Genomic DNA, 133,159 nt, shown 5'->3' with positions numbered 1-133,159 from the left:
ATCTCATCAAGCAATTTTCTCTCTTGCTGTAAGCAATTCTAATTAATTATGACTCATTGCCTGTGTTGGTAGTTAGTCCAAGGAGTGTTCATTATTGTGTGTATTATTATATCTGTTTGGGAATAACTTGTATTAACAAGCAGGCAAATACAGCAGACTTCAATGACATCATGTGCAGACTATCCCGAGAGCGTCAATGCACGACACACCCACTCAAGTGTATCCTGTGTACGCAAGTTACCATGGATACTCAGTTCAAGGACTGCAGCTGAATAGCTTGAAATCAAAGCTGCTTACAAGCAGAGCAGGTGGGCATCAGACAGGAGAGATCGCCTACAATGAGGTATCGTAAGAGAACATGTGCATTCAGTGCAGAATCGAATCAGTCTGAATAATTTTGTCCCATGACATATACATTATTCAGACTACATATATGTGTAAAACTATAATTAAACTAATAGCTTTGTAGACAGCAACCATACAGCGTTATTAACTATCAAGGAAGTACTGGAAAACTCATGACAACTCATGATCCAAGAATAGCCAAACACCCTAAGATGTCACCATTGTGTGAAAATCTATCTTGTCATTTGGGAAGACACATGGGGAGATTTGGGTTGTAGCCTCTCCCATACAGAGGGAAGTGACAGCTTAGGTCTTAGAAGACACTCCAAGATGTTTATGTAGAGATTCAAGTCCATTTTCTTCGACAGACCTCGACATGTGGGACACCAAATCTCGCTTCACCGCCCAAGTAAGACCCAGATATGCTCTTTTTGGGGTTAAACAGATCATTCAGAATTTTGTTGTTCTATAAAGTGCGTTTTTCTTTCTTAGACCTCAGCATGGTATGGTCTGGCAACTGCCTCTGGATCAGGATTTCTGTCCAGAGTCAGCACAAGGTACAATAAGCAAAAGAGAAGATAATATTAATTTTCAAGTCAGGGTAGCTGATATACTGTATCTGTTTCAGGACATCAGGCAGCAGCGATGGCTTTAGACAAAATTACCCAGATCTAAGGAGGTGGCAGTCATTGTCTTGCCTTGCACCTGATGGGGCTACCAGATCGTTTCTTCCATCACCAGGGGCTGAACTGCAAGCTGACCGAGGGGAAAGTAGCGACAGACATACAAAAGTGGACCAATGGCTGCAGGATGGTCATGAGCATATTGACAGTCAGCTGGACCTGCTGAGCTATAAGGTATCGACTCCACAGATACATTGCACAAATCACAGGGTAAGCGAAACAGTCTTTAAATGCCAATGGAAACAATTTTTTCTTCTTCTCTTTCGTCATCTTCATTGTCTTGTGGATTGCTTTTTAGTTCTCTGTGTCTGATAGATATTCTGCACTTGCCATTCTTGAACAAAGCATCCTTTCACCCTGCTCTGCTGTGTAACACTGCAGCTATCAGAGGCAGTGAGCACCCTTGACCAAGGAAAGGAGGCAGCTTTATTAGTGCAATTTGACAAGAACCAGCAACGTGGAGAGCTCAATGAGAAGTGAGTGTAGCAAAAGACACAGAGAGGAACATTTGAATGGCCTTTAAAGAAAATAACATTCCTGGTGTGAAATTCCTCCACAAGGGTCCTAAAGCTGGAGCGGGATCTTGTGCAAATGAGGTCTACTTTGGGCAGAGGCAGTAATCATCAACCAAGAAAAACAACTCCTGGTTCACCTAGCAAAACATTACCAGTGAGCAAGGGCAGTTTAAACAAACAGGTGTGCTATTTTTTATGTCTTATGAAACTGGACTTATGTTGTAAATTGCATTATTCTGTGAATTAATCTTGTGCCATATTTCTTCAAAATGTAACCAGGAAGTTGACGGCGAGTTGCACAGGCTGAGAGAGGCCTTGAAAGAGGCTGAGACAAGAGCAAAAACACAAGAAGAAAAGCGAAAGCAGGCACTCCAGCAACTCCAGATTTCAACTGAGGTCAGATTGAAAATATCTAAGGAATTAAAAATTCAAAGCCTAGTGTCAAAATGTTTAAAGAGAAATACAAACCCTCAGTGTGGTAGTCTGCTGCACTGCCATTTCATGTCTGTCCATATTTAGGCTATACCTTCAGGCTGATTGTCTTTCATTCCTTGGGACTTAGACACAGAAGACGCTGTTGAGTCAGATCGAAGAGATGAACCAGAGGCTCAGCACTACTATTTCAAATCACTCTGAAATACAAGAACAGCTGAGTGATGCTAACAACAAAATCAGCCAAGCTTGTCTGGTCAGTTGCTTTACTCTGATTCTGAATCCAACATGATAAAAATCCACATGATTAACTAACCTTTGAAAAGTGACTGTCCAATTCTCCCCAGGAAAAAGCTATTTTGTCAACTCAAGTGTTAAAGCTGGAGGACAATATAACAGAACTGAAGGCCAAACTGAGAGAAGCTTCGTCTGGCAAAGAACAGCTGATTCAGGTATCAGCTATAAACTCTTCCAACATCTGAAATGAAAATTGAAGTATGACTGTTTTTTTGTTGTTGGTTTTTTTTTTTTTTTTTGTATCTGCATCAGAGGGCCCAGGTCCTGGAGCTGAATTTGAAGAGAGCACAACCAGGTTCAGAGGACTGTGAAATCTGTCAACACATGGCTGATGCAGAGTCTTATAAAAACAGTCACACTTCCTTGATCAAAGAGGAAGAAAAGGTGAAGCAAAAGTGCTGCCAGTTCAGGTGAATTGAAATTAAATGAAACATTAACTCCTGCAATATGCTGAACATAAAATATAATTTCCACTCTTCTCTAAAACACTCAAATGATTTAAACAGTGGCTCTGTGGAAGTTTTGGAACTAGAAAAGCAGAAGGTGCAGGATCAGTGTTGGAGTCTGGAGGCCGAGCTCCTTGAGAATAAGGAGAAGCTACACCAGCTGGAGAAAAAATATCAGGAACAAGATGCATTAAGAATTCAACACATCGAGCAACTAAAAACTGTGGCCTCACACTGGACTGAAAAATGGCAAAAGGTGGCTTTGACCCTGCAGTCAACACAAGAGGAGCTCCAGGAACTCAAGAAATACACAAATGAAGTAAGACTATCCCTTTACCATATTTTTCCCTAATTCATTTAGTTCCATTCATCAAGTACTCCCTCAATAGTCAGTCCACAATTGATGCTCCACTGAAAGTCGTAGATTGGAGCAGTAATGGCTACATAAAATTTTATCATACTTGTCCGTTAGATTTAAGATTTACACAGAGAAGGAAACTTTGACAAATAAATATGAAAAGAGGCGTGACATCCAAGAAAACATCCAGCCAGTTTGTTTGATAATAATTACTGTCCAACATGGGAATGAAACAGACATTTTGCTAAAGTACCAAGTGAGTATAGAGACAGACTGACTGAAGATGTGACATTTTGTATACTGGTTGTATTTTTTTACATTCAGGGACAAAGTCAATCACTGCTGAGAGCTGATCGTCATTTGTGTAAACAAGAGCTGCAGTTGGAAAAAAGCAGAAATCAGGCGCTGCTTCACAAATACGACGACGAAGGTAAAACGGAATGTGCCTGTCAACTCTACGGCAACTGCAAGTATTCTCAGCAGCACAGGGGGGCGTTAAACTGCCGTGGCCTTCTTTCGCAGGTGGTGCAGCTGTACAAACTAAGGATGAGGGGACCAGGACAGAGTGAATGGATCTTGATGCGATTTTCATTTTCAAAATGTACTGTCAGCAAATGCTCTAAATGAAATTCTGTGTTATTGTCTACTTTATCTTTTTATCAGCTTATCAGAATCCTCTTTGTTATGGGAACCGAAATCAGACTCACACAGCAGCCAAAGGAAATCCCCCCAGGTAACAGGATGTTCCCTCCTTCAGCGAACTGAATTTGAAATGCTAAATATTTAATATGTAAATATGTTTTAAGAGTAAATATTTTGCATATAGAATATTGTCTGTTAACCGTTACGATTGTCAGGGGTGTACACAAAGCAGCGAGCTTCAAATGCTGAGGGAAAGACTATCAGAAAAAGAGAAGGAACTGAGGGAAAAGTAAGTTTTTTTATTTGTTTGTTTGTTTGTTTTTTTTTTTACTTTTTGCACTTTCTAGTAAAATATTTAAACGGATTGAGACGTGTGTAATCGGTTTCACTCTGTGCTGTGTTAGAGAAGAGGCTTTGAAGCATCTAGAAAGGCTGAGAGAAACCGAAAAAACTGAGGCTCAAATAAAGGTTTCTGCTCTCACTCCCACCTGACCATTATATGAGCAAATATACCCATCAATGTTCAACTAGCTGCTGTCTTGAGACATGATTTAACCAGCAGATGATCCCTTTTTTTCCATGATAGCTCAGGAAAAAAGCGTCTGAGGACAGCCAAGATGGTGAAGGTCACTCTAGTGTCTCAACCGACTCTCTTAGAACCCAGCTAGAGGGTATGACCCACCTCCCGCTATCTTTTATCATTGCGCATTATTTCTGCTCTAAAATGTCTTTCTGTTAATGTTTTCAGAGAGCGGGGAGAGCGAGAAGCTCCAAACACCGAAGCAGCTTGGCACGGTAAAAGATACACCTCCATAGATGGCCTACTGCAGTAGTTATGCATAAGATAAATGCTAGATGCCTGTTCTTCAGGTCGAGGATGAGGAACCACCAGTTCAAGGCCGGAAGGATAAAATAGTCTATCCAGCTGATCTGGAGACAGACCAACATAGGAGGATGATCACTGAGCAGGTGCGTACTGTAAAATGCCAACATGATTTCAGTCTGAACACAACTCTGTCACAAGCATGTCGGTATAAATATATAGACAAGTAGTATAGACCATCCATATAACAATACATTTATATTCATGTTCTTCGGAGCTGCGACTGCATCAATAAGATCCAACAACAACAGCCCAACCACTATCAGCTGCAACAATAAACTGAAGCACGAGCAATACACCTAAGTCTCAACTGCAACTGCAACTTTGGTCTGTTTTAATGTCGACACTTGAAACCAGCAGTTTTTCCCCGAACAGTATATAACCAATTTGGCAACTCCTACTTTAACTGTGTGAGCTTAGCGTTGATGTGCAGCCTCATACAGTTAAGTATGTTAATGTTGTTAAGCTTTATAAACTTATATCCGTGGTAAATGACAACAAACCTCATAACTGAATATTAATAGCAATGATAATAATGATATTAATAATAATTATATACCATGTATTATCATGTGTAGTTAAAAAGTTTGTTCAAAGAGAGAGAAGAAAAGGAGGTGGAAAAGGCTGACAACACATCACTGAGTGTTCAAACAGGAACCTCCTCAGTCCACAGCTGGACTCCCACATCAAAGGTAAAGTTAAGAAATAAAATTCTAAGAATAAGAGCATTAGAAGTCTGAAAGGTGTGACATGAGTTACATTTCAAACCCACAGAAATAAAAGAATGAAAGAATGAAAGCTGTGTTTTGATTTGATTTTCATTCAGGCTGCAGTGGACCGGTGGGGCTGGCAGCAGAGCTCAAGTTTAATGCCAGTGTTCGAGGAGGACGAGGATGAGGAAGAGGAGGCGGAAGGGCCAGAAGGAGAAACTCATGTTGAGGAAAACCTCCGTATTCAGGGATGCCAGGTTGGAGCTGCTTAAATTACACAAAAGAGATGTGTTACCAAGTCCAGAATCCATGTAGACTAAAGCAAAATAAATTTCCAGCATTTCCAACAGATGCAAATTAATATCATTAAGGGAATGATTGTGACACAAACACAGATGATAGCCTGAAATTAAGAGCCATGCCCACATTCCCTCAGTAGCTGTAGAGTCGCACATGTGCAGACAGCACTAATTCCAGCTTCTGCTTTAATCAAAGAGCATGCACTACATGGGGAGGGGTGTGAGCCTGGATGTGTAACCACTTAAACTCCATGTGAAACACAGTTCAGCTATAATCTCACATATGACCCTTTCTACTCGGTAAATAATCGGATTTGAGGCTGAGGAGTGAACCACCCGCCTGGAACACATCTGACCCAACTATAAGAGTTACAGTATGTCACTGTCTTCCACTGCAGGCCTGCGGTGACCACTGTATGATATCACAGAGGGATTTAATAACATCCATCCACAGGATGAAAAAGACTAGTTCAAAAAGCATTACAAATTTGAGATGGATTATGTACAAATGAATCCAACCTTTACATGTGAATTTGCATTAAGTATCCTTAGAAATCGCAAATCTTATCTTAGACGTTCTCTGCGTTTATTTTGACTGGTACATATAAAATAAATAATCAATTTAAAAATGACATGAAAAATTATGATCTTCCTTTTTATTTTTTTACTGAAATGGAACCATTCTCTCCTTTGCTAGATGTCAGCTAAGAGTGCAGAAATCAGCAATCTGAAGGAAAAAAATGAGAATCTGCTACAAGGTGAAAATGTGTAAATTAGCATAGTAGATTTGTGTCAGTGCCCGTGTTGTGTTTTTAGTCTCACTATGGGATTCTCTCTGTCTTTTCCTCAATCAGTCATCTATCCAGATGGAGCCTTTACTAAATGGACTGGCAATTATTGAGCACTTAAAGGTCCCATATCATAAAATCAATCTACTAATCAGTTTTTTGATTAGCAAGCAAAAATCACCTAGTAAGTCAAAAGAAATGCACATAGCCCATATTCGAGAAACTGACCTTTAAAATGAACTGTCAGGACTTCTGTACCTTTGTGATGTCACAACAGAGCAGTCACTGCTACTCACCCATGCCCTCGGGCCAGGGACACAGTGTTTACCTAATATTATCAAGAGCTATAGTCTATCATTTAAAGTCTGTCAGCAAATCAGAACTAGGCTCAGAAGGTCTCCTCTGATTGTCTCACCAACCTGTTGTTAATAAAGTTTCACAGAGAAGCCTGTGAAAGTAGAAGACTATATACTATTTAATCTGATAGATATCAGCTCTTCAAATAAAATACACGCTCACAAGAAGTGTAAAATATGGGACCTTAAATACTGATTATTCATGCCATCATCCATTCACGGCTAAATCCCTGCTGTGAATGAATTGACCTCATTTTCTCCCTTTGTTTTTTATTTTTTGCATGTCTACCTCTTAGGTTGGACATTTGACTTCAATCATGTCATCTTGATTTCTTTTGATTTAAGCCGTACGGTTCGAGGCGCTAATCCAGGCTCATCACACTGCAGCAGAAAAACCACCAGGCGAGTCCTCGGACGCTGAAGTCCCTGTTCTGTCTTCCTGTGCAGAGGAGTCTGGCCCGCAGATGAGGACACCTTTCCTCTATCCTGATGGAATATTCCTGGCTCAGCTCGTAGACATAGGTAGCCCTGATGAAGATGAAGAGGAGAGAGAGAACCAATGACTTGCTCTATAAAAGTCTGTATATAGATGGATCATTACAGGGTGTCGCACCGACCAATGCCGTACTTTAACTAATGATTCTTCCTTTTTCTTTTTTTTTTACTCACTACTTACTTACTTTTTTTTGCATATGACAGTAAGACCTTTGGCAAATGCTTAACCAGAAGCTGCTCTGTGTTATGAAAAATAAAGCGCCACAGCAACAGTTTGAGCATTTGTACCTCAATTAGCAGCAGTGACAATAAAGGCCACCAGGCTACATCAGGCAAAAGGGTGTTTTATTTAGATGACATAACGAGATGGTTCCTCACACCATTTTTACATTTTGAAAATTCTACGACCAACAAGATATTTCTAATGTGTCTCAAAAGAACAGTGGAATTACAGATATACATGAAAGCACATTTGTATGTGGTCCTAATATACGCTACACATCAATAATTCAGGATTTTTAGATAGAGAGTTCAATTATCTTCACGTTATCCTTTTTGGTTTATTGATATAGCACACTGCTTTAGGTAACATTTCACAAATGCATAAATCTACAAACTTTCCATTGTCATTACAATACTGTCTCATAAGAGCGTTCTCAGAGTGATATTTTGAAATAAGGCCATGTTTTAAAGGTTTTGTTGCATGGTGCTCACAAATCCATCCATTAGAACAGCAGCGTCAGTCAACACCAGATGTGAGCACTTCCGGTCAAAAGTTACTTTTGAAGTCCCTCTCTGTTCATGCTTGGTTGGGTCCACTGGTCACAGGTTTTTGTTGAAGAGTTTTTGTCACTCTGGTTGTACATTGTGCCAGCGTGCCTGCTCCAGCTGCAGGCTGCACATGTCCCTCCAGTGAGCGCGTCCAGCATCAGCAGCCTTTGCACCAATGAGGACTCGGCCAAGAACCTTTCCTTCTGAATGGACCTGATTCATATGAAATTCAGATGGAAGATTAAAAAAATATCTATTTTCTGTTTCTGTGTGCATTTTAAATTGGGGTCTCCCAAAACAATATTTACCTGCATGATAATAAACTCAAGCATGAGGGGCAGCTGACTGACGTCTCCTGGAGGAAGGTCGAACAGAAATGAGGCGTTCCACACAGTACAGCAGCGTCCTTTAGTCTCTCTTCTGCTGATCACAGTCCCTTCATGATGCAGATTGATCACCACCTGATATTCTGTGTACAGAAAATGGGAAAGATTAACGAATGGGCCAATTTGATGTAAAAAAGTAATTAACATTACTATGCCGCCATGCTGCCAAAGTCACAGTAAACGTCTCTATATGCAATGTCCATTAACAAAAACTGCAGAAAGTTACAATATTTTCTGTATTAAACAAGTATTTTCCTCTATTTCCTCTACATCTATAGGATATGCTTGTCTGCTGTAAAAAGAATGCCTAGACAGGCTAATGCAAACAAAGATTAGATCTGTCAGATCAGCAATTCAGAGGAGATTGAAACATTTTCCTGTGGATTGTGAATAGTGAAGGATTAAACCACAATGTCATTATAAAAGGGATGATCCCCTGCTGCTCTCAGGTCCTGTAAGACATCATTTAATCCCCAAAACATTAAAAGCAAACATAGGGAATTATTTTACCTCTGCCACCGAAATGCAAAAGTTAGCTTTGGCCATGAATACTTGCGTGATGCTTCTATGTATGGTGTCCTCTCGTGGCATCTCAACGTCAAATGCACATTTTGTCAATTTCCATTCGCAACAAGCGTCATTTTACCTGGTGCCAATGAGGCGTGAATGAGTTTGTCGAGGTTATCTGCTCTGAGGACGGAGGTTTTGATGCAGTGTGGCAGAGACTGATAATGAAGCGAAATGAAGATCTGTGGAGGGCAGCCAGGCGTCTTCATTGGTGCACCCGGGGAGATCAAACTCTACAGCCAGGGCAAAGGTTCAAAGAGCAGAGAGAGAACATCAATCAGGAGGATTTAGCTTTGCAGCACGCTAAAATCCGTAAACAGTTCTTACCCCAGACATGAAGCTCACTTGTTACACACCAAAACAAAAGACAAGCAGCATAATGCAAATCAATGAGGCTGCAAGGTTGGTTACCAACCAGGCACAAGAGGTCACCAACCTGGCCTACAAAACCCAGAAAACTGTAGAACTGAACAACACATTTTAGTTCAAGCTCCCCCCAACAGATTGAGCCAAACGTACAGTACAGGCCACAAAATTTGGACACACCTTCTCATTCAAATTAATAGGAAAGTGTGGCCTGTACTGTACATCTGCCTTTCTTGTGATAAATTCCTCATAGACATTCGCTCAATCCACCACTACCTTTTTTAGTTTCCATTTGTTTGGGTTCAGTTCATTTGTGAAGTGCAATGGCTGCTCCGCTGCCCAGTCTCTCCCTCCACACTCGGTCTCCAGTTCACCCAGTGCGGTGCCTCTCAGGCCCTGTGGTTCCCGGATGTAGACAGCTGCTCTGAAAGTGCACCTCTGGAGCTCTTTCACAGAGCTCACCTTCAAATGCAGAACCAAGCTGTGTGGCTCGGAGCTCAGGCTGCTCCGGGCAGAGGCTTGTATGGGACAGGGATAAAGAGGTGGCAGGCTACCCAGCACAGATACATCCTTCAGTCTGTGGGGCGTCCTGCTGAGGCTAAGGACAGAGACTGCCAGGGTTTGCTGCTCTGGAGAGAAGGCCATAGTGAAATGGAGGCAAGGTTTCTGTAATGCTGGCTGTTTGGATCTGGCACTGGAGCCATAGCTCAGTGGAGCTAGTGGGATTTGTTCTTCAGTGATACAATGAGAGGCAGCACGGGGACCGGTGAGCCTGCTGTGCTCACTATAAGATGCACCATCCCCAGTGATGGTGCAGCGTCTCTGCAGAGACTTGCATGTTTTGGACAGCAAGCCCAGTTTGGAGAATGCAGGCAGGGAGCCATGGCAGTGATCTATGGGTTTATAAAGTGGCGATGTAAGCGGCGGTGTACTGAGTCGACGCAGGGAAAAATACAATTTTGATTGTTCCTTCCGTTCAGAGACAGCCTGGGCTTGATTGGAAAATGACATAGTGGTAAATTCGCCCTCAGAGGGGGAAGAGCTTGTGAATGTGGAGGGATACTCCAACATATCGCCATCAAATTCTTCGTATTGCTGCCTGGATTCCGTTGTCACTGCAGAGGAAGATGGGCTTTGGGCAAAGGTCACGGGTTCAGCAGGGGCCGGTGCTGACGTCGCAGGATCTTTGTCTGTCACTGGACGTATCTGACTGTTCCTCCAGCACAGAACACATCCCAGGACCAAACTGAGACAAAAGATTATCAGCCCAACCAAGAGAAGAATTTGGAGGTTAACTGGAGACATAAGAGACAATAAGAGATCCAGTCAGGTGGCAGCATATGTAGAAACTGTTGTAATTTACTCTTATGCACATTTGGGATTACATAACACAGTCCATAAACTACTTCATCCTCTTCCCGTCAGCGCAAATCCCTTGCCTCAAGTACTGTTAAAGGATTAGTCCTTATTTATTTTTTCAAGTTTGCCTTAGAACAGTATTCATATGCCTATATGTGCATTGATAACGGTGCTGAGATTCCCTCCTGGAAGGATACCATAGGAAGACATATAGGACACAATCCACAGTCACTGAAGGAGCGTCACAGCCTAAGGCTTCAGTCTGAGTTAGTCATATGAAATGATTATCTTCGAAAGTGATTAAAGATCACTTTACAGTCCGTATGGACAGCAGGAATGATTACAGCGACCCCAACCTTTTTAATCTACTCATAGGCATATGAGTAATTCTTCAGCCTTGAAAGACATGAACCCACCCTTTTAAACCATACCTTCTAGTTGTTTGGTGAAGAGAACCTGCACCAGAAGCCAGAAGAAGAGTATGACCATGATACCCTCAATCATACCCTTACAGCAGAAGAGCAGAACTGACTGCCAGAGAGGCTGACCTGGGTATTCCTCATCATGGTAAGGCATGGTGCCAACAGTCGGTTCAGTCTGTAGAGGGCTTTCCTAGAGAAATATCCAAAGAGGCATCGAGGTCCCAGTGCACAGGATCATCGGCTGGACTGATGAAAACACATTCCAGCTTTCAGTGTTGCTCATATCCCCCTGCGTATTTCTGCTTCAGAGGATTAATCAAAGCCATTGTTTTGGAGATCCAAAGTCATAAAGGCAGAAAACATCTTTATCCCATTAAAACATCTTCAGCATTTACAACTACAACGTTTGATGAATGAGCAAAAAAAAAAAAAAAAAAGAAGAAGAAGAAGAAGAAGAAGAAAATAAACAGCTACTGCAGATTACATAAAAGCGGTGAGATCCCATAAAAAGATGCCTCATTTACTAATTCCCCTGTTCAGAGCTTGAAAGTTAGTCTTCTGTCCAAACTTTCTACAATCTGAGCCTTCTGGTCTTCATCCCAGTGAGCCCTTCTTCTGCGGTGTGCCTTGACTGCTATTATTCCTTCCTGCCTGGTGGGGAGTGTGGGCGGAGATATCTTTCTCATAATACCTCGGAATTATGCCTGTAGCATCTTTCTTCTACACTGTTCCAGATGCCAATCCAGTGGTGTCACAATCCCAACCATAAATCCTGAAACCCAACCCCCATCCTCATCCCCTGACCTGCAAGCTCTTGTCCCGTTAGCATCTTTCATAGTTCTGCTGGACATCAGGGTACTTTTGCAGTTTCTGTTCCATATGCATGTAGATGTAAATCTGATAAATGAAATATGATATCCACATTTAGATCGTTCCATATTCAGCAAATAAAAAGATGAATTGCAAATTCAAGCTGGGGCAGAAACCATCTAACTTCTTCATTAAAAAACTAGGGCAGCGACATTAAAACGACAGTGATCCGGAAATACAAAAAAGTATTTGTCCATGGATCTGTTGCCCTCAAAAAACCCTGTGATTCCTGTGCAGAGGAAATGCTACCCCTGTGTGGCCACTGTTGTCTTATAATCCAGCATTATTTGTCCTTTTCAGCGATAAAGGAACATCTCTCACGTTTCACTTTTGTAGAAATAACAATTCTGAAAAATAAAAATGTTTCCTTTCAAAAAATGTGCAATGGTAATAATAATAATTCAAGAAATGATACAAGCTTGTCAGTTGCTTTGAACCGTCATTGTTCAAGATGCTGCCAATTTAAATAATTCAATGCATTGTTGTGTACTTTCCTGTGCAGAGGTATTATGCGCTATACATAGACTGCATCATTTATTTTCTGCTTGAAGTCATAAGGTAGTGGAGGAAAAAAAATGCAATATTTTCCCTTTCAACTTAACTAAAAACTAGTTTTATGCGAAACTATATGGGAATTCATCCATTTTTGTGTATCTCTATAGACATAAAAGCTCATACAGATCAGGGTTTGTCTTCAGCACACGGTTGCTTTATTCCTCATGGCTACACGTCCAAGAAATATGTTGATTAAAGACCAAAACAGAGTTCAGTTTTTTGATTTTTTTTTTTACAGTTGCTCACAGTGACATTTGCTTGCAATGATATGTCTTCTTGATTGTCCACATACAGTATATTTCAGCAGATGGCTAAATTAACACATCATGCATTAAGCATTGCATATTTCTCTAGTAGAGCGAGGTAGCACTGTTTCAGTGTTCACGTGTCAAAAGCTTGAGGTCACTAATGATACATTCTCTGCATTTATACAAATACAACACAGTAATATTTTATGAGACAGAGTTCAACAGTGATGAGTCCAGAGGACATTCCTGAGTCCAGAAGAAATTCCCAAGATACTTATCGACATGGGAACTCAAATGAGGTAAATGTTGCATCACTTCTCTTACAAATCGTCGCTAACAGAAACCTTGTGTCCCAAGTTTTGCCTTCAATTCACAACTGACAAGAAATAAATGTTTTGCACTTTTTGAGCCACTCCAAACGATTAAATAATGCATAGGCATAGTACAAAACATTTAGCATAAAAAAAAATAATAATAATTAAAAAAAAGAAAATCAAACCTACAACCAACTTCTTTCAAATTCCATTTGCTTCTTGAGGAGACAAGTTTTTGAAACTGATGATGTACAAAATCCCTGAAAGCTGCTATGGAGTACCAGTATAACCTATACAATTTCACTCAAATTAAACCAAATTTGAAAAAATAAAATAAAATAAAATAAATGGTTTCAGTGAAAAACTGTGACAGAAAGGAGCAATGACAGCGTTTGTTTGGTCCTTATTAGCTGCACTTTGGCGATCACACTGCTGTACTGACAACTATGGAGGAAAAACAGCGACAAACCTGTTTGACAATTAACTATAAATGTAATGAATACCCCACCCAAAAAAAAAAAAAAAAAAAAAACACAACTTGGCATAGGGTCTCACTGTGCACTTTTCTGCTCTAAAGACACTTCTGAACAAACTATAAAGCCATTTCCACATGAATCGGACTAGATCTAAAAAAGGATTTAACAGGCACTGAGGCAAACTGTGATCTGAATATTGTCAGTTTGGATGCCTTTGAGATAAAGATCTCTCAGAGTAAATGGAAAAACTGAGTGGCTTCATGTGTTGCAGCTGATTTCCCCTACAATTCATATAATTCTTGTCTGACAAGAGAGAAATACTGTGTGATCATTTGACTTAGACCTGATTTAAAAGCCAGTGAGCCTTAATTTGGTCCCTTTGAGGAGGAGGAAGAGGAAGATGAGGGGCTGTGTGAGGAAGACAGGGCACTGAAACCACTTGTTCCTGCCAGAGTTACAGCCTGTGATGCCACGGGAGCAGCTGCCTGCTGGGCAAACAGCGTTCCTGCAGTGCAAAGATCACAGCTTAGCGTTAAGCGTACAGACAAAGGGAACTTTATAATTATAATGACAACAACAGAGAAAACAACTTGTTACAAAAACAGATGCAAAAGACACTGATACCATCTTCGCTGTGCTACATCTAATGTTGCAGCCAGCAGGTAATTAGCTTTAGCTTTAGTTGAGCAGAGAGGCTGGAAACAAGGTAGAAAAAACATTTGGCGATCCGCAAAGCTCATTAACATCACAGTCTTTCTGCCAACTAAACAAACAGGATATAGTGTGTTAAGAAATGAGCTTGGGAGGTGTACGTATGGACCAGGCTAGAGATGCTCATATTCTTTAATCTGGCCTAACTACTTGCTCACTCTGGAGGAATACTAGATCTCAAATTGCCAGATTTTTATTTTAAGAAGTGTAAGATCTAAGTTGTGCTTATAAAAAAAAAGAAATGTGATCATTTAAAAAAAAAAAAAAAAAAAAAAATCATAATATTAACAGTAAAAGTTCTAACTTGTGTGTTAGTCGGCAGACAGAAAAAAATGGAATGGCTTACCTGAGTAAATAGTACCATTGACCTCCACAGACACACTGATACTGGCTGCCCCATTTGTTGAGATACTCAGAGACAAATCCTGTTTGCTCTCTGTGGGAAAACGACAAGACACTCACATTCATGGACTTTCCTGTGATTACGTTGCGCAAAGATTAGGTCTGTAAAGCGGCAAAAGGCAACTGACCACGTTGTGCGTTGTTAAGTTTGAGGCTCATTGGGTTGAAATGAGAGGCCATTGCCAGGAGGTTTTGTTGGAGGGCTTGCTGCATGAGACGCTGCTGCTCCTCTGCCAACCGCATCATTTTCTTGTCTGGCGCGTCGGCTGCAGCTCCTCCTGCTCCTCGCTCCAGCCGCTCTCTGAGATGTTCTAATGTGGCTGCTTGTGCCAGCTGCTGTTGTTGCTGCTGCTGCTGCCCAAGCGCCAGAGCCATGGGCAGCCGACTGGCTCTAACAGGGGTGGAGGTCTCATCTGCTTGAAAACAGAATCAACAGAATGAAGGAAGTACCTGACTAGTAAAACAATTAGCGCTGTAAGAGTCCAGTGCGTCTTAGTATTAAACAAAGTGGTTGTAGAGTTGATCCAAGTGTCTCCAGGAGACAAGGCCAAGAGTTTTCTAAATAACTGACATCAAATCATTGATGCCAGCAGTGATTTCATACCTGTGTTTCTCTTAAGATTTGGGTTAGCAGATGTACTCAGGCCGTTGTGTGTGATTGGGGTGGTTTGTATGGTGGGAGAAGACAGGATAGCATGTGGAGCAGAGCTCGGGGAGGGGGAGAAGCGGTACAGGCTGTTGGTGTAGCTGGGTCGCCGACCCTCTCTGCGGTTACTGTCGATGGCCGCCTGAAGCTCACTAGGAGAGCTCAACCCCTTCTTATCACACTCAAACGGGTACAGGTACTTCATATACCTAACAAGGATGGAAACAAAACAATCAAAAGCTGCTCCAAAAACTCTTCCAAACCAATACAAAAGAACGACTTGATTTGTATAAATGAATGAATGCGTATTATTATTATTAAATGAAGATTTTCAGTAGTACAGTAACAGCTACGAGATTATTAAACATCTCCTCAAACATATTGAACGCTGAAAATAGAATAACAGAGTAAAAGTGCTTAAAAAGGTAAATAAATACACTTGAGTTTTCATCTTTTCTATGAAATAGCCTAAATTTCTCTAAACCTTATTTACTACTACTCTTTTAACCCATATAGACAAACGTGTATTTTATATCTTGACAAGCTGGTAAATGAAAAGACAGTTATTGCCTTATCATGGACTCCAGTTCATTTTCTTCCGCTACTTATCTGTGAAAGGTTCAACATGGTGAGCCTTTCTGTTTTCCATCTGACAGACACCTACTGAGTGCGGAGTGTGAAAGCTGCACTGGTGATCGATGTGGGGAGGTTGAGGCCTTTGGTGATTTCCCTCCAGATCTTCTTGTTAATAACCTCCACCAGGCCTCCTTTCTCTGTCACAAGCTTATAAAGCCTGTACAGGTCCAGGACCTGCTTGGCCATGATGGGAATGCGGTTCACAGGAGTTCCTGAGCAAATTGGAGGATGAGCACAAGAAATAGGAGTGATGCACTGCGATTTGTCCTCCTTGACTGGTCTGTAGAGTCACAACATGGAAGTGGTTGGCATATTTTGACCTCCCCACCTGAGACCTGAGGTTTATGTTAGGTAATATGGCTTAGCATGTGTAATCTGTGTGAGAACACTGGGCTAATGAAGCTTATTTCAGATGGATGGGGGTGGGGATAATTCCACAACAGCAGATTTGTGGCTGCATTTATTGCAGTACAGGGGGGAAGGGTGACTGTCTATCACCAGGATGACAGTTAACCCGTTCAATCCCGATGAGGAGCAAAGCCAATTAATAAAAAGGGCTAAAAAGCAGTTGTAAAAATAAGATTAGTTTGCACTTAAGATAACAAATAGCACAAACACATTTGCCATGACCATGAACCTTGTCGAGATGTAATGATTACTGACTTACCTGGGATCTGTTTACATGTTGGATAAAAACTGAACTAGGCTGGACATGTTTCTTAAACAAACTCAGCTGTAGTTAACAACTATATATATGTTAAAAGCCATTTGTTGTTAGCCAAAATGTACTATTTTATATGGGGGCATTTTGTTTTTAATTGGGATTGTAATGATGGTAAAACTTGAAAGCTGCTTTAAATAATTTTTGGACAAATTTTGCCAAAGAAGCTAAATGAAACAAAAGCTTGCCAGCATTATTTTTGTACGCTTTGTTTGTCTGACGTGACTGATCGAACCAGCAGGGCTGATCGCTCACATGAGAAGCTTAAACTTCACTGAGATCCCATTAGCCAAAAAGAAATTAAAAAAAATGCTGCTTTATGCAAAAAAGATGATAAATTCTGCATATTTGAATAATTTACCTCATACACGTTTAGGCTAACCCTAACCCTAACCCATTTCAAATTTTGTAAATCTATCAATCTAATTGTACTCTGTCAGTGAATTTTCTGGGATATTAACAGCGCAGTGAACTATGATTGATTTATAAGATGGTTAAAATAAACGTATTTTCATATATATTAATACCTTACATTTTCCTACAAATGTTAACATAACATTTAACAAAAAAAAAACAAAAAAAGAACCCAAACCGAAACAAACATACAAAAAAAAAAAACATCAATCAATTAACCCCAAAGCAAATCTCGGCCAAAGATCAGAGTTAAGTCTGACAAGCGGTTTACGGCAGAGAGTTTAGTGTTAACGTGAGCTCTGGGTTCACTTGCAGGTGAACAGATGTTATACAAATTCCTGCTGCTCTAAATTTACGCGTCAACGCTAAGGAAATGTAATAAATGATTCCTAGTGCACAAATAAAAAGAGAATAAGGATGTATGAAATGAAGTCTTACCTCGCTTCTGCATAAAAACAAAGAGCTCATCAAGAAACTCCTTCCGCTGTGGGTCATTATCCAGCTCATAAAGCTGCCAATAAAAAAAAAATAAAATGAACAACAAGGTAATCAACATTTTTTCTGAGCATCTCATGCATTTCCCATTTATTTTCATTCGCTAAATTCACTGACATACCTTGGCAAAGTCCCTGGATGGCTCTCCTCTTACTTTTCCTCCGTCGTTCTCATCAGCCCAAATGGCACTTCCTCTCTGTTGGCAAACCCGAGAAACAGCAGTCATACTAGTTTTCATTATAGTCAATGTGGGGGGGGGGGGGGAAACCCCACCAAGTTTTTACCTGTGAATTCATTAGATATTCTACAATAGCTTATTAGAACAACATTTAAAAGGATACTGTACATTAGGTGGTGTTACTCTACATAATACTGACCAGGGTTGCACAATATGCAAAAAATAATGGACGTAAAAATCATTCATTAATCAGCGTTTATCTTGGCAGATGTTGTAATTGTGATATGTTGTTCAGTTGTGCTTTTGCATTTCAGGGTAAAAGCAACAAACATATTCCTTCATCTGTAGGGGATGATTTGTTGGTCGAGGCATCTCTGTAGTACCTGAATGTTACATAATACACAATAATGTTGTGACAGTTTTATTACCATTATCAAAAATTGCATTATCTTGCACTTTGCCATATTGTGATTCTGATTAATTGTACGGCCGTATTACTGACCATCAGACATTGAATATATAGACACAGGGTAGTTCATATCCAACAAAGCGCTTGTCGTATCCTCCACAAGCTACCGTTTCTATTTAAAGAGTCTCTTTACATTTGCCCTATTTTCCTCAAGGACTCTGGACTTTGTGCTCGGCCAAACCTGCTCTTTTTCCCAGCAATGAAACCAACACTGTCGGAGTGCCCTGCAGTAAGCTGCTGGGCACAGTGAAACAAATGAATGAAAGGCTACAGAGTCATTAGGTACTAAAATGTGACATGTCATTCCTCTATCACCTCCCCCTCACCGCGACAGTTAAAGTTTAAAATCTGAGGGGAGGGCAGAGTGTGTGCAACTGTGTGGAAAAACCTGCTGAGACCTTTTTGTCCCACTAATGCGCATGTAGAGTCGCCTGATGATGCAAATATGGAAATCAAACAGGATTGGCGGAAAGTATTGAGAATGGCTTGCCATAACAATAACATTAAGTGGATGACGCCTGTTTTTCCATTATATCTCTATTCAAAACTGATATTACATTTCATTTATATAAGGACCATTGTTGATCCAGTCGCCTCTTAGTAAATGTTTGTTTTCCTCTTGATTTGCTTTCTGTGAATGAATGAAAAACACTGCTGACACGTTATTCAGTTCCTCAGGTTTTATATCAAAACACGGATGTGTATTTAAAACAACAAAACACGTTGGGGGGATTTTTTTTTTTTTTTGACGCATTCACAGTCACGAAACATTTGAGAGTAATATTTCAGCCTTTAGACTCTATATGGGCCTCCAGTTGAGCTGTTGGTCCCTGATGGTTGATTCTTATTTTCTCTTGTGTGTGCTGGTTTGGTTCAGTCAAAAAAAAAACAGTCATAGTAAAATTTACTTCTCAAAATGCCCTGACATAGGTGATGACGGGCTGTGGCAATATGACTGTCATTCTACAGAAAGTGTGTCTGAACGCACAACACGAGTAACAGGAAACAGAATCTGTTCTGCTTGACAGCGACCCCCGCCGCCACCCCCCACCAAAAGTTTCAGACACACGTCATAGCTGCCAAAATGTTTTTTATTTGAGAAAGTTCTTTAGATATAAAGGGTGTTTATTACTCTTTGGAGTTTTTACGTTGGCTTAGACATATTTAATTGTACCATTTTCAGTGCCCTTTGTGGTTGCTCGTGTTGTTACTGTCAGTTGTTCTGTGGAAAGACGTTCCACTTGACTTGACTCATGTTTATAGTAAAAACACAAACTGCGAATGCTGACGCACAATAAACAGCTGTGTGACAGTGTGAAGTATTTCCCAAACTTTGTCCTCGGATGTGTCACCACAAAGTTTATTGAAACTGCTTTTGAACTAGTTGTTTAAACTGTCGCGTGAAAGTGCATATTGTCATATTAATGTTTTGCCCTGGTTAACTCCTGTATCAGTCTCGTGTTTTGGTTTGGCAGATGATTAAGATTTAACCTTTAATCGTTTTGCTTTATCTTACATTATCCATTTCATCCTTTAACCACAATGTAACTGTTGTGTGCAATACTTAATCATTTATTTACCACTTGTAGCAAACTATCATTCAGCATTTCCACCTTAAAATTAATATCTCATCCAGTTATTGATTACTTTTAGCTAACTATATAAACTCTTAATCCATTGCTTTTAGCCAATCATTCATTACTGTTGAGCTATTTATCCGCCTTTAGCTGAAGGACTTATCTCTTACTTCTAGCTAATTTCACCTCTTACGTCTTCCTGCTAATTATTTCTACCATTGTTCCTTACTTTAAAGGGAACTTATTTTCTAACTTTGACCCATTAAACTGCGGTGCAGACATCTGAGTCACGATGAAGATACATTAAAAAAAAAAATGATTTCTATTTATTTAACCTACTCCAAGATCTTTCCTTGTAGTGCTGACTGCAGCAGTGCAGGTCCAACATAGCGGATATCACTGTTGTCGAGGACACCTGGACACAAAGAGCTGTTGACACATCTAATAGCTTCACTTTACAGTTCATACTAAAAGGACCTCTGCTGTGGCAGCAGCCTATTGATGCGATGGTAGATAAAGATCCCAGTCTTTCACCATGAAATAGAAATAAAACCCTTCCCCCCTTATTGATGAGCAAGTGAGACCTACTGTGGCTCTATTAACAAAGAGCTTTCAGTTAATTGCCCACAGAGCTTTCACACATCCTGGCCTGGGAACCCTGATAGCATTCAGTATGTAGGTCAGCAAAAGGTTTCTTTTGTTTTGTTAAAAAGGGGCTAGTTTTATGAGGCCTTTACATTAATTTATGCATTTCAATAAGAAACGATTAAGACTAATTTATGTTGCCACATAAAAGTAGTTCTGAGGGATCATACCTGCTAAACCAATCAAGATCAAATTTACACTTACTTTTTTGAAGAAATTCCCATAAATTAACTCTAAACGGTAACAAAGAAACTAGGCCTTATAATGAGCTTCATCAAAATCATCCAGCAGAGTAGCAGTGAAAACCTATCCACACTGACATTCAACATGACAGCAGGGGGGACAAATTTTTTATCCAAATAATCTGTTAAGTTATTAATATCTTTAGTCACCCGAATAAGTCAAGATCATTTATCTGGCCCCCTGCTGTGATCATATCTGGGGCCAAGAGGGATAATTGGATGTTTTTGTCCCTGACCAGCCACATTAAAACACTTTTACAGTGAGGCCACATGCAAGGAGCGAACAATGCCCCCCCACCCCCCCCCCCCAGCAAGGCGAGGCTTGTGCAGCATGTCAACTGTAACTACAGATGTCTGATCAACAAACTGAGGGAGACAAATACGAAAGCTGGATATTAGGGTCTTATTGGCGTACATGTCACATTAGATAGCTTTCTTAATTTTTTTTTATTTTTTTTAAAAATGGTTGGTAAAGTAAGACGTGTTTTTCAATCCTCTCTTTACCTGCTATATATTTTACTTAAGCTTTCTAAACTCAATGAAAAGTCTATTAAGATTTATGTCTGTTAAGCTTATTTAGCTTAACTTTGCTGTAATAGTTCACAAATCTGGACGAATTCAGGTGGCACTCGACACATCACCTGCCATTTGCCATTTGAGCTGAAAATTTGAAATGAAAGTCTCAGCTCACAATCATGCCCCTTCAAATGTTAATGATGGATTTGAGATTGTTTTTGAGGTGAGTAAAAGGAAGCCCGTTCCCCACTGCAAAAGCCATATAATGTATTGATTACTTGTAGCTAAATTAAGCTGCCATGTAGTGTTGCCAAGCGACAGCTAAATTATGCAAAGCCATGCGCTGAGCTGTGGCTACCATCAGCAGTGCGTTTCCAGGCCTGGTCAAGGTTTTACAAGAAACTGATGGCCACCTAAACTTTTTCTTGGCAAAAACAACCAGGGATTCCACAGAGGTTGTATTTTTTTTGGACCATTAATCGGGTAAACAGAATGAAAGGATGACACCAGAACAGAGGTATGTAAACTCTTGGTATCGCATAGCCTTCCAAAAGCCCATTCTGCTCCACTGAAAGTGCTGCGAGTAAACTTTATGGCTAGTTTCTTTCTGGTATGCTGTGAGGCACTAACACAGGCTTCCCTCTGCCCACAGGCCTCATTAATCATAATGTATTGTATTGAAGTGGGGCCTTTTCGAGGGAAACATACACACATGAACCAATCAGATTAGCCCCCATAAAGATGAAAAAAGATTCCACAAGGAGAGCCTGTTTCCAAGTAGTTCAACATATCTGCTAAAAAACATGCTCACAATTACCGGCTTTGGATGTCATGATTAATGTCTTTTCACATGCTTATGAGATGTGGCTGATACAACCAGGGGGGGGAAAAAAATCCTCTATCCTAACAGCAATTCCTGAGACAAGGTAACCCTCAAATCCAACCGGGTCCATGAATACACGGTTGAGGCCTTTTCATTAATCCACAGCTCTCATTTCAACTCCATCTCTTGTCAATCCTGAACTCGCCGCTTTGAACGCTTATAACTGGACCAGAGCCAAGTCAAATGAACTGAGGCGGTGTCAAGAGGACTTATTCTGAAGTACAAGACATGAGTTGAGGTATGTACAGAGGTGCGATCTCTGATCTGGACGGTAATTAAATACTATCAAGTATGGGCATCTTGCCAAGGGGATATCATCCTTCCTCCTTATGTGAGAACACAGCAGGTAGCTGCGAGGCTGCCTCTCAGTAGGAAAAAGAAAACGTGTCAAAATAAGAGGCAGGGCAAAGAAAATAAAAAGTATCTGACATTCCTGGCTTTGTAAAGATGAAGTAATATCCAGGCTACTTCAATATTTAAGTACAAACAAAGAACCAAGTGGAGACTGAGATATTAGGATAGGTTTTACATATGATCTCAGATTTATGCACAGACGGGAAAAAACTTTGGTTATGACTTTGGTTTTCAAATGTAAGAAGGCTTACTTGTTTAAAGGAATCATCGTAGCCCCAGTCAGTGAAGCCATTGGGTGACGTGAAGACATGTTGGCCCGCAGGAGACAGCAGCTCCTTCTCCTCGCGCTCCTGTTTTACTGCTGAAGGTGGAGATTCAGACATTTGCTTCTGAGCGGTTGACTCAGATGTGGAATAGGGAGGGAAAGGGAGGCCAGGGACTTGCTGCAGTCTGGGCTTCTTTGCCTGCTGCTGAGGGCCATTTTCCTCCTCCTCATCTTCCTCTTCCTCTACCTCATCATTCTCCATCATTTCCCGTTCCTCTTCATCTGTGCCTTCATCATCTTCACCGGGATCCATTCGGTTGAAACTGCGGTTCAAGGCGTCTTGATAAGTCTGTCCATCTGTTTTGCCGTATTGAGGGTTGAACCTGGAGCCAGAGGCCCTGACAGCCGCAGCATGCTGAGCGAACAGGAGCTGAGCTTGTATAAGTTGTTTTTCCTGAAGATTCATCTCCAATTTGGCTTCTTGTTGTCTCTGCAGCTGCTCCATCACTGCCTCCAGCTTCACCCCAGCAGGACTGGACTGAGGACACTCAGATGAACTGCCCTCCTCAGATAAGACTGACTGCGGACAAATACACACATCAACATGGGGAGAACTTCACTGAGAAAGCTTTCTACATTACGCCAGCTCATAGCTTGATTTTTGTTCTTACATGCTGCAGCAAATAATCCAATGTCACTAATAACGTAAACTGCCTTGAACAAGAGGGCTGAATTAAACTTTTACCAAAACTATTGACGCAATAGGTTTTATGGGCAACCTATTCGTTTTGGGTGTCGATCATGATTTAAGTTACTGCGAAATATTCCCAGCCACAGAAAGCCCATTAATGTTGGATTAAAGTGAAACAAAGCGTGAAGGCTGAAGACAATCATTAACACAAATGCACTGATTTAGTGGAAAACAAATTATCAGCAGGATACACACGTTTCCTCACTAAGACGTTCTGTTTTCTCAGGTGGGGGAAAAAAAAACTAAAAATGAGGAAACGAAATCGAGCCTTCAGTTTTATAGAGGAGAAAAAAAAACAACTTTATTTCAAAGTGCAGTTAAATGCAAACACGGAGTCTGCTTCAAATGGGAATAATGACCGAGTTCGTCAACGCCTGCACAGAAAACTCCACAATTAGAAGTGCACTTGTTGTTAGAAACTGTTCACATTTATCGACATTGGCTTTGTTACTGTAACAAACACGAGTGTAAGCGTTGAGCTGCAGTCGTCGACACTCACCATTTGCGCCTTTGAGTAATCCATCACCGCCAACAGGTCTTACCTAGTTTTTCCTTCTTTCCTCCGGCAGAAACAAATCGCGTCGCATGACCAGCGTGTATTTTTTTTTTTTTTTTCACACAGAAACGCTTCTTGTGATTAAAGAGAAGTTAAAGCTTGAGGTGTGGAGGCCGGACTGATCGGAGCTGGAGGAGGAGGGGTAAGTAGCACTGCGCTTTTCCTCCCTGATCACTGCGCATGGAAACTCAAACATCTCTGATTGTGTTTGGCTGAGTGGCCTGCACCCCCAACCTGGATGAATGAAAGACCCGCCCCGCGCACAAAGCTCGTAAAGTGGCTTTTTTCTCGCCCACATCTCTCCACGATCCCCCGCCCACCTCACAAAGAAATGCCCTAAAACTGAAACCACCGCTATTATTCAAGACATTAGTGGCTTATTATGGTAACACGACCTTTGCTAAAAAAAAAAAAAAAAAGAGAGAGAGAGAGACCTCTGCACACTTTCAGCCATGCGACTGGCAAAGGTCTGTTTTTCTGCAGTTACATCTGTTGTATCTCGCAGCATAAACACTCTGACAGTAAATTTGGAGTTTCTATGTCATACTCTCATTTAATTTCTTAAAACAAAGAAAGCACAGTAGTCTCCATACAAAATGCGAATGGCCTGAGGCCTAGTGAGGATCATCTGACATAATATTTTCAGCGAACGTCCCTCGGGGTCAACTGTTTATTTGATCCTTCCAAATAAATGAGTATGAAATCCCCTGACTTTATGCATCGTGTTCCCCAAGTAGGCCACAAGTTTATTATGAGTGATCAACTGTGGGCTGATAAACCGAAGTTTTGACACCTGGATGGATATCTGACGTGCTGCTATTCTGAGCAGCCACACACTACATGTGATAACATGGCCTGTCTGGGAATCAGGGACTCCAGTTCCTCCCACCCTTCTATAAACAGCCCGAGGCTGATGCTGTTGACATTAACTTGCTGTTTACAAGATAAAATCTACAAGACTTTGCTTTCATTATGCTTAGGTTGAGAGATTAAGACAAAATATTATTTACATTAAGTCTGAGCGTCACAGAGAGTTGAAAAGGGCAGTCGCAAAACTTAAGACAGCCAAAGTTGTGTTTTTCTTAAAACAGGAACGAATAGCTTCGATAAAAGAGGCCATTTTATTTACAAAGTCAGTCAAACCTTTCAAAGGGAATAAAGGTCAGATATACTCACACATACATATAGCTTTACCTTCAATTATACTGCTCTATTGACATTCTGGTCAATTTTGAGATATTTTGCCTTCCCTCAAGCAAACCTGACAAACTTTTGTATCAAGAAAGTTATAAAATATAAACAAAACACCTCTGTTAATGGAAACATAGGCTTGGACTATGTAAACAAAAGGACCATGTTGCCTCGAAGGCTGCATATATATCTTACTTTTAGATGATAACATTACACCATTATGTATTTGGACAACTTTATTTCATGAACATGTTAATTTTCCCTGAAATGAAAACAGATGTAATATGGATTGAATACAGTAAAATGATTTCTTACATTCACATGAAAACGCTGCTCCCTGGTGGCAAAATTTGATTCTCACAAGAATGTAATGACTCTCAGGCGACATGCACTGTAAATAGATGCCCTGCACACTATTAAAGCAGCAAAACAAGTGTGTATTGCTTCAACATGTACTCAGCTATTTTAAATATCCAAAAATACTTGTGACACTTAATAAAGATAAATTTTCCTTTATTAAGTTCATTAATATTTTACAAGCAAAAAAACCTAATAAAGGCCAAATTAAATATCACATGTATTATGAGGCAAACATTTAGGTACAAGGATCCTGTGTTCCTGGGTGAACTCCATATCAGACACCTGAAAGAACAAAACAAGTTTCTGTTAGACCACCATCTTATGGCAAATATGAGAGAAATGAAAAAACACAGGGCTATCGAAAAATTTTTAATACTTACTCATTCACAATTTGTCAATGCCGAGCTCTTCAGGTGTTGAGATACCAAGCTCATCTAATGTTGGCCGCAGCTCTTGGATCACGTACGGGTAGATATCTTTATGAGGCCCAGCTTTGTGCTGAAAAAATAACCAATGGTGAAAGCCGTTAATCATTAACTTGTGACCACCAAGTACTAAAGTGCTAGTTTGCAATACTCCCTGAATAAATACTCAGCTCAGTAGCTTTCCTCTCACCTTCACAGCTTCCAAAATCCGGATAGCGCTTGCCATGTCATTTAACCGCCGACAGGCTCTCAGAACTGCCTCAAGAATCTTTGGCTCAGGTACCAGATCATAGCCAATCAATGTGTTCATCCCTGAAAGACGCAAGTAGTACATGTTGATTGGAGAACACACACAGTGACCGGTTAGTTTCATTTAGGCTGATACCACACACACCTTCCTGGAGCTAAAAATACTCGCAGCAGTTATAGTAAATCACGTAGTTGTAAATGTTTACCCTGCTGTAACACAAATTTATTTTAATCTGTGTGGAAAAAAATGTCACCCCGTAGTTACAAAATTTATGTAACTACTACTTTTAACAAATGTAAAAAAAAAAAAAAAAAAAAAGAAAAAAAACATTTGAAATATGCTTTTAAAAGATATTTGTTGTCATTAATAGTCAGAGTGCTTGAGGCTATTGGCCACAGACAGGGTAAGGAAGACGGGAAATATGACCCAATGACAAGTTTTTGCTTGGTTTATAGAGGAAGATTCAACCATAAAACCACCTCCTGTTTCCTTATGCTTTCCTCTGATACACATTTCTTTCCTGCAAATCCAAGAGTTGCTTCTATTGTGATTTTTCTTTTTAAACTGGGGTTCAGACCAACAGCCCTGTGCTAAAATATAATGTATATTATTGTTGTATTACATTTATATTAAAACACTTGACGCAATGACAAAGTGAACGGATTCAAATGGATCTCAGAGCAGGAGATAACACTGATACTGAAAACTTTCCATAATACACCTGGCCCTTGGCGCAACTCTCACACACAGACATTTTGCATGATAGTTTAATCAAACATCTCACTTTACATTATATTTACATGTTTCCCTTACAACAATCTTACTTCCATACAGCATCTCGTTAGTATATTTATCTTAAGTTTTTATTCATCATTTGAACTAATCACTCCTTAACCATCATGCAGATTCAATATTTGCATAAGCGTTCATCGTCACTAGCTGCTGGCCTGCCAGTGACTAACACCATTGACTTACTTAAGTTAATATGCTTGTATTCACCTTTGAAAGTAACATCCTTATTCTGCAGTAACTGATGGAGATTATCTATCTTACAGTTTTAACAATTGTTTAATCTGTTACGGCCTAACCCTTAAGCGTCAGTGTCACCATCTTTCCACGAACATACCTTTTCTCAGCTCCCATGCGTCAATGTCTGGCTTGTTGAAGTAGGTGACCCAGCGGGCATCAAACTCTTCATCTGTCTCTTGCTTCCCATGTGAGTAAGACCTTGAGGCCAAGAGAGCTGGAAAAGAAATAATAAAATATTTTTTAGGTCAGCAATCTGTCAGCGATAAAGTAAGCCAGTGGCATCTCCTGTGTCAGGTGGTGCAGGAGGGTACAGAGAGCACAGTCAAGGATATCTGCTCCGGCTCAAGTGGAGAAAGGACAAATGCTGTCAAGTAATGTAACCCAGCTGGATGTTTGCCAGTGTCCTGACATGAATATCTACTAGGTCCATTACACACGAAAAGGATCTCTACTTATTTGTCCTGAGGTGATTAAAATGATTTTAGAATCAGACATAAGGATATTGATTGTAAGTTTCCAAACTTGACATTAATTTAATTTCTCTCATAGCTTAAGCTGGTGACAGGCAGCTCAGATAAAACAGCACAGCACATAACTGTTGTGGAGTTTCCTAATTATTATTGTCGACACCGAATTGTGTCCAAACCAAAACTATTTGTTAGACAATTCGGTGAGCTGAACTAGTTAGCATGTTAGCAGCTAGCATCGGCAGCACAACCACAGGGCCCGAGATCAAGCCTTCAAACCCGGTCACGACAAGGACACCATGGAGCCGACCCCCGGGGAAAGCTCAGACAGCACACGGGCAGGTGTGGTGGGTACAGGCTCTGTCAGCAGCAGCCCGAACACCTCAGTCCTCGTCCCCATTTAGCGGCGGCGGGTTTTAATTCACAGTTAAAGGTTGATCTCACTATTACGCGCCGGCAGCCATGATTTCCGCCGGAGCTTCAAATCTGACCGGTTCACATGATGCCAAAAATCAAGTAAAAACATTCAGAGGCGATGAAAGACATATCGGATACCTTGGCACCCTGGCTGGGTACGAGTTACACTCCGGACGCCGGAGATAGAGAGTCGGACGGCGGCTCTGAACATGATGCGGGGCTGCCAGCTACACGTACCGGTCCGGTATGGCAGGAGGCTAATGCTAACTAGCTTCGCCGGTCACGTAGAACGAACCCTGCTGCGCATGCTCATTGATGTCTTTTCCTGCATCGTTGACCTGCTGGCTCTGACGTTGACCTAGAAATTAATAAATAAAAAAACAAAACAGATAAACAAAGTTTTTCATACACAGTGAGCTACTGACAGCACATTCAACAAATTAAAATAAAGGCACGAATAGGTTTTTTCAAACAACCAATTTTATTCAGAGGATACCGAACAAAAGAAAATCACATTTTTGGTGTGGAAGAACCTTTTCCTTTAACAGAAAAAAAAAAAAATCTCAGGTATACTTTACACAGTTTTAAAGGTACTTGCCTAGGAGGTTATTCCAAGCATGTTGGAGGACTTGGTATATTTATGGGTGTAAGATGTCTTAGTATTTTCTGTCTGTCCATTTAAAACATGACTGACGGCATGTTTCACGGCCAGGACTCCGTGGAAGGCCAGAACATCTGCTCCAGCCCTCCTTGTTCCTCCAGTCTGTGAAGAGCTTCTGGTTGTCATGCTACAGAATGAATTTTGGGATGAACCGACTCCTCCCAGACAGTGTGATGTAAAAAAAAAAAAAATCAAAACATCTTAATCCTAAAACCTTTGTACAACACTTTACACTCAGCTGGTAGATCAATAGCCACACTTAGTTGAAAGTAATACAGTCAAATACACAAATCTTGCAGCAAATCTTGCCTTCATAAAGGTTAGAGTCAGCTGGCACTGACATTGGTTGGAGTATGTGGTGAACTGCATTGCATTATATCGAGAAGTGTGTGATTATTAGCCAAATAAATGACTGAACATAATAAACTGGCAATTGAGTGTATATTTGTTTTCATTTAGAGTTACATTTTCCTTTCTAGAAAATGGATCAACACGGTCACAAATACATCAACAAACAAACAAACAACAGCACACACACAGAGACACAAAAAAACAACAACCATGTCAAAATGGTATAAAACACATTTGATGTCTCTTGGAATTTACTCCCAGCTACATCTTGTAAATGCAGTAATATGACAATTTTATACAATATTTAAGAGTGAAGAAAAAGGTTACCGGCTGATTAAATTAATCACTGACAGTTATGGGATACAGGTGGTAATGGGCATGGATAAATAGGTCAGTATCTGTAAAAATACAGACTTGGAGGTTTGAACTGCTTCTTTTATATAGTTTGTTTGTATCATTCAGGTAACAGATGGTTTAAGGGTTTGATATTTAATTTGCAAAACTTTCCAACACAGTCTTAAATATAAGCTGAATAAATCAGTTTCCTATTTCCATTGATCCATTACAATGCAGATGATTTTCCTCAAAAGTAGAAAACATAAAAAAACTATTGATTTAAACCTTGAAATGTATATTTATATTGATTATAAACAACCATGACCTGTCCAGAGTGTATCCCGCCCCTCTCCCTGAATGTTGGCTGGAATTGGCTCCAGCAGCTCCGCAACCTGGAAACTGAAAAGCGGTGGAAGATGGATGGATGGATGGATGGATAAACAACCACAACATTTTGTATCAGCATAAGATCAAATATTGCTAATCCATATTTACAAATATTACCATTCACCTTGCTGCTAATAGTAATCTAATCACACATTAGTTTTCATAAAAAAATGTGTCATAAAAGACAGATTTCAATTTCAGCGTGCAGATGTATTGCTATAAATTGTCACGTCTTTTTAAATTCTCAGTGAAGCTCCATCCAGATCTAATGTTGTGGATTTCAAATCGAGAGAACCTCTTGTTTTGTTTTGTTTTTGTTTTTTTTTTACCATTAACTTAACTTACTGTCACTTACATGAACATTTGAATATACAACTTAAATTTCAGAAATATTTCCCATTTTAAGATAGCCTCAGCTGTGATAAAAGAAAAAAAAAAACATAACAAAATAACCTAGTGAGGAGGATTAATGTTATTTTTCTAGCACTTCACTATTTTCAGTGAGACAGTCAGGGGGAACATACACTCCAGTCATCCAGACAGAGTCTCTTGGCTGCGTGCTGTGAAGAAGGACTGCGAGCCGGGCTGAGCAGAGCTCCACGTCGCTCTGTGTCCTCTGTGGGAATGCTGGGGAATTGTGGAGGTTGGTATCCAGGCTCCTGGGGATCCAGGGGGTCTTTAGAGAGCAGGATACAGATGGCAGGGACTGTCCTCTGCATGGCTGTACCTGTTGGTCCCCCCTGCTGTGTGCTGTCCCAAACCTCTTTCACTGTCTTGTAGTAGAGTTTAGACAATTGGTGCAGCCCCCCAACCTTACGTTTCAGGATCTCCACGCAGGTGATGGTCTTGGTAACTCCCCGTCCTGAGCCGGTGAAGACTACTTGTCTCAGTGCTGTCCTGTTCACGTCTCTTCCCTCTTCATCCATGCGAGCTGTTACAAACCGCAGTAAATTGCGGATCTTGCTCCCTTCTCTCACTCTCATGTGCAGGACGTCTGCTCCCAGGCCCGGGATGGGATATGGGCTGCTGTCCTCGGTGCGGCTCACTCTCCTGAAGTTGCTCTGGTCAAGTTTCACAGAGAGCGATGAAGATGGGACGGAAGAGTTGAATGAAGCGGACTGTGCTTCCATTACTGTGCAGCACTTGAACTCATCTGACCTCTGGGTTCAGTCGTTACCTGGAAAACAACAAAAACAAACAGTGCAGTGCGTTGTTCCTGATCCAGCCACCTTGGGTTGTTGTTATTATTATTATTTTAATTGCATTATCTTGATCTTCTCTCTGTCTTCTGTCCACACTGCAGGTCCATTTTGCCTTCAGAACACTGAGATGACAGCCGGCCGAGTAAAGAGGGCATTTCTTCCTCTAATCCCATTGATGTGAAGGAAAAGATGTCCTTGCTCTATTCAGCACTGAGGACAGCTGATGCCAACAAACACATATGAGGCTCAGAGAGAGACATGTACAGTGGGACAAAGTGCTCTTAAAGGCACATACAACATTTAATTATATCTGTCATATTCTAGTTTTCTATGAAGCTTTTGTTAAGCCCTTAGGAGCTCTGAGATCTTATTTGTCCACGCGGTTGCTTGAATTGTATGGATGAATAAAGATGAGTTCATTAGATTTAACAAGGCGTGAAGTGAAATAATTATTTTGTTTCAAGCAAATTGATCTTGACTGTCCCATTTTGTTGGTCTTCACAGTGAACAGTTTTGTAGATATTGCCAGGCTCTTCGGTCTCAATGGGCTAAAACTGTTGTGACATATTTAAGATTTGTTTTGTGACAACCTGCCCTCTGCACTATGATTAGAGAGCCATATGGTCCTCCAGAATTATCTTCCTCTGGGCGATTACAGCATCTTCACGTTTCTCCTCCCCTCAGTACATCACCTGCCAAGCTGACCCAGAAAACACTCGCACTCATTTTTAATCACTGGCATTTATGAAGACAACTACTTTTTAAAATGCCAAACTAAAGGGTTAGGGCAAAATAAAAAAGATTTCTATCCAGCGATGTTCTCATAGCTGCTCCGTGTGAAGGGGCTGAACCGCAGAAGGAAGCGAGGAAGCAGCGGTGGGGCTCATATGGAAGCAGTATGCTGTTATAATGGTGCATTTCTGCCTCAGAGGATGGTGTGCACTCCTTTTTGTTTGCTCACTCAAACAGTGAACACATAGATGAAATTCTTAATCCTGTCAGTGTCATTCAGAGCAAACTGCAGCTGGTTCCCTGGCGATTTATCTAAATTATAAATACTGATTAACTGTTTATCATTGAATCTATTCCCATTATGACAAAACTTTGGGTTTTTGGTTCACTATTTAGGTTCGCTATTTTTCTCTGTACTTTTTATTTGAAATTGCTTACTTTTGTGTGTGAATTTGGTGAGCCATCTATTGTGTGTTGTAGTTTAGCGTTGTTGTCGTTTGTTACTGAAAGAAGAATGTGACACAGAATGTGAAGTTTCGAATATACAGTCTGAACAGTCTTTACAGTTTTTTGATTATGACAGCCATAACTTAATCAGGGATTTATTGGCTCCTTGTCAGTAATGAATAGACTCACAGAGGGATTATTGGTTACACTTCCATCTCGTGGTGCAACACATGTATTACACAAATATTAGGAAGCAAATTGGAACTTTGACTTCTACATTAACAAGTAAGAATTAGACAAAATAAGCTAACACTGCAAACCTCTGTTTCAAAAAGGTCTGGTTACTAAAATGTACAAAATAACAGCTTCAAGCACAAATGTATGACACTGGCGGAAAGCACAGATTTAAATTACATCAGACTGTAAATTAAGATATAAGGCCGCAATGGTTTTACAGGTATGTGACTCTACAAACCAGTTTCTCACATCTCATACAATTACAGATGATGAAAGCAAGAAGATGTTGCTCATCCATTTCTTTAAAGTATTTTCCTTCCTTTGAATTTGGGTTTTTGCTCAACAAAAACTGCTCAGTGTAATATCAGGCAGCTCGTTGTTCATCCAAAATCATTTTAGCCACAAACGAAGATCTATGTTACATGTTTTTATGTTAAATCTATATTCAAATCATGAAGTTTTTCCATTCTTCTTCTTCTTTCTTTTTTTTTAACACCGCTTTGAAGCAATAACTTGTGAAATTTCCCTGTGGATCTTGGCCTCCTGAGTGTTGATGTGAACATCTCCAACCTCACCGTTTTCATACCTGACAAAAACAAAGGAGGACAGTTTTTCAAAATCTGAGAAATTTCTGATTGTTCTATGATGCGGGGACATTCACTTCTCTGCAGCTTTTATGTTACTCACACAAAAAGAAAACGCGTGCACACATGGTCGGATATAGGACACACCCAGATGTTCCCATGTTTTTGAAGGTCACTTGAGGTTACGACTGGTAACGCAAACAGGCACTGTTTATAAAATAATATTGCACAATATATGATCAAATCGGGGCTCTTTGTTACACTGTGTTATCTCATATTTACCCTCACAGAGTGCGATGCAGCTTAGATTACTGCTCTGTAGAAACCTCGCTTGCTCAGGCTCTTCCTGAACCAAGACAAAAATACAAGATAAGATTCCCAAAAAAACAAGACTTTTTTTTTTTTTTCCTACAAGAAGCATCTAAACAAACGGAGGCAAAAATATACCTTTTTGACTTTGTTTATTCGGTTGTATTTATTTAGAAGTACTTCTTTTGTGGGTATTTGGTGTCGACCTCTACCCATCTCTGAACAGACGTAAAGGATATGTTTAGGAACATATAGCTGCATGTATGTACTGTTTGGGAACATATTAATTAATTAGTGTGAATTCTTACCAGAATATCCAAAAGATATGCTTGAGACAGGACTCAAATAGATACCTTTCCCATATAGAGCTCCATGAAGCTGAAATAAATGAATAAGAAAAAAAAAAAGAGTCAGATTTTAGCTATTAGTAAGTCTCAAATATTCATATACAAAACGTCTGTAAGGATGAAATCTCAACTGGACCTTGATATTTCCATGATTCACCTGTAATTTTGTGTTTGAAGCATTAACCAGTCCCCTTCTTAAAATGGAGTGCCAGTTTTCAATGTGGGAACCGCTGAAAGCACAAGATAATAAGAGGTGAGCATATGAAGCAGGGCTTCAAAATTAGTGTTGGTATGAAGGTTTTATATTAGAGCCAGGGATTTAACTCACTGGAATGCAAAGGTGCTGCCATAAAGCCTTCTGGCAGTTTGAAAGCGAGCCTCTTTAGATGGAGGGCTGCTGATCAGCAGGAACTGATGTGGTGTGCGCATGAACTTCAGGTGCTGTTGTGCAGCGATGGATTAGAAAATAACAGCGAGAGGAACAACGGGACAAAACTTACACACAGTATAAACCACAGCATATGTTTTAATATGTGGCCGTTAATGATAGACTACTGCTGTAAAACTGCCAGCTACTGTGTTCAAACATCAGACTAACGGTCTAAACTGCTCTGTCGTACCCTGTTCAGTGGAAGCTTGACAATGTGTGATCTGTTGCTTGCTAAAATCCTGTTGTCAAACATACAAACACACACCTGGATGTGAATCTAAGAAACATGATCACGTTACTTTGAAGAAAATAAAAGAGGGCCATTTTAGTTTATCGTGTCACTCACCACTGCAGTAGGGGATAAGCCAGAGGATCTATCTTGTCCATCTGCTTCTTTATTTCAGAATGTGGACCCTGGAAATGAGCTGATGTTTGTAAAACACTCAACAACTCTCATTCTTCCAAAAGGAGGATAAGATTTAAATTGTGAAAATTGTTTCACAAGTTCTGATTTTTATTGTTAGACGAGTCACCTGAGCCATCCTCCTTATTAACAAGATGCTGTCTAGGGCTTTTTCCAGCCTTTCATAGCTTTTCCTCTGCCAAAAAAATAGCACAAATGTTTCAGAATTTCAAAACAGGCAGACTAATTAGTCTATTTTGAATAAGATTGGTGCAGCTCATACCTTAGGACTGAAGGCCAGGGCTTTGGGGTTGTGTGGATCAACAACAGAAGGGTACGGCTCAAATATGATACTCTTGCGTGACGACTGAAGAGCAGCTCTGCACATAGCAACCAACAGATCAATCACCTGCAAGAACAGATATGATTGGAAAAATCTTAAGTATGGGCACTCATACTTCGAGTGTGCACATGTTTGTCACCAACCTCTGCTCCGGTTGCAACCTCCTCCGTGGCTCCGGACATGACCCCCAGCGTATGAAAGGAGAACACGCATAGTTCCCTCGTGCAAACTGCAGGCTTCAAATACACAAAAGAAACCAGTGACTGTGTACTGACGGACACCTGCATTTTCATTTCCCATTCAACAGATCTGCTGCTAAACATCCAGTTAATTTCTTCGCAACAGTGTTGTACCTTTAACATGGGGCTGCTCTGAAACACATGACGCTCATCACAGACCACACAGTATTCATTCAGGGTGGGCATCCGCTGCTCAGCATACCTCATTATCTGTGTGCGAGAATGAAAAGCTGATCTCTTAAAACACCACTGTTCTGTGCATATATTCTGGCGTTCACACATAAGCAACATCATCATCTTAACCACTTCCGCCCCAAACAGCCTATTTGTACTGAACTGCTCAGAGACCACAGGTAGTTTCTTCTGTTACGACACTACAATCTCTGCAACTAAACAGCCTGATGTCAAAGGTCATAACAAACCACATGAGGCATTACAAGAGCCTGCGACTCAGCAAATACGCCTACGCAACTCTGTAAATTCCATTACAAATGAACACGAATGCACATTTTTGTTTGTATTTTAAGATCTCCTTCAAATGAAAAAAAAAAAAAACGAAAGTGATAAATTATTATTATTAATTTAAAGCAAACACAATTAGAAATCACTGTCTCAGTCTATGTGATCTAATCTCTGAATTATATTATTAGATGCTCCTGTAAAATTGAATGCGATGCAATACGACAGCCCTACCATATATTCTGCTGTAAATACTACAATCGTGATGGCTAGTTTTCATTCAAACCTTGCAAAAGGTCTGAATTAAACTAACTATTTAGTTCTCTTATATTCAAATGAAAAACATTAGAAGCGCCTCTCAGCGTAATGCAGATCGGCACACCACCCCTGCACAACCTCAGCAGTATCTTTAAGGCTTTACCTGAAGTAAGAAGCCATGCTGCAGAGTTGGGGTATTCTTATAGTGCCTGATGGCCTGGGGAGCGAAAAGCAGCTCTATCCGTTGTTTAGTGTTAATCTGTGCTGATGATTTGATGGTTGATATCACCACCCTCTGCAGAAGAAGACATACACACTTGTATTATAAAAACTCCAAGAGTGGAATCTGAAATAGCCACAGTCACAGCAGAACAATTGGATGGTCGGACATTTGAGCGAATCTCTGAGAAATTTTATTTTTAATTCAATATCTCCAGCTCAGTGGGGAGTCTTCACCTTTCCACCGGGCGTATAGGTGAACAGCTCCCCCGGGGAATTCTTCAAGGTGTAGGAGGTTGTGTGATGTGAAAAGCGGCTCAATTTCATTGCTGGCAAAATGATCCTCCCTCTCATTGTCTGTTCCTGGAGTTCGTTGGACCTGCTCATAGTGAAGAAGTGAAGAGATGCTCGGGAACAGCAGAAATAAACATTATCCTCAACATCATGGTCGTCGACACCATCACATACTTTGAGAGTGGCAACCAGATTCTGAATCTGGCACGAACTTTCTTGATGGTTCCACTCGGCCTGAACCAGCTGTTTCTGTTCTTCTGCTGAATTACAACCCTCTCGTTTGTCAGGTGTCTCCACTCCCGAGATATGAAGAGCGTGAGAATACTGGGAAACAGAAAGTTAGAGGGGCTCTTTATGTAATCAGGTGGACAATGAAAAAAAAAAAACACGCACACACATCAGTGCCATGAGGATTATGATGTAAACGCTCACTTCTGAAGTTGTTTCCCAAAACTGGAATTGTCTTTGTTGGATGGCTGAAAGACTTCAACTGAAGGTGCTGCAACGGGAAACATCATTTAATTAGTCGTCACACATTTGCACAACGCTGACTTTGTATCAGTGCCAATGACACTCACCGGGTCCATCCAGATACTGAGAGTGAGAAAAGTGTAGACGGATGACGACGGGCTCGGATGGATTTATCTTCCAGGCTTTAGCCACGTCCTCCTGTAGGAACACGCAGAAAATGTCACCATATTAGACAGGCTCGCAAATGTGTCAATATAGTAAATATGTGTACACTTGAGTCCGGATGTTTACCGTTGAGAGATTTGGGCTTTTGTCACTTAACAAATAAGTTTGTTTTTCTTCTGAAAATGTGATATTTCTCAAGTGAAAATATGAAATATCTGAAAGATCAGAACAGAACAGAAACCGATAACACTATGCATCATATACATCGGGGATATTAAAATGTATTAAATGTCATAACCTCTGGATACCTCGAGTCAGTTTTGTACAGTTTGCTGTGTCTGGATAAATTGAGTTTGTCTGACAACACATATGATTAGTATGTTTGCATTTATTCCATGAGAACACTGGGAAAAGGAAGTGTGAAGACATTCTGATTGATGCTCCAATATGGGTCCATTACCCGACTGTGACTGTAGAAACAGGGCTGTAGATTTGACTTACATCCATAAAGTTGGGATTGATGTTCAGGTCAACATCCACATCGTCAATCGACCCGTACTCACTGAGAGAAGGCAAAAATGAGAGAATGTATCAATAGCAGAAAGGCAGCAGGGACCCCTTCATTTTCAGGCACCGGTTGACGAAAAGGGATCAGAGGTTCACCTGACTGAGACTGCAGAACTGGAATACAAAGTCCTGATCGCCTGAATGTCTGCCTCCAGCTGGGGGTGCTGATAGAGGTCAGTGGGGCAGCTCTCCTGCAGAGACACGCCAGCACATTTACAGCTCAGCACCACGGGGGGGACTGAAGACTCGAACCACTCTCAGACTTCTGAAGAGACGCTTGTAATTCACAAGAAGCCTCGTTTAATACATGCACTACTAGTCAAAAGTTTGGACGCGCTTTTCGATTCATTTGAATGAGAAGGTGTGTCCAAACTTTTGACTGGCAGTGTATATAATATCTCCAACAGTTTGTCTTATTGCCCTGAACTTTATTGAATTTATAATCAAAGTTTGCTCAATAATATACAAACCAGTGGGAGCAATATCCATCCTGTAACTGCTCGTTGTATATGTTATGGTCAAAGCCTCACACTCAGCCATTTCTGACGTGAATTATGTTTCATTTTAATTGGACCTGGATCCTAACTAGAATATTGTTCATTGCGCTCCAAGGACAATCAAAGAGTTGTTTACATGTATTCCCCACAGGATCTCCTCAGTGTCACTGTCCTCTTCAGGTTGTTTGTCTGTCCACCGTTGGCACTCAGTCTCCTGGGGGGTTAATGGGAAAAGCTGTCAGTCAAAAGATCCTGTTAATTCTTCATTAGATTTTTCTGTCGATGCAAACTAATTCTGCTAATGTTTAGAGAACGGAAAACAGTGGCAAATGGGCATCAAAGTTTCCCAACAATATTTTATTATATGAGAGGACAAAAAAACTAGCTAAATATTAAATCTAATACTAAGTATTCACAAAGACAATAGTTTTGACTATTCACTATTGTCTCCTGACTGTGATATGCAAATACAACATGGACATGACAGACTCACCATGTTTTCACTTCTTTGGCTCTTCTTCACTTTAAAAAGAAGGAAAAAACTAACTGCAGAAGCTTTCAGTATGTGAAATTGTCATCTCAGCTTCCTCTGAAGTACACATAAGAGGTGTTGATCAAATCCAAGGCTCAAATTAAGTTTTTTTTTTTTTTCCTCTGAGAGAAAAAGTCTAGATATTCCATTAAGTATGGAAACCTCGTGTCAGTCTGAAGGTGACCCTCAAAAAAACCTGAATATTTCAGTCTGATTGCTCAGCTGGGTGTCTGAGTTTGGCCGTCCTCTCCCCCTCCTGTTTGGAACAGAAGGAAGTCCCACATGTTCGATCTCAGACCTACTCAGACTTCAGTGTCACATGATTGGCTGCAGATACAGACAGCCCAATCAGCTGAACCTGGTCCAGAAAGAGGAGAGGCGGAGGATGTGAGGTGCAGCTCCACATCTTTTACTGCACATATGCAGTGTCTATGTCTGTGCTTGTCTGCTGCCTTCCATGACAGAACTTTCACGGTGTGTCGGTCGCGAGAGGGGCACAGGAAGGACCAAATAAACCGTGGTGTTTTAAATCTGTGATGAGATTCCTGGTGGCAGATTTGAAAGATGGTGCTTTGGGTGATGCTCAGCATTAGTCCTCCTCTCTGTCTGCCGTGCTGCAGTCTGACCTTAATCAGCAGTTACCCTTGTTAGCACTTGCCTGCTGCTCTGCAGTCTGGCCAGATTAGACACTTCGAGGACCACATACATCTCATGACATGCAAGTCTTGTCTTAACATGTGCTTTTCTCAGACTAATCCACTTAGACGCAAGCAGGTGTTCGTTTTGTGGCCGTAATATTGTGAGCCCCTGTACTTTATACTGCCATTGTAAAGGATGTCCCATAACAGCTCATAGAAATGAAGTTTGCGCTGAGGTCAGTCAACACATCTCACGATCACTATCAGCAGAACATTGTGCGCTTCACAGAGGTCGCAGAGCAGTCGGATCATACTGCTTTTTGTGTTTTTCTGCCCACCAACAACTCGTTTTATACACCCACTGTTGAATCATAACTTCTGGGCTTCATCTGTCAGCAGGCCAGTAAGAAGAGCGAGCGGGTTCGCAAAGAAGCGACCAGCTCTGAGCATTATGCACTGAGCAGAACACACCAATAACACTGCTACTTGTGTCAGTGCTTTCCTAGTTTTTTCCTAGATTTTGTAGAGGCAAATATCAACAGCGTGTATTTTGGTCCTTGGTGAATGTTTTAAGTGTTGTTGAAAGAAAAAGTGCTATCTGGGAAACCAAGCTGGATATAATCATGTGAGGGAGAGTTGAAAGCACTGCACAGCTTACTGCAGCAAAGTACGGACAGTTCAACCACTTGCCCACAAGAGAGAGCTGTTCTCGAGAGCGAGAGAGGGAGTCCCAGTTCATACTGATGTACAGGCATGCATGAGGCTAACTATCAATAAAAAACTAAAATAATGCAAATACTGTAAATAGCTATATATATAGGCAACGGTCATAGATTATTGCACTTTAAGTCAAAATTATTACATGAAAGGAAACGCTTCAAATCACCTGTGAACAAAATAAACATTCTTCACTTCAGTAACAGTTGTTTTCGACCGGAAGTCATGGCAGACATCTTAGCTGTTCAGGTGGTTCATCAGGTGGTTCACCATTGATCCTCTCATTGACAGAAAGTAAGAGTCCGATTTTATCATAAAATACCGACAGAACACGCATTTTGAATTTTGTGTCTTTCACCCAAGTACATCCTGGCTGAGCTCATAAGCAACCTAAATGTATGGTATGAACTAAAGTGAGAATGTAAAGTGCAAAAGACAGAAACAAATAAAATGTGTTTCTGTTCGCAGCGTTCTCACAACAGAAAAATATCAAACCTTTTGACTAGATACTAAGCTGAAGAGAGTGTGTTTAGAGTCAAAGGAAAGAGTCGGACAAAACTAAATAAATAAACAAGTCATTTTCAAGGAATGAAATCAAATAACCGTAAAACATCTAATGTTGTAATATCCCAAAGAGGGGACGGTCCGGATTACTGACTATGAATGGCATTTTTCCCTGCTGTGTGTTGTTCAGGGGCAGTTTGGAATTTTTCAGTGCTCCCTGGCTTGGCTCCCTGGATCCTACCCGGATCCTGATCAGGTTTTAGGAGCAGCAGAGAGTTTTGTTAGGGGGACAACATGTGCACCAGCAACTGTGTCCTCTCTCGCTAGCCGTGTGCATTATTATTGAATCTAATTTTAACTGATGAGGTTACGTTAAAATCGACAGGCTATATTTATCTGTACACATAAATATAGCCTGTGAGGCCCTATTTCCTGTGACACTGGCAGGGGGGGTTGACTCACACAAGAAAGTAGTTCCGGCAGGTGGGGGGGAGATAAAACCAGTCCCTGCAGTCGCTCCAGTGACGCTTTGGCACCTGCAAAGTTCACCCAGTAGGTGAGTAACGGCAGATCCAACATTCACTGTAACTGATCAACGTAGTGTTGAAATCTAACTTATCACTCAAATAATAATACATTTAATCTGAGTATATTGAAATTTTAAGTATCCTGTCTCTGCAGTGGCTTTTTTGATGTGGAAACTCAGAACTTATTCAAGCACACTGGGCTGGAATAAAGTGGCTGTATATTGTGTATAACCTTCACACTGAGCTCTTTCTCCCTTAGCACAGTCAATATGTGTATGTGTATCCACTTCTGCTGCTGCAATGATAGATTTGTCTGCCAGGCAGGAATATTCTGTTTTAATCAAACTGTGTGACTTCGGCAAACCTTTCCTTCTTATCCAATAAATGGGTGACAACATTGAAGAAAGCATTTAAGACGAGTAATATTCGACACATTGGTTCACTTTTTAGTCAGCAGTCAGTGCTTCATGTGAATGGACTAATGTGTCTCATTAACCGTTTTACTACAGTGGACTGTCAAATCATTCAAAAGTTTTTTTTTTTTTTTTTTTTTTTTTTTTTTCTGGTGATGTTTCCACATCCATAAATACTCTCAGCTGACTGTGTTATTTTAGGTGAATGCTGAAGGCAAGAATGGCGTCCAAGCTCGCACATGCACACACACAGACACAGACCCATTGACAACAGACTTATCATGCACGTGATTAACTTTGCCTTGTCTATTTCGACGTACTGTTCATATCTATTGCTTTTCAGTTTTCTCCTGGAAATTGTAGCATGTGGTTATTCTCTGTGTATGAATGCGCTTTAGCTTTTGTTGGGTCACCATCTCCTCTGTCTTTCATGAACTCCAGTTTATGTGAAATTGTGAGAGTTGGGTCAGAAACGCACACTGTTGTTGTATTTTGCACAAGTTGTACAGTTACAGCCCACACAGAGAATTTTACCTGCTGGTTTTAACACTGATACAAGGAGAAATTCATCTCAAGTGTTTGCCTTTCCTTTGAAGTAATGACTAGATTCTGGTCATTTGTTGCTCAAATGCTCAAATTCTATTACACTTTCTTGGTTTAAAATGGTGAAAATTATTCACTGGGTCTGTCACCCATAAAAACATCTTCTGTATAAATTATTTTTAAATTTTTACATTTTTACATTTTTAAATTATTAAGTGTCCCCAGTAGAGGCATTAGCTCCTAATCAATTTTCATTTTTCCTTGGTTTTTTGTTTTCTTTTACGTCTGTTCAGGATTTTTCCTGCCGACAGAGATCCAGTCATGTCGAAACCAAAGGATTCAGGCTCTTCTGTCCTGCTCGGCCAGCAGATGCCTGCTGCCATGGCCGACACCTTCATTGAGCACATGTGTCTGCTGAACATCGACTCCGAACCTGCTGTGTCTCGCAACACCGGCATCGTCTGCACAATTGGTCAGAGAGTTTCCCTAAAACCTGCTGGTTTATTACAAAGTACTGAGGTTTGAAACTGAAATGTTTCACTCATTCCCTTGCCTTGATGCAGGACCTGCCACCAGATCCGTGGAGATGAGCAAGGAAATGATCAAGACTGGGATGAACATTGCAAGAATGAACTTCTCTCATGGCACACATGAAGTGAGTGAACATCCTGCCTTTAATTTGTTCTTTGCATATCCAGATAGTTTATCATCAGATGTCACAGGCACGCCTGTCGTGGCACCACTGATTTGGGCATATCCCATAATGTTAACCCAGACAGAGCAGTGCAGCAGCAGTATCTTTGCCCTCTATGAGTGATTCAGTGTGGACTTACCCTTTAGAGCTGCGGCAGTGCGACATACTCTCATGGCCTGGTAACTGGCGGAGGCGGTAATACGATCTGTGAGCTGTCTCTTGCCCCTTAGAGCTGGCTCTAAGTTGTAGCTTGTGATTTGGAAAGCCAAGTCTATTCCGGCCTAGCCTTTTGCCGACCTTATACTACTGACCCCTCGCCTTTAAAAGTCATGCCTCTTTACCTTTTTCACTGTCACCTGAGCGGACTAGCCATCAGATCCCTCACCAGTGGTAGTGGGAACACCTGTGGTTGATATTTGGAGCTCTAAAGGTTGGACACAGTGATTTGTTCCCTGTGTAATTCAACTCTCATAATGGGTTGTATGTCCAGTGGTGCGAGGGCTCAGCACTACTGATTTAAAAAAAAAAAAAAAAAAAAAGATTTCTGCATCTTAGCCAGGTTTAATGCAACAAAAAAACAATAAGATAGCTAATAACAACACCACTAAAAAAAAAACAAAAAAAAAAAATCACAATAAAGTGGGTATTCGAGGTACAAGGGCTGATGGACAAAATAAATTTGACTCATGGTGTGTCAGTTGTCAGCTCAGCTATATATAGGCCCTCTCTGAGAGTCAGGCTTGCACCAACCGTACAACTACAAGGCATGTAAAGGCCACAGTGAGGCCTTTATTATTAAGTGAAGACAGTCATGTTCAGGTTAGACTGGTAACAGCTGAACATGTCTTTGTTTGTAACAAGCAGAAAATGTAGTTTAGTTTGTTAAACATCCTGTTGTAACGGCAAAGTAATACCTCATAATCTGTGTGCAGCTATTTATATGCAAAGACACAGAGCAATGTCATGTCCTGGAAATGTGTTGCAGTTGTCAATCAAGACTGACTATATGTAGTTATGTAACCAGCACTGTGTCGCCTGTCTGTGTGACAGCTGTCGTTATGTTAAACTTGATTCGCTTTTTAAGAATTTAAAACTAAAACAAAACCATCAGAAATGCATTGTAGCAGTCAGGGGTTATTATCAATTATCTCTCATCATGTAGTACCATGCCGAGACCATCAAGAATGTCCGCACGGCAACTGAGAGCTTCGTTCCAGGATCTGTCGAGTACAGACCAGTGGCCATCGCTCTGGACACCAAGGGACCAGAAATCAGGACTGGACTCATCAAGGGCGTGAGTTTTGCCGAATTACCAAAGCTCCGAGGGAGATTTACCTTCACACGATTCATTACGCAATCACGTAAAGGTTTCCTGCGGAGATGCTCAGCCTGAGAATTGATAAACTCTCTCCTTATCTTGTTTAGAGTGGCACCGCTGAGGTTGAGCTGAAGAAGGGTGAAACCATCAAGCTCACACTTGACGACCAGTTCAAGGAGAAATGCGATGAGAAGGTTCTGTGGCTTGACTACAAGAACATCACCAAAGTTGTCCAGACTGGAAGCCACGTCTACGTTGATGATGGTCTGATTTCCCTCAGGGTCAAGGAAATTGGTAAGCACAGAAATTATCGCCGATTTGATCTCTCCCAGCTATATCATTATCCTCTGCCTGCCTGTGGAAATGCACTTTCATTTTGTGTGTCCCAAGGCAACGACTTCCTGATGTGCGAGATTGAGAATGGCGGTATGCTGGGCAGCAAGAAAGGTGTCAACCTGCCCGGAGCCGCCGTTGATCTGCCTGCTGTGTCTGAGAAGGACATTCAGGACCTGCAGTTTGGAGTGGAGCAGGGCGTTGACATGGTCTTCGCCTCCTTCATCCGTAAGGCTGCTGACGTCCATGCTGTCAGGAAGGTGCTGGGTGAAAAAGGCAAGGACATCAAGATCATCAGCAAACTGGAGAACCATGAGGGCGTGCGGAGGTGGGTGGAGGATCACTGACCATGGTTGAATCCGCACCGCTCGGAGTCTTTAGACAACGTGTTTTTGTCCGGTAGGTTCGATGAGATCCTGGAGGCCAGTGACGGCATCATGGTTGCCCGTGGAGACCTGGGAATCGAAATCCCAACAGAGAAGGTCTTCCTCGCCCAGAAGATGATGACTGGCAGGTGCAACAGGATCGGCAAGCCCATTATCTGTGCCACGCAGGTCTGCAACACAATATTGCTGCATCAAAGAGCGTGCACGGGAAATAGAGGACATGGACGAATGCTTTCTTCCACAGATGCTGGAGAGCATGACTAAGAAACCTCGCCCTACTCGCGCTGAGGCCAGTGATGTTGCAAACGCCGTGCTGGATGGCAACGACTGCATCATGCTGAGTGGTGAGACCGCCAAGGGAGACTACCCCCTGGAGGCCTGTGCGCACACAGCACCTGGTGAGAGCCAGGAAAGGGTGCCACACCATCTGGCACCATTCCCTAAGTGCTATTTTATATCCACTGTTTGGGTGCACGCCGAAAGGAATTGATCGTCATAGTGATGTTGATGGACTGTTTTAGTGCTGCAAAAACTCGCACCTATAATCACTGATATTAGAAAAAGTGTGCAGACACCTGCATTATCAATCTAAAAGCATCCTAACCTGTAACTATAGCATGTGCTACATTCATGTAAGCTGGGAAAGTAACATCTTGAGTCTTGAGAGCAAAGCATGTTGGGAACTCAGCACGGCAAGGCTCATAAGTAACTGTCGCACTGATAAAACTAACTTTTAGACAGGGAGAGACTTGCAGCAGTATGAAGTATGTTTTGTGGTGTGAGAAAGAACACATCAGTGGCATTACTTTGGATTTCACTGACAGATTGTCTAGTATTTGCTCAACTTGCTTTGTGTATCCCTGTTGCACGCACACCCCCACCATCCATCTGCTACCAAATAACATTTCTTCCAGTCTGTTGCATTTTGCATTAATGGACTAATTGTATTGCTCAGTTAGCATGTGTCTGAGGCTCTGCAGTGCACAGCAACAGTCCCTGGACATCATGGCTGCCGCTGTTGCTAAGCTCCATGGCTCAGTGTGTTTTAAGGTACGACAACCTTTGCACTAAAGAAAGCAACTACTTCTTATACGCAATACAAACTGTCTCCTGGAGTTAATCTTACTGTGACCGCAGCCTCACACTATATTTTTGTAATCAGATCGCCCGTGAGGCGGAGGCCGCCATGTTCCACAGGCAGATGTTTGAGGAGCTGCGCCGCATCAGCCATCTGACCCGTGACCCCACAGAAACTATCGCCATCGGTGCAGTGGAGGCTTCCTTCAAGTGCTGTGCCAGCGCCATCATCGTTCTCACCAAGACTGGCAGGTGAGAATGAAAGAAATCCACCTCCTGTATAGCTCTGAGTCATAATAGCCTTCCTGGCACCATCTGCGAACAAAGAAGCTGGTGCGTTTGGATATTTCTTTATCGCCTCCGCTTCTTTCGTACCACAAGCCCACGGCTCCTGTGAAGTGTGCCAGCTTTTACTGCACTCACAATCTGTGCTCTGCTTGTGACCTTTTGATATCTGAACCCTGACATTTTACAAGTTAATTTTAACTGCTTATTCATCCCTCTCCATTTGGGAGTTCATCCTTACAGCACCTGATACAGAACATATACCGCTGTCAGTTGAGTGGATTTCATAATGGCAATGGCGTAATCCAAGCAGTTCTGATCAATATAACAGTGGATCACATGACCACTCCTTATCCTGACCGAAGAGCTCTGTAATTCTAAAGAGCTTTATAGCGTCCGGTAGCTCACTGTGAGTCATTGTCAGCACTCTTCTTATGCAGATTTTAGGCAGCTAAAGCTCTGGTGAACAGGTGAATAGTGACCAGCTGGCGCACACTGCAACATTCGACTGCTAAAAGCTCAAAGGAGAACGAACCTCCATCGGGAGGATGCTAACAGGACGTGGCTCAGATGAAAGATAGCATCAGTTCGTAACTGTGTAAATGAGCAACTGTTTCCTCACGACTACTCACTTCTGTGTTTTCAGGTCTGCTCACTTGATCTCAAGGTACAGGCCCCGCGCCCCCATCATTGCCGTGACCCGCAGTGGCCAGGCCGCTCGCCAGGCTCACCTATACCGAGGCGTCTTCCCTGTGCTCTACACCAAGCCTGCCAATGACGTCTGGGCTGAGGATGTCGACCTGCGCGTAAACTTTGCCCTGGAAGTTGGTGAGTGTTTTTTTGTGTTTTGTTGTCAGTTTTATGGGCATAAAGAGCATTTTGTTCATGTCCCTCCGTCGGCTCTGTGTGTCGCTGTCTTTAGGCAAACACCATAAATTCTTCAAGTCTGGTGATGTGGGCCTTGTTGTGACCGGCTGGCGTCCCGGCTCTGGTTACACCAACACGGTGAGAGTCGTGCTGGTGCCTTGAAAATCATCCAAGGACATTTGGAATCAACCCCCCCCCCCCATTCCCGCCCCCTCGCCTATAGCCTGCCTCTGTCTCTCCTGTGTTGGACTCTTCTTGTCTGCTGGTTTCTGTAACTAAATCAAAGTCACACACAGGCCACACTTTCAAGAGACCTTTGATGGTGTCGTTCCCAGAGTAACTCCATGATTCCTTTCACTCACATTTGTAATTCATTGTCTAAATCCTGCTAGAGACTGAGCTCAAACCCTTTTAGTGGGAACTCCTCTGTCCACTTATTGTACTGATTGTCATTTCCTAAGTATTTGGGTATGCTGTTGCCCAGGGAGCCTGAAAAGTGGAGCTGTATACGTCCACTCCTGTGCTTCATGCAGATCTGACAGATGTTACAGTGTGTCTTTGTGGTCTGGTATCCATCTATTAAAAGGAATTCTTGGCTCAACTGTGTTTTTGGCCTTGTTGTATTTACTGTCCAGTGGTGGAGAGTAACCCATTGCATTTTTTCCACCACACTCGGCTTGAGTACTGTTTTTTTTTTTTTTTTTTTTGGAGGCAGAAATGACTAACATTTTCTACAAAAGCATAATAATCTTAAAAAAGTATACATCACTCTAAAATGAGCTACGTGATATTTAAACGTCATCCTTGGATTTCCAAAGCATGATATTTCTGACCCACATGCTAGTAGTTTTAATACTTCATGTACCTTTTGCCGATATTACTTTTGTTTTATTTACCTAAGTATGGCTTCAAATTCATACCTTTTACTTAATTTGATGGATTTTTTTCTCAGAAACCTAATTCCATCACTTAAGTAAAATGTATTTCAGTATGTTGAATACCAAACATTTGAAAAGAACTTCTAAAATACAGTTTTGTGAAGAAAAAAAATGACAAACTGTAAATGTCTCATTGGGAACGAATCCATATTTTAAATTCAGTTTATCATTTTCGTTCTTTTCCTATGTACCAGATTTCATTTTTTTAGTCAGTTTCCATTTCAAAATGGATTTTTCATTTTGATTCTATGATTTAGTTTATAATTATCTTTACATACAATGCCTAATGAGTATTTCAGTGTTCAACGGAGGTGGCCTATCCAAACCTTTTTCCAGAATTCAGATTTTATTTCACATTGGAAAATATGTTACAAACAAACTTTACAGTAAAACTGTATACAATAAAATATTTGTAATATATCTAAACACATTGTAATTCACCTTTTTATTGGATACGTTTGCATTATTACTGCCTTATTTAATTTTCAGTGCATTTCAACATATCTTCATTTCTTTCATGATTTAATACTAAAAACTTTGCGCCACCATGATCAAGAAAACTCCATGCTTAATCCTTCAGCACTGCTGATGTGCAATGCCTGGAGAAATAATAAGTTGGGTTGAAAACCTGATTCACCTCAATGGATAACACACATAAGGCTGTTTAATAATGATAACACAATCTTCAAAGCAAATCATCTGGCGGAGATAGAGGCCAGGGGACATCGGGTCTCTTTGCCCTGGATGACAGATAATCTAATTTTGTCTGCTTTTGGTGTCTCGTCCTCATCAAACTTTGCTGTAGTACTGATCTCAATGTCTATATTTACTCTCTCAACCAGCAGTTTTCACTCCATGAGCAAGGCAGACAATTTTCTTTGTACTGGCAGCTAAGGAATGTGGCTTTTTTTAAATGTTGGCAAAAAGCATAACACTTCTTAATTCATAACCTAAGTCTGAAACTTCGCCAGTTTTAATAGATTTACTTTAATGCTTCCCTTGAAAAGAAACCAACAGCTAGGATAAGCATCATTGACCTTATGTCATTTTATTGCATTGAATCAGTAGCTAAAATAAAATATGCCTAACATACATGGGTGATGGAGTCATCAGAAGTTGTGGCCAAAAGGCAGCAAAATAAGAAATATATATATAAATAGCTGAATGACTTCCTTTCTTACGTACACGTTTGCGTTGAGCACACTCGAAGAAACCTGGACTCCCATGGCAGGTGGTGTGGTGATGCAGCGCTGGAGGAGAATAGCGATGAGGGACTGATCGAACCCAACAACAGTGATTGGTTAATGGTGGATAGTATCTCTCCTCCCTTGGGCGCATGCAGTGCAGCTGAGGCCACGGGACAGGGTCCTCTGATGGTTTGGCCTGCTGACAGTTCATCATCGGCCGCAGTCCAGAGAAAGAAGCGTCATCAAAACACATGAATTCATCAGCAAGTAGAAGGATTAAAGAGTCTGGTTTTAAAAAAAAGCAGTCAGTGATACACGTCTTATTGATTCAGCATAGCATCACAAAGCAGCAATTGTTCAACAACAGATGTCAAATTTTACAATCAAATAATGTACAATGAAAGAGGTAAATATGCAGCAATATGACCCGTCAGGGTTTCTTATTAACCATTTGCCCAAGTAACTGCTTTTAGCCCTTTGACTGGTGCAAGAAACATTCAGATCAATCTTAGTGCATCGCTGGTTTCAGGACGTTAGAGTATCCTCAATTGCTTTTTGTTATATTTAATTCCCTTATGTTAATCTGTTTTCACTAAAAACAGGATCTCACTCATGAAGTCACAGTACCTTTTATACTTATGAAAAATACCACCAGAGATTATTGCATACAATGCTAGTGGCACACAAACCTTGGCTCAGGTGTATGCTCTGTACCGAAATTATAGTCAGACTGAAATGGGCTGGAGTCAGTGCCACATGCCGGAAAACAGAGCGGAGGAACAAAGCGCAAACACGTGCAATTTCTCCAAACACACCACACCCCCTCTTCCAAAAAAAAAAACAAAAAACAAAAAACCAAGAACCAAACAAACATAACTACCATCTCCTTCATTTCAACACATTCAAAATGAATCCCACTCCTCTCACTCAGACACACAAACATTACATTACATTCATTACTTCAGCGTTTTTGAATGCGATTTGATCTGTGTGACCCATTTGGGTGTGCAATATTGCTAAAACGCTAACTTGGAAGACATGCCACCATCAAACCTTTACGTGAGTTGATCTCTGAAATGAGCAAAGTGCTGTCCGTCCTCCTCTGTCCCTCCTCACACCTCTTCAGTGGTATCCTCACTCCCATGACACAAAAAAGGAGAATCATTTTTGGTTTCAATCATAAATGGATACAGTTGTGGACAAACCTCCAACTAAATGATTATCACTATAAGGTTAAACAAAATTGCCAGGACGATGGGGTTTTAAACAATAACAAATCACAAGAGAGTGGCTATAATATAATACACAGAACAATTGATATTTTCATGAGGTGAGATATATATATATAAATATATATCATATACATGATATATCTTATATATCATATATATCTCATATATGTATCGTGTATAATTTCTTCATTTAAGTATTTCTATATTCAAATTCCTATATTAAAAGAAATCAGTATCCTTTAGAAAAAAAATCATCATTGTCCATTGTTGTCCATGACCCATTTGATCTGATTAAAAATCAAGCAACTGATCTTTAATGTGATTTGAATAACACACCCTCCTTCTTCAAAATTTGTCATAGTAGTAGTTAAACCAACGCCAGTATGGAGAGGATCTCCTCTTTGTTCAGACATTAAAGGAGGGTGTGTGTGAACCTCACAAGTTGGAGGGAAGTTTGGCCTGTTTGTTTTCGGTCTCTAACATCTTAGAGGGAGATCTAGCATGGGGAGAGTGAACGCCAGTGGACTGGTTCTGAGGTTCAGGCCCTGAATGTGTCCGACTGACAGGGGTGACTTGACCTGGGATGCGACTGTAGGGTTTACTCACAGCCATGGAGGAGGAGAAAGGGCCGGATTGCCCTCCAACTGCCCCTGAAGGGCTGCCCATGGCCAAAGGCGCTCCCTGGTGTATAGAGCTGTGAGAGCCTGAGATAGTCTTTATTTCCTGGGAAAAGAGATCCACTGAGGACCCCGCCCTCTCTCTGAAGGTAGAGGCCAGGCTGGCAGGGCATGAGGCCTGAGGGATTAGAGGGCTATGAGAGCCCATGGTGGTGGGGAGCTCACTGTGGTAAACTGTCCGTCCCCTCGCAGGGCTTTGTATGCTGGGACTCTGGACTGGAGGCGTGTAGCAGGGCGAGGCCTCTGCGGAGCCGTACTGGGCCAGGGAGGCAAGGGCCGAGTGCTCCGGGAGAACCTGGGGAAGGAACATAGACTGGAGGCCTGTCAGGCTGTGCTGGGCCAGAGAGGCAGCAGCTCCAACTCTGACTGCAGAAACTGGCTGCATAAATCCACTGGAGGACTGGGTGCTGGTGATGAAGGGGAAAGGTGGGAGGCTCAAACCTCTTGATGTCCTTCCTGCTCTGTCATGAATGGAGTCCATCTGCTGCAGGGTAGTGTGAGTGGTTTGCTGCAGGTGGCTTAGTATGGGGCCCACTGAACTGGAGATCAGAGGGCCTATGGTTGAGGCAGAGGGGGCTGGGAATCTCCCTGCTAGCCTCCCTGGTACCCCCTGCTGGAGTAAACCTATAGGGTGAGGTGGGGTGGTCATAGCACCGTGGAAGGGCTGGGGTTGGAGTTGAGCAGAGCAGGTGTAGGAAACAGTGGCCTGGCTGATGGGGAAGACTGAGGCTATGCCAGAATGGGCAGGATGGGGTGGAGGCTGATATGTAGGCAGAGGGGCGAGAGGTTGCAGGCTACTGGTAAAGACGGGCTGAGAAGTCAGTGTAGGTGACATAGGCCCAGTGGGGAGATGCTGTGTCCTGAGGGATGCCAGTGTTGGGGTCTCGACCCCAGAGCGGAATTTAATGGGGCTGGCGGGAGAACCAGGCCCTGAACCACAGCTGCTGGACGTATTCCCTCCGACAGTGACTCGCTTTGGATGGCTGACGGGGTCCTTCAGAGAAGCAGAGCCGGGGGCCAGAGGATGGTGGAAGAGGATGGGAGGAAGATGGGAGTGGTGGGCTAGAGCCAGAGCCAGAGGGGTGGTGGCTGCAGCAGCCTGCAGTGGGGCCTGAACCAGCGGAGCCCAGATGACCGGGGTGGGTGAAGGGGGAGCAGGAGGGATTAGTCCCTGTGCCGTGCTGGTCTGGATCAGGTGCGTGCAATGGGCCATGTCACGGTCATGTTGCACTATTCTTTGGATGATCTCGTTCTCTTGGAGGTTCAATGTGCCAGAACTTTGGTGATGCTGGACTTTATTCTGAAGAACTGAGTTCCTCTTGCCTGTAAAGAAATGAAAAATAAGGCCAAATAAACACATTTCAAACAAATGACAGTGCTGTTTGTTTCTATATTCAACAACACTGTCGAGAAAACTATACAGCCTCTCTATCAGTAACCAACTAACTACTCCATAAGCATACATGTGTTAATGTGTTACCAGTGATGCGCTGAGAAATATAAATGGTATAATTGAAAAAAAGAAAAAAGAAAAATTAAGGTATAAGTAAGCACGCTTTCATATTTTGCGGTACTATCTCTACTTGATTATTTTCCTTTTATGCTACTTTTCATTTCAGCTCCATAATAATTGTGGGTGATAAAATCCACTATCTCCACCACACTACAACCTAGAGACTAAAGCAGTGTTGCCCAACATTTGGGCTGTGCCGCTTTGTAAGCATTGCCTGGAAGAGGATGGTTTCCATGTGTCTGTGGGAGACGTTTTGCTCACTAACACAATCAGATTTATTTATATGAACATTTAAAGGCGAAATATTTCATTCCATTCAAAGCCTAACAGTATTTACAAAAGACCTCTTCTTTCCAACCCTCTTTGACTGTCTGCATTAAAATGAACTACACCTAAACCATTAAAAATCTTGTAAAAAGTTTGTAAAAAAAAAAAAACTAAAAAAAAAAACTTCAGTACATTTAACTGATAAATTGTAAAATTGATAAATTGTATTTATATATTTATATATCCCACCACTGCAAGTGAAAAAGAATGATATTGTTCAACTGCAAAAGGATTTATCTCCTGGAAAAGGACACACCAATTCTGTCCAGCCGGTCGAGGGCCACAGTCTCAAAGGCTCTCCTCATCATGGGATATTCCTCCAGCACCTCGTTGAAGTTGTCGACTGACAGAGAGTACAGACGACAGTAGTTATCTGCTCGCACGCTGGCTGTCCTCCTGCCTCGTGTCAACAGGCAGATCTCTGCAGGGAGGAAAAGAATGACATTTGGATCATTTCGAGAAAAGACTTTCTGCTGAGTGCAAGTCAGGGAACTATATTTATAAAATTGGTCTTTAATGGTTTAATACAAGCTGTGTGACATATTGAACAAAGTTCCCAATTTTTTAGACAAATTCATAAATGGAAAGGGAAAAAAAAGTATTTTTAGCATGAAGTGATAAAATATGAAATGACTGGCGTCTCTGAAGCCCACAGATGGAGCACTTAATGCAATTCCTGCAGCTTACAGTTTGTCCTGACCTCATCTGTCATGCTCGCGCAGAAAAATAAAATAATGCGCCCCGCAAAAAAAAAAATGTAGATATTTTTCAGGACAGACATATTGAGGATGTGGACACAAATACATATGCAAACTCCAACACTCTCTATCTCTCTCTCCTCTGTCCTGTTTATCAATTTAATCTATCGCACGTGACAACACGGGATTTCTGACATTTATTTGCCATGTGTGCGATTTAGACAAAACAAACTTTTCTGTCTTTATTTTCACAGCTGTGTCATTAGCAGCGCTCAGCAGATTTCAGCTAAAACATATAAGGTTTTGTGTTTGGTTAAATCTGGTGTCAGATGGTTTGTTGGTTTGACAGTTGGGTCGATGTAACATGGTTAGCAGGAAACAGAAAGTTCTGGATTTAAGACTTACATATGACGTTAACACTGCGGAAAACACTACAGATGGAATCAAAGATCACAAGGCTTTGCTCCTCTTAGTCCCAAGCCCTTTTTAGGAGATGATGTGGACATATTTTCCCTGCTATAATAGTCTGCAAAGTTAATCTGCTGAGTGCCCGGGCAAAATAATTCAAAACAAATTGCGCTATCACCGCCCCTTCACATACATTTAGAGTAGCACACTGCCAAATGCTGAATATGTCGGCGCACAGTATACACAGCAGGGTTGTGTGCAGATGTTACCTCCAAAATAAGAGCCATCAGACAGCTTGGTGTCTTTGCTGCTCTTGGTGAGGACACTGACGACGCCATGCTGGATGAAGTACATCTTCTTGCCAATAGTTCCCTCTCTGATGATGTAGTCGCCTGGCTGGAAGACCTCAAAGCGCAGTTTGGTCAGCATGGAGGTGACAAAGTTTGGATCGGCGTTGGCAAACAGAGGCATGGAGGCCACCAGTTTGCGACAGTTAAAATTAATGATCTCCTGCAGGACACGCAACACACACACACAAAAAAAAAGGTGTTTTAGATTTCAGCCAACGCAGCAGAAATGTCAGCGTTACAGTGTTTCAATCACAATAAAAGCAGGGTGGTTAACAGCTTAGTGCTCTGTTAATGAGGATGCCTGTCCTCATATAGTCTCCAGTCATTACTAATCAGATTACATGACAATTAACATTATAGTGCACAGTTAGAGAGGATATTAGATCACATAACTGTGATAAGTACACACTTATACCTGATTATAACTGCATTACAGTGTCCTTTGATTATTACTTGATTACTTATTGCTTATATATGCTACATAAAGTGAAGTGCTACCATTTTGTCTTTTAGTTGCGACAGACATTGATGAAAACATGACGAAGCATCTTCAACAGCAACATTAGAAAAACAACAACAGCATGGGTGAAATCTGACCTCTCGGAGTGGCTCATTCAGCTCCTCCAGGATGCTCTCCTCATCAAACATCTTGCCCTGATAACGGTGTTCGTAGTAGTCGTGGATCCTCTGACGCATGTCGGCTGGGAGCTTGTGGAAGGACATGTACTGCTCCACTTGTTTATACTGTGACAACAACATGCATCCAGTTATCAAAACGATAAGACTGATAAGAAGTGGCTAGTCACCACAGAGATGTGTGCACTTGAAAATGTAACGTGACTTAATTAGAGTCCAAGACAAAATGCAAAGTCACGTCAAAATGGATATATTAACCTGATTGATGTGTTGGCTCAGAGGCGGACTATAATGTGTCTCATTATGTTAACAGTCAACTGTCAGGCCATCTGTGAAACCTGCCCACAGTGCAATGTTGTGCCTCTGCCCCATCTGACAAATACAGTTGTGCTCTGCAGGTTCCAGCTAATAACATTAACTACCGTGTCCTTCAGCGCTGTACTCTACCAGCAACATACCAGAAATGGTCAGAGCTTGCCCAGCCTACATATAGCACATCCTGCTGTAGAATGATAAAATGATAAAAATGGAAAATGGTGGCTGCAACGTCTGACGTTCCCAGCTCTCCCTCCACTGGTTCTAGTCACCCTCACAGGTTTGGGTAAAAACAGTTAACAAAAAAAACAAAAAGTTGTATTCAATCTTCACATCAGCACTGGATATAATGCTTTTCCTCTGCTACACATCTTATCAACATCACCATTTTCACTGCATATTTCCATCAGTCATGGAGGAAATATTTGCTAAGAGTAGCAATCAAACATTGGGAAAACACATTTGAAGGAAAACTCTTGTTCTGATACTTTAATTTTGTGAAAATTAAGCCGATTATATAATTATACAGAAAAATTGCATCATTGGAATTTTATTACTAATGTATAAGGAGCATTTTATCATTGGCTTTGTAAAAAAACATTATATACTGTTCGCTCATTCAATCCCCAAGCAATGCATCAGATTTTATGATGCATAACTGTAATATAAAAAGTTATTAATTATTTAAATCAACAAATAAGTGTTTGGTCTGAAATATAGTGGAATAGAAGTGTAAAGTTGAATTATACAACTAATTTGACTTGAGGAAAAGTAGAAGTTGCTATAAATAAATAGGATAAAAAATGAATCATCTTTGCAGAGAAAGCCCACCTACCTTTTCCTGGTATTGCCTCCTGGAGGAGTCCAGGGACTGAATGAGTGCAGTAGCATGCCCCACAAACATGGCAAAGCAAGTGGCGCCCACAATCATGCTGAGGATGGTGAGCCACACGTCAGCCATGCCAATCGGGGGGTACAGGCCGTACCCGATGCAGAGCATGTGACTCATGGCCTTGAAGAGGGCGTAGGAGTACTGCTGACCCCACGTGTCATTCTAGAAGAGCAGTGGAAGAGGAGGAGTTTATCAATAGCTAAAGTTTTTGAGCAACACCACGTCTGTTTGAGACGGAGAACAGCAGGAAACGAGGGTTGGCTGCTTTGATCGAGCCTTTTCACGAGCTGCGGCTGTCACAAAACATCACCTTATAAGATACACGCTGACTTGTTATTACATTACTGTCTTTGGTATGTTAGTGTATGTCTAGTTCAGGTGCCAGTATGCTATGTATGTTTTTTGCTCCATACTAATTATAAAAGCTTTAAGTTAGTGAATGTGAGCATCGCTGAAAATGATTAGCTGCAATTAAGAAATATTTTTATTATTCTTTAATTTGTAGATTGCATTACATTTTCTGTTGAACAATAAATTACTTGGTCTTTAAAAAAAAAAAAAAAACAAAAAAACAACAACTTCCATTCCAATCTTCCATATTACCTTATTTACCTTCAAATCTTCAAAGTGTTAACAAAAAAAATTGTTAATTAAAAAGGGTTCAATTTTTTTTATTCCTCTATAATATGAAATAAATGTGACTAAATTAGTTAAATAGGTGAAGTCTGAAAATCTGCATCATCTGTGATTTCATCAGTTTTACTTGACAGTGAACAACCAACCAACCAATCATTTTTGATTCATATGTGGCTGAATCCTGATTGGTGCGTGGGAGTGTGGTGTGCTTCGTTTATCTGCTCAAGCTCACCCACCACAAACCACAGACGAGACTATCAAGAAAGATACAGAGGAACTACTGAAGAAAAGCACATTCGGATTCCATTTGATTTATAAATAATCCACTTACCACCATCTTGTTTCTGGTGACCCAGCAGTCAGGAGGGAAGTCCTGCAACATGGGCACCAGGAACTGCAGACAGCCATCCCAGTGGCACAGCAGCAGCATCATACCAATCAGGTTCATGATACGCACCATGGCACTGGCCAAATCATAGGTCATATGGAAAACCTGAGGCACAGATTGTCAGCATTAATGCAAACGAGCCGCCAGAACAGACATCTCTTTGTAAATAAATCCAGAAAATGTTCTCTCTCATGCAATCAGAGGATTTGAACCAGACAGTAGGTGCTGTGTGGGCTGATGAATGTAGGAGCCCTATACCAGACCACAGTGTTCTTAATCTTCTATAGACCACCAGAGGCTGTTTCACTCTTACATAACCATCTGCAAGCAACATTAATGGTCTGTGGGGAATGCAGCCTCCCTTGGAATTATAAAAATAAGATAATGCAGGGAAATATCTATCATTAAGTAAGTTGATTGTGCGTGCGCCACAGAGGAGAACCAACAAATTAACTCTTAAAGAATGGAGACATTTGTTTTTATAAAAAACAGAATAGTATATCTTCCCTTGATACAGAAAGCAAACATGCAAATAATTCAAATAGTTGTACAAATTATGAGAAATCTGCCTGCATGAGAGAATGTTTATAGGAGGAGCCGCTGTAATTGATCAAACCCTGTCTCTGCCTCTCTCAACCCAACCAGTCGAGGCAGATGTCTGCCCTCCCTGAGCCCGGTTCTGCCCGACGTTTCTGCCTCTTAAAGAGCTTTTCCTTGCCACGGTCACCAAGTGCTTGCTCTTGGAGGGATATGTTGTTTCTCTTTAACGACTCCATAAAGAGTTTGATCTAGGCCAGTTCTATGTTTAAAGTGCCTAGATCTAACTTTGTTATAATGAAGCCCTATATAAATAAATTTGATTTGATTTGATTTTTGCTCGATAGCAACAGGAGCGGTATATTGCATTTTTTGTATACAACCAGGAAATCAAAACTCAAGGACACTCAATACATATTACTGAAAACACTCACTTCTTTTTCTTTAAAAAAAGAACTAAAATAATTAGCACTGATATTGTTTCTGATTAGTTACGTTGATGACCAATGGCTAATAGCTTTATTTTCCGAGCATCAAACAACTTGGCAGGTGTGGACTTTTAGTGTGAAGTCTTGTATGAGGATTCAAGCACATCCTCTCAGGATCTACCTCTTCCCACTGGTGTATGTAGCGAATGAGCCTGGAGAGGCGCAGCAGCCGCAGCAGACTGAGGATCTTGGTGAAGCGGACAATCCTCAGGGCGCGGGCCGTCTTGTAAAAGTCTGAGTCGATACGCGTCTCAACGATGAGAAAGATGTAGTCCACAGGTATGGAAGAGATGAAGTCCACCACAAACCAACTCTTCAGGTACTTGATTTTGATCTGCTGCGGGTCCAGGATGATCTCTGTGTTGTCCTCCCGGACGATTCCAGTGCGGAAGTTGAGGACCAGGTCCATGAGGAAGAAGGTGTCTGACACCACGTTGAAGACGATCCAAGGCGGCGTGTGCTCGTCCTTGAAGAAGGTGATGCCCACGGGGATGATGATGAGGTTTCCCACCATCAGCAGCAGCATGGTCAGATCCCAGTAGAACCTGAGGCACAAAGTGACACATGTGAGCCACATTTCTAGATAACAGAAGGCCGACGCCACTTCAAGACAGAAGCTGTCATCATACAAAATTCACTACATACCAGAATAACTGAGCTGTCATGACGTGTTGTGTTGTTGCTGTCCAGGAGACCTTATACATTTTTGTGCTGGCAGTAAAGAAATCTCCAAATGTTGATAGCAATTTTTTTATACTGTTATTGAACTGGAATATCCCTTTAACCCTCCTATCAGCTGCTACTTCGATCATTTATTGTTTCAGGCATTTTTCAAGAATGATGCCAAAAATTTCAAGGGGTCCTCTTTGTCATATGTGATCATAAACTGATTATTTTTGGGTTTTGGAGTGTTTTTCAGATAAAGAAGTAGCATGAATATAATCAGAAAAATAATAATGAGCGTTGTAATAAACATCTGCAGATTAAAAAGTAATTTAAACACTAATTAAACTGACAGTTGTTGGAAAGATACCAAGTTTAGTCTGGCCTGCTATCTTAAAGTCAAACAGTAAAAAGAAAAATATTCAGCGGCTTTTTTGTAATATACACTGTGTCAATGTGCTGCATATTCAAAGCAATTTTGGACGTGTAGAAACTTCAAATAGAAATAAATCCCTCTGCAACTTCCAGTCTCACACTAAAATTCAAAAGCTTATGGATTTCTGTTCAAATGAGCAGAAACCATGCAAACAATCAGCTCGGGCCTCAACATTTACAAAGACATGTGAGCAACAGCTCATGGGAACAACAGTGGTTCGCTAATTCATTTGGATATTGGGCTTCTGGCCGCAGGGACAAAGAGAAATAATGCCTTATTGATATTCATCTGTGACAAAACAGTGATTTTCATAACTAACTAAATCTTCAAGTACCAGCACCAGTGTGCTCAAACAGAGAGGCTGCGTTTAGTTCTTTGCAATATTTTCTCTGGCGAGCATCATAGGAAACATGCAGCGCATATATGTACAGCTCAGCCACACATAGACCAGCCAAGAAACGGAAAGTGTTTGTTGACACTCATTACCAGCTTGAGCATGTGTGTGACTGCATGGCAGATCCATTTTAGAGACCTAATTTACCGCTGATCAATCCGACAGGAGCCAAAAACACCTAGGGCACAATCTGCAGTGGGTGAGGGCTAGGGGTGCTTTAGCATGTGAAGCAGTAACCTGCACAGTGACCACCCTGCTATGTTTTCAAAAGAACACTGACAGGCTTCATCACTTGACATGACTGATCGCAGGAAAGGTGCATTGCGATGATGATGATGTAGCAAACCACTTTATTAGAACACTGCTGCAAACTCAACCGAGTTCCGCACAGTGTGACATTTTCTGGGCTCAAATGAGGCTTCAGGTAAGGCCTGAATGTGACCAGGCTTCATCACAACCTACAAACTCAAAGCTCGCCCTATCCCACTGACTTAGAGCCGACCTTCACTGGAGAACATAAAAAAAAGAGGGAACCAGTGAGGGCAGGGTGGCCATTTGTTCTAATCAGCTTTCTGTTGTTCTCTGCCAAACAAAGCATTTGCATTTCTCTCTTCATCTGCCCGTTGTCTCTGTGGTGACACACTGGTCTTAATTGCACCTCCCCTCTCTGGCTAAATCCACCGTTATCTCCTGGGAATCCATGTCATCTCCAGAAGTCAGCTCCCATCAGCCAGATGTTGAGCAGTTAGCATTACTGCTCTGCACACGTCACTGTGCTGCAGAACCCAGGAACAGCTGGACCAATAAAAAATAAAAAATAAATAAACAAAGGTCTGCAGGGGACAGTGCATTACGGCTGTCCCTTGCAGACTATCCTGTTCGCTCATCAGATGACTGTGCACGCAGCCCACATAGAACAGATAACTTGCTGGTATAATCCGGAGTTACCATCAAAAAAAAAAAAAAAAAATTAAAGCAGACAGTTGTTGGGTCCATGGACCAGTAGAGCTCCAGAGTTGAATCTTGCACTATTTGGGTCAGAGTGCAACTACGTTAAAGTGCATGAGAGCACAAAGAGACAGGAGCTACAAGCAAAGTGAACACAAAAAGGCTTAAAATGGTGAAAGGAGCTTAGATCAATCAGGACAGCTGAAAAAGAGATCACATTTGCACTAGAGATACTTATCTCTTGCTGCCAGAGTGCAGCTGAAACACAACAGCCTGCATGCGGCTCAGTGGCTTAACACACACCTGTACTGTGGCTCAGGCCCACCAGCAATCATATTAACCATATTTACGCAGTGTGCCAGTTCAGTGTTTTTGTGGTTTAGCCACAGAAAGCTTTAATAAAGTGCAGCAGTCCTTTATGATGTAAACGACTGACTTAAAAAAAAAAAAAAAGACGAAGATGCATAGGTTACCCTGCACTGCGCAGGTAAACAGCAAGTTCTGGGAATTCACAGCATGTCAGCCAACGGTTGGTGCAGGTTCCAGGAAGTGAAAGTATTAACATGCAATGGTGATGATACAAAAAAATGATTCTGTAATGTTGGATGCTGTTTTACAGCTTAAAATGGGATCTGTGCTCACCTGAAGGGGCACCAAAAACCCCGCTACTGCTCAAAGTGTGACCCAAACCATGCATGGAGCAATGACACCTCTTACACAGAGTTAACAGCTGGGTGCCCTGATTCCTCACAACATCATTTTCATTTCAATCTCTCTGCCTCTCTGTAGTCAATGTTATGTGGCTTGTCCCCCCCCCCCCCATCCACACCATCTCTGCTCCATTAGACTAATTGTGCTGTAATAATCTCTACTGATGTGTGCTTCTAATATCATGAATGGTCATGTTACCCTGTTTTGATTACCCCATTTCCAAGCCCCTGCTGCACTCTCTGTAATCCACTGCCCTCGCTAAATGATAAAAAAAAAATTGTAATTCAGATGAGTGGGAAAAAAAAAAAAAAACCTGCAGTGACACACGTCGGCGTACAACTGGCCAGTGAAAATATGAAGACAGTGAGCCTCAAGGTTAAATGTCATGAAAATCCCTTGATGGCACAAATGAACAAAATGCTGTTTCATATGCAGCATGCGATGAGATGTAGAACGTGCATGCATATATGCCGAGCGCAGCATGGCCAGCAAATTAGGGAATTACAGGTTGTTTTAGTTTGGTGCATTTAATTCAGAGACGGAGAAAACTATCCACACAATGAGCAGGTTAGGTAACCATATTCTTATGTAGATGAAACCAAATTCTCACACACACACACACTTATCTGGGCAGAGTAAAAGAGGGACTTACATCCCACATATGATATAATGTAGCTATCATTGTGCATATAAGAGGATTTTGTATGCCAGTCAACTCTTTTTCTTGGTACAGCACATTCCCTGTAAGAATGGCCTGTGCAGTTAAGTCTTCAGAAAACCGTCATCGTCAGACACGAAGCCATTTATCTATTCAAAGTGTGGAAGGATTACTGGAGCACATTCAGATTAGGATGCACAAGCTCTCACCCTTGATTATTGTGTCAGGTGTGAGTATCATAATATCATCAGTGACCAAAGGAAATCACTCATAGGGAATTAGTGAGTGTCTAATCCGTGGTGTCAAGTTTGAACAATGGATGGCATTCAATGTGTTATTTAGGTTTTTCTAGCCGGTATTTTAGGCCGAACGAGCTTCATTTGACAGGATCACTGCAGCACTTTTTTTTTCTCACAAGACACCCTCGCCAATTTTTTTTTTTTTTTCTTTTTTAAATAAAATTACCTAAAATCACTGTAGGGGTGGATTATCCAGAAGCCGGCAGACTTCACTCGCTCCCTCTCATGCTCCACGGCCCTCTCGCTCCCCAACATCCGCAGGGAGAACTTGTTGACACCCGGCTGGAGCATCGCCCCGAACTGCCGGTGCATGAAGCCGGCCTGGTACAGCCGGTCATCTTCAGGTATGATCTGCTCGGCGCCCTCCAACTTAATGAAACTTGACTGGTCGAACACGGACGCCTGTCCGGCTGCGCCGCTCGGACCGCCCGCCGCCCGCTGCCTGGCCCCGGGGCCGCGCTCACCGGGGAAGCTCTCGCCGCCTCCGTCGTCAGCCTCGGGGATGAGGCGCCGCTGCTCCGCCGGGTCCGAACCGGCGGGATGCCGCCCGGCGATGGAAGAGAGGCTGCCCCTGAACAGGCGACAGTCCCCGTTCAAGTTGGTCTTCACCCCGACGCCCCTCTCCAAGTCCTCGCTCCTGGCCTCCTCGATGCTCCCGCAGCTGCTGGGGGGAGACGGAGAGGACAAATGCTTGAGCCGGATACTTTTCCTCTTAGTGTCCTTGTCGCCGGCGTCTCCTTCGTCGATCACGAAGGGTTTTTGGCCAATGTTTTGCGGCAAGCTGTAGAGCCGTTTGCGCATGGAAGACTGAAATCTTTCCATTTCTGCGGGAGGAGGAGAGGAAACGCGCTCTTAAGGACAGGACGTGAAGACGGAGGGAGAAATCATCAATCTCGTACACTTGAGGTGCAAAACGGCGACGGCGCATCCGCAGGACGGGTCAGATCTTATTTGACACTCGGGACGTGCGTCTCTCTCCCCCCCCCCCCCCCGGCTCAAACATTGAGATGCGTCAACAATACGTGGCCGCCTCAACCCTGACGGTCATGTGAAGAAGGTGCGCGGGGGACGGCTGGAGAGCCAGGTGAGCCCACAGCGTGCAGACGGGAGCGCATCGGGATGCAGCATGCTGAGCGTCGGACGTGCCGGAGCGGGAGAATGATGCTGCTGATGGTGCTGATGCTGCCGCTCAGAGACTCGATGACAAAGCATCATCTCCGCCCCCCCCCCCAAAAAATACGGCGGAGACACGTGTGGACGCAGGTGGCACCCGGAGTCCAAAGACCTCTGACATCACTCATCCACCACACTCCCGCCTTTTTCCAATGAAGTGAATACCGACGGGGCTGATCTGTCGGGTTGCCATAGGAGCCGGGATGGCACGCGGAAGGTGGCGGTGGGAGGGGGGGGGTTCAAGGGTGAGAGACAGCCTCGGAGTTGGTCGCTCACTAGTTGAGAGGAAGAGATGGGAAGTCAGTCAGAGGAGGACCAGGCTGTGTCATCATCCGCAGACAGTCTCTGTTGGAATCGGACACTTGACCTGTAACTGAGGTGTAACGCGATAGCCAGTGTTTTGGACATCAGTATAATATGTAGGCAGGACTGATGTGTTACATAAGGAAGCTCGTTTTTAATGATGTATTCAGACGCTAATGCAGTGCCAGCATCGCTGCTTCAGTCTGATGTCCAGTCTGGTTTTCTCAGCCGCACAAACCAGATCCAAACTGTCATGCATGTAAGTCTCTGACAGCTCACTATGACTTCAAATGATTCTCAGTGCGGATGACTCTGATAGTGACACATGATGTGACGGGCTGCATCATGCAATATTTCACCAATCACTTCACTTTTTAATGGTGGACTTGTACAAGCTTGAATACTTCAACTTCAACCTGCTTGGCCACACCGTTGCCATAGACATTCATCCTGTGAAGAGAAGAGGGATTTCAGTTAAACGAGGAAAGTGATGAAATACTTTCCTGGCACGTGGCCACCATGGTAAAGGAATCTGACCAAAGGTTGCTGACAGCTGGATGCATTACGGTCGTACGATTCAGTGAGAGTCGCTGAACTGATTAAAACCAAACTGCAATTTTATTTCATAAATAATGAACTGTGCCAAACGACAGGGAGCTGTGAACAGTTTCATTATGCCAAAACATTTCCGGTAATTTAGCAGCACTTTTCAGGGCACAATATTAGAAAAGATACGAGGTATTATTTTCCCATAGTCTGTGTTTAGTACTTGATATAGAGTCCATCTTTCCTGCTACATGCAGCAGAAATGGGTTTTTCCCTCTTCCTTAAATGTTTTTACTAATGTTATGGTCCCAAACTTGAGGATGTAAAATGGCTTTTTAAAAATAACTGCATATATAACTTTGTGCAACCATCAACATGTTCTTGCTCTCTTTATTGCTGTTTGTTAGTTGTGGCTCTTACCATCGCTAACTATTCTGTGTATTGCCCAAAACAATCTATCTTAGTGTCAGCACTTAAACTTTGGAGTCTCCTTATTGTGAATTGCCCAGATTAGCATTTCACACTCTGTGCTACCAGCACATTCAGTCATTACTCCCTATTATGTTTTCTGGCCACAAAGCCTTGTAGGATGTGTTGTCATTCATGTCCCCTGTAACTTTGATGTGTCGTATGTGTGGGTTTAGCTGAATTTAATGAAGACAAAATTGTCACATGTTAAGGGCTTAAGTTTCAAGGCGCGACTAGCCATAAAGCCTAGTTAGAAATAAAATATTGATGTAGTCTTATCACTTGCTTCTGATGAGCTCAGGAGTGTCCTTGTTACTTGTCGACGAGAAGCAGGTTATCACCACGAGTGGGATGCAAAAATCTTCGAAGGCTGTAGATGGTATTGGTATTGAATTTGCCTTGAGAAAGACCAAGCGGTTGGAACGTCAATGTCAAAATCATTGGAGCTTAAAGCTCCATCATTTTCCTCCCAATATATCATCGCAATGCTCAAGTACTCATTTACAAGACAAGACTTTAGCTGAATTTGATTCAGCTATATATGTATGTATCATTTTTTTTTATACACATCTAATGTTACACATTATTCTGAAATTGTTACACAAGCTACTGCCAGTTTATCATGTTTCAGCACACTATAGGCTGACACTGTACAGAAATGTTGACCCAAATTTCACTTGGGTCAACATTGGAGATTTTTCATTCACAAAAAGTACCACAATGAGTAAAGTCAACACGTGCCTCACAACAAATACTTTACTAACTGCACACATCGGCAGAAATCACTGTATCACAATATATTACGCCTTTCTGTTCTGTATTTATATAGGCTTGGGCATCACTGATTTTGTTCTACTCATGACAAAAATGTGATTTTGAATAACGTAATCGCGTTTGGTTTGTGATGGGGGTGTACAGCCAGAGGATGAGCTTACTGTGTGGATCTTTAAAACAGTAGAAGAACAACAATCATGATAAATCGTTCCTTTTAAGTTGGAGAAGCCACTGGATTTGTTATACAACACAATCCACTGTCCTTTTTCAGAACTAGTTCATTGATTCACTGATTTAAACTTCACCTGACATCTTACTACCTGAGTGAGGGATTATGCCAAACGGACAGAATTACAAATCATTTTCATCAGATGGTGCGTTCCCTCTTTTCTGGCAGTTTGCTTTCTTTTTATTTTTTCTCACAATTAGGATCCAAAAAGTCGCAGATCTCTCTTTCACCTCGGATGGACAGTTTATTTTTCTATTTGAATTCCACTGACATATTAATCTAGGACACAGCACTACATCTTATAAATCAAGTCTAGACAATTACCAGACCAGACAAAGAATTACAGAGTTACACTGCAGATTTCTGGTATTCTCAGGCAGGTGAAATGTATCAGTGAGTCCTGATGCTGGTGTGGCAGACTAAAATACCAACCTCACCTTGCTGTGCTGTTGAGCTACTTTTTTTTTTTTTTGTGGTGGTTGTTGCAATTTTCACAACAATGCTTTCAATGTGTTGTTCAGAAATTACACAAAAGAAAAATCGGAAAATACGTTGACGGCATCACAAAGAACAGCTTCTCTGTGAAGACAATAATGTTCCACTATTGATTTGTGTCTTTTCAAATCCCCAAATTAAATGGATTTCTATCGCTTTTCATCAATAATCCTGACTATTTTTTTTATTTACTTTTTCACATCAAAAGTGCGCCACTATTCATTCATTCATCTGCCAGGTCAGCAGTTCATCACAGGGCCAACGACCACTCACACTCAGACCTATGGACAGTTTTGAGTCACCAGTTAACCCAAACATGATGTCTTTGGATGGTAGGAGGAATCCCACGCAGGCACGGGGAGAGCACGCAAACTCCATACAGAAAGAGTCACGGCCCAGGAATCCGACCCGTCAACTCACTACGCCGCCGTGCTGCCCCTTTGCCACTACAAGCAGACAAAGTGATCTGATTCATACACTGCAAGGTGGAAACTTCAAATTCAAAAATGCATACATCAATAAAACTGAAGGGCATCATCAGCAACATGACTTTAGTGCCCAACACAGGTCGTCTCTGAATCACATGCTACACTTTTGTCTTTGCTCTGAAATAGTTAGAATTTAACCCAACAAACACAAGTTAGCACAACTTTTTTCATATGTACAAACTCACAGGTTTAGCTCACCTTGATTAAAATAAGAGAGGAGCTTTAATTTGATGGTACAATTTCAGTATTTGAATAGTGACATTTCAAGTTCTTAGCTTCGCCTTGTTGTATGCGTCTGCCGTGGAACACTTGAAATCTCACTAGATGGTGCTGCTCCCTTCGTGCTATTGTGTTTCTGCAGTCTGTGTACATTATTCATTGTGAAACTGAATGTTGTGTCTGTTGTAGAAAGAAATCAACTCAACAGACGCATTTTCTTTTTGGAGATATTTATTCTTAAAAATGACTCAGGATTTTGGAATTGACATGTGTCAGTCATGACGTGGGCCTTATTTCACCACCTCCCACGTCAGCTGTGCGGAACTCATGCAGCTGTGTAGTATGCCGTCAACGCTCTATGGTGATCCTACTAGTTTAAAGCTTTGTCACATAGAAATCAAAAGCTGCAATGATTTTCAATATATTGATATGGATAATTGCATAGGATAATAGCCATGCTGTACAATACACATAATTAGAAAACAATATGTTAGAATGATTAGTACAGATTTGCTAAAGTAGGTCTATACAGTTTCATTATTCTCAACGTTTAAGTGCATCATATAATATGAATTATCTTTATATTAACTGTCATCTGATACATAGTAGTGGTGATTTAATACATACAGTAAAGTAAACCTTAACCAAATTTAGAGGGACATTGCAAAGCCCTTAAAATTTATTACAAATAGTCTGATAAAATGATAAGACTTAGAAAATGGTATGCAGTGGAATGATTCAACTTTACAGAACTGTCATACCAGATTATGGTGCTAATTTCATTTACACTGTCGAGTTTTGTTTTTCCTCTAGAACACACAGCGTGGATTATCTACATAAAGCCACTCTCAGAGAAAAGAACGAATTAAAAGCCATTTCTATATCCAACAGAAGGTCAGAATTTTGCATGCATTACTCTAGAAGCAGTAAAAATGTTAAACTAGTGGATAAGAGGGGGGAAAAAAAACAGAAACTTCAACAACTGCATGCAGCAACAATGGTTATAGTGTTAACAATTCCGTAACGCTTTGAGTACCTCTTGACCTCACATCCTCACGCAACAAAATCATAAGGCATGCCTCATTTAACTCTTCCGCAACCATACTTAAGTGGCAGATACATCCTATTCACAACCGGTATGGATTCCCTTCCTGTTTACCTTCATTTGGTCAATAATTGAATGAAACCTGCAAATAAAGGAAAATACAACTCATTAGACATCTTTGCTCTTTCTGGTGTAACTGGATATGCTGGAGTGTCCTGTGATCTGTGGCCACAGGCTAGCAATACATATTAATCTTCCTCTTAATAATTGAGTACTTACTCAGCAGACAGGCTGCTCAGTTTGTATTCCTCTGGCGAAGGTTCTTGTCTTTGTGGTTGTTGGTTGAATTAGTTTTCCTTTAACAGCATGGAAATTATACAATCAGTTCACACATCAGATCAAAAAGTCAAAAGATCAAAAAGCACCAGTGAGTAAAACGCTGATGGTAAAACCTGGTTTGGCTCCATTTTTAATGAATATTTAACTGTGTGGCAGAGTTGTTTTTTTTTCTGCCTGATCAAAAAGTTGATTCTCCTGGGAAGACAATTCAAATGATAACTTATTGGCGATGGAGCCTGTTTGATGCTGCAAAGCAGAATCACGTGATGCTCCAAGTTATTTCTGACCCGGTTTCATATTTGTACTTTTCACTGAGCTCCAGAGACAGCCAAAAGGAAATTCATGACAGGAAGCTACAACAAAACACATTACATGCTGCAATAGACTACACAGATAAAATGTAGTGAAGGTGAAAGGTTTATACTTACACTGGTCCAGCTGGGTCGTCATCTGATGGGGGAAGGGAAAATACGGAGAATTGAGGACTAAAATCAAATAATCGCAAGGAAGTTGTATAGAGTGAAACGTGATTTCTTTCTTTTAAACAGATGTGACTGTGAGACTATGAGCTGCACTGTATGTGCAGACTGCATCATGGAATGACAACGCTGCGAAGATGAAGGAACAATATGGTGAACAATATGCTGTCATGCTACAGAAAAATTAGGTCATTCACATACACATACAGCGCGGTTTCAATCTGGCACAACACAAGTGCAAGGGAAAAATGACATACAGGCAAAATTCAAATGTACGACAAAACATTTGTCGTGCACAGACAAGCAGCACTCACAAAGAACATTTGTTGACACATAGGGATTAGTGAAAAGCAGCATCGTCAAAATCACCTATAGCCCTACACTATAGGTGATTATTCATCAAAGCACTGTGAAATGGTAAACATAGAAATGACAGACACACACAAAACTGTAGTTAATGTTCTTTACAGTGACTTTCATGCCATTCCAAGTTCTGTTGTAGATATGAGCTTGATGTTAAAAAAAAAAAAAAACTGACAAAATTGTTCATTTCCTTCAAGTTCCAATATTTCAAACTTTACTATATAGTGTTGAGAGATGAGGCTGGATGCTTATTGAAATTCATGAGGCATGCAAAGGGTCACACTTACCACAAACATGGGGTTAGGTTATGCAATTTGGAAGAAGTGGAGGATGAGAGATATTACAACCACTTGTTTAAGTGTTCAGCACCTCAAACGACCTAGCCCTTATCTAAAAGGATTGCAAGTAACACGATTCCCGGAATCAACATTCATTTCATGAAACTGAGATTATCAGTGTGACTTCAACACTATGAATGTGCTGCTATGCAGCAGTCCATATCAATGGACAACGATGGAAATATATCCCTGAATGGGGCAGTGAGAGAGGCGCCGAGAGCTGTCAGTTATTCAGGGCACGTTGTGCCTAATCAGCATGTAACAACATCAGATTTCTGCTTCAGAGGAAAAGGTCACCCAAATATCATCATTGCATAATTTATGATATAGCTAGTCTCTTGAAAATGAAGTACTCCGTAGATAGGATTGCAGGATGGCACACTTGGGTTGTGTAGTTAAAGGATGCCATGCTTGGAGCAGCTTGGGGACAGCACAAGGTCCCTGGAAAGCTGTTAATAATTGAAAGTGTCCACCTCCACAACACTGCAGTATCATTTTACTCATGAATATTAAACGGATGAAATTGTCCTGACAAGGTGCGACCTCTTGCAACAATGTCTGCCTATTGGGTCAACCTTGCCATACTGAATTATTGAATGCAGGCAGAGTGCAGAGTTGGGTGACTGTATTGGAGTCTCTAGAGAAGGAATGACTGACGTAGATGAGAAAAGAATATGTGCCTCATTATCCAACATTCGTTCTGCATTGGATGCAAAAAAGAATTCAGAGGTGAGATCTATGTCAAAGCTGCACAAAACAATCTTTGTCCGCTCAGATATATTAAAATTGTTAAATAAGACAAAAGAAAGCACCACCACTGGTGACTCACCATCTTGTAAATCTTCTGGCTTCTTGCGCTTCTCATAAACAACAATGATGATGACCAGGATGATGATCTCGGCCAAAACCCCCAGGAGAGGCCAAAGGGGCGCCAAGTGGCTGCGAACCCTCAACACAGACTTCTCATCACGGCTGCTGATGATGTTGGTGGCATTGCAGTGGTACTCGCCTGGATCTAAGCTAATGTCCAGGTTGTAAATGAGGAGCTCAGTGTAGTTGTCTCTGCTGCTGATGAAGAACCGTCCAGTTGAGTTGTCAATTTCCTAACAGGAGAGACACTGTTGAGTTTTAAAATCATAATCAGCATTTCATACTGCTCCTCCACAAGCATCTGGCACTTTTTTTTTTTTGGTTTCAATATGTTTCCGTTCTGTTTTGTTTGGGTTTTTTCTCCTCACTTTTATTAATGCTGATTTGTTTAGACTGCACATTTCCCATGTAATTCGCTTTCTTTTGTCACAGCAGAGACATTGAGCAATTGCCCCTATTGCTATAATGAAAGTGGTGTAAAGTGCAATACCTGCATTGGGCAGCCATAAAATGTATCCAGTGAACTGCAGCAGTAATTTCGTAAATTAACATCTACAGAAATGTATGAATTTAATGTATGTTTGTGTCACATACCCTGAAAATGCCATTCTCAAACTTCCGCCAGGTCCAGACAGGATGAGGATAGCCCACAGACTTACAGTAGAGTACAGCACGTTGGCCCTCATTCTTATTCTCACTGCGCTTGTGGCCTGTAATCTCAGGTGCAGCTAAAACAGAGAAAATATTACATAATTTCTTCTAAAAACTCTTATTCAAAGTAATGCGATCTGCATAAAGTAATAATCAGGTTGATAATCAGTGTGCCGTTTCGATCTTTTATTACACACACACACACACAAACCTTCAGGTCATGGAATTAAAAGAAACACTCATGTGAACAGCTGTGAAATCTGAACGATGTCCTTGATTTCATCAAATCTATCATTAACCTATCTGGATTGTTTTCTATGTATTCTATGTATCTATGTAATCTGCCTGCTTCTGTCTGGATGACGAGAAATTCCCCACAAAATAAAAGCTAACAGTCCCACAATCTAATTTATCTGTAAGGCGATGCATGTGTGACAGCAAAAAAGGCTGAGCACGTTTTACTGTTGAGACATAATCCCTCACCATCAGACAAACAAGAGACCATCTGCTGCCACTGAGCCAGGCATCCGTTAGATGGGGGTGGCAAGGGCACTGGCTGCCCCTGACCAGCCAGCAGAGCCACTTGAAATCACAGTTCCTCATATGACAGGGCTGCTAGTGATCAGGCCGGTCCGGCAATTTTCACCGGGGACATCTCTAATGTTTTAAAGAAACTAAAACGGACACTCAGAGCTCATAAATCAATACCTACATTTAACTTCAATGGTGGCGTTGACTGGAGGAGCCAGTTCAAAGGTGTAGACACATAGGTACACTCCAGCATCATCCCCCCTTGGTTTGTTCAGTCTGTGGAACACAAACACACCTGACATAAACCCACACCAGGCTGCTACACTCTGTGGTGAGCAAAGAAAAACACACACACACACACACACACACACACACACACACACAGGCCACATACATGTACTCAGTGTTCTTGCTTGTACTGTGCGTGTCTGGGATCTCCTCCCCATTCTTCATCCAGTAAGTCTCCTGGTGGACGCTGTATGCAGAGGTCAGATTGCACTGCAGTGTAAGAACATCCCCTTCAACGGGAAGCGTAGCGTGTTCAGAGGCGGTTATTGACGGCTCTGTAAACAAAACACAGATCAGCTACGACAGCACCAATTGATTGCTCGGACCCCTAAGTGAGAGTGTGCTGGTAGATGTGAACAATTATCCAGACAAACGCCGCAGCCGCCAACATTTTAAACAATTATAGAAGATCAGCAGAGATGCAAAGTGGGAGGACTCAGGAGTTCCTGAAATAGAAATCCATTTATTTTTTGCATTTTTCCAGAGCCTCAGACCGGTGTAAAACTGAATTATCATTACAAGAGATGACCAACTGCTTTAAATAATATCTGATTCTTTGATTAAACTTAACCTCCCAAGGTTTCAGTAAGAGACACCCACCGTCATTGAACTTAAACCTCTGATGCCAATGATGGGCAGGAACTAAGGTCTTCTTTTTAACTCCAAAATGTTTAGATTCATATTGCAATTCAGTTTTGGATTCTTTAAGACTATGTGGTCTGAATAATTAAAAATAAATACATTTTTGTGAAGAACAGGTGTTACGTATTTTGCAATTTGCATTCTTCTTAATCCTACATCTTGTTTGGACATTTAGACACCAGCAATTGTCTCAATCTGACCATTCACATCCTGAGACACTAATCTCATTCAGCGCATACATGAAGTACAGCTCATCTGGATTTTATTGTCATGTTTTTTTACTATGTTGCTAAACATGTCACATAATCTCACAGCCAGTAAATGGCGGAGCATCAGCTATAAATCATAGTCATATAAATTTGTGTGTACAAATCTGGTCAAAGCCAAGAGTCAGAATTAAATGTTTAGATAAGTAAATGACTGTAAACAAAGCTTTTGAGTGCTGCATAATTAAACATGGGCTCAAACAGATACACAACAGAAATCAGCATGACAATAAATGATACTGTGAACGTGAAACCAAATGAAGACCTAAAGGGAGAGGAAAGTGAAGAAAAAAAAAATGAAGGAAAACTGGGCTCTACAGGATCTACTGGACTAAAGGGATGAGAAAAATACAAAGTACTACTCAACTCTGCTTGTAACAGAAAACATGAGGACGAGTTGATGGCGTTTCTTCATTTTCCAGGTCTGTAGGGGAGGATGGCACCTACGGAGGAAGCTAGCGGTCGTCTGGGGAGGTTTGAGGGAGGCTGAACCACACAGGAAGTGTTAAATTTGGCTGCTAATTGGAGAGAGAGTGTTTCCTCTACACTGACCACTCACTCTGCAGCACCGTTATAGTGGCCTGAGCACGGATCCAGGTGGTAGCTGGATTTTGGTGCAGGTCATTACGTCGAGGGTCATTGCTGGCTCTGCACTCGTAGGTCCCAGCATCATCCAGTGTGAGACGAGAGACACCCAGCACACTCACAGCGTTGGTGCCATATGCCGTGCTGATGGACACCCGCCGCTTACGGGCGCCGTCCCACAGTTGCCTGAAAGAATCGGCTCGGTTGATTTCAGAGTACCACCACTGGATCTCAGGGGTGGGGGTTCCCACCACATCACAGTACAGCTCAAAGGTGTCGCCTGTGAGCTTGGTCTCAGAAAGAGGAGATTTCACAAAGCCCGCTGGGAGGTGGTGGAAGTTTACAGGCACCACATCAAGAGGTAAGTAAAAAAGAAATGACATAAAAAGGAAAGCAGGAGTAGGATGGAAAAATAAGAAAAGAACAGGGTGAATAAAAAAGGGAACAGAAAAGGAAAGAATGAAAATCACACAAAATAATCAAAATGCAACAATGACAAATTATATTAAACTTTAAAAACTGAAAAATGTCAGATGATTTCTTGTTAATGATATTTCATTGTCAATCTCCTGGGTATTTCTTCAGTTAAATCAAAATTATTAGCTGCATAAGATCCCTCAAACATACCAATATATTGTTCAAACTGTCCAAATATTTTTAACCCATCAGTTTGACAGTTCATTTTATCAATTGTTGAAAATGTGTGGTGTTCTGACTTGTTATTAAAATAGTCACTGATTTATTTTGCATTAACCATATAATCCATTCACTGACTAACTGTTACAGCTCTAATTCAAACCAGGATAGCCTAGTAAAAAATATACAGATGTTAAAATGGTGGAAACAAAGAAATGGAATTTTGACTTAAAAAATAAACAAGAAACAAATCAAAATGTTGCTGCAGATGAATAAATAGAATTTACTAATAGTTTCCGCTGTAATATACAATAAATGAGACAAACTATCTGCACCAGTCACGTCGATATTTTAGGTCATAAAGAGAGGGAGAAACAGACAACCTCAGATCTGCCTAAGTCATTATCACTGCTATTCCTAGGAAGTTTTAATTCAATTCTGCTGAGATGTCCCTATGAGGCTGCTCTCACTTGGTTTTGTCCAATTAATGACATCATAATTTTGTGCCTTGCCCGCACAGTGCTCACATCCAAAAGTCCTCCAAGTGACCTTGTCATTTATTTTAATACTCGTCTGTATGATGGTCTCCTTCGGAGTCAAACACAATAACAGTGAAACAAATGATCATGGTCAAAGAAAGGAGGAGGAGGAGGAGGACGGCGGGCTGGCGTTATAATCCTGTTCTATAGGCACCGTGGAAAAACACAAGATTGAGAGGAGATTTATAGAAACTGCAGTTCTGGGTCTCCAGGGAGCGTGTGGGCGCATTGTGATAGACCCGCTCCGTTTCCATAGAAGCACGTAATGGCAACACAGTAGGAAGAGGAAGAGACAGACAACCAGATAACCACGAGGCAATCACATCTTTTTTTTTTTTTTCTTCCCCCAGCAGACATAACTTCGCTGGGCAGCCCACGGCTGGTTCATCAAGCTCTGTGTGTATTCCCATACACATTCCTATATAAGTATCAGTGACAGGGGCTGAAAACCAATACCTCAGCTCTTAACATGAAACTACAGAGATAGATCCTACCACCTCAGATGGCCTAGATGTGTCAAAAGTGCAGAGCCAGGAACACTTTCCCTTTCGAACTGTCTGCCTCTTATTATGAAAATGAAGGCATGAAAAGCCCAAAAGAAAATGTTTCAAAAATAATTAAACAAATTTCTAGTTTTTGGCAGGGTACAGAAAAAAAGTGTAAAATTATTATTATTATTTTTTTTTTCACAAAAATAAGAGTGAGGTATCATAAATAAACCATCATCTTTCAGGGTTAAAATAAATGTGATTTTAAAATACACTTTGGTTTTCATCTTTCATCTTTCAACTTTTATTTGTACTACTCCAATTTGCTGACTAATCTACAGCCTTGCAGTGAATTTATGGTTAAATTTTTTTTTTTACTGATGTTACATTTATTCACCTTCTCCGTGGCCAAGTATACAGTCGGTACAGAAAATATTCAGACCCCCTTAAACTTTTCCCTCTTTGTTACATTGCAGCCATTTGCTAAAATCATTTAAGGTCATTTTTTCCCCTCATTATACACAGCGCCCCATATTGATTAAAAAAAAAAACAAAAAAACAAAAAAAAACAAAAAAAAAAACACTGCCCAGAAATGTTGACATTTTTGCTAATTTAAAGATGCTTCACTGTTGGGATTGTATTGGGCAGGTGATGAGCACACATAAGGCCAAAGAGTTCAATCTTGGCCTCATCAGACCAGAGAATCTTATTTCTCATAGTCTGGGAGTCCTTCGTGTGTTTTTTGGCAAACTCTACGCAGGCTTTCATGTGTCTTGCACTGAGGAGAGGCTTCCATCGGGCCACTGATTGGTGGAGGGCTGCATTGATGGTTGACTTCCTCGAACTTTCTCCCATCTCCTCACTGCATCTCTAGAGCTCAGTGATCTTTGGTTTCCTCTTTCCCTCTCTGACCAAGACTCTTCTCCCCTCACTGCTCAGTTTGGCTGGACGGCCAGCTCTAGAAAGAGTTCTGGTCGCCCCAAATGTCTTCCATTTAAAGATTATGGAGGCCACTGTGCTCTTGGGAACCTTTAAGTGCCGTAAGAAATTCTTTTGTAACCTTAGTCAAATTTGTGTGTCAAAAATGTGTGTCTTGCCGCAATTCTGTCTCTGAGCTCTTCTGGCATTTCCTTTGACCTCATGATTCTCATTTGCACTGACATGCGCTGTAAGGTCTTATACAGACAGATGTGTGCCTTTCCTAATCAAGTCCAATGAATTTAATTAGACACAGCTGGACTCCAGTGAAGGTGTGGAACCATCTGAAGGATGATCAGACGAAATGGTCAGCAGCTGAGTTAAATATCACAGCAGAGGGTCTGAATTCTTATGACCATGTCATATTTCAGTTTTTGTTCTTTAATAAGTTTGCAAAAAATGTCTACATTTCTGTGTTTTTCTGTCAAAATGGGGTGCTGGGTTAACGAGGAAAAAAATCAACTTGAATTATTTTGGCTGCAATAATGGCTGCAGTGTAACAAAGAGCGAAGAATCCTTTCTGTACCCACTGTATTTATCTTATTTAAATGAAAATTAAATAAACCTTAACTCCTGTCCATTAATATAACTTGAATAATTTGTCTGTCTAGTATTTGTGTGCTGATCAACATCTCAACATGTCTGCTAACACATGAATATGAACCGACACAGATCATAGTTTAATCTTAACTGGACTAGAAAATTTCAATGTTTGAAATTATAAATTCTATTTGCAACTATTTGCAGTTTAGGTGGCCTGCAGAAGAGAAATTACACATAAATACTGATAGCCATTCTACTTTACATGAAATTGGGATTGAGCAATCAAAATTAAATATTATTGGAATATGGCCACACTAAATGAACCGTTTTTGTACTACAACAATTCCTCACCTCACAAATCAAATTCTACAAATCCCAACAACAATTATAGCATCATCATTTGTAGATTATTTCAGCAACATTGAAATATACAAGTCATCTTTCCCACTAAAATGGGTCTAATCAGTAACTGAACACATGAGGACAAAAATCCCATCCTTTGTGGAACTTAAGCAGCAATGGCCTAAAATATGAACTACCATTAGCAGATAAATGTTATCACAGATGATGTGGTAACCATGCACATTAAAATCTGACATTATGAGACTCAACCAGGTGAAGAATTACATACAAAATGATATGCAGAAATGGTATAAGATAAACTAATGACATTAAAATAATTCCCGATGACATTCCTTGCACCATCCTGTCTGTCTGGACTCTAAAAACCAGCAAAGAAGACACTTCAAGGTCTCTGCCAGATAAGCCATTTAATTTTTTTTTCCCTGTGGGAGTGACTGATGAAGTGATGTTAGGAGTGGGTCTGCAGTATAGAAGGAGAGGTGTGATGCATTCCTACACATGGTGAACTCCTGGGAAGGCGACAGCTGAATAAATTCTCACTCTACACAGCGCTTGCAAAGAAACTCAAGCTACAGTGCACACTTAGAATACTCACACAAATAATCAGCTGAGATGGGGCTACACTCGTGATCTGTTTGGTGCTGATAGGATTTATGAGCCTCGGGTTGTTTGGACAAGTGGGAGTGCTCTGAGAAATCAATGCCACTCTGCAGTGCAGCACATCTCAGCAAAGAGTTAAAAAAAAAATTCACCGTTGCAAGAGGACATTAAAGCCAGGGTTCCCAGTGCAGCATCTCAGCTCTAAAAATAGAAGCATGCAGCAAAATGGACTAATGCTATTTACAGAGCTGTACATCTAAGGCTCAACATCTAATTACATACATCTCTGGTTCTGCTAGGACCTGGATGGATTCAGAGACATGATTTCAGCCTGCAGGTGAGGGGCTGCTGATCCGCTGAACTGCATCTGAGCAGACCCGTGCGTGACATCGTGTTGATCCTGTGCGTGTGTGTGAGTTTATCTCTGGAGAAAGACGTTGAAGTTGAGCGGGACACCATTTTCCTCCATCCACCTTTTTTCTTATTCAGCTAATTTAGCCCAGCAGAACTTGTCCTTCCAGGCTGGGCGGCTCGTGCTTCGCCTCTGCACTCAGCACCACACGTCAAAGGACATTTTCGGGACATTAGGCCTCCGTTTGGCCCACTTCAGCCTAACCTACACAGATTGTGTCCCATCAATCATTCATCAACATTTAGTCTCAAAGGCACGGCGAGAAAAGAGGAAATCGAGGTCTTAATTCGACTGCCAGCCGTTTGTTTTAGTGCAGCCTAAAGGGATTATCTAATGAGACTTGGCCTCGAGGGATGTCTCCTCTGATCACAAAGACGTCCTTTAAACATTCATCAAAAATGCCTGAATAGTCAGAACCGCAGGTGACATCCCTCTACTTAAAAAAGAAATAATCCTAACCTGCATTTCGCCGTATTAAGCGTTTCCGTCATGTTTTTTCCTGGTTTCCTACCGTTCTGGGAAGAGACGGTCTGCAGCATCAGGACTCCGACTATCACCACCGACAGGGACATGACTGCGGCTCTTCGCTTGCCAGGTACCATCTTCCGAAACGGGAGGCGAAAGCTACGGGAACCGGAGCGGGATATTTTAATGGCGGTAAGGAGGAGGAGGATGATGATGATGATGATGATGAAGGATTCGTCTGAAGCTCGCACCTTCCACAAGCTCCCGCAGTGTCACGCAAACAGAGAGGGAGAGGAGGGGAGTTGGGGTCTGTCGCTAGGTAGACTAGCGGGAGCCCTGAGTACTGCTGCCGGATACCTGAGCAGCGCCGTCCGCCCGGTGCACGCAGGGAGTCAACTTTCCCGTCACAGAACCTCACGCCCCAAATCGCGCGATATCTTGTCGGTGCTCGTTCAGGTGGGCCCTTGACACCGCTCACAGTTGTGAAATAAAGCGGATGTTAATTGTAATTTTTTTATTATTTTTAAACAATGGAGTTGTTATTTCCCGGTGATCGACTTACATCAAAGCTAGCCTTAGTTTGTCCGATGTTAGTGAGTCGACAGGAATGCTGTTGCTATGGTTACCTGCCTGCCTGTTGGACTGGGTCGGTTCAGGGATGTGGAGGGAACTCAGTCCAACGAACACCTCCGGAGCTTAAACTGTGTCACGGACCAAAGCAGTGTCTGGGGCTGACTAAGCTTTAACCTCAGCAGCTTTAAGCAGGCGTTTAATCCTATTTCTCTTTGAACTAACTAGCAGGTGAATGGCGGCAGGCTCACAACTACAATTCCGTGGCTCGGTTCGTGTGCTTCATGGTCCCAGCCGTGGACTTTGTCCACTTCAGCTGTCCCACTACATCAGAGACAACATTCAATTCAATAACCTTTTCTGTTACTGAGCGTGAATCAGACTCAGGATCCTGCTGAGTTTTAATCCGGATCATGGCTGATGAGTTCTCTCTCTAATTTACCAAGCAAGCAAGAGGCTAAAACCAAATCACAAAGCTCCTGAGTTCATCGCAGTTGTAGCAGTGGCCACACAGGCAGAATGAGCCGAACCCAAATGTTGAAACAGAAGAGGCAGAAGCTTTTGATGTGAGGATAAGCTCACTGGCAGAAATGTGGATGACACTGAGGCGAACAGTCAGACAAACAGGAGCAACGAACAGGGACATCTTATGGGCAGAAAGAGAATGGCATGTCTGAAAAGGTGCATTGCTCAAAATACAGGGAACTGGGCCAGTTCAACTGAGTCACAGTATCATGACTTATTCAAACGGTGTAGAAATGAAAAATTAAAATGCCATTTTAAATATTACTTGTGTCGTAGTCTGCTCTTCAGTTACCCTCGGCTTATTTCTTGTGTTTTTTGCTCTGCTTTTTTCCATTCACCTACCAGATGCCCTTGAACTTACTCCATACTCACTGAAGTGCCCATCTCTTTTCTTCAATCACCGTTTCCCAGTTGCTTCATCGCCACAATTCGATCATCTGTTTATGTTCGTGTGTATTTTCCCACCTATCTGAGTTTAACACCTGGAACTTGAATCTGCCTGCTTGTCCATCTGTCTGCCTGTCCTCTTCCATTAAAAGCAACATCAGTACATCAGCCTTATCCTTTGTGTTATCAACAACTGTGAAAGTTGGACACAAGGACTGAGAAGAAGATTGTGATAACTTGATTCTCTAAAGTTGTTCTTTTCATGATTTCACATAATTACATGACTTTTTTTCCCATTTATGCAGAGTTAAATATGTCTGCAATGAATATGTAAATTTATAATGAAGAGTGCCAATGAAATGGAAAAAATAAAAAATTGTATAAAATGAGGCTTTTTCAGCTATGCAGAAGAAACAATTCTCTCCTCCATTTGATATGATTATGAAGGGTTCTTTTTCACATTGTCACCGCAAACTTTGAAGACGTTGTGAAGCACACCTATGGTTCCATGTTAATATTTGTGTTGTGCGTGTTTGTGCAATTTTATTTTTATGTCCCATGAAAAGAACAGGACATTTTTTTTTATTTTAACCAATATGCCCCTTTTCTAGAAACGAAAGTTTGAATTCCTTATCAAAGCATGGGAATAAAATACAACAGTTGCAAAAGTCTTGTTTTGTGTATAATTTCGAGGGGAAAAAACACCTAACCAGGTATGGAAGATTTTTTTTTTATCAGTAAGTGAATATTGTTCTGTAAATTAAAATATCTTTTGTTTCATTTTAATATTAAGCGTAATTGTTTGTCTTTTTGACTTATTTATGAATTTTAATTGAATATGTATTTAAAATCATTAACAATCAACAAGACAGCAGGATTTTTACAAGACTTTAATCATCACGTTCAAACCATGTTTATATTTATATGCACATTGATAAATTGCGAAATAGGAATGCCATATATTGTGGTGAGTTGTGGACCCATCACTCATGTGGAAGCAATTGGACTTCCTCCACACTAAAAATGTAATCCACTGGCTCACTCATCTTTCAGTCTTTTGGTGAATAAAAACTTTTGTACAATTGTACAGTAACCTGTTCTTTTTGGTTCTTTGCTCAAACTGCCCATCAGTCTGAAAATGTTATGAAAGAGTTTTGTGAGTTGTCACAAGTGAATAAAAATTTATTGTGTTAACATCAGTCAGTTATTTTTCATGTCACTCGTGTTTAAATTTGTTCCCAACAAGTAGTATTACAATTGAATTGCAGGTGAATGTTACAAGCAAAACAACTGACAATAAAACAGCAATAACATCAACAGCATTAGACACATAGACAGATAGATAGACAGCACACCAACACACAATAAAAGACAGCCAGTTGTGTATTCAATCAATCAATAAAATGTGAGCCTAATATGATAAAAATGGGTTAAGTTCATAGTATAAAATAATAAACATAATAAAAGAGTCAGTAGTGGATTGCACACAAAGAAGGACGGTGGGTCAAAGTATGGGAGGAAGGGGGGTGGCGGGACACCAAAGACCAGGTCAGTGGCCCCTGCCCTCGACTGAGCAGTTAAATAGTCTGATGGCTGTTGGGACAAAGGACCTCCTGTGGACTCAGTCCTTGAACGCAGCGTGAGGAGCCGCCCACTGCAGCTGGTGCTCTCCTCCACCAAGGTGTGGTGAAAAGGGCGGTCGGCACCGTCCATGATATCAAACAGCTTGGTCCTCATCCTCCTCTCCACCACGGTCCCCAATGAGTCCAGGCACCTCCCCCCCCCCCCCCCCCCATTGCCATCAATGCATCTGCAAAGATGTGTCTATCAAGCAAGACAATATCCATAATCACAGTTCCTCCCTTTGCTTTGATTCTGGAGAGATTGTCGGGCTGATCAAAAAATGAGGGCAGTCCAACAGTAGGAACCCCGTGGTAAATTGGGTCAGAAAGACTCTAATTTTGGGATGTCCTAAGAGGTCCCTCTGGGGCAGCCAGTTGACAAGAAACTTGTTGTTGTCTAGGCTGGCTGGCCTTGCTCCATACAACCTTCTGGGGAAACTGGAAATTTCCTCAGCGACATCATAAGGAAGTTTATCAACTAAAGTTCCCAAGGTCATCATAATGATCCCATCCCCAACTCCTCCATGTCCACAGGCAATTTCTTTGGGTGTGCGCACTGAAATCCACTCATGTAGACTATGTTTGGCATCATTGGACGTGGAAAATCAAAGACAAAATTATTTCTCATTGGCATCTAGGAAAAATGTTGAGTAATCCATGTCAGAATAGAAGTGCTGCCTAAATAGAGGTTTGTAGTAAGGCTCTGGGATGAATGACATCTTGTCCGTCCCAAGGATATAACTCACAACATTCTTGATTCTTTGCGATAAAGTCACTGCGTTGCAGTGAGAGGAATGTATGATAGAAGAGGTGGAACAATAAGAAAATGAGCTTCTCCCTGAATGGTCAATCTGCCAAAAACTCATTGTGCTTGGAATCATGTATCATTTACTCTCTGAGTTCACATTCATAGGAGTGATCTTTATTCTCTTAGGTCTTGGAGGATATAAACACTTACCCAAATCCACGGGATCAAGAAAGGCAATCCAACTTCAAAATATCCCCACAATACAGTTATTCAAGTTCAATTTATTCAATACGATCACAGCTGACACTGTGCAGCTCCGAGTCTTTCCTTCGAAGTCATGTGTGCATGAGATGGAGTAATCTAATCTTCTTTACTGGTTCAAGGAAACACAGCTGTGTGGTGAGACTGTATTAAATGCAGCTGATAAGGACCCTGTGTAAATTCTGCGTACTGGTCATGCAGCAGCTACAACCAAAGCACATGTTTAGTGGAACAGATTTATCTGTTGTGCCATCTAGTGTCAGGTCAGTGTAATAAATCCTTTATGATAACAAGTACACCGCAGTGATGTTAAATAATAGTTTAAATACACTTTTACTGAAGGTGTGTGTCCAGAGAAATGACTCAATTGACCCACTGATTGGTGAACAATACTATCACTCCAAGTCAAACAACCTAACAATCCTAAAGACTAATACAAATGATTTACACAGATACAAACCAGAAACAAACCAAGTTTAAAACAATAAATTTGAAGTGACATAATGAACGTTTAGGATAAGGTTTCTGTGCGCAAGGTGCACAACGGTAAATTAACAGGGAAAAAAAGCAAAAATGAGAAACAGTAAGAGAGTCACTCAATCATTCATTCATTCATCTTCTACCGCTTTTCCATTTCTAGGTCGTGGGGGGTACTGGAGCCAATCCCAGATTACGCTGGGTGAGCGTGGGGTACGCCCTGGACAGGTCACCAGTCCATCACAGGGCCAACACACGGAGACAGACAGAGACCAACAACCACTCACACTCGCATTCAGACCTATGGTCAATTTAGTTACATACAGTAAGCCCCAGGGCCTGGAACCAAACCTATTACCTTCCGCTAACCACCATGCTATGTTGCTGTGCTGCCCAGTCAGAAAGTCACCTAATGTCTTCAGAGATATAAGTGAAATTAAGCAGATAATCTTACAAAAAGGAGAACAAAGACTAAATACGTAGGACATAGGAGTAGTGAATATTGTGGTGGGGCAAGAAATCACAAAGATAGGAAAAGAAAACAAAGAGAGAAAGCAAAATGACTATGAATCACAGTATCGTTAAAAGTCATCCACCTATCATCGATACTGCTCATCTGTCAGGTTCACAGGAGTGCTGAAGCCAATTCAGGCTGACACTGCCTGAGGACATAGGCTGCTTCTTTTCTTCAATTTGCTGTGTTGAATTAACATGATGTAAGGCTTGGTCTGAATTGCATGTGTAAATTGTAATGAAAATAGGACACAGGTTTTGTATGAAAAGGTCGAAAAGTAAATTGAGCCTACTTTTGACAATCACAAAATAAAGTTTTTCAGTTTCAAAAGAGCAGTTTTTTTAGCTTGAATAGCACTAATCATGTGTCATGTGTCAGTCATGTGATGCGAAGTCAGTCAATCTGAGGGTGAGGTAAGATAACATTGGCTTGGTATCAGCTGACTCACAGTTTCATGTGCTGAAATCATGTCAGCTATTGGAATCCTTTTGTTCATGTAAAATATGATCAGAAAAACTGCAGCCAGCTTGGCCCCAACAATACAGCAACCAGCTGCGCTGTGGTGCAAATTCTCCTTTAATAATAATAATAATAATAATAACAATAATAATAAAAAGGACCAACTTGAGGTATAAGGCCAATGGTCGGTGGGTAGCCCAGCCTTTGTTTTGTCACTTTTCTCAAAATTATCTTTGCTCACACATAGTTTATTTAACATACAGTATCCATATATTAGTAATGTTTCGCCTTCTTTTTCAGGGCTCCTTCGTGTGAGCTTAAGAGCACTACTAAATAAAAGCATGTCGTGTAATAAATGTAAAAAAAATAAAATGAAATAAAGTGCATGGAGCTGAAGTGGTGGGACGTGATGGGCGTCCAGTCCTCCTGACAGTAGCAGCGTTAGCAGACCAAACCCTCCAGCCCTTTGTTGTTGTTCTCACGCTAACATGCGAGATCCGAGCACCGACTCAACTGCGCGGTCGCATTCCGCCCCGACTTCCCCTCTACCAGCGGCCTGGTGGTTTGAGATGAGTAGAAGATGTCGGTGTCGGGGCTGAAGGCCGAGCTGAAGTTTTTGGTGTCAATTTTCGACCCAAATCACGAGCGATTCAGAATAATAGACTGGAAACCCGATGAACTCAGTTGCCAATTCAACGTAACAGGAGAGAAGCTGCTGATCATTCACTGCAACATCACGGTGAGTCCAGGCCAGCTAACGAGACCTCCGACTATCGACTGGAGCCAAATCGGTCCGCGGAAAGGTTCCGTGTTTACAAACCAACTAAAGGAGTTCTTTTATTTCAACTTTGCGGCGAGCCATCGGGACTTAACCTCCGCCCCTGCATTGGGGGAGACAGCACAGGCCCGGTGTTAAATCCAGCTCGACAATAACACAATTAAATGTCGATCATCGGATCGACGCGGTAGCTGCTGTTAGCCCAACTGAAAGTAACGCTAGCTCCCAGTTAGCATCAATAACTGCGTTAGTTTGCGGCACCGCGGCGTCTAACTTTCTGACTGCTGAACCAAACCGTCTTTCTCCGTGAACGTGATGTACTTCAAGCACAGGCGAACTTTCGCCATGTATCAGCCCCGATTGTCCGTATTTTGAAGAGCCAGGACGTGTCGCTGAGTGTCCCGTCCACATCTTAAAGCTTAGATAGATGCGGTTTAATGGAATGTTGTAGCATTGTGTTTTCTGCCTTTTCACTAAGTAGACGGATCCCTCTGGCGAACTTACTGGTATGTGTCATAGCGGCGACATTTATACCTTCTTTTTTTTTTTTTTTTTAACTGAGCAGCAAAAACGATATGATGTGGACACAAACAAGGCCGACCGCTGTTAGATGAATGCTGTTTATTTGTGAGCCGGGAGTTGGATGTGTGTGTATGTTTTGTTCGGCGTTTATACCGACAGATGGGCCTGAGAATAATTTGCACCTCACGCTAAACACGAAACGGCTTTGTCTGTGTCTTATTTGGGACTTAGATCGTCTCCAAACACAAACAACACTCATCTGTAGGTACTGTCACTAACAGCTGGGGTCCTGTGGCATCATGGCACAGACCTCCTCAGCACCCAGACCACATCCTGGCTCTGTCTGTGAACAAACACCCTCATACGCACTTCCACTTGTGCTCCTTTATGGTGGGTGGAGGTGGAGGTGTGTTTGTGTGTGTGTGGTGGTGGGGGGGGGGGGGGGGTTGAAATGTTTTGATAGCCATGTCATATCAAGACTGGAGCTGAGTCAGTCTGCATCCCCTTTGAGTCAGAAACCAGAGTACATCCACCATCACAGCCGTTGGAAAACGATAGGTGAGTCAGTAAAAGGTGGTTTTAATTTCTCCCAGATCGTCTCATGTTGGATTAACTCAACACGCACGGTGTGGGATAAACGCAGCAAAAGCTGCTTGAAATGTGGCGCTGTGATGGTCAGTTTAAGATCCTGGTAGGATAAAAAAAAAAAAAGTGGTTTATGCTGTTGGGAAATCTGCTGATTATTTTGTAGAGCATCGGTTTGGATGATGAAATCTTTTATTTATTATTTTCATTTAATTGATATACATACAGCAACACGTGACGAACACCTGACTTGACAATCATACAGCCATCTTGAGTTGCTGTGCTTTGTTTGGGTATCGTTCACATCGAACACGTGTGACCATTCATATGTAACATGAACACAGCAGTAAGCCCTCATACATTCATACCCGAGCCCATTTGTAACTTCACACCTGAACCTCACTATTACTGTGTAGCATTAGACATGTTTTGGACACAGGAGCCCAGTCGTAGAAACTGTTACCAGTACATGACACAGCTGTACCAAACACAGCAAAGCATTCGTTTTTACTGTACTGTTGTGCTCTGGGGGAAGACTTTGCCCCTTGTTAAATCATGACTTTTGAACTAAAATCCACACATGATTTAACATGAAGGTCTAATCAAAGCTTTAGAGCATCACTTATATTTTTGTCTGCTAGTGCTAGAGATGCTTTTCCAGTTCTGCTGGCAGTATAAAAACCATTTTGTTCAGTAGGTGGCTGTGTGGGCTAAGACATTTGGTTGTAAGTCATTTATAGCACTCGAATCAACCTTAACATTATCTATGGAGGAAATTTCACTGAGTAACATTTAGGTTTCATAAAAGCAGTGGTGGTCTCTGGTAAGTGGTAATATACAATAACTTGTAAACACAAAAGCCACTGACACACAAGCATGGCTGGCTAAATTTCCACATCCCATTGTTGCCTCTTTTGCAGGAATCCTATCCCTCAACACCCCCAATATGGTTTGTTGACTCTGATGATCCTAGTCTGGCTGAAGTGTTGGAGCGCTTAGAGGATGTGAGAAAAGGCAGCACGTTGGTAAGTTGGCTCATGTGGCTGATGTTCACAGAGGCACGCACAAAATGGTTTTGTCGCAAATAGTCATTGGTGCCTCTATCGTGTACAGTTGAATGACAGCAGTCAAATATAACAGCCCTGTCATATTGTGTATAGTAGTCAAAAGTTTGGTTGCCGATATCACAGTTTGTGAATAGTATTTGTAGATTTATATATTTTTAAACACACTTGCTTTCATTTCAAGTACTAAAATATTCTGAGGTTTTTCTGCGTGCACGGCATCTTCATGATCCATCCATGCATTTTCAGTAAGGTCCAAGATTTGACTGTGAGAGCTGTACCTAAAGCTTCTGTTTGTCTTTCTTGAATTAGTTTGTGGTGGATTTCGAGGACTGATTGGGATAATTATCAACTGGTTGAAGAAACTAGTCTGTTTTAACCTTTTATACTTTTACTAACGTTAGGAGATCTGCAGTTACTACAGTTAGGAAGTAAAAAGTTTGAATGATGATTTCAGTTTCATTATTATTATTGCTAATGATGATGCTGGTGTTGGACTGGATTACATTATAATGATATGATGGTTCCTTTTTTTGCCCCTTGTTTTCAGAGCTGATGGGGCAGAGTATTAGAAACCTCTCTAAATATAATGCAGACAGGTTCAACACCACCACTATGGATGACCTAATGTTAAAATATACAATTCAACACTTCAGTGACAATGTTAAGATACACTATGTTTAATGGTAAATTTGTTGAATTTCATTGCATATAACTGACCAGGTTTACATAAAACAATGGGTATGAGACTGTGTTTATTTGCAATAACAAAGGAAGAATTGTTTAATGGTTGGATGGTTTTCATTAATACCGTCTTGTACGGCTGACTTGACTTGCAGCTTCTTCAGCAGCTGAAACGGCTCATTTGTGACCTCTGTCGCCTTTACAACCTCCCACAACATCCAGATGTAGAAATGCTGGACCAGCCACTACCTGCTGGTCCAATTACCCAGGAGCGAAAGGTAAACATCTAAAAATGGGATGTCTCTTTGCTAATTTTAAAAGCATACAGTTAGTTCATTTATATTGTTTCTCTCACTACAGCATGGGCAGTCAGAGGAGGTGACATCTGAAGAGGATGAGGAGGAAGAAATGGGAGAGGTGCCTATATATCTTCTTGACAGTCCAAGGAAATCAAATTATTTATAGCTTTATGAATTAACTTGTGTTATATCCTGTTTCTAAACATGATTAATACACTGTGTCAGCAGGACATTGACCTGGACCAAGACCTAGACCATTATGATATGAAAGAAGAGGAGCCGGTGGATGGAAAAAAGTCAGAAGATGATGGAATAGAAAAAGAAAATCTGGCCATCTTGGAGAAGATACGTAAGAACCAGAGACAGGATCACCTGAATGTAAGTGCTTATTCCGTTTCTGTTTTTCTCTTATTGCACTTGGTTACTGTAACAAAGTGGAGGAGCTGCTTTCCAACATCTTCTGAACACTGACTTTTCGCTGCAGCCCTCATATTACTCAGCACAAAACACAGGAGTCTCCTGGGTAAGACTGTCATTCAATGAAACTTTAGTGAATGTGAATCTAATATCAAATATCCATCGATTGAATTAAAATCCTTTCAGAACTAAGTAGACTTAACATTTGCAAGTACCTGAAGTTATAAATAACCAGAACTAGATAAGTCGGCCCAGTGATCATTTTGTTTACAACTTGAAATCGATGAGCAATTTTGATGAAATTGCAGCTTCATTTCCTTTTTCTAATAAAAGGAAAGAAAAGGTTCGGTTAAAGGCTGGCTAGTGTTTGCTCTTATTATGGGATAACCACTGGACATAAATTCTTCACTTTTGTTCCATTCTTCACGTTTGGCCATGTTCAGTCCAGCTGTAGCATTGTGTGAAATCCCAGACTCATTGTTCATTTGGCACAACGTGGCTGCTGCTTCAGCTGCTGCAGAGGGCACCAGCAGGACAAAAAAGCACTACCCTTCCCCGGGAAGAAGCCTAGTTGGCTGACATAGGCTCATTCACATCACTTTGCAGCATATGGTGTTGTTCATCAGTGTAATGCACCTTTGTGATTTATGTTGCAGGGTGCAGTCTCTGGCTCAGTGCAAGCCTCAGACCGCCTAATGAAGGAACTCAGGGAGATCTACAGATCACAGAGTTACAAGACAGGTGAATATTGACCCAAACCCTAACCCAAATGTCTCCATTGTTTCAATGTCTCATCAGCAGAATGAAGCAGAGCTCTGTGTTTGTCCTTCACAGGTATTTATTCAGTCGAACTAGTCAATGACAGCCTTTATGAATGGCATGTCAAGTTAAGGACGTAAGTTTTCACATCCAGCTGCTTTTAATAACTCTCAGCTTGCCAAATGTTGCCTCTTATGTTAGAGCTGACCCGTCACTCTTTGTTGCAGGGTAGACCCAGATAGTCCATTACATAGTGACTTGCAGGTCTTAAAAGAAAAGGAAGGCGTGGACTACATTCTGCTTAATTTCTCTTATAAAGTAAGTCTTGTGATGATATTTGTCATTTGTTTGTTTGTTTCTTTTTTTCTTGAGACTCAGTTGTTTTTCTTCACATGACAGGATAATTTTCCTTTTGACCCACCTTTTGTACGGGTTGTCTCACCTGTGCTCTCCGGAGGGTGAGTGTGTCATGAAATTTGCACATGAAAGTGATCTGAAGAAAGTATTCACTTATGAGGACTTGATCCACATTTGTTGTGCACTCAGTTTTTAAATGTATTTTGGATTTTGTTGGGAGAGATTTAGTCACAATATTTATTTGTTCCATAATGCAAATGTGAAGAAGTTGCTCACTGTGCTGTAGCCTGTTGTGTTAGCAGCTGGTACAGATGTGTTGACGCTGCTCACAAAGCTCATGTGAGATCCTTTGAAGAATCTGTGGTATATTATTAGATGTAAGGTGGACTTTATTTGAACTTATTTTCTTTTTGCATTGCACAGCCTTGTTGGTTTGTTTATGGCGTGCTGCAAATCACTTAAAACAACAACAAAAGACAAAGCAAACAATTTGATTCGAAATTATTATTTGTATTTTCTGGTACATTCAAAACCTTTTCTATATTCCAAGTGATTTAAAATGAAAAACTTTCTTTCCCACAATGTAAATCAAAGCTTTGTGAAATCAACGTGAGGCACAACAAGTTTGCAAACAGTCAAGTGAAAACTTGGTGAGTTGAAGGTATCTACTCAAAATGCTTACTGCTTGTTCCTAATACTGTTGTGTCTTCTACTTTCAGTTATGTTCTAGGAGGAGGGGCCTTGTGCATGGAACTTCTCACAAAACAGGTGAGTTTCAAACATCCCATGATGTATTCCCACAACTCAAACTACACAGCAAGTGGATTGATGGGGGTTTGTTTGTGTGGCCTTGTGTTTTTCAGGGCTGGAGCAGTGCCTATTCCATAGAATCTGTCATTATGCAGATAAATGCAACTCTGGTGAAAGGAAAGGCCAGGGTGCAATTTGGAGCCAATAAGGTAATCAATGTGTTTTGCCATGTGTTGATTGTGATTCAGATGAGTAAGGTTACACACCCAGAGAGATTTTAGCTCTTCTTATAGGCAACACATAGTGACAAAACTTTGTGTGATATGTTTGTTTTCGGAGAGACAATTGACCAAATATAGTTGCACTTTGGAGCAGTAAAAATGATGTCAACATATTCAGCACCTGCGTTGGCAGTGGTCATGGCCTAAATGGACAGACAATTGTAAAAAAAGAAAATAGCAGAGAAAGATGTGGAGTGGCTTGCAGTAAAGTCTGGTATAGTTTGCAATGCGTAGCAAACAATTTACACAGCCATGTTTGTTTTTCAGAACCAGTACAATCTTGCCAGAGCACAACAGTCATATAAATCCCTTGTGCAGATTCATGAAAAGAACGGTAAGTAAACATGTCTGAGGGACTGCAGACCGTGGTATTGGTCCGTTGGCAAACAGTTTCTCTTTTTACTCTTCTAGGCTGGTACACACCACCTAAAGAGGACGGATAAGGAGATACTACCACTATGCACAGGGAACATGTCTTAGGTCAAAGCATCTTGTTTTCTTTGGAATATTTTCCCCCCATCTGACTTACTGGGAGTATATCATCTTTCTTCCGGAAACCATCTCGTTGGCTCATCTGACAAGTATTCCTTCCCCCCACTCCGGGAAAAATACCTTTTTCTGGTGTCACTTTGCTTCTCCCCTCAGTGTTGTAGTGAGGAGGATGATGTGGGAGAATCACTAGTCCTGTTTTCTAAATATGCTCATTTGTCTTTACAAAAAAACAAACAAACAAAAAAAACTTTTCTCCCTTTAAATGTGGGGAAATGCTTTTTCTTTTGCTGCTTTGACAAACTGGGCTTCACAACCAGTCAGTTAAACCTCTTTAAATGGGAATTTTAAAAGAAGATGGATACTGAAGCTCTTGAAGTGGCACCTCACTGCTTTTTATTAAATAATTATTGAGTAAATAAAACTTTTTTTTTTCTCGAACTTTTTGAAAGTTAAGTGGTACATAAATGCAAATATTGTTATAGAAATATTATTTGGCAGTTGTTTTTATGAATTGAGCATCCTAGACAATAAATGAGCCAATTTTCATATTTAGGGGTGTATCTTTCAATTGAGATGACCTACCACTCGGCATCTTTTAGCTTGAACTTTATAAAATGTATGAAGAATGCTGGGCCAAGCAGAACCAAAACTAACTGCACAAACTAAACAAATCCACCATTATAAAGACGTGGCCAGTGGATTTGAACGCTCTCCAATCTGCATATTGTATGTCTTGGAATGAGAAAGATGACGATAATATCACTTTGGAAGTTCTAACAGACCTAATGTTGAAACTGAGGAACTCTTCATTGCCTTATTTCTGTTAACAAAGTGGCCCCACAAGTGCACAGACTAAATAAAGGCCTCTAGTGATTACATCACTTTGTTAAGAAAAGTGTTGGGGGGGGAATGAGGGCTGTTTGAATGTGGGAATATTAACCATTCTTCCTGATGTAGGTCAATTGTAATGGTTCTCCTCTGCCCAGTTTAAATTGCCACCATGTTACACGTTTCTTGCAGCGGATTCCTCCACTCTGCTGCCTCATTTTCCTAGTCAGCAGCTAAACTCCCACCGGGGCTCCCTTTCCCACCACAATGTACCATGGTTGTGTTTCGATGTCTACTTTGTTGTATAAGAAAAAGGATCATTCATAGAATGACAAGAAGTGACCTGAAACGATGTATGAAGCTTTGACCTTGCAATATACTGTAGTACACCATCAGTACTGCTGTCCCCCATTCTACAGGACACACACTGTATCAATCTGTTGGCGCTTTTGCAGTTTATTTGCTAACACTGTCTGCAAAAGTATGTTTGAATGGCAACTCAGGTAACAAACAGTCCTTAGAAGGGGAATCTGGACATGTTGAGTTTGAGGCTATTTTCTAGATTAATTATCGTTCTATTCTGCTAATGGTGAGGTTCAGCTCGCAGAATGATGTGATGTCATAAACAGAAAATGTAATCAGCTTTACTATAAGATGGGCTACACACACCTTTTAATTCAAGCAGCGTATGAGGGGAAGGACAAGAGGCGGATGGTGACTGCCCCATGTAATGGCTCATCAAGACCCACCAAAGTCGACTTCTGTTCTTATATCCCACAAATACTGAAATAAATGTGACTTCAGTGTGTGATGTGATCTTAGACTACCTGGAGAGGGTAGTTATAACATCAAGGCTGTTCTGAGCGAAATATTTTAATATTTGGAAGAAGTTTATCTTTTCTTAGCACATTACTCCACTTGTTACGTGTCTGATATATCTGAGGGCTGAGGAGTTTTCAGGTATCCGGTATCATCAGCAACAAGTGTCCCCAACACAGAAGGCACACAAGGGTAGTTTCACAGCCTTCCCCTGTTACAAAGCCTCGATCCACCCGTGCAATATCCTCCCTCCAAAATGCCAAACCTGAGGTCAGAGGGATTATTGAGAGATGAGAAAAGATGAATTTGGCAGTCATGCTGTGGTGAATCGACCCTGCACGCTTCTCTTAACTGGACTGTGTTGCAAAGATTTGTTAATCTCAAGTAATTTTCTGGCACCAACAAACTGTTGACAGCCTGGCACCATTGGCTCGCTTTGGTTTTCTTTTATTTTTCATTTTCCATTTGAAGAAATTTTGACCATGTACAGTAATTTGTAAACTTGCATCAAGTTTATGAATAAAGAATTTTAAGATTATTGCTGTTTTATGGGCATTTCTGTGCTTCATTGCTCAGTGGAGCTTGTACCAATGCTTTCTTAGCTAACATGTTAGCTGGCCATTTATTTGCAGTTGATTCATAATAACTTGATTATGCAGAACAGCTTATTTAGTACAAATGAATGGCGTTTCCTTTCCTTGAGCCTAATGACTTCAGTCTCTTCAGTGCAGTTTTGGTTTGTTTTAATTTGCGGGGTTTCCTTTTATTCTTAGTTGATATTCTTAAAGTAATTTTATACTGAACCAAGAATTTAATGAAAAATGGTGCATGGTCTTGTCCTACTTTAATTTAAATCTTTTGAAAGAATTGGTATTTTGACAGTGTACAGCAGGGTTGCAGCTTGATCTTGTGGAAGCTCCAACAAAACATGATTTCTGCTGCCTTTTTTAGTTCTTTTTAGAATTTTTGTTCAATCACTAGTTCTGCTGCACTGTAAAAACGTAATCATTTCATGAAAGCTTAAAAATATGCACCTGGGAGAAATTGAACATTTTAAAATGCATCATCATTCCCTTACACCAGGAGCCATGCTGTTGTAGCACTGAATGTTTAAACCAAGGCCACTTCATTTGAATGAATGGTGCAGATTAAAGATGACATTTACGGGTTCAATGGTTGTCGCTCTTCTGCTTTTTGTGAACATTTCACATCTAAAATGTTGGCATTCCACGAATCTAAAAAAACATCTTGGTTTAAGCATTATGTCAATCCTTTTTCCCATTGATTTCATTTTATTGAAGCGCATCTGATCCCAGGTGGCTCTGCTCCATCTGTGCGGCCCTGTAGCATTCTCACAGGTCATTCATTCATCTTCTACCGCTTTCCTGTTTCCGGGTGGTTGGGGTAAACCCCAGCTCCCATACCGGGAAGAAATCCACGCAAGCACACAGAGAACAAAAAGGCCCCAGGCCCAGGAACCAAACCTGCAACCTTCTTGTGGGGCAACAGCACTAACCACTACGGCGCCATGCTGCTCTGTAGCAGACTCAAACGTTTCAAATAACCAAACAAGATGCAACAAGAACTGTTTAATATCTATTAGGGTAGGACCAAATAATACAAAAGTAATACACAAAAATGTATTCCTCATTTACTTCACTCATAGAGACACAGCCTCCTTAAACCTTTCACTCACCTAATTAGAGCATGTTACTAATGAGTGGCAAATATTTACCTCACCTCAAGTAATTATATATTTATATCTACTTATATAGTACATGATGATACATATCAAACAACATACAGCACACGTGGAACATGGGGAGGTCGATGGGAAATGGCTTTCAGAAGCTTAGATACAGCGATATGAAATGCAGAGTGTGAGCCATCCAGTTCGTCGAAGTTCCTGCAACATCATAACGTAATGTCCATTAACACATCGCTGTGCTTTATGTACAGATGGCCGGGTGGACTGATCTGACACTCACTGTGATAATCTCATACAGCCGTCGAGCAATGTCACTCCTTTGTTCTTAATTCATCGACCAGATCAGCTAAACTTTGTGCATTTACCACTGACGAGCAGGTGAATGGTCCAGTTTGCAGGGTTATAATTCATCACTACTTGTATATGTATTCGCTGGTGTAAATGTTATACGGTGTAAAATTAAACCTGTGACGTCCAAATTAAAAACAGGCCCATTTTTAAATTCCTAACACTTTTCATTTTATCGTTGTAAATATTTCTTTCGATATTCAAAGCCTGCATAACAGGACCCCATTTGATCCTAGTACTTCTACAGTTTAATATACTTATGTTAGTATTGCTCCAATGTGATTCACTGTGATTGAAGTTTCCACTGATGTCAACAGCTAAACCAGTACAAACATGAGATTTTTAAAGAATTCTTTAAAAAAACAAAAAAATTGTTTAAAAAAAAAATAAAATAAAATAAAATCTGTTATCCACGTCTATGGAACATGTGCTTCACAGTCACCCATACGTCCAAATCCAAAATACACAGAAAAAATAAGGTCGGTACAAAAAGAAAAGAACTTAAGAGGAAAAACAGCCTATTGAATATTACATCATCACAACCAGACAAGACGACTCACAGGTTTGGAAATAACGAGCATTCAGATACAAATCTTCACATCTGTTTCAAGTCTAATACTGCTTTACTGTAATAATCCTCTACTGAATCTTGAGGAGTCCAAGTGACACGAGTCAAAAATCATTTCACTTAAATCCACGTGACACTGTCTCTGATCAGGCCCCACGCAGATATTCTCCTCTCCGTTTTCGCCTCATAAAGGAATAATTGTCTTGAATCTTATATTCTCTTTTGTTTCATATAAATATCATATAACACCTACTCATGGAATAACACCAACAGCCACAAAATGACACACTAAGGCCTGAAATCCAGAGCTTCAGAAACAAGTAGCCATTTAAGCATTTACATGTAAGGGTTAGTGGAAGAATTTGCCAAAGGGACAAAACATCCATCACTTCATACAATGCTGTGACCACCTACAACAATGATTATTAATATTTACTGTATGTCTTACCTTCAAATGTTTTGGTTTTCTGTCACTTTTAACCTGTACATTGTTTTTTTGGAATGTTTTATCCAAAGAACTGCAATCCTAAACACTGCGTGTGCTTTACTTTAACATGTAATAATGTAATAATAACTGAGCCAAAATCAACCAGCTCAACACTTCACCGAGATGTAATGACAAAAAAAACAAACAAAAAAAAAAAAAACAAGCAACCAAACAACAACAACAACAACAACAAAAGGAGACAAAAGCCCATTATGATGACACTTTAAGGGCTTGACAGGTAGAATTTGAAACTGTCACATCTTTCCTGAGAATGTAAAAAATGTTGAATTGAACTGAATCATTACCAGTATTAGAAAAAAAAAAAAAAATCAGGTCACTAAAACGTGAATTGTTGTTTCTCTCGGAGTTAAAAGCTACAACTCTCTGATGTGCAGTTGGGGAAATGCCAGTTTTTAACAGTTACAGTCAAATCGCTTGACATTTCTGAGTATTTTCAACTCTGATTACATTGTTGAGGTTTTTAGTGAAACTTCCATTTTCAGCAAAAAAAAGTACAAAGAGAGATCCTGAATTTGCTTGTTCATATCAAAAGAATCACATGTTCCTGATAAATGCCTTAAGGTTCAATTTAAAGGAATAGTTTGGCATTGTTGACTTACATGAGAGAATCGACGTATTGTGTAGAGAAATAAGGAGCCTTTTACGGCAAAGACTGCAGATCGATCTTTCCAAGTGTAACAAAATCAAATCTATCAGCACCTCTGAGGTTCACTGCTCCAGGGGCACGTCTTATTAGTTTAGGCCAAACATTTTTGTTCCTTTTGGAGAAAGTCTCTACGCTAACATGCTACCGGCTTCGTCATCACTGGCCTAGATACAAGAGTGGTACTCATTTTCTAATCTGACTCTCGACAGGAAGGAAACTCTCCCGAATGTAGAAGGATTGTTTTAATGGGAAATAATTATTTTAAGTAGTCTTGTCTTTGAGGGGCAAACTGTTTTAGTGACCTTTTAACTTCAAGGCTAAAGCAAAGTAAACACAAAACAATACAGTACTTTAAAAACACATTAAAGGTTCGTAAAACACATTTGGAGAGTGTGACACAGGAAGAGGCAGAGCAATCACCCTGTGCTCACCACAGATCAGCCACTCTGGATAAACTGAAGAAGCTCACGGGATTCATTTTAGCTATATTATGTGTCTCTGCTCAAAAGCAACACACTAAAATTGAGCAGCATAAGAGATAAAAAAAAAAAAAAAAAAAAAAACAACAACAACAATTGACTGTTGATTAAATGTTGACTAAAATGATTTTCTCCCGTGTGTGTCAAAATTCAATAAAAGTATATTTCCTCAAAAAACATGACTTTTGTCTTCATTGTTCTGTTTAAATTCAGCTTGTATTTTTATGAAGGGCACCTAATTCTGAATTTTGTTCTTAATTGATCCCTTTTTCATCTCTCCCACTTGCCAGCCAGGCATCCTGTCTCTGTCCTACATCGGGTCGTCGTAGTTGTAGGTGGGAGCTGCTGAGTACTGGTTCTGCTGCATGGCTCCCTGCGCCGCTCCCATGGCCGCCTGCTGAGCTGCCTGCTGGACATGAGGGTTCTTCCAGGCGCCAGTGGCCCACTCCTCCTGGGCCTTACCCAAGCTGCCACCGCTACCGCGGTAGAAGTTATGGACCTGAGGACGGCGCACGAGAGTAATAATGATGAATAAAATCCCCTGGCCGGGAAAAAACAAAACAAACGCACGCATCTACGTGCAAACAAAACTGAGAGCTGGAAACCTCAGCTCACACACCAGGTGTGAAAATTTCATTCAAGTGAGTGGGTACCATCTTTGAGTCTGGTACGAGGCTGCTGTGATACATCGGTGCTCGCCACATGCCAAAGTCTTTTTACCAGGTGAAAACTACAAAAATGTGCATTTCTGTTACTGGGAAGGAAACGAAACCTTTTCAGATCGTTTCCTTGAGATGAAGTAGGCATGCACCGCTCACCTTGGTGAGGGCGATGAAAGAGAGCACAGCCACTATGGTGAACATGATGGTGGGAATCAGCATGACCACAGCTGAGCCAATGTTGGTGCTGAAGAAAGTGATGGTTGCCAGCCAGCCACTAAAGAAACAACACAATTAGCATCATCATCATCATCACACTGATGGCATAACATGAATACAGAATCCATCTATGATCATTTTTGTTTGGAAAAAAAAAAGAAAAAAAAAAAGATAATTTTGTTTGGTCCCACGTTTGAAATATTGCTCGACAGTGTTTATGATCATAGTTTGAATTTTTATTTTTTCATTTTTTTATACACATGTATAGAGGAAGTAAACTATAAACTGATCACTGACATGTTATCACATTTTAGAAAAGTGGGTGACCTTGTTATCGTAAACTTGCATCATTAGTGTGCATTTTGATCATCGTGTTTGTGTCCACTGGGGGGAAATTGCAGATGGGTGACAACACTTTTTTGGGTTCTTCTAAAACTTGGCCTGGATCTTCGATCTTTCCGCTTTTGATATCCCCCGAGATATTTTGTTCTCCAACCTCATGTAAAAGACAGACCTGACAGAAAATAGCAATCCTTTAGATGAACCTTGTGTTAGGCATAAGCTCGAACATAAAGCATCCTGTACATCAGTGGCTGTGTTACAGTTTAGGGTATAGTTTGTGAGTGATGAATAAAGGTGTAACAGAGTAAATGGAGGCAGGTACATGTGTGAACCATGAGCTATGGTCTCCAGCTTTACCAAATTGCAGCTAAACACCTTGGGATCAATGTGCAACATGGTGTTGTTTGCGTCACCAAGAACAGCTCAGAACATCAACTGGATGCTCTGTAACTCCCTCCAGTGGACCTGCAGAGACTCTGGGAATGTATCCAAAGGAGCACTGAAACTGTTTTGCTCTTTTGTAATCCATCTGCATTTGGACTTCACAATGTTTAGCATGTGCATGAATTTCTACAATCCACTTCAAGTCCTTACCACACTCCCCAACCTGGAATGCCAACAGTCTGGATAATACTAATCACCACCTGGGCCATGAAGACGAAGAAGAAAGCCATAAAGTTGAAGGAGCTGTCGGTCCTGCGCGGAGAGAGAATAATCAGGGCGCTCGATGATGTGTTCAACCAGAGACAACAGTGCCAAATCCCCAAGTGAAATCATCTTACTTGAAAGCCTTGTAGATGGGTCTGAACCAGCACACATAGGAGCAGGGGGTGAACAGGATGAGCCACAGGATGGCCATGCCAAAGTTGGTTGCTCCACCACCTCCACACATCCACGCCAGACAGCCGATCAGATTAACAGCCAATGTGGCGCTGTTCACTGTCAGCATTCAGGGGGAGGAGCAAAGATGGCCAAAACATGAAAAGTTGAATGCAAAAATTTCATTTTGGATTACTCATAATTCGGGGGAAAATTCATGGGGTGGCATGAATCTCCACCATTCAACACTAAGACTACAAGCGCTGTGTCAGGCTACAATAAATGAACATAAACTGGAGCTATTAGAACAGAAAGCACGCATTTCTACTCAATATTATTTGTGTACTAATCTACTTTTAGACCAGACTTACATTCTTGGACTCAAATGGCAGAACCTAAATGGTAATGAAAAAGATTAGGTGACTCTCACGCAAATATTAATATTGGAGTTATTAACTATCACTAAGGCTGCAACTAGTTATTTCCACAGTATATCAATTTGCAGATTATTTTCATGATTCATTCATACATTAGTCATTTTAGCCTTATAAGGACAAAAATTATTTTGTGATTTGTGAATGTCTTATTTACCCCAAACCATTGATTCCATTTTCAGTGATCCAATGAAAAAACAACAAATCTCTACAAATGAGAGGTTGGGACAGTCGCTATGTGGCTACATAAATATATATATATTTTTTTTTGACTAAACTCATAAAGAAAATAGAAATTAGAAAAAAAATGGACTCCTCAGATAAATGTGGAAGTGGAAAAATAGGCTGATGTGGCTCTCTGCCACACTGAGACCAGTCAGGCTGGTCTCACTGCTTTACTGGAGTGTTTGCTGTTTGACTCTCATAATATTTATGGTAAAACAAAGTGAGACTGCGTGAGGGAGAGGACCGGTGCACAGGTTAACGACTAAAATTCAACATAATATTCCCAGCTGCCAACACACAAACTCTGACTGCAGACACACTCACAGATCCAAAGGTAGTAGAGCCTCTTGCACATGGTGCGCCGCTGGTCTGGGATCTCATTGAAGTCTTGGTAAAAACATGGCTTGAGAGGGATGAATCGAGGCAGAGGAGGGAAGTTGTTTTCTGCGATACAAAGACGCAGTTCAGCCCAGCTGCCCACACACCAAATTCATAAAGACATTAAGTCAAGACAGCTGCACGCCGGATTAAAATTTTGCCTCACAAATGGCTTGATTGTCCCATTTTGCAGCCAAATTTTCTAACAAAAAGACCCCACATCGCATGCACACACTGTAGTTGAGTGACTACAGTGAAAGCTCACCTGCCATGATCACTGCTTGGTATTTTTTTCTTCCTCTCGCAAACGGGCACGGGCTTCAATATCAACTGCTGAAAACCAAACTGCAGACAACAGAGCTGTTTTATTAAGTGCAAACTCACTCATTGCTCTCCTTGCAGGCAACAGGCCACGATCCTCCACTGGCCTCCCTGTGGACCAGCATGCACACCCTGCGCTGGAATAAAAGGCTCTGACCTCCTATACGATGTGATCAGCTTTTCACAGCATCTTTCACGATAAACACGTTTTCTGGACCTTGTGTTACGGCTGTGTGATGCGCCGTATCTTCTATGTGCTCACAGCCTATGGGCTGAAAATAGGCGTGTTACAGGCCTGAGGAGTTCACAGCCCAGTCCTCTTCGGAGCCTCACCACCTGCGGTGGGCTGTAATCAGCCTTTTCAAGCATAATGTGTTTGAAAACCAGATGTGTGCAGCTTGTGATGGTGGATATTGGGTGGGGGTCTGGGGGGGGCATCTTTCTGTCACTAAAACAGATTTCGTCCATTGTGACCGTGACAGTGTGCTGAGCGTGATGCTGCAGTGGGACACACAGCATCGTGATCGCGGCCGATGGAGAGGCGTCCTTCAGGCTGTGCGCGGTGCTGCATCGGTGCTTCTTCTCCATCCGGACACCGAGCGGGTCGAACCCGGACCTGGAGCCGGATTATTCATTTTGACCGCACGCATTTCCCCTTCCCGCTCCCCGATGTGGTGTGATGAATGAAAAATGCGGTGATTAAAACCGTCTTACCTGGTTCCGATAACGTCACTAAAACCCCCGTGTTCGTTTAAATAGCATCTTACGGATCCAACCACAGAATCACGCCCGGGGGGGAAACACAACAGTCCGCCGCTCGGCCTCTCCGATCTGTGTCCTTATTCCTCCACCGACGGATCTGGGAGTAAGAGGTGGTCACGTGACGTACGGTCCGTCCGGGAAGAACCAGCAGGACCCAAACTCCGAGCCCGAACCGTCCAATCAGAGAGCAGAAGCGCTCTGCTAGGCCACGCCCCTCAGCGATGCTGCCCTCAGTGCTGAAAATCAGAGCGTCAGAAACAGGCTGATCTGATTGGCTCCCTCCAACATAGCAGGCCACAACAGCACCAATATCACAGCCGAAGTTAAGATGAAGTGTGATCTTTTCAGTGCAATCTTAGAACACAGGGACTTTCCTCAAATTCCTCTTGTTACTGTTTTCTTTGCAATTATAGCTTAATATTATCCTTTTATATTTTTTATCCCATATTGAAACGGTTTTGATTGAGCATTATAACAGGGAATGAGAGCAGGACTCTATCGGTCTGTAAGTCTTTTTGGGTCTGTATTACCGTGTCAGTCTGTGTCACTGTGTCAGTCCTAACAAGTCTGTGAGTTTGTGTTGGTCCACTGAGGTGTGTCTGTTTGACCTACAGCTTGGTGTTGACGATCTGTGGACATTGGCTCGGTGTCGTGAATGGTGCTTTCAGGGACTCTCGTGATTCTTGTGTTGTAGAAAACACGATACAACGAGGAAGAAGCAGTGCACACTAATTTGTGAAATGTTCTGTTAACTTTATTCACTTCCGCTCTATTAGGTGTTTGACATAGATTTCCACAGCGTTTTGGGAAAGAAAAAAAAAATCTAAAAAACAAACCCTATATTATCTCGGCATCGTGAACGCAGCAGCGCCCCGAGCTAACGTTAGCGCTTCCTGTGGTGTTATGAGTTGAGCAAGACTGACGGTAACGGCAAATACTGATATAAAACTATTGTCAGCCAGGTGAAGCGGGTCCAGGGTGCACCCGCAATACATTTAAGGGATTAATATTGCTGTATTTGTCAGCAGCAATGCTGATCGGCAACAGACTTGTCACTTGTTGTAGCCTGGCTAATGTTAGCTAACGGCGCCAACCTTTGCTAACTGGTAATGAAGAACAGGAGCATCGGCTAACATTGACTAAACACACAACATCCTGATACTTTAATACTGAATTTGACATTATTCTGTCTTTGTGTTCATCTGCATTTCAACTACATGTCCGAGAATAATGCACTCGCTGCTCTCACAGCTGTAGTTGCTTCGCTTGTCCTAAAAAAAACCCATTAATTGTACATATGAACTGCAGATACATCCATATTGACTAATGGTGTTTAATATCAACGTAACTGGCTGCAGTGAACTCCAAAACTGACCTCTGATCTTAAAATCGTTGAGTCGATTAAATCATCAAAACAACTATGTGCACCACATTTCAAGTATTCATTTTATTTATTTATGTATTTATTTATTTTAATTTACTGCACTTTAGAAGTTGTTGATAGATAAAATAATCCATTCACGACTTTAATTTAAATAAAGTGATTCACCTTTAGGTGCCAAAAGTTTTACAAAGTATGTTGGCATGAGTTTGTTATTGTGCTGTCAAGACCTAAGAGGATTTTTGGGGGTGTTCTCATGATGACTTGCCATGTGTGTCTGCAGAGCTGGGAATGCAGCCACCGCTCCCACCTGAGGCGGTCAGAGAGCTGGTGTGCTCCTGTCTGCACAGAGACCCCGTAGCTGCTGACCTCCGCTGCAGCCTGTTTGTTGCCGCTGCTCAGAACTACAAGAGGGACTCTTTGCTCCGACCTTTCCCTCCTCGATACATAAGTGGTGACAGTAAGGATTTTGAGGAGCTGGTAAGAGATACTCAATTCAAAATATTTTTGAACAACCAATATTTCTGCTTGATTCTTGAAAAGCATGGATCATCTAAACATTGCAATGTAAGCCATGATGAAGAACGACTGTAAAAATTGCATGTCAAGTATTTTATTCTTTGTTGTTTTTTTTGTGTGTGTGTAAGGATGCAGATGCACACCATGATAATTGTGGTGGCACGATAGCTATACACTTGGTGGCAGTAATGTGCTGTGGCTGTAGTGTGTCAGTGAATAAAGGTTAAGGAAAAGACAGTCTTAGAGGTTGAAGAGAAAGCCAGGTAAATGTTTCAAATATAGCATTCTGTGACACAGTATAATATTCGCTTAACACTTAAAGAAGCCAAACCCTGCAAGGGATTTCACAAGATTAGAGCTATTTTTATATAATCAAAACAACTGTCAGATTCATCCAAAGAAAGCTGTTATTACTCTGAGGAATCGAGCTTGTACCAACTTCTTGCAGAGACTCAGTTTCACTTTATTAGGTACATCTAAAGCAGACTAACACTAACTAACTAACACTTCTGCCTCAAGGTGAACTATTATTCAATAGTAATAGCAATATTTCAGCATATCGCTTGGTGTTTCCACCCACGTACGACAAAGTTTCTTCCTCTCTGCAATGACCCAGGCTTGTTAGTTTCCAGGAGCATGGATGCACAAGTATGCCATCAGTATGATGCAATGCCGAGCTGCCATATACGCCTCGAACCGTTCAGATAATTTGGAATCAGTTCTTGGCTAGAGCTGGTTCTTAGTGACAATTTCACCAAAAGCAGAATATCATTGGCTTTGTAAGGATGCATTTTATGGAAGGGCTGCTAAATGACATCACATTGTTCTGGTGTAGCTAATAAAATAGACATTGATGATGTATTTTCCAGGGAGCATGACTCAAATATGTAAGTAAGGATGCTGCATTTAATTTGTCAGTGTGTTCATATTTTATATTAATTACAGATTCATATCTTGGTTTCTCTGAAGGTGACAATAATGAAGAGATGATAACTCAGACAGTTTCAGACAGATGGTAAAAAGACACAAGTTTATATGCAGATGGGCTGCAGACAGACCTGCCACCGGCTGCCATTGGTACTGTAATCTAACAGAGTTTGTTTTGATCTCTAGCTGGCAGATGTGAAGTCTTTGCCTGGTGTGAGAGAGTTGGTGAGACTGCGACCTGGAGAAGGAGATCATCACCTGGCTCTCGCTCACTGGATTCTTTCTTCAAACAGCTTTTGCTGTGAAGACACTTCAGAAAGATGAGGTACATCAGTGAACATACAGATGCAGAAATCATAAGTTTCTTTAAATACCTCCTGTTTCGTTTAGACCGTGCTTGTTTTCTCTCAATGTTCTCTGTATGTATGTCAAGCACATTGGATTGCCTTTGTGCATGAAATTGGCTATATAAATAAACTTGCCTTGCCTTGCCTTCACAAGTATGCCAAACTTTGCAACTTGACGGAGAATGAAAGGATTTCTGCACCTGTGCCAGACTTCCTCTTTGAGCTTGAATACTGTGACCAGATGAATGCCAGGTTTGAGAAGACAAGGGCAGGACGCAACGTCTTCTATGCATTCCACGGCAGCCGCCTGGAGAACTTTCACTCGATCATTCACAATGGGCTGCACTGTCACCTCAACAAGGTCAGTGCAGCACTCTTCAACTACATACTGTTTGTTTCTGACTGACACAAAAACTTACTTATATGTTATTTATGTATTGTTTTTGTGCAGAACTCAGTGTTTGGAGAGGGGACCTACCTCACCAGTGACCTCAGCATGGCTGTCCTCTACAGTCCCCACAGCAGTGGCTGGAGAGAAAGTCTCCTGGGTCCACTGCTCAGCTGTGTTGCCTTGTGCGAAGTCATTGATCATCCAGATGTCAAGTGCCAGGTCAAGAAAAAAGGTTTGTACCACATGTGACTTACTGGACCCAGAGAAAGTGAATTCTATATGATTTAATTTCCTGCCCCACTCTTTTTCAGACTCTGAACTTATTGACCGACAGCGCTCAAGGGCAAAGAACAGTGAAGGAGGGGACGTCCCACAGAAGTACTTTGTAGTCACCAACAATCAGCTTTTGCGAGTGAAGTACCTGCTTGTTTACTCTCAGAGGAGGCACCTGTCCAGGTAAGTCAGGTCAAATGTAGTTCTGTCGGCCAAATTCACTTTCTTGAGCATGAACTGATTACTATTTGGTGGGTAAAGGTTAAATGTCACTGTGATCTCTCAAAATACACTTTCAGTCATAACAAAAACTAATTTAATCATACACAAATATGTATAAATAATAAAACTGTGACTTTTTATGTCCATCTGGACAAATGTCATCTCTACTCATCATACTCATCAGCATCATATTGTCAGAAAAATGTACAGAATAGAGATTAAAGATCATAGTGTGAACATGAAGTGTTGGTAAAGCTTCTTAATACAGATGCTTACTAGTCCTCTGGTACTTATCCATAATCTGATAATCAACTTTTGAGGGAATAATCTTCATTTACCACTCCACTAATCTCCCTGTGTTGAAATGTCTTCATTAAGGCTTTTCTAAGGTGTTCATTGAGCTGATCTGCTGGCTCTTCTCAGAGTCAGGCTCAGTAACATGAGGTGCATCCTCAGTATTCTCATTATTCCACATTTGGATAGATTATGTTTTTCTGTTTAGGGGATCAACATGTTGCATTAACTCTCCACTTGGATCTTGACAGCGGGATGAGAAAATGGATCAAATTCTCAAATTTCTGAAGTTGGAACCATCACATAATTTACTGTCAGCCGGCTATTTGAATATAGAAGGGTTGCAGTTTGACAGAAGGGCGGGCCAGCTGTTTCTCAGGAAATGGTTTCATTGAGTGAATAGGTGTATTGGCCTAGTCACGATTTTATTTTGCAGATGTAAAACCACATAGTTTCTGTTTTTTCCTCCTTCAGACATTCCCGCAACAACTCCTGGTTCCTGCGACACCACTTTGCCGTGATGATGAGTCTCTACCTTCTGCTGCTCATATTGATTGGTGCCTTTAACTCTACCACCTTCGTATCCTTTTGGAACAGGCTGTTCAGGTGATGAGAAAAAAGGACAGACAGCCTGGATTATCCATTGTGCCTTCCTGATCAGAGACTAACTGGAGGCCTGAGCAACGATGCACCTTTATACTGTTTTCTCTCTACAATCATTGTTTTCCTATTTTATCAGTAGTTTAAAATACTTTAAGTTGAGATGATTTATCTTTTCAAATAGCAGCTGTACTCATAGCTACTATTGTCTGTTAGTTTTGTTGAATTGTGTCATAAGGCCTGCGTTTAAGATTGTTATGCAATGTTTTGATGTGTAATTTGTATTGTTTAGTAAAGATTCAGTTTGATAGATGAGCTGTGTTGCTGTGACAATTTAATTAACCAAAGATGAAAAAGGCAAAAAAAAAAAAAAAAAGAGGAGGAAATTCACAAGTTATTATTGTGACTTTCAGTAATATCCATGTCTGTTGATCAGGCAGTAACAATATTGTTCCACTCCACTGTGCTCATTTTAAATGGCATGGCTTTGTTTTGAGCTGGTAGCATTAGTTGCTCCTGAACACACTGGTTGGTTTTGACTAAGGAGAACCATAAGGTGCTTGACCACAGAAAGGCCACTCATAAACTTATTTATATTAATTTTCGGATGTGCTTTTTTATCATTCAAGCAGAGAACAGTTTGTCTAAATTTGTGACACTAATAAAATTATGCATTTTATTGAAATGGTTTCCAATGCTTATGTGAAATTATCTTAAACGTGAAAACCCCAAAAGTGTAAGTGCTCTTTACATTTGTTTTAGATCTCAAACATCACACATTTAGCTTATTCTTTCAAGCCATAGAGAATAATCATGAAGGTACATTTCTGTACATCAAAATGTACTTGAAGTCTTTTGTAATAATCTTTTTCTATTGTCCCAGTGTTTTGTGTTGTGTTCAGACTTTAACATGGCCTGGCTGTCTCTGACAGGGACACATTTATAACGGCTGGCACGCAGGCAGTCCTTTATTATCCATAGTTTTTATCAGCAAAAAAAAAAAGACTGTTATGTGGGATTGATAACAGAGGCGGCCTGCTTTGGTGGCAGGTCCTGTTGTCCTAATAGATAGCTGATTTCTTGTGTGTATCCTCGCAGTACAATAATTGTGCAAAAGTAAAAATGCATGGGTAGTTTTCTGGTGTTGGATTAAAAAAAAAAATCTATCAACCAAAAACTTGGAGTAAAATTAATTTAAAATTTCACATTTAAGGGAAAATTTTACTTCTTTCATTTTAAAACAATTTGTGAATCTTTAATCAGTCAACGGTATAATTTATTCACAGATAACTCTGTTGGTAGTCTTGCACAGTTCTCAGTTTCTTATTTGCTCCCCCCCCTTTTTCTCCTGTTCATCCAAAAAATCCAGCAAGGAGCTACACTGGGCTCTTTTGATTCTGATGAAATACTGGATAGGACTTAGATATCACAGTAGGTCACAGCAGATATACAAGTACAAAAAAAAAAAAAGATGAAAGAAAAGCAGGCCTTTGTTTTGGAATTAAAACCAGTACAATCTTGTGAAATCCCTCAGATAAATGGCCTCCCTAGTTCAGAAATGTCTTACATTCGAAGGACACAGAACAAACTGCCCATTGTTGGTCCACGCTTTATTCCCTTTCTGTGCACACATCATTATTGCTGCCTCATAAACTGTCTGTTATTCAATAACCATCAACTGTCAGGGGGGCAGTGATGGCAGAAGGGACTTAAGACATTTAACGTCACCCGTGAAGCAGAAAACCTCTGAAAATTGGAGGCTGGTGGCAGTTGGGACTCAGGGACACAGACTGCACCAGGACACCAGGACATCAGTGATGTTTAAACTATCACCATCACTTCACGAGATAAATGAAACCAAATACAGTGACAGTGAAATTTAATTTCTCATTGTTCTTTCTGAAATACATTTAATTTCTTTCAGTTACATGACACGTCAAATTTGATACAAAAAGTTGTGAGATAGCTGCCTTTTTCCATGTTGCTACATGAGCTAATGAAGAGTTCCTCCGGATATCTCTGTGCACGAGGGATCACTGCAGTGTGTTTTGACAGACCGGGACAAAACACACGAAATGCCCCTCAGCATTACTCTACGAAGAAACACACACAAACACACACATTTAACACAGCGCTGGATTGAAGGATGTGGCGTTGTGAGGCAGAAGGAAGTCAAGCCCAGTTCATTTTCGTTGTCCTGTCTATCATACCTGTAGGGTGCCGTGGCACACAGAACCGTGAGCTGCTGTCAGGTGGCTGTGCACACATTTGCCATAGCGGCGTAGACAGGAAGCATCGGGGGGGGTGCAGGTCTGAGGGCACGATGGGGGTTTCAGCAGCAGACAGCTCAAACAGGAGGTGTGTTGGCAGGAGCCCTGGCATGCATTTTTCTCCACAGACACAAACCTAAAGAGCAGTTTCCTCTGTTACAAACACAACGTCGAAGGCATTAAGAGAAAGAAAGGAAGGGGGGCTTGTTTCAAGTTTCACCGAGTCACCTTGCTGAGCAGATTTGCGAGGGGTTGGATTGGCAGTAATCCTTAGTGCACTCTGGGTGGCAGATCTCTGAATCCAGTGGTTCAATCACTGCACCAAAAGAAAAAAAAAAAGAAAAACAAGAAAAATATTTCAGCAGTGAATGAAAAGCAAAGTGGGGTTTTTACAATTGTGCACTCAAAATGTTATATCCATCTTTTCCTGAGCAACAACAAAGTGCGACAACCTCTTATCTGATACTACGTCCGATACACACTCTTTTCACTGTGGACAGATAAGAGGTGTAATTATGTCTTAACTGTTAGCAGAAACCTTTGATTCAAAGGAAGCCTTGACCACGCTATCAGTCTTCACTGCTCATGAGAGACTTACCACCCTGGCACCATTCCCACCACAACCAAGAACATTCACTCCAGCACTGTCCTCGAGATAAGTTGGAACATTTCAGAATGGAATATCGTAATCTTAAAATGCAAAACCTAGAATCAATTGAAAAAAACGTGCTGTTGGTGAAAGTACACGAGTGAATGAAGTTTGGACAAAAGTTTCCCATCAATCAGCTTCAACAAAACGGCACAGTTTGCCCGTAATACAAACACGTACATGGAATTATGGCGCAATATTATAAAAGGAATGAAAGACACACTTTTCAGGACTTTCTTATCTCACTTATCTCTGCCACTTCATGTTGTGGTTGAGATGTTTCACCTCTGGATCACTGGCTGTTTTATCTTTCTTTATTGCTGATGACTGAACATGACAAAACATTCGCCTCACTGAGGGAAATCACATTAACGCGTTCTCCTGCTTGATGCTGGGCTCATAAGTGATCATCTCACCTGCTTTACAGATCCCTTGGCGCTCTTCATCTGGTTTGTCAGCAGCTGCGCCCTGGTGCGCACACACTAGCCCTTCGTCACACTTGCCCAAATAGTCCCACGTTCCTCCGCAGCTCTCCCCCTCCGTCCTGGCACAGACTGGGCAGCAGCCACAGACGCCCGTAGTGACGCCACCTTTACACTGGAGCTTCAGTGCCCGGCGTGAGGAGCAGTGTATCCTCTCACAGGGCGGGCAGTGAAGGGCCTGAAGCTGCTGGGCCGCTCCAGAGGCCATCTCCTCTGACCCCAGCGCGCCCAGCAGGACGCTGAAAAGCAAGAGCATCCACATCTTTGGCAGAATGAATGGCATCCTGAGGCGAGCTGCAGCCTGTCTGCACCGTTTATAGAGGCCAGTACCAGGGAAAACTTCACAGTTCACGAGCCACAACCTCCACCCCCCACCAGCAGCCAATGGATGATGGCAGGGGGGGTTTTCACTGGGTTTAGAGTTTTATTTAGTTAAAATACATAGTTAATTATCCCCATGCCTTATCTTCACACTATCGCTAACTGGGGGATTTTGTTTTGAAATAATTCTTCCTAACACCATTACATAAGTCTGATGAAGACTGGCCCCCTTTGTATTTAAAGTCACATGACCTCTAGAAGAGGCAATTCAGTCGTCCTTTCAATCAGATAATGACCTATTTCTGAAAAGAACAAAAGGATTAAGACATCACCAGGTTATCTGGCCAGGACATCTTTTAGTTTAGTTTATCTCTGAATAAAAACATTCAGGTTATGTGCATAACAATAAAAGATGGCTGCTGGTGGCTGGATGTCAATCAAATTACAGTGGAGGTGTCAACACAAAGACTTTTTTTCTTTTCATCTTGTGCTGCTTTTCATTTTAGTTGTTGGATTAAAATTATTTTCTGAAGCATGTTATATTTTTTTCAAGTTTCAAGAGCCATCAGAGCAGACAGTTTAATGGGACTGACCTTTAAATCCACTTCTGGTGGCATCACTGATGCTGAATATTATTTTCAAAACTGCCGATCCATGATCACAGCCGTTCCTGGTTAGTCACTGACAAACTCTGTGACAACATTAATTTAATCAGTGCAGCGAAAACACCACCTTCACTTTCAATTAAAATAATTACTGTCAAACTTTGGCACGACTCAGATCCAACAACAACAACAACATAAACTACTCCGCTCCTCTGTCACCCCCCCATACTGCCTCCACCCTTGTCCACAAGGTTTAATTTGATGTCATATTCAGTAGAAGGCATTAATGCTCATGTTAGGAACATTTTTAAAGACTAATAATACATCAACACAGTAAGTAACACAATGATACTACACACTTTGTAGTTTAACCACCACTTCTAACGCTTTCTAGTTAAATAAGTATGATGTGGTTTAAGTAGAAATCATTGTATATTTAATTTCATGTACTCAAAAACAAGAACATTCCTCATCTCAGGTGAAATGCTGCACAAACTGTCAGTTTCCAAAATGACTAGGTAATCGAATTAGTAATAAGGTATGCGTGAATATATTCCGGGGGTTGTGCATTAAAAGTATTCACATGAAGCTCCGAGTCGTATAAAAATGTATTTATTTTCAAGGAAACCACTGAGTAACACTGAATACAACAGGAGTGATCATTCAATAGTCATTAAAACTTGTGGCTCCTACATCATAAAGATCCCACATACAAGACGTCTTGGAAAACAAGATTTGAAAGCAAACATGTTGGCAAGTTGCTGGTGCTACAATTTCTTTTTCTTTTTTTTTTTTCCCCTCCCCACATAACAAATCGAGGTGATGCACACCTGTGTAGAAAAGTGACAAGATTTTACATCAACTTACAAAGGGCTGGATGTCAAAGTGCAAGATGCCTGAACCCCCCCCCACCCAACCCACCCCACTCACCCCACCACCCGTCATCAAAGAGGACGATCAAGGTATCGAAATCAGAAATGGACTTTCAAATACAAATCTCCAAAATTATTATTTTGCCATTATGGCTTTGTATTCAGTTGAGACCCTATTCTAGCTTGCTTACATTACAGAGCTTTAAAATATTATTTCAGAAACATTTTCCTCCCCAAGATACTTTTTTCAAACTGCACCTTATTACAGACAACTGCATGTAATGGAGTAAAGCATCACAGGAATAATGCAGGCATACAACAGAAAAGCAGCAGTTTATCAACAACTTCAAACAAAACACACTAACATTTTTGTTGGTTTAGAAAAGAAACCGAATCAAAGAATACATACTAAAATCTGAAGTGAAAATAAAATGACTTAAAAACCTTGAAGAAATATGTACATATATTTACAAGTTAATAGAGTGAATATTATACAGGTTTGACTGGCCGGTCAAGGTCAGGCTGAAGCCAACAAGGTCCATATAATCCAACACTGCATGACATTCAGTTTTGTCAATCCAAAATGGTTCCTAAGAGACAAAATATCTTCCAGGAGACCGATTTCATGGTCACACTAAAAAGAAGCAAGCAAAAAAGTATAGAACTTGCTGCAGCGAGCAGGTCCATTTATTCTGGGGCGGGTTCAAGTGTGTATGTGTTACAGAAAAAAGAAAAAGCATCCAGGGCTTTTTGACTCAAACATATAGCTCTCAATTTTTTGCATGATTTAAAAAAATAATAATGACGTTAATAATGGCCATGTTTTGTTTGCAAACAGAAATCCACCAAATAGATCCTTCTAGCAGTCAGTTTCCCCCCCCCAGCGTTGATACCGTCTTGGTAGGAGAGATGAATGTTCTCAGTCTGGAGGAAGGAGGTCGTGCAAACGAAACCGTTCTCGAATGTGCGGTCTGACGTCTTCATTCTGTGACAGAAAGGTAGGCCACTTTATTTAAAGCATCACAGAGCCGCAGCTGGCCTGAAAAAGATACTACGAGCATATGGAGCAAGCGCAGTAACAGGAGGAGAGCGAGGGAGCAATATGACACACTACCACGTGTCACTCACTGCTATGACAACAATGAACACGTTCCACTGCTTCACAACAACAAACATTATTTAGATGTTTCTGAGGTTTAAGACATCAAACGTTAAAGAAACACCTTCACTAAGATAATATAAAGAGGTACTAAAGTTTACCCTCATCTGACTCTGATTTCCTTCATTAACAGCTGTAACATTCAGATTTTCTTTCAGTTCCTTAAATACTAAATTGAATTTGTCATCTCTTCACTGATTTCTGATAACAGACTTGAACTTCTCTAGTATGAAGTTTTTATTTTCATTCTTGTATCAATTTTTACACAAATGATGTAGACCAGGCAGCATAGTCACAATTTTAGGAGCTGTGAAAATAATCAAATGTCATAAACAGACACTTCCTCATGAAGAGGTAGAGTTCACAATTTGATAATATGTTAGGAGCTGGGTGTCTTTGCATATAATTGCGCAATAGAAGGGCATTTGGAACATTCAAAACACACCACAGGAAACGTCATGCCGTTGCTGCTCAACTTAATAGACAAAATGTTTAAGTTGAAAATACATACCAGCTCCACAAGCTTCTCGAGGAAAGGAACAAGCTTTAGAAGCTCATTGTCATTTCTATCCACGAACCAGCTCTCTATAGGAATCCCATTGGAAAGCTGCAAAAGGCAAAAATAGCTCTAACATAGAGACATTGGGTAACATTTTAAACATTTAAACACCAGTTTGCTGGGTTAGTTTACCTGATAAGCAAAGGCTTGGGGTGAATTGTCGATTATTATCGTCTTGGAAAGATCCCGTCCAAGAATGTTAAGGTCTTTGATGTAATTTCCTTGAACACACACACAGTGCTCACGAAATAGCCTATGTCTGGAAAAGAACAGAACCAGAGTATAAAACATGCCATTGTACATTTTCTTTTATTAAAAACAACAAAATAACCACAGATTGATCCTCAACAATATGTCAACTTCAGCGTAATTAATGCATTGAGCAGTGAATGTTTTCTCTTCGTTTGCAAAACTATCCCGCAATTTGTTCTTTTAACAGAAGGAAGAGGAAGGAGATTACAGATTAAGTTCTAAGTGGATGTGGCTGTACTTTCCTATCATTAAACATAGTCAATGCCTCTAAAAGCAGCAGAATATACGTCTGTTAATGAAGGAAGAATTATCCAACTGAAAATAACCTATTTAATGTTTACAAAACATCAAAGGTCTGGAAAAATAATACTGGAGATTTTGTTTGTATTTTTGTCTCTCACGTTTCTGCCTATGTTTAGTAATTTTCTCTCTCACTGACCTGACCAACTGTTTTTTTGGATCCAGGATGTTGAGCAACTTGTCAGCGTAGACTTTCTTTGAAGCCGTGAAAAGAATAATCTGAAATTCAAGGGACGGCAATAATAAATTAGAAATAGGGTGAAAAGTACCATCAGATTAACAAATACTGTCCTGAGAACAAAACAAAATCTCACCTCGTACATTTGAGACATACGCTCAAGAAATTCACGGAAAAATGGCCTCAACCGTACATACACCTTCAGACAAAACAAAAGAAATTTAATCAGCGCAACAAGAATATGGAAAACATAATTAGAGTGAGCTTCAACTGTCAGTACCTGGTATATTACATCTTGAAAGAGCACAGGGAATGTCAGAGCTGCGTCTTCGAGCTCATTCAAGCTACAGTGAACTAGAGTTTCATCCTGAAAGCAGATAAAAGAAAACATGTCAGTATGAAAAGCACAATAAAGTCTGATTGTTTTTAATGTGAGATACAGTAGCGTGACCTTACCAGATCTAAGACGAGAGAAAACTCTGGTGTGCTGCGTGTCTTCAAAGGTAACGCTGGTTTGCGTGTTAACTGCTCTTCTGTCAGTGGAGGCACATGCTTGATGAAGAAGTACCTTGAGGCAGAAAAAAAAAAGAGAAGACACCGCCTTGTTTAGCAAACCTGACATAGGTTTTCCCACCAAAGAACAACATTTTCAAGTGTAAACTGTTAGAAATCCTTATGTTCAGGCCTTTTCACTTTTTAGTGAGACAAACTGTCTAATTCATTTTCAGCACTACAGGGGCAAAAATGATCTTCTGACGTAATTTGATTTATTAAATCAGAAACATGAATCTTTAATCCAATGAAGAATATTGGTTGTTCGGCAGCTGAAGGTGCTGACTGCCATCTAGTGGTTTAGAGTTGCACATGACACACATCTCCTAACACTGATGACACAATGTCACCTTGGATGTGTTTTCAATCAGACCAAACTTCAGTGAGCCCCACCGCAAGTTTTACAAAGGACAAGAGTAAAAATTATTTACACAAGTCTCCATCGCACCTTCTTATTTTTAGTGGACTATTCATTTTTGTCATTATCATCAAATAAATGCTGCTCTACTTACGGATCAAATACTTCCCAGTCCTCATCGTATGAGGTTTCTGCAGGAGCTGAGGGTAATGCATGTGGGTATCCACCATCTGGCATACAACCAGGAGCTGAGGAAGACAGAAAGATATGTTAAAATGTTGCCTTCTTGACCAATAAAAGAGCTGAAATATGAGGACGTCTGTGGTACTCTCTAGTAAAGTAGCTCCTGTGACACAGCTTCTCTCTGTTGTGTGTTTCAAGCTCTTCATCACTTTACTTTTACACTAAATGGACAGCTACTACAGTAGTTGGACCCTTTGTTATCATCTTTGTGTGCCAGCATGTCAGTGCAGGTATTGGATTCATTCATATCCATAAAACTCACGACCAGTCTCTTCTACAGTTCTTTTTCAAAATTTTCATCTTGATTTGGCCACACATTTCTACTTCTGTCCACTAAATTCTGCTCTCACCACAAATCTGTGACTGTGGCCCTAAACTCAACTTTTGCCAACCTGTAACGTTTATCTGAAATAGTTTGTTTTGGCCGCTTAATTTACCACCCTATTCAGAGAGGCTGTCTTTTAAGAAATTGACTTGATTTTAAATGTTAGTGGGATTTTGAATAAGGGTCTCTTACTTTCTTTTCCCCTCTGCTCTCCAACATTAAGGTGTTAGGGTCTATATAATGTTGTCCTATAGATAGTAGCTGAATGCAAGTCAATGATTGACCCTGCTGGCACTGAAAATAAAATCCACAGCTAACTTTTAGAAGCATATCATACTACACGATGACGCTCGTTACTGCCACCTTGGTTTATGTTCCTGTCACGAAAGTTTCATAAATGACAAGAAGATTAATTTCAGAGCAGCTGTACCTGTTAATGGGGGCATGTCGGTTTCGGTGACAATCTCCCCTTCTTCTATAGTTGTATCAGAGGTAATCTGAAGCCTTGGTGGCAACAAAGGGTCAGTGTGACATGGAGTGATGCCCTCTGTGGATGTAAGGGTGCTGCTTGGCATTTCTTCTGCCTGCTCAATATCCAGCTGTTTCATGATTTCCTCTGCCTCCATTGCTTGGCCTGGAGAGTCTGAGCCCGGCGTGGCTTGAAAGAGGGACCAAAGACATCAAGACTGGTCAGTGCAGTGTAGTCTGTGGAGGATTTTTTTTAAGTTGATGCTAAATGTTAGATACTTTCAGACAAGCCTATCCAAGGATTCTTTTGTTTTACCAGTTTTAGTTGCTGGTGAGAAAAAGTTGAAGACTGGAGAGAAGATGGTGCCAAGCAGGGTGGTGCGTGGGGGGCTGCTTGCTGCCTCAACTGGAGCGTCGAGCTTACCGTTTGGTTTCATAGGTTTACTGTTGCAGGTCATCGTGTCTGAGGAAAGACAGCACCTCTTTAAAAACAACCCAAAAAAACTAAATGTCTCTTCATCTTGAGCTGCAAATTATTCTGCAGTCCACATTAACCATTTTCCTCTTCCTACGCATACTTAAGTACCTTTATTCGGACTTTTCCGGCAAACTCTTGAGACTGATTTGTTAGAAAGGCCTCTAGTTTGTGGTGTTGAAGTAATTAGATCGCCATCAGAACTACAATCAATACGACTCCTTTTGGCGGGGATTTCCTGCTCCACCTATGGATTGATAAAAATAGAGGAACAAGTCAAAGCTACAACTCTTTCACATGATTTTAGCTACTACCTATATTGTGGTATTTTCATAAGAGATTTAATTTTAGAAATAAAATCTGTTTCTTTTTTCTACTTTATAAAGACACAAACATCATGTCATTGTCATGTTAATGGTTGCAACTTTTTTCACAGCTCTGCAAGATAGGGATGTCTAAATGCCATATCTTTCTTGATAAAGGATAAGTATCAGACTTAGCTGTAATTGCTAGATACTTGAAGTACATTGGGTCAATGTAATTTATGTTCATCCAGCCTGGAAGTTTTGCAGTGCTGTCTAAAAAAATTAAATAAAATAAATAAATCACTCAAAATTTGGTGCTTCATTTCCATATGGTGCTATTCAACAATCAGCTGGAAAAAAAGTATTCAACATTTTCAATGTTTTAAGTTGTCACATAAATGTTACCGGTTATCAAGTAAGGCTTTGCAAGACCACTGATCAAATCGTAATTAACAGGGAAAGTTAAATTCCCAGCAAGTATTGGGATGCACAATATCTATTGAACATTTTTGCCTTTTGGAAGAATGCTTTTGATTCGAAAGTTTTTAGTGCTATGTAAAAAAAAAAGAAAAAAAAAAGGTGGTTTGGACCTTAGCCCATCTATCACTATCCATGGGTAACAGCTGCTATGATTAAAAAGAGGAAGCTTGAAGAATGGTATAAAAAAAGACAAGGGGGAAATAACATTGGTTATATTGAGGCCTTCGGTTAACAGTTTAAAAAGATTGCTCATTATTATTTGAGTCATGGTTTCCCATTAAAGTACATGATGCAGCTGAGGCAATGCGCGTCTTGAAATCCAGTGCGTTATCACATTACAACAGAAAAAACTAAATTGTACAGGAGCAGCTACAAATCCTGATCGATACCTACCTTGACAGCATTCCCACGAATAAACTTCTTTATCGTGGAAAACAGGCCTGTTTCATTCTTCTGCATTTTGCCTCGACCTCGCAATGAGGATGGCTCGACTTCACAGAATTTCCGTTTGGCCTGGGACGGGTGAGTTCGACGGCCTAAGCTTGGCTGCTGAGGAGCTTTACGCACTCTCAGCTTCATCATGCGCCACCGTCACATAGAAGAATCTGAAATGAGGAGAGAAAAAAGGAATAATGATCAACAAAAACTAAACGCAAAAAATTTCCACAGTGGTTACTTTATTAGGTACAAAGGGGTTTTCTGAACCTTATGACTGACATGATAAATACATGTCTTGAATTAAAAACAGCAACAACAATAATAATCAGCATCATCATTGTGATAACAACTTTATCTATAAAGCACTTTCCTAAAAGTTTACAAAGTGCTTCAGATACAATTCAAATTCCCATTCCCTCCTGTACAATAATAAAATAGGACAAATATATAACCGATACCACCAAGATACAGTGGTAATTTTTTTTTATCTAAACTTAATAGAGCACGAGAAGTAGCTGAGAACTTCAAGCTCTTCATTTAACTGGTTTGATACCAAAGATTGCTCAACCAAGTGCTCTGAAATATGAAACTCATCATTGGACTCTTTATACTCTTGAAAATTTTATCATTTTAATCTATATTTCTTTTGCAATATTAATTGCAAAGATTTTTTTTTAACTCACTCAAAGAGCCACTCAGCAGCACTGATGTGTTTATGACAGAGTTGGCAGCATTTGGTAATATAAACTGTTTTAAATACAAATCATTATATATATATATATATATATATATATCATGATCCTTCATTTGTGGCCCAGATTTGTACCAAGGACTTTTAATGACACTAACAGAGACTCGCTCTCAAGTATATAACCTTTTTTAGATAAATACTTTGTTCAAATTACCTGATATATATACAATATCTGCTATTTCTGTACAGCATTTTCTTGTTTGTTGTAAGACAGTATTTACAGTGCAAGTGAAAAGCATGTCAGTGTGTAGTTGGGGGTTGACTCTTACGCATATATAGTTAATTTCGTGTTTTAATTTCCATGTCATCCAATGTGCGTATGTATGTCTGCAAATCCTAAGCTCCTGTTTCTATCTCAGTCTATAAAAACAATTATAGATGTCATCAGCCGCTTCTGAATCCAAGAATGGTGCTTTACTATGTACATATGTGGGCTTAATCATTTTGGTGCACTGAGACGTCTTATTAAGAATTCTAACTAACTCTAATAGTACTTGAAACATGAATGAAACCGATGACAACCGTGGCTCAGGAACTGACCACAAACACTGTTGCCTCAGTGTGACAGAGTGAACATGAGGGTCAGCTGGTCAGTGGAGGTCGACTTCTGTTCACCTTTTGGTCGTCAGTCACTGGACAGCGTGTTCAAAGTTTGGATCACGAGTTGTCATCAAAATGAATGAAATGTCTGACAGTCCAGCCGGTGGAGTGGGCGGCGTTGCCGACGTGATAAACATTAAAGGCAATCTGCGTGTGAAGCCTCCAACGTGATGAATTGAAGCTAATATCCAAAGCAGACGCTTTCTGTGCTGATGTGTGGTGAAAAATGCTGCAGGTTTATGGACGGTTTTCTCCTTCTTCGGCCGTGAAAGGCTCACAGCTCCGCTGACTGTCGTTATATAACATCTGACTGGCTGCATCAACACCAGCGACGTGAGACGGCGCTAGCGTTAGCCGGCTGCTAGTATTTAGCATGAACAAAACCAGCCTGCAGCTGCTACGGGTCTGGCTCTGGACAACCACACGGACACGGACAAAGCTACGAGCCTGTGGGGCCTCAGTGGACGCTTACATCGGCTGTCGTTTCGATGTAATCGCATCGTAAAACAGAGTGCTGCCAGGTGGTCCTGCGGCTAAAGTTAGCTCAAGCGGCTACAGTTTGCTTACAAGCTAACAAAAAAAACCGCAAATGGCAGCCCAAGCAACGCTGTGACATTATTCACTTCAGCTGTCGCAACACGGCTCATGCGTGTCCCCGCTAAAATACACGTGTTCGACACCCAAACTATCCGAAAACCGATCGATAAAATTGAGCGACGGGTCAGCTAGCAGCCCTAGTTCTATTTTGTTCGCCTCCATAACTATTTTCAGCCATTAGACTACGCCCCCTCCGCTGGCTAGCCTTAGCCACCCGCTACCTGGACGGGACAGAGCGTTTGCTGTTTACATGTTGACGCCTGTCTCTTACCGGTGATCGGGGAAGCTCTTCAAAACCTTCCGCTGCGTTGTCAGCTCCTGGCCGCGACGGTGGCGGCCACCGGCAGAGGTCGGGCCGTGGCGGTCGCTGCCAGCGGTGTCTGCTTGGCGGCTGCTCACACAACAGCCATGTCGGCGGACGCCATTTCCCGCCTCAGCACAAACATAACGTTGGTGCGCAGGAGACTGCGACACACACGTAGGAAACCAACGTGGCGGAGTCAACAGGAAAATGGCTTTAGTGTGTGTTTGTGTGCGCGCGCGCGCGCGTTTTTTTTTTTTTTTTTTTTTTGACTACATACAAAATCTTTGGATGCAAAGTCAATTTTAACCTCTATGTTTTTAATCTTTAAACATTACTTTAGGGGTGTTATGCAGGTATGTCTTTTAAAGCGACAGTGTTGGTGATATAATAAACTGCATGTTTCCAGTCGAGAGTTTTAAGCCTTTAAAGAAAGTTTTGCGTTAAAATCAGCTGATGAGCATCAACTTGATCTTGTAGTGAACTGATGCACAATCCAACAGCGAGGGCGAACAAGGAGAAACAACGAGGAACACCAGCGACCCAGGCTCGATCGTTTCCTACCGTAAAACTTTTCAGTGTGTTTCTCACGTAGTTTCAACATGCTGCCATCTGCCGAGTAATCTCACAATAGCCATTATTAAATACAACAAAACAAGTCTTTAGGTCTCCAAGGTGACTTTCATTAACATGCTGAAATGAACCGCCTGCTTCAAAGAACTGAATTTCTAATCAGTCATCTGTCATCTGTGCACCATACTGAATCAGCCAACAGCTCAACACGCAACATTCAAAAACTATTGCCAGTCCGCATGAATAAATTATTCGAAGTGATCATTTGTTTTGCTGATGACTTACAATAAAATAAAAGTAAAACTGGAAGAAGTAGTGTTGGCTGTGTTTTAAAATGAAAGTACCCCATAGGTCTAGATCATGTAATTCATTTGGTTCCTTAACCAGGGACCTCGAGTCAGTAAATTATGTTATTTACACAACCGAACAAAGCCAAGTGTAACATTCAATATCGGTGCTGCTATTTCGGATGTCAAGTACAACAATGTTGAAACTGAAAACATCATTTTTCAGTAACAAAATCAGTTTTTAGTTCAATACCATTGTTATATTTGTGGTATACATATTCATTCTCATGATTAAAGCATAAAAAATTCCCCATTAAAACTATAAAATTAGCACTAATGTATACACACCAAGATGTTTTTATGCTGTTTAGCACAAATACAAAAATAATCAATACAAAACACTTTCTGACATTGATGCTTACAAGTAATAATAAGCATGTATGATTGTTTGCATGTTAAATGTCAGCCTTTGCAGGAAACATCATCAATTCACAATTATTTGCAAGCCCAAATGATTTCAGTTGGCTGGATGAACCTGGGATAGGTTGTGATCATACAGGAAAGAAGTAAAGCAAAAGTCCAGCTAAGTTGAACTTGTTTGTGAGCTTTTGGTGAAACCTGCTTGGTGAGATTTTATGATTAATATGCTTGCAAAAGAACCTTAAAAATTGTCCAATCAATAGCAAAAAGCATGAACTCAGTATACTGCATTACACCGTAGAAGTATCTCTCTACTTCGAAGTACCTCCATCCATGATCATTTCAAATGCAACATTTGATGCAGCTTTAAATGGGCCTTGGTATTCCAAGTCTTCACTACAACTCTATCCAACTTGTTGTAATTTAAGAACATGGCTGTTTACGTCCTAAATGATTGTGAACTTTCATTTCATCCCAAGATGAAAGAGCTTCCTATATGGTCCTGGTCCACCCCACAGGCCCCTGGTGTAAGAGAAGTAAGAAGAAATGTGATACATTTTGTTTAATGAGTCATTACTTAAAAACATTAACAACATTAAGGTTGTTAAGTAACTAAATTCATACCCAAGAAAACCATGCCAATACAGATGAGGCATCAAATCAGCTTTCATGTGGTACATGAGTCTCCTTTCTTTGGCTTGGTTAAAAGGGAACGTTTCCAGCGGTTCTCCATTGTAGTCAAACTCTGCCAGAATCACTGTGCTGTAACTTGTAATCAAGGGGCATGAAGTGTAGCCATCATACTGTAAAAAGAAAGTTTAGTGAGTTTACATTTTGGTAGAAATGTACTCCCAACAGCAAAATCAGAGCATTATTTTAACTCAGATATGATGAAATATATTTGATATTGAAGTAACACTTAACCCTTGTGTCTGGCTTCTCATTTTTCAGTACTTTGCTGATGGTTCGTTTCAAGATAGCAGACTGTGCGGCTGAAAAACGAGAAAACAAATGCCAAGTTGTTTTTTTATGTGTGTGTATGTATATATAAGTGTTTGAATTCTCTTTTAAGGTCCTGACACACAAGCCTTGCAGAAACAGTTGCAGCTTTAATGTCACCAGAAAGAGAAAAAGATATACCGATGCAATAGGGAAAATCTCATGTAGTGATATGTTCAATAAGATATTAATATCTGTTTGTGTTAAGTAAAAATCTGCTTTCTGCCTTTGCTGTACCTTCAGCTCAATGCTAACAAGAAACTCTTTCTTATGAGCATTTTGACTATCTTACACAACTATGCAAAAAATACAACTCGTATTTCATCAAACTAAAATGATAAATCTGTGTTAGCTTCAATGCCAAAGCATAGTTGAAACTAAAAGAAATTACATCATTAATGTAAACTCACTAATCTAATTAGAAGCATCAACACAAATGATAATAATTATAAAAAAAAAAAAAAAAAAAGAACAGCAGTCACTACCGGTCAGCATTTTTGTAGCACGACACACCTTAAATCCACAAACTGAATATAAACCTACTGGGCATGATAAGGCAAATTTTTTACTGCAGTCCAATTGCAGTGGTATAGGAAGAGATAAATCCAACTTTACAACCCCCAGTCATCATCACTGACGCCAAGTTGGCAGGAACTACCCATCATTTATACCATGGAGAGGAAATTGCACTAACACAGGCAATTAACCAATCTCATATTGTTACAATTTTTCACTGTATGTTTATGTCAAGTGAAAAACAGTTTGTTGTCAAATGTAACAGTAGAATCAAACTCAAACACAGAAAAACAAAGGCAAATGTAGAGCTAGTGAAATATGACTGCAAATTGTTGCAATGTTACAAGCTTTAAGGGGTGTGGTGTATGATTTTATAATCTTGCGTAAACAGGTCATTGTGAAATATACCAATGGAAAAAATTGGATTTCAAATTCGAAACAGAATAAGCCGTTATCAGCAGATAAAACTGAGTAAACTGCATGTTGCATCCGCATACTTTCCAGTATAGTGTAGTAGCAGTGTTTAAACTTATGATAAGTAATGACTTACCGACAGCTGCACCAGTTTTGGCTGTGGGCAGATTGGTACAGTCTCCAATCCCAAACACATTTGGATATCTTTTATGCTGAAGAGTGTCTTTGTTGACGTCCAACCAGCCAGCCTCGTCAGCCAATGGACTGCCTTTAATCACCAAGCTAGGTCCCATTGGTGGTGTGACATGAAGCATTTCATACTGATGAGGAAAAACAGTTTTAAGAATATTATCCTGATTATAATTAGCATTAGAGAATTACAAGGGACAGGATGACCACCGATGACATCTTAGTTGTGTACTTTATGAAAAAGATGGTGCTCAGGTCCACCATTATAGTTACCTCAATCACTTTGGTTTCACCTGGTTTGTCAAGATTTTCAAACACAGCTTCTTGCCTATCTGCCCGCACTTCAATCAGGTTCTGTCTCAGGTTCACTTGTAAGTCACGGCGTTTCACAATGTCCCACAGTGAATCAGCATATTTTTTGATCCCGAAGAGGACAGGAAGAGATGTGTTATACATTATGCTGGCTTTTTCCCTTTTTCCTGTCTTGTATTTAAACATAACAACATTAATAAAATATGGAAACCACTCTGAATACTTTCAGAATGTACAACATTGTCATTACATTAGTACCTTTCTGAGAAAGGCATCTGATAGATACATGATCTTCTGTGGAGCTCCAGCGCATTTCACAGGAGTATTTGGGAAAGTGAACACAGCGTTGCCTTCCTTGAAGTTCTGCAGTGCTTTCCATGTCTTCTCCACAGTTTGAATTGAGTAGTTTGACCCAATCTTTGGATGTTCAAACCCCTCTGGTAGTCCTTTGATCTATATTTAAGAAGAATGGAAGTTTTTTTTTTTTCTGGGATGTATGTTCAGTTATAATTATATACAACTTCAAAAGTTTAAGAGACCGGAACAAACCATTAATTCACCTTCTCGTAATGAAGCTGCATTCCAAGAGCCACAATCAAATACTCATAGGAGAGCTGTAATGTGAAAGACAGCGTTATATAAAGTTTTTGCTTCATTTGCATATGAAAAATTATAATTATGGAGTAATGTTAGAACTTAAATGTAAACATTCCTTGACATACTTCTGTCCCATCGTCTGTGCGAACAGTACTTGTGTCTGGGTTTATTTCCTGAACTTTTGATTTCACCCACTTGACTCCTGAGGGCATAACACTTGCAGTGGTGCGGCCTGATGAGGCTGCAGTTTTTGCACCAGCACCAACCAGGGTCCATATCGGCTGATAATAGTGCATCTAAAAAACAAAAACCAAAAAAACAATAAAAACAAAAATACAAATACATTTAACGGATTTGTGAAATCCAAGTTCAATGAAAGAGAAACATAAATTACAGCTTGTATTATGGGCTTGCCACACAAGAGGAGGTATTGCAAATGCCAAAAATAAGTGGCTCCTTGCCTCGCTGGGCTCTACAACAGCGACATTCTCTGCTCCAATCATCCTCTTCATTCGTGCACCCATCGAAATACCTCCACTTCCTCCTCCAAGGACCAGCATTTTATAATGCTGTTTGGCAGAGGTATGGCTGCTTGTATGTAGAGCAGAGACAGCAATACCTCTGGTTGGGTACTGTGTTAGACGACGAAGTGCAGCCATGCTCTGTTTGAATGTTTGAACAAGGACAGACAGGAAATAGTCAGAGACTTCACTGTCAGTAAACTGTACTTCCCATCTTGATCCTCCACACACACAAAATCTGACCACAAGAGGTAGAACTGAACCGAATATAGCAGATTTTAGACACCACATTTTGCATCAAGCCTAACATTCACATTCTTGAGTATTCTGCTATTGAAAAGGATGTGCAATTGAAACGATGCATTTTCTTTACAGCTTGTCAGCCAAAGCTACTGGAGCAATGGCCATCACTCATTATATGATTGGAAAAAATACCACATAATAATTCACAGTAGACTTCTCTAATAGTCAGGAGCTTTATATTGTCACCTGTACATCGAGTTATTGGATAAATATGGGTCAAAATGCTTTGAAGTCCTGTAACTTCAGAGAGAAAAATGAACTTTGATGAAGCCTTTACTTTTCAGCCTATTCCCTACTACAACAGAGGACAGATCACCAACATGTGCTGACAAAAGCTTTCTTTTATTCCCTTTATTATTTGGATGAAGCCTAATGTGAACAGGACCTCAGCTGCTGCATGCTGCGCAACCAGCCGAGTGCGCCTCCATTTCCAGAAGGAGACCTAAAAAAAAAAAAAAAAAAGACACTCAAGTGCAGTGACACTTGTCTTCGCACTTACCTCTCGCAGCACAACTCCTCACCGACAATGTGAGAAAAATGTCAAGACCTCCTTGGCGTTAATCCGTCCACAGTTGCGTAGGACAGCCACAGTCCTGCAGGACCATTGACCTGAAGTGGACGGATCGTCGTCAGCCCACAGCGGAGCCTCGGTCCCGCCCCCTCACCGCCATTCCACCAATGAGAAACGGGACTATTGACGGACAGTTTGACTTTCTGCCTCAGTCCTGTTGACAGAGACCGGAGGGAGGGAAAGTTGACGTTTCCGTTTCTCACAAGTGAATTTGGACAGTCAGGATTTATCAGCTCAGGAGATGAGTCACGTCTGTCCTGAAATACACTCGCTGTCCGAAAAGTCAGACCTGGAACCGACAACGGTGACAACACTGAGCATCTACATTTCCCGACTCAGTGAACACGAATGCAGCGACGTCACGCAGTTTCGGTTTAGTCCTGTCGAAGGCAGGTCCACTGTGAGATAAACATGTTCACATGAATAAACCTCGTTAAACTGGAGGTTTGAAGGCCCTGTGCCCATTGTAGCATGGCCAGTAACATAACTAAATGTGTTGTGTTGGACTGTTGGCCTCAGACTGGTTTTACTGGCTTTGTTACGTCTTGTTATTCATTTCTCAACACATAATACAACGTTAGACAACAGGCCACTGTACCAGGAAAAGAAAAAGGTGTTTGGAACCAGGTTAATCTCTTTGTTATGAAACCCTCAGGTGGCTCAGTCCCTTTGAAAGTATTACACGCTGTAGAAATGAAGAAACAGCAGTCTGTGTTTACAGCAGAGTTTTAAGTACAAGTTTGAGATGTGGCAGGACATTTTACTGATCATGTCCAGATCAAATGCCCCATCCCCTTGTTTTTAAAATTCTGCAGTCTGGCTCTCAATGCCTGTTTTATTTAGGCATCAAGAATAAAGTCCTGATAATGCTACAGCCAGAGAAATAATAAACTACCCAACCCTTTCTGCTATTTATATGATTCAAGGCCACATAAAGGAAACCTAATGTTACTGTCATGACTGTTTTATAGTGTTCGCCCATCATTTTCCCAGAACGTAGCCACATTTGTCTCATTTTTCAAAATATGGTTACCAAAGCACAAAAACTTGAGCAATGACCTTGAAAGATGTAGGAGTTTTTATCAAACGTCCCCACTAGCACCAAGGTTGATTAACTCTAAAAAAAAAAAAAAAAAAACAGGAAGGAATCTTTTAGATCAAACTGTGATCCAGGAAAATACAAAGCCTCAGGTGACAAAGACAATACAGACTTTCAAAGGTGTGTTTGCCCATTTCAGGTTTTAACCACATCTAACTCAGTTAACAGCATTATGAAAACCATTCTCTGCAGCTTTGGACACACAGCACAGGTCATTTTTACTGGGACAATATTTAATATCATTACTCATTCTTACAAATCATGATGCTTTATTGATACCAAGGTACTTTGAAAGTCTCCAACAGAGGAGAATTACACACTTTGTGAATTTTTTATGGGATTTTTTTTTTCCTTGTTTGTTTCAGTATTGCACTTTGGACACCAGGGGTCACCAACTGCGCTCCTGGAGAGCAACTGTCCTGCACGTTTTAGGTGTTGTCCTGCTCCCGGTGTGAGCTTCAAACTAAAAATGCAGCAGTTTGACACAGTTTTAGTAAAACTGTAAACAGACACACAGTAAAAAGAATCCATAAACATCTGACATAAACATCTACTGAGACATTTTCATTTCAGCTCGTACCGCAGCCAGTCAGTAAACGTGGTCCGATTATCTTTTTTTTTTTTTACTTTTAAAAATAAACAACTAAAGCAATACAAAAATAACACAACAGTATTTGTAATAGTGAACTCGACAGAGGCAGACAGGCTCGGTTCCTGGTGTCTTTCTGTGCGGAATCTGCGCTAACTACTGTGCCGCCGTGCTGCCACTTTAAGAGGCAAAGGTTGGAAATTGACGACAGACAAAAGCGCCAAATAAAGCGCAGAATAAAGAGGGATAAAAATAACACCGGGAATAAATACTTATCACCCGCAAATTATAGACAAGTTAAACTGTTCACTAATGTGCCTGGACAAACAGATTTACGTTTATTCACACTAATGGCGGCGTACGGAGACCTTCGAAAGTTCCCGGAAGTTAGCATAAGCTAGCCGCAGCTCAATGTATTTGAAAGGAGCAGATTGTCGGAGCCACACATTTTCAAGGTAAAATGTTTAAATAATCGTCTTTCCATATCAGCTTTACATCGAAATCAAATTTGTTCGAGTATTTAAGTATGTTGACGGAATGTCGCCGTCTCGATTCGTAGATTTATAGAATATTAACCGATAAACATTAAGGCTAGCACACTGGATAATGATAGCAACAGATGCCACAGGCTGATAAATGCAAATTCTGTTCTTAAATATAACTTCATCCAACACAGTTGATAGCGACGTTAATATATTGGGATAGCTATTGTAAACATTTGTCCAACTGTATTTATTTTTATTTCTTCTATATCTATTTCTGCAACTGTGAACGCAAGACTACCTGACAATGACGTCACTCGTATTTATCAAAGCAGCGAACGATAGCGCAGTGAAACGTCACAGATGACGTCAGATGTACTTGTATATAGGACCGTTTGCTTTGATCTGGTATCAGGATAAGGACCGGAAATCAGAGTGAAAGATACTAAAGAAGTATTCAGGGAAAGAGACCACAGAAGCCCACAGACATGGACAATCTGGAGATAGAACAGAAAGACAAGATCGTTAGGAAGAAGAGTTATCAAATTTCTTATCTGCAGCAGACTGAATTTCAGACACTGGAAATGCAGACAGAGAGTAAAGATCGAAGGGAGAATTTTCTTACTCTGCAGGAAGAAAATACATTCTTCGAAATTAAGATCAAGCATCTCAATAAGAAGGTATCTCATTTAGAATTTCTGAATGAAATACATAGAGCTGAGCTTGACAGCTTGAGAACAGGAATCGATGGTCTTGTGTCCCAACAGGCCCAGCAACTTAACTTGGATAAAGATGAGGACATAAGGGCTCTAGAAATGGAGTTAAAGGGGCTAAGGGCCAAAGAGGTCAAATATACACAGCAACAAGAAGAGACGCTTAAACTGCAGAGCCAGTTGGACAAGCTCAAATCTGAGTTGGGTGTAAAGACACTGCAGGAAACTGAGCTGAGAAAGGAGAACACCAGACTGCAGCAGTCAGTCAGTGAAATCCCAGAGATGAAGGAATCACTAGAGCGGGTCTCTAAACTCTTTTCCCAGGAGCAAATTGTAAGGGAAAAAAACGAAACTTACATCAAAGAGTTAGAGACAGAAAAACAGTTTTTTTGTAAGACAAAGACAAAAATGGCTGCTGATCTGACTCGACTTGAATCTCTGACAGAGAGACAGAAAATAGAAAATGAAAACCTGCAGGCAGAGAATTGTGCTCTATGTGAAAAAATACAGACAATAGATGAGAATAGTAAGAGCCTCATTGCTGAGCTGACAGATAAATATCAAAGAGAGAATGAAAGTCTGAAAACAGCAACGAGGGATCTTCAGTCTCAAAGGGTAGAGATTATTACTCTGCAGGTGAATGAGACAGTGTTAAAAAATAAGAACAAGCATCTCAGTAACAACATAGAATCTCTGAAAGAAATGCATAGAGCTGAGTTTGACAGCTTGAGAACAGGAATCGATGGTCTTGTGTCCCAACAGGCCCAGCAACTTAACTTGGATAAAGATGACGACATAAGGGCTCTAGAAATGGAGTTAAAGGGGCTAAGGGCCAAAGAGGTCAAATATACACAGCAACAAGAAGAGACGCTTAAACTGCAGAGCCAGTTGGACAAGCTCAAATCCGAGTTGGGTGTAAAGATACAGACAATAGATGAGAATAGTAAGAGCCTCATTGCTGAGCTGACAGATAAATATCAAAGAGAGAATGAAAGTCTGAAAACAGCAATGAGGGATCTTCAGTCTCAAGTGTACAATACTCACCAAGAGCTATTGAAAAACAAGGAACAATGTACAAAGTCCAATGAAGTCATGGCTCATAAGCAGCAAGTGACAGAAGAGCCTGGTGCTTTCACAACCTTTTCAACACAATTACCCCCTGATGTTGAGAAGCAGGAGGAGGACACTTTGGCTGGAGCAGAGAATCACACAGAGGAATCTGGGATTTTTCTTGAAAATACAGAAGAAGAACCAAAACTGTCTGAAGAGCAGAGAGTTGAAAGCCAACCGGAGACTCTTGTTGCAGAAGCTCAACAGCTGGAGACTCCTCCTGCAGCAATATGTGACCATGAGCTTACAGTAGAGCATGTTCAGCAAGACAGCAACGACAGAGATACGCTGTTGCAAAAGCTTGTGGAAGTTGAAGGCCTGAATGATAAACTGTTGGCAGCACTGGACAAGGCACAGAACAAGAATGACAGATTGAGGGCTCAGTTAGCTCTACTTGAATCTGAGGCAGATGAACAACAAGCAGAGAATAAATGTCTGCGTGCAGAGATTAAAGCTCTAAAGGATAAGGAGAAAACATTGAAAAATGACATGGACTGCCTTGAATCTGTGACAGAGAATTATCAAGCAGAGATTAAAGGTCTGAGAGCAGAAGTCTACCTTCTTCAGTGTCAAGTTAATGATGGCGAGGAAGTATTCAGAGAAAGAGAGCAGTTAGCACAGAAGCTCACTGACACGGAGACTCTGTTTGAGAAAAAACAAAAAGACATAGTGAAGCTGAAGGAATCCCTGCACCATCCACAACAAAATGAAGAATTTCTGAATGAACACAACTACATTGTCGCTACTGAGATAGGCAAACTCCAGTCTTTGAGAGAAAATCAGATTGAAGAGAACCAAAACCTGAAGGCAGTCATCCTGGAACTTCAGTTCCAATTGAAGGAAAATGAGGAACTGATTTTAACGAAAGATGAGATCATTAGCAAACAGAATAAACAAATGCAGCAGGACACGGATGAGCTTCACACACTCATAATTGAGATGAGACAGTCAAATATGGACCTTAAGAAGCAGCTGGAAATAAAGCAGAATGATGAGATACTGGCCGGAGCAATTAATTTCAGAGAGGAAGCAAAGGCTTTTTCTGAATATCCAGAAAAACTGGGAATGCCCGAGGAGGACAGCATTGAAAGCCTCGAGGAGACTGAGTGGTATGATGCTCCAGAAGACATTAGCCTAGAGGAGACACTTGCAGTAGAGCCGTTACAGTTGGAGCCTCCCGTTCTTGAAGTCGATCAGATGGACACTCCTTCAGCAGAACCTAAATGGTGTCGTTTCAAACGTATACTCAAGCTAAGCCTAAATATTTTCTCTGCCACAGTGTGTTTTGTTCGTTATGCAGCCATCCTGACCAGCAGCTTGTTTTTCCTGTTCAGTGCAAGTCCTTGTATCTCTGAGTTTGTTTACGAGCTGCTAGAACCGCATTGTGGCTGTCAAGCTACCCTAAACCCCTTCTAAACACCATAGACTGCATAAATGAATACCAACACCGGCCTGGTCTGTCAAGGTCTTCAGACATCGACGTCATAGACATAACACAAACAACTTTGTAACATGATACAAAGATACAAACACAAAAAAATAAAACTAAGGCAACGCAGAGGCAGAACAGCGGCATAGTGGTTAGTGCTGTTGCACCCACAATCAGAAGGTCATGGGTTTGGCTCCCAGCCTGGGGCCTTCCTGTGTGGAGTTTGCGTGTTCTCCTGCCTGTGTGGGTTTCCTCCGGGTACTCCGGTTTCCTCCCACCATCCAAAGACATCATGTTTGTGTTAATTGATGACTCTAAATCAGACTTTGCGCTAAACTTTTTCATTGTCCATCATTTTGACGGACAGGTAAAAAAAATCCATCATAATCTATTTTTCTTTCTTTCTTTCTTTTTCTTTCATTTTAATTTAGGTTTTTTAATTATAATAAACACAGTCAATAGCATTCAATTTTCATTAATTCGTTTTTTTTTTTTAAATTCAATTACAACAAACTAAATGATGCACTTATAAAGGCATGAGAGAAAACATTCATCGTGTCAACACCACATTTCCCCAAAGTGACATCGGTGGCCACTAAAAACACTAACTGTGGCCATGTGCGAAATGAACAACGCAGTTTTACAAAATTAAATACATGTAATTAAAATATGAACAAACTTCGCAAGACATGACCTAAAATCAACTCAGTTCACCTGTTGCCCTTACAATTATTTCTTTAATTACTTCAAGTTTACGTTTGATAAAATTAGACATAATCAGAAATGTAACAAAAATATTATCTGCAGGATTACACTCTACATAAGGAATCTTTTTTGCAAGTGAAACACCAATATTAGCAAAGAAATCATTAATTCATCAATCAATCAATCATCAGCAACAAGTTGCGGATAATCTTCCATGTGTGTTTGATGTTATTTGATGATTCCTTTAATTGTTGAGAGTAATAGTTCTTTTTTGCCAATCTCAGAAGATGATTGTATCTGTTTTTATAGCTTTTATATAATACTAAAGCTTTGAGGTGTTGGCAATAAATACTATTTATAAGATTAATTTTTGTTATTACAAGATTTCTATGATCCTGAGGTAAACTAAGGTTTGCTCATATCTCCACTGCATTTAGGTCTAGCAAAACATTTGTTAAATACTACATTCAGTGAATGAGAAAAACACTTGTAAGCAGATTCAGCACTTCACATCTATACACTTTGCTCCATGAGACGTCCTGAAGCTCTCTCTTAAACATTGAAATGTTACGTTTGCTGAATTTACGATGGGCTGTTTACTATATTGACCGTTAAGCCTAGTAAACTGATATGTAGGAAAATGGTCAGATAAGTCTGTAACTAGTATTCCACAATGGATTACCTCATTCAAAGAATTGGTAAAAATATTATCAATCAAAGTAGCCGATTTATCATTTACTCTGGTGGGTTTACTTATGACTGGATAAGAGTAATTGGATTAAATGGCACATAAGAAGTCCTCAGTCCCAGAATGCGTCTCAATCTTGAGATTGATATCAAAATCACCCAAAATGAACATTAATTTCCCCTCCTTATTAATAACATCCATCACATTAGCCACACAATCACTGGATTCACTGATAACAGTATTTGGTGGATTACACACAACCTATAATGATTTTTTGGCTTCAACAAGCATTTCAATTCAAATTGATTCAGTTGGCACAGTTTCAGAATTCAAGTACAGATCATGTCTTATCTTGTATTCATAATCGCGATGGACAAAAGTTGATACACCACCGCCCGCTTTCTTCACTCTGTAAGAGTGAAGTGAATTGTTCTGGGAAGCTCATATAGACTGCTAATGTTATCAGAAAGCCAAGTTTCTGTAAGTGCTATTATTGGGGAAAGTATGCTCAAGAGATGACAGATAATGAATTAGCTGATCATGATTCTTTACCAAACTCCAAATATTCATATGGAGGGTTGAAAAAGTATGTAATTCTGGTGGAATAGAACTTCTAATAGGAATTGAACTGATTTTCACTCATATAGTTACAGGATAGTAAGGTATATGTTTCTGATAGGACATTCGCGTCTGGATCCCAATTGAAGTCATATTTATCGCTATCACCCCTTTCTAAATCAAAAGGATTAAAAACATAATGCTCATTTGTAATAGAAATTGATGCAGTGGTGTTGGTAACAGCAACATAATCGCTATTTCCTAAAGAATGAAAGGGAAACAGTCCAGTACATGTCTGACAAAACCAGTTTGACCATAGATCAATGTTCTTCTTTGTAACAAGTGGACATCGATAGTGGGATATGTTTTTGCAAATACCACAACAAATACAAGTATTTAGCCTTTTTTGCATCTTGCACACATTGATCATGATCTGTTGGTGTCCAAAAGACAATGGCTTAATTGCTACCCTGGGCAGCATTTTAAGATGCTGGCTTTAGAGAGGGTTGACTGTTTATCTTTGTGCCTAAGTAGCTTTACTATCAGGACTCAGAGCAGAGGAACCCAAAAGCA

At 40.9% G+C, this 133,159-nt stretch overlaps 13 protein-coding genes across 24 annotated transcripts; 3 read left to right on the top strand and 10 right to left on the bottom strand.

The window, feature by feature from the left end:
- Positions 1 to 12,688: 12,688 nt before the first annotated feature.
- On the bottom strand, positions 12,689 to 24,232 carry LOC115056929 (AT-rich interactive domain-containing protein 3A-like). Of its 4 annotated transcripts, none has more exons than XM_029523727.1 (9): positions 23,988 to 24,232; positions 22,724 to 23,317; positions 17,730 to 17,804; positions 17,552 to 17,624; positions 16,007 to 16,190; positions 15,301 to 15,551; positions 14,825 to 15,112; positions 14,641 to 14,730; positions 12,689 to 14,088 (listed from the first exon to the last, which is right to left on the bottom strand). In XM_029523727.1, exons 1-9 carry the CDS (start codon positions 24,009 to 24,011, stop codon positions 13,949 to 13,951), a joined length of 1,719 nt encoding a protein of 572 aa, XP_029379587.1. In that variant the 5' UTR covers positions 24,012 to 24,232; the 3' UTR covers positions 12,689 to 13,948. The 4 variants fall into 4 exon arrangements, with proteins under 4 accessions (XP_029379587.1, XP_029379588.1, XP_029379589.1 ...); XM_029523728.1 differs by having other exon boundaries at positions 14,825 to 15,109; XM_029523729.1 differs by having other exon boundaries at positions 14,828 to 15,109.
- A 937-nt stretch (positions 24,233 to 25,169) lies between these two features.
- Positions 25,170 to 28,456, bottom strand: cox5aa (cytochrome c oxidase subunit 5Aa). The gene is made up of 5 exons (XM_029523174.1): positions 28,322 to 28,456; positions 27,397 to 27,513; positions 26,211 to 26,332; positions 25,976 to 26,093; positions 25,170 to 25,877 (listed from the first exon to the last, which is right to left on the bottom strand). The coding sequence occupies exons 1-4, from the start codon at positions 28,392 to 28,394 to the stop codon at positions 25,980 to 25,982; spliced, it is 426 nt and encodes a 141-aa protein (XP_029379034.1). The 5' UTR covers positions 28,395 to 28,456; the 3' UTR covers positions 25,170 to 25,877; positions 25,976 to 25,979.
- A 1,971-nt stretch (positions 28,457 to 30,427) lies between these two features.
- LOC115056208 (ribonuclease P protein subunit p25-like protein) lies at positions 30,428 to 31,048 on the bottom strand. The gene has a single exon (XM_029522480.1). It carries the CDS (start codon positions 31,046 to 31,048, stop codon positions 30,428 to 30,430), a length of 621 nt encoding a protein of 206 aa, XP_029378340.1.
- A 1,946-nt stretch (positions 31,049 to 32,994) lies between these two features.
- On the bottom strand, positions 32,995 to 39,603 carry LOC115056207 (protein mono-ADP-ribosyltransferase PARP6-like). Its single transcript, XM_029522479.1, has 22 exons — positions 39,547 to 39,603; positions 38,260 to 38,335; positions 37,721 to 37,838; positions 37,559 to 37,619; positions 37,000 to 37,090; positions 36,854 to 36,920; positions 36,596 to 36,745; positions 36,365 to 36,506; positions 36,072 to 36,203; positions 35,306 to 35,401; positions 35,096 to 35,188; positions 34,893 to 35,018; positions 34,740 to 34,805; positions 34,553 to 34,620; positions 34,397 to 34,445; positions 34,105 to 34,217; positions 33,934 to 34,006; positions 33,738 to 33,807; positions 33,568 to 33,647; positions 33,403 to 33,466; positions 33,224 to 33,308; positions 32,995 to 33,122 (listed from the first exon to the last, which is right to left on the bottom strand). The coding sequence occupies exons 1-22, from the start codon at positions 39,601 to 39,603 to the stop codon at positions 33,026 to 33,028; spliced, it is 1,974 nt and encodes a 657-aa protein (XP_029378339.1). The 3' UTR covers positions 32,995 to 33,025.
- A 1,372-nt stretch (positions 39,604 to 40,975) lies between these two features.
- On the top strand, positions 40,976 to 47,556 carry LOC115056058 (pyruvate kinase PKM-like). Its single transcript, XM_029522307.1, is given in 12 exon segments — positions 40,976 to 41,068; positions 42,289 to 42,467; positions 42,559 to 42,650; positions 43,852 to 43,983; positions 44,115 to 44,301; positions 44,398 to 44,668; positions 44,744 to 44,894; positions 44,971 to 45,105; positions 45,107 to 45,124; positions 45,889 to 46,055; positions 46,735 to 46,916; positions 47,011 to 47,556. Coding segments are annotated over 11 exon segments (1,593 nt in total). The 5' UTR covers positions 40,976 to 41,068; positions 42,289 to 42,316; the 3' UTR covers positions 47,118 to 47,556.
- A 3,191-nt stretch (positions 47,557 to 50,747) lies between these two features.
- LOC115056691 (potassium/sodium hyperpolarization-activated cyclic nucleotide-gated channel 3-like) lies at positions 50,748 to 63,108 on the bottom strand. The gene is made up of 8 exons (XM_029523348.1): positions 62,453 to 63,108; positions 58,299 to 58,722; positions 57,096 to 57,257; positions 56,072 to 56,290; positions 54,883 to 55,029; positions 54,205 to 54,445; positions 53,086 to 53,250; positions 50,748 to 52,312 (listed from the first exon to the last, which is right to left on the bottom strand). Exons 1-8 carry the CDS (start codon positions 63,106 to 63,108, stop codon positions 50,748 to 50,750), a joined length of 3,579 nt encoding a protein of 1,192 aa, XP_029379208.1.
- Positions 63,109 to 67,285: 4,177 nt separating this feature from the next.
- Positions 67,286 to 78,705, bottom strand: LOC115056501 (neuroplastin-like). 2 transcript variants are annotated; one of them, XM_029522974.1, is made up of 9 exons: positions 78,450 to 78,705; positions 73,353 to 73,700; positions 71,992 to 72,160; positions 71,779 to 71,873; positions 71,010 to 71,143; positions 70,375 to 70,648; positions 68,794 to 68,815; positions 68,306 to 68,382; positions 67,286 to 68,168 (listed from the first exon to the last, which is right to left on the bottom strand). In XM_029522974.1, exons 1-8 carry the CDS (start codon positions 78,538 to 78,540, stop codon positions 68,322 to 68,324), a joined length of 1,194 nt encoding a protein of 397 aa, XP_029378834.1. In that variant the 5' UTR covers positions 78,541 to 78,705; the 3' UTR covers positions 67,286 to 68,168; positions 68,306 to 68,321. The 2 variants fall into 2 exon arrangements, with proteins under 2 accessions (XP_029378834.1, XP_029378835.1); XM_029522975.1 differs by lacking the exon at positions 73,353 to 73,700.
- A 5,757-nt stretch (positions 78,706 to 84,462) lies between these two features.
- Positions 84,463 to 93,139, top strand: LOC115056837 (ubiquitin-conjugating enzyme E2 Q2-like). 6 transcript variants are annotated; one of them, XM_029523579.1, is made up of 13 exons: positions 84,463 to 84,705; positions 86,772 to 86,876; positions 87,755 to 87,855; positions 87,956 to 88,016; positions 88,127 to 88,276; positions 88,972 to 89,056; positions 89,150 to 89,210; positions 89,302 to 89,392; positions 89,474 to 89,532; positions 90,151 to 90,199; positions 90,295 to 90,390; positions 90,730 to 90,796; positions 90,874 to 93,139. In XM_029523579.1, exons 1-13 carry the CDS (start codon positions 84,547 to 84,549, stop codon positions 90,903 to 90,905), a joined length of 1,116 nt encoding a protein of 371 aa, XP_029379439.1. In that variant the 5' UTR covers positions 84,463 to 84,546; the 3' UTR covers positions 90,906 to 93,139. The 6 variants fall into 6 exon arrangements, with proteins under 6 accessions (XP_029379439.1, XP_029379436.1, XP_029379438.1 ...); XM_029523576.1 differs by having other exon boundaries at positions 87,755 to 87,877; positions 87,960 to 88,016; XM_029523578.1 differs by having other exon boundaries at positions 87,755 to 87,877; positions 87,960 to 88,016; positions 88,127 to 88,291.
- A 1,036-nt stretch (positions 93,140 to 94,175) lies between these two features.
- scamp5a (secretory carrier membrane protein 5a) lies at positions 94,176 to 101,108 on the bottom strand. Its single transcript, XM_029523782.1, has 7 exons — positions 100,970 to 101,108; positions 100,200 to 100,279; positions 99,881 to 100,000; positions 98,861 to 99,017; positions 98,673 to 98,774; positions 97,677 to 97,794; positions 94,176 to 97,357 (listed from the first exon to the last, which is right to left on the bottom strand). The coding sequence occupies exons 2-7, from the start codon at positions 100,204 to 100,206 to the stop codon at positions 97,169 to 97,171; spliced, it is 693 nt and encodes a 230-aa protein (XP_029379642.1). The 5' UTR covers positions 100,207 to 100,279; positions 100,970 to 101,108; the 3' UTR covers positions 94,176 to 97,168.
- Positions 101,109 to 101,873: 765 nt separating this feature from the next.
- Positions 101,874 to 106,390, top strand: parp16 (poly (ADP-ribose) polymerase family, member 16). 3 transcript variants are annotated; one of them, XM_029523042.1, is made up of 6 exons: positions 102,741 to 102,878; positions 104,031 to 104,169; positions 104,401 to 104,552; positions 104,643 to 104,814; positions 104,894 to 105,038; positions 105,846 to 106,390. In XM_029523042.1, exons 3-6 carry the CDS (start codon positions 104,433 to 104,435, stop codon positions 105,979 to 105,981), a joined length of 573 nt encoding a protein of 190 aa, XP_029378902.1. In that variant the 5' UTR covers positions 102,741 to 102,878; positions 104,031 to 104,169; positions 104,401 to 104,432; the 3' UTR covers positions 105,982 to 106,390. The 3 variants fall into 3 exon arrangements, with proteins under 3 accessions (XP_029378900.1, XP_029378902.1, XP_029378901.1); XM_029523041.1 differs by having other exon boundaries at positions 104,346 to 104,552; XM_029523040.1 differs by lacking the exons at positions 104,031 to 104,169; positions 104,401 to 104,552 and adding an exon at positions 101,874 to 101,941 and having other exon boundaries at positions 102,682 to 102,878.
- A 1,269-nt stretch (positions 106,391 to 107,659) lies between these two features.
- Positions 107,660 to 109,633, bottom strand: LOC115056949 (cysteine-rich motor neuron 1 protein). Its single transcript, XM_029523756.1, has 4 exons — positions 109,307 to 109,633; positions 108,470 to 108,557; positions 108,182 to 108,377; positions 107,660 to 108,064 (listed from the first exon to the last, which is right to left on the bottom strand). Exons 1-4 carry the CDS (start codon positions 109,626 to 109,628, stop codon positions 108,005 to 108,007), a joined length of 666 nt encoding a protein of 221 aa, XP_029379616.1. The 5' UTR covers positions 109,629 to 109,633; the 3' UTR covers positions 107,660 to 108,004.
- Positions 109,634 to 111,234: 1,601 nt separating this feature from the next.
- On the bottom strand, positions 111,235 to 119,736 carry ctdspl2a (CTD (carboxy-terminal domain, RNA polymerase II, polypeptide A) small phosphatase like 2a). Its single transcript, XM_029523338.1, has 13 exons — positions 119,482 to 119,736; positions 117,218 to 117,429; positions 116,151 to 116,286; positions 115,881 to 116,027; positions 115,527 to 115,754; positions 114,683 to 114,776; positions 114,075 to 114,186; positions 113,899 to 113,985; positions 113,755 to 113,817; positions 113,580 to 113,659; positions 113,021 to 113,147; positions 112,841 to 112,936; positions 111,235 to 112,155 (listed from the first exon to the last, which is right to left on the bottom strand). Exons 2-13 carry the CDS (start codon positions 117,404 to 117,406, stop codon positions 112,090 to 112,092), a joined length of 1,425 nt encoding a protein of 474 aa, XP_029379198.1. The 5' UTR covers positions 117,407 to 117,429; positions 119,482 to 119,736; the 3' UTR covers positions 111,235 to 112,089.
- Positions 119,737 to 120,397: 661 nt separating this feature from the next.
- Positions 120,398 to 125,315, bottom strand: sqor (sulfide quinone oxidoreductase). The gene is made up of 10 exons (XM_029523339.1): positions 125,142 to 125,315; positions 124,280 to 124,480; positions 123,944 to 124,114; positions 123,782 to 123,835; positions 123,480 to 123,674; positions 123,183 to 123,392; positions 122,857 to 123,040; positions 121,716 to 121,783; positions 121,416 to 121,594; positions 120,398 to 121,313 (listed from the first exon to the last, which is right to left on the bottom strand). The coding sequence occupies exons 2-10, from the start codon at positions 124,475 to 124,477 to the stop codon at positions 121,256 to 121,258; spliced, it is 1,317 nt and encodes a 438-aa protein (XP_029379199.1). The 5' UTR covers positions 124,478 to 124,480; positions 125,142 to 125,315; the 3' UTR covers positions 120,398 to 121,255.
- Between the last annotated feature and the right edge of the window lie 7,844 nt (positions 125,316 to 133,159).

Source organism: Echeneis naucrates, chromosome 16 (genome assembly GCF_900963305.1).
Source record: "Echeneis naucrates chromosome 16, fEcheNa1.1, whole genome shotgun sequence".
NCBI lineage: Eukaryota > Metazoa > Chordata > Actinopteri > Carangiformes > Echeneidae > Echeneis > Echeneis naucrates.
This window is presented reverse-complemented; position numbering and strand designations above follow the sequence as displayed.

Excerpts from the sequence above, each read along its gene's own strand:
- LOC115056929 (XM_029523727.1), bottom strand. The coding sequence starts at position 24,011 with ATGGATTACTCAAAGGCGCAAATG. Across the intron at positions 23,318-23,987 it reads ATTACTCAAAGGCGCAAATG|TCAGTCTTATCTGAGGAGGG; the intron begins GTGAGTGTCGAC and ends ATTTGTCCGCAG. Across the intron at positions 17,805-22,723 it reads ACGATGATTCCTTTAAACAA|AGAGGAAGTGCCATTTGGGC; the intron begins GTAAGCCTTCTT and ends GTTTGCCAACAG.
- cox5aa (XM_029523174.1), bottom strand. The coding sequence starts at position 28,394 with ATGTTCAGAGCCGCCGTCCGACTCTCTATCTCCGGCGTCCGGAGTGTA. Across the intron at positions 27,514-28,321 it reads TACCCAGCCAGGGTGCCAAG|CTCTCTTGGCCTCAAGGTCT; the intron begins GTATCCGATATG and ends TTTCTTTTCCAG. Across the intron at positions 26,094-26,210 it reads GGATTTTGGAAGCTGTGAAG|CACAAAGCTGGGCCTCATAA; the intron begins GTGAGAGGAAAG and ends TTATTTTTTCAG.
- LOC115056208 (XM_029522480.1), bottom strand. The coding sequence starts at position 31,048 with ATGGAAGCACAGTCCGCTTCATTCAACTCTTCCGTCCCATCTTCATCG.
- LOC115056207 (XM_029522479.1), bottom strand. The coding sequence starts at position 39,603 with ATGATCCGACTGCTCTGCGACCTCTGTGAAGCGCACAATGTTCTGCTG. Across the intron at positions 36,204-36,364 it reads CCTATACGCCCGGTGGAAAG|AGGGTGGTGATATCAACCAT; the intron begins GTGAAGACTCCC and ends CTTCTTCTGCAG. Across the intron at positions 35,019-35,095 it reads AGGTTGCAACCGGAGCAGAG|GTGATTGATCTGTTGGTTGC; the intron begins GTTGGTGACAAA and ends CTGTTCTTGCAG.
- LOC115056691 (XM_029523348.1), bottom strand. The coding sequence starts at position 63,108 with ATGGAAAGATTTCAGTCTTCCATGCGCAAACGGCTCTACAGCTTGCCG. Across the intron at positions 57,258-58,298 it reads ACATACACCAGTGGGAAGAG|GTTTTCCATATGACCTATGA; the intron begins GTAGATCCTGAG and ends TCTGTGCCTCAG. Across the intron at positions 54,446-54,882 it reads TGAATGAGCCACTCCGAGAG|GAGATCATTAATTTTAACTG; the intron begins GTCAGATTTCAC and ends CGTGTCCTGCAG.
- LOC115056501 (XM_029522974.1), bottom strand. The coding sequence starts at position 78,540 with ATGGTACCTGGCAAGCGAAGAGCCGCAGTCATGTCCCTGTCGGTGGTG. Across the intron at positions 71,874-71,991 it reads AGCAAGAACACTGAGTACAT|ACTGAACAAACCAAGGGGGG; the intron begins GTATGTGGCCTG and ends TGTGTTCCACAG. Across the intron at positions 70,649-71,009 it reads TTGAGAATGGCATTTTCAGG|GAAATTGACAACTCAACTGG; the intron begins GTATGTGACACA and ends CTCTCCTGTTAG.
- LOC115056837 (XM_029523577.1), top strand. The coding sequence starts at position 84,547 with ATGTCGGTGTCGGGGCTGAAGGCCGAGCTGAAGTTTTTGGTGTCAATT. Across the intron at positions 84,706-86,771 it reads TCATTCACTGCAACATCACG|GAATCCTATCCCTCAACACC; the intron begins GTGAGTCCAGGC and ends CCTCTTTTGCAG. Across the intron at positions 86,877-87,754 it reads TGAGAAAAGGCAGCACGTTG|CTTCTTCAGCAGCTGAAACG; the intron begins GTAAGTTGGCTC and ends CTTGACTTGCAG.
- scamp5a (XM_029523782.1), bottom strand. Across the intron at positions 99,018-99,880 it reads GCTCTACTACCTTTGGATCT|TGAACAGCGCCACATTGGCT; the intron begins GTGAGTGTGTCT and ends GAATGCTGACAG. Across the intron at positions 98,775-98,860 it reads CCCATCTACAAGGCTTTCAA|GACCGACAGCTCCTTCAACT; the intron begins GTAAGATGATTT and ends CTCTCCGCGCAG.
- parp16 (XM_029523040.1), top strand. The coding sequence starts at position 102,690 with ATGCAGCCACCGCTCCCACCTGAGGCGGTCAGAGAGCTGGTGTGCTCC. Across the intron at positions 102,879-104,642 it reads GTAAGGATTTTGAGGAGCTG|AACTCAGTGTTTGGAGAGGG; the intron begins GTAAGAGATACT and ends GTTTTTGTGCAG. Across the intron at positions 105,039-105,845 it reads CAGAGGAGGCACCTGTCCAG|ACATTCCCGCAACAACTCCT; the intron begins GTAAGTCAGGTC and ends TTCCTCCTTCAG.
- LOC115056949 (XM_029523756.1), bottom strand. The coding sequence starts at position 109,628 with ATGCTCTTGCTTTTCAGCGTCCTGCTGGGCGCGCTGGGGTCAGAGGAG. Across the intron at positions 108,558-109,306 it reads CCAAGGGATCTGTAAAGCAG|TGATTGAACCACTGGATTCA; the intron begins GTGAGATGATCA and ends CTTTTGGTGCAG. Across the intron at positions 108,065-108,181 it reads TGTGCCACGGCACCCTACAG|AGTAATGCTGAGGGGCATTT; the intron begins GTATGATAGACA and ends GTTTCTTCGTAG.
- ctdspl2a (XM_029523338.1), bottom strand. The coding sequence starts at position 117,406 with ATGATGAAGCTGAGAGTGCGTAAAGCTCCTCAGCAGCCAAGCTTAGGC. Across the intron at positions 113,148-113,579 it reads CCAAAAAAACAGTTGGTCAG|ACATAGGCTATTTCGTGAGC; the intron begins GTCAGTGAGAGA and ends GTTCTTTTCCAG. Across the intron at positions 112,156-112,840 it reads TCGAGAAGCTTGTGGAGCTG|AATGAAGACGTCAGACCGCA; the intron begins GTATGTATTTTC and ends TTTCTGTCACAG.
- sqor (XM_029523339.1), bottom strand. The coding sequence starts at position 124,477 with ATGGCTGCACTTCGTCGTCTAACACAGTACCCAACCAGAGGTATTGCT. Across the intron at positions 123,041-123,182 it reads GTGAAACCAAAGTGATTGAG|TATGAAATGCTTCATGTCAC; the intron begins GTAACTATAATG and ends TTTCCTCATCAG. Across the intron at positions 121,314-121,415 it reads TATTGGCATGGTTTTCTTGG|GGGCCTGTGGGGTGGACCAG; the intron begins GTATGAATTTAG and ends CTCTTACACCAG.